The sequence below is a fragment of the Zingiber officinale genome, chromosome 8A (assembly GCF_018446385.1).
Source record: "Zingiber officinale cultivar Zhangliang chromosome 8A, Zo_v1.1, whole genome shotgun sequence".
NCBI lineage: Eukaryota > Viridiplantae > Streptophyta > Magnoliopsida > Zingiberales > Zingiberaceae > Zingiber > Zingiber officinale.
Window position 1 is genome coordinate 42,532,210 of NC_056000.1, and position 125,427 is coordinate 42,657,636.

A 125,427-nucleotide genomic window follows, 5' to 3' on the forward strand; every position below is an offset into this window, starting at 1 on the left:
GTCTCCCGATGAACTTGAGCTTCCCGTGTTCGTCCCGAACACCAACTCAAGTTCATCAATAATAACTCATACCACTAAAGAGTTATTATTGCACTACCGCACCAATCTCATATTACAATATGAGCTCCTTCTTATCATGAGTGTGTTAGTCTCCCTGTGTTTAGATATCGAATGTCCACTAATTAAATGAATTACTGACAACTCACTTAATTAATATCTAACTCCAAGAGTAGTACCACTCAACCTTATTGTCATGTCGGACTAAGTCCACCTGCAGGGTTTACATGACAATCCTTTGAGCTCCTCAAGGGGGCATCATCAACCTAGATTACTAGGACAATTTCATTTTACAATCAACAACACACCATATAAATAATATCATTTCCCAACTTATCGGACCTATTGATTTAACGAACTAAATCTCACCCTTTGATAAATTAAAGAAATAAATATTAAGTATACGTGCTTGTTATTATATCATGATTAAGAGTATGCACTTCCATAATAACAAAGGTTTTGTTATTTTATGTAGTTAGTATAAAAAGAAACTACCTCAAATGGTTTTACTCAATACACTCATAGTGTACTAGTGTAATTTTATAATCAAGATAAACTAATACCAAAATATACTACAATCATTCCAATGGTTTGTCCCATTTCATCTTGGTTGTGAGCTACTATTTATAATTTATAAGGAACTGATAACATGATCTTCTGTGTGTCTCCTCACACCATATAATCTACAATATAAATTAAATGGACAACTACACTTAGCATAAATGTAGACATTTGACCAATGTGATTCTTATTTCTAAATAAATATTTATACGAAAAGCTAGGCTTTTAGTATACATCCTAACAATCTCCCACTTATACTAAAAGATTATGCTGTCATATATGATGTCATACATCTGATTCTCATCCCTTCAACATGCCATCAAAAGGTCTTGCCTTAAGGGTCTTAGTGAAAGGATCCAGGTTATCTGCTGATACAATCTAGGCGACAACAACTTCTCCTCATTATACGATGTCTCTTATTGGATGGTACTTGCGCTCTATGTGTTTACTTGTCTTATGGGCTCGTGATTCCTTCAAGTTTACTACTGCACCACTTAATATCACAATAAACTGTAATAATTTTGGACAAATCAGGAATCACATTTAAGTCCATCATGAAGTTACTGAGTCATACAGCTTCTATGGCTACCTCAAAGGCTGTCACATACTTAGTCTTAGCTTCTATGGTGGGTCTAAAACGCATTTCTGCTTAACACTCCTCCATTGTTATGGCTCCACCTCCTAAAGTAAACACAAAACCTCGAGATCGACTTACTATTGTCCCTATCTAATTGGAAGTCAAAATTCGTATAACCCACAGGGAGCAAATCATCCGCTTCGTAAACCAGCATATAATCTATAGTCATTCTCAGGTACTTTAATATATGCTTTACGGTAGTCTAATGTCCCTGTCCTAGATTACTTTGATATATGCTAATCATGTCCATGGTAAAATAGATATCCGATCTCGTGCATAACATTGCATATATTAGGCTTCCTATAGCATAAAGAACTGCCTTCATTTCCTCTATCTCTTTTGATGTCTTAGAAGACATCTCTTTATATAAAGATGCTCCATGTCAAAAAGGTAGAAATCCTTTCTTGGAGTCTTGCATGTTAAAACGAGCTAGGATAGTATCGATATATGAAGCTTGGGATAAGCACAACATTCTTTTTTTGCGATCCCTTATTACTTTGATCCCGAGAATATGTCCGCATTCTCCCAAGTCCTTCATATCGAATTGCTTGGACAACCATATCCTTACTTCTGACAACACTTTGACATTATTGTCAACTATCAAAATGTCATCTACAAATAGTACAAGAAATACCACCACATTTCTGTCACACTTCTTGTATACACAAGACTCATCCGGACACTAAAAAAATCCATAAGACTAGATTAATTCATTAAAACCGAATGTTTTAAGATCTTGAAACTTGCTTCAGTCCATAAATAGACCGATTGAGCTTACATATAAGATGCTCTTTGCCCTTTGCAATAAACCCCTCTGGTTGCTTCATATGGATGTTTTTTTTCAAAACTTCCATTAAGGAAAGCTGTCTTGACATCCATTTGCCAAACCTCATAATTCATATGAGCAGCAATAGATAAAAGTATCCGGATAGAATTAAGGATAACTATCATCGAAAAGGTTTTCTCATAATCGATTATCTCTTTCTGAATATACCCCTTTGCAACAAGTCTTACTTTGAAGGTTTCTACCTTCCCGTCTGTCCCTCTTTTTCTTTTGTAGATCTATTTACATCCAATAGCTTTTACACCATTAGATGGTTCTACTAGCTCCCAGACTTTGTTAAAATACATAGATTCTATTTCTGAATTTATTGCTCTTTGCCAATATGCTGCATCTTTATTTTGGAGTATTTCTCCATATGTTCGGGGATTAGGTTCATGTTTACCTGGGATCAAGTCCGAAGACTCTTCCAAAAACATGAATCTTTCAGGTTGCCTAACAACCCTCCCACTACGACGAGGCACTGTCTGTAGTTGTGTATCATTTGTGATACGTGTTGCAGTTCCTTGTGATATTTCATCTTGCACTGTTGGTACTAAAGTAGACGTGTCCTCTCTCATTTTTTCTAGAACAATTTCACTCAAGGACTTGTGGTTCATTATATAGTCATCTTCTAAAAATCGGGCATTAATGCTAACAATGACCTTCTGATCTTTAGGACTATAAAACAAACCACCTTTCGTTCCTTTAGGATAACCTATAAATAGGCGAACTTCTGTACAAGATTTCAACTTATCAGCATCTCCCTTCAACACATGTGCTGGACTACCCCAAATTCGAACATAACTCAGACTAGGCTTACGCCCATTCCACAATTCAGTGGGAGCAGAGGGTACTAATTTAGAAGGTACCAAGTTCAGAATGTACACTGTCGTTTCTAAAGCATATCCCCAGAACGAATTTAGTAATTCTGAATAACTCATCATCGATCTAACCATTTCCATAAGAGTTTTATTCATTCGTTCTGCCACACCATTCTGTTGGGGTGTATCAGGTGCAGACAATTAGGATTGAATCCCAACATCTGATAAGTAATTCCTAAACTCTCCTGATAGGTATTCGCCATCACAATCAGACCGTAGTATCTTGATATTTTTACCATAACGTTTTTTCACATCAGGCTTGTACTCTTTGAACTTATCAAAGTACTCAGACTTGCGGTGCATCAAGTAAATGTTGGTGCGGTTTGCACTAACGATTTAACCCAGGTTTTGATGAATGACAAATCAGGTTAAGTTAGCTTGTTGTTGTCTAAACACTCTGATCGAGTGTGCAGGAGAAGTCCAGACAGGTCGACGGGCTGACCGGATGTCTGGCACGAAGCCCAGCTAGGTCGACGGGCTGACCGGATAGCTGGCGAGAAGTCCAACTAGGTCAATGGGCTGACCGGATAGCTGGCGAGAAGTCCAACTAGGTCAATGGGCTGACCGGATAGCTGGCGAGAAGTCCAGACGGGTCGAAGGGCTGACCGGACGTCTGGCAGGTAAGTGAGGTAAGTCACTGGAGGGGAGTGACTGCGAGGACGCGTTCCCGGGAAGGGAACATTAGGCGTCGATCCGGCTTAGATCTATTTCGGATATCTAAGTCGAGATCGTGACTAGATTCCGGTCTCGGAAAGACGGAATCTAAGTCATACTCTTTGTTATTACTTTGTTGAACTTTAATTATGCTAACACTTTGTTTTGCAGGATCTATTTTGTCTCGGACTAACCTTGTTTTGCAGGAAAGTTGTTCGCTGGAAAAAGGTGGTCCGGGCGCCCGGGAGGCACCCGGGCGCCCTGGAGGCACCCGGGCGCCCTGGAGGCAAAAAATATCCTGACCGCGCGTCACCACTTGGAGCTCACTGGTTGGACTTGCCACGTTTCACCAGGGCGCCTGGAAGGGATCCAGGGCGCCCCGAGCTTCATATAAAAGATGGGGCGGAGGCAGAGATCAAAAACAATTGAGAACTCTTCGATTGCTTGCCCTGCTGCCCTACGCTCCTACGACGCTAACAAAGCTCCGACAAAGTGCTCCTTCTTCTTTGGTTAATTTCCTTGTCGGTATCACTTTGTTTCATTAGCATTTCTTGTACTCTTTTTGTAATCATATTCGAATTGCTAGTGATTGCCCAACGAAAGTGGTCAAGGACTACGGGCCTTCGAGTAGGAGTCGTCACAGGCTCCGAACGAAGTAAAATCAACTGTGTTCATTTACTTTTCCGCTGCGTACTTTTACACTCGAGTTTTCGAATCGATATTCACCCCCCCCCCCTCTATCGAACGATCACGGTCCTACAGTAAATGTACCCATATCTCGAATAGTCATCTATAAAAGAGACAAAATATTCGAAACCACCTCTCGTCTGGATAGTCATAGGTACACACAAATTAGAATGAACCAATTCTAACACATCTTTTGCTCTATACCCATTGACCTTAAAAGGTCTCTTGGTTATTTTTCCTTCCAAGCAAAATTCGCAGATTGAAAAGTTTTCCAACACTAATGAACCCAAGAGTCCATCGGCTATCAGCCTTTGAATCCTACTCAATTTAATATGACCAAGTCTTAGATGCTAAAGATATATTTGGTTCATTTTTGAAGGTTCTTTTCTCTTATTAGAATTAGAGGATGTGTTATTAATTTCCATTTGTTGCTTTGTGGGAGTTATTGGATTTAGAATATACAAATTGTCAACTAATGTACCAGAACAGATAATTACCTATTTTTCTTGATAACCACTTTATCATAAAAAAAACAGTATATCTATCCAATAACAGTTTAGAATTGTGTATAATTATTATTATTTTTTTAAGTTTAGGATTTAGGATATAGTATCTAGGATGCGTATTTTTTTTAAGCTTTAGTTTGTTTTTTTTTTAATTCAAAAGGACATGTTGTTGGTGCAATTTACACTAATGAACTAACTCAGATTTTAATGAATGACAAGGGAACTAAAGTTAGAATGCTTTATGATCCAATTGTTTTACCAAGTGTGCAGGAGTTGATGGGTCTGAAGGACCTGACACTAAGCTGAAATCCAGTTAGATCGATGGGACCCAATAGCTAGTGGGAAGTCCAGATAGATCTACGGGGCCCGATATCTAGTAAGAAATCCAGTTACATCTATGAGACTTGACAACCGACCAAAATCTAGTTGGGTCTGCGGACCTGACAACTGGCAAGAAGACCTGGTGGGTCAAAGGCAAGTCAAGCGACTATAGTTGGTAAGTAGAGATAAGCAACTGTAGGAGAGATCTAGTGAGGACGTGTTCCCTGTTGAAGGAACTGTAGGCACCAGTCCAGATTAGATCCATTTGAAAAACTTATGCTGAGACCTTGACTAAAAAATCACTACTATTTTATTATGTTGTGATAACTTTGTTTTGCAAGGTAAATATATTTTCTATTTCCTGAACTAACCCTTTTCTGCAGGAAAGAAGCTGCTGAAAAAAAAAGGGGAGTCAGGGCACCCAGACCAGCTCGCCCGGGTGGGTGCCGCAAGCACGCAGGCGGTCAGAGCGTCCAGAGTTGGTCCAGGTGTCCGGACCAGAAAACTTATCCAAAAGTTGAGTTGGAACGCGTCAACTAGCCGAGCCATGTCAGCATTGTCCAAGCTCCCGAAGGGGTTCTAAGCGTCCAGAATGGACCTATATAAGGGCCTTCAACTAGCAGCTTCAGAACAATATCTTCTACGACTTTCATGCCTGTGTGCTGCTCTAGAAAAACTCCTGCGACAACCAGCGATCAAGATCTTCTTATTTTCTCTATTGTCGGTAACATTATTTTTAATTCTTATACTTAACTTTTTGTAATCATTCGAGCTATTAGTGAGTTGCCCAACGAAAGCACTCAACAAGTGCGGGCCTTGAAGTAGGAGTCGTCGAAGGTTCCGAACTAAGTAAAAACTACTTGTGTTAGCATGTGTCACATTTTTTCCTTCTAGTCTTTTTTTTATTATTATTTCGCTGCATAATTCGCTCTCGATTTTTAAAAATTACTATTCATCCTCCCCCTCTAACGTATTTACAATCCCACACACGTCATATTTAAAAAAGATAAACCATATTAGAAGGGGTCAAACCTAACCTTCTAATATAGTTATTACAATGACTTAGACTGATTTACATGAAACTCTAATGTAAGGTAAACCAATTCTAAACTTTACAAATACCAAAAAGAAACCTATCAATATCATTATTTAATAAAACTCTATCAATAGAAAAATAAAAAACTTGATTTACAAGATAGTCCACCGCTACATTAATTTTTCTATAAACATGAGAACAATGAACATGATACTTCCACATAATACCCTTGATTTTGAGAGTCAAATTGTGAAACTCCCACGACAAGAGGGATGACTGAAGTATCTTCAAAGTTACTAAGAATTTGATTTAAGCCAAACGGAAAAAAAAATTGATTATCCATACCCAACTCTAATCCTTTTAATATTGCTCACAATTCAGTCCTAACATTCGATCCCACACCAATAGTTCCATGCTTTGCCAACACAAAATGTCGATCATGATCTCGAATAATAACCCAATAAGAAGATAAACCCAATTTCCCTCTCAAACAACCATCCGTAACCAACTTATAACCCCAAAATTTGGCTTTCTCCAACGCACTACTAAAATGGTATTTATAGTTGTAACCCGCACAAGAATCCCGAAGCCATGAGCTGCATAAACAAACTCCTTCCAATGCTTTTGCTTAATAAGACCAACATCCATACCAAAAAACAAGTATTGAATAATACTCTGGATAATTTTCTGTGTAACCGATTTTATACCACGATATTTAGCATCATTTCTAGTAGTTCATATAAACCATAAGATCAAGAAAGATAAAATCTCCCTAACATACCCACCATGGGACCAAGAAACCCCACCTTCCAACTTTCAAAGACGAAAAATTTGTCCACACCAAATAATTGAGCAAAAAAAGACCACATCTCCACAACCATAGCACCATGAAAGAATAAATGATCCCATGACTCCTTCAATTCACAACAATGACATTTAGAAGCAAAACATACTCCCCTTTACGGTTTGTTTGGGAGGAGATAAGGGAAGGGGAAGGATGGGGAAATAAGAGGAAGGAAAACTTTGAACTTTGTTTGGAAAGGAGTGAGGAAAGAGAAGAAAATGTAAGGAAGGGTAAGCTTTAACCTTCGTTATCCATGGAAAGAAATATTTTCTTACACCCTGAATTGGGATGTAATGAAAGAGAAGGGAAAACAAAAGACTTTTTATTCCAATTTTATCTCTGTTCTTAATAGTTTAAGAAATGTTTCAATTTCTAATTTTACTACGTCGTCGGAGTCCAATTTCCTCGTCTTCTTCACAGCTCGTTTGCTGCCAGATTATTAGAGGAGGGGCTCTAACACGTCTTCTAACTAAATTGAAAGGAGAAATCATTTTTGTCATCAAAATTTAAGAGGATATCTACTATTTTTTAATTATTCTATCAAAAATTAATAAATTTTTAAAGAATAGGAATTCTCGTTATCAACATTATCTTTCAATTTTTTTTATTTAAAGTTTTTAAAATCATTATTTCTTATTTAATTACTTGATTATCGATAATTCATTGTTTTGTTATGAATAGTATAAAAAGATTAATTTTTATTAAAAAATAACTAATTTAAATGATAATATAAAAAATTAATTTTATTATTAAAAATATTTAGTTTATATTTATAAAATAAATATTAATATTATGAAAAAGTCTAATTTAAAAAGTAAAGGTATTTTTGTAACTTTATCTATTTAATCTTCATTTTCCTTCTTTTCCTCCCAAACAAAGTAACACATATTACGTTAATGAACATTTCCTCCCTCCCTCCCAAATAAGGAGAAGTTAAATACTTTATTTTCTCTCATTTCCCCTTCCGTTCCTTTCCTTCCCCTTCCATTAATGAACATTCTCTCACTCCATCCAAACAAAGGGTTATTGTAAAATAACATTCATAGGTAAGCACCGTTTCTAAAATCGCCATATAAAAACAAAAATATTGGGAATAAGCAATTTACACCAACAAGTATACTAAATTTCAGCCGATTGTTCCGCTTCCACATGTCGAATACAATCCAAACAAATTTTAATGAGAACCTACCATCTAAAGCTGGTTTCCAAACAATACTATCCGGAACACTTGTGTGAGTATTATTATTATTTTTTAAAAGTTTAGGATTTGAGATTTGGGATATAATATTTAGGGCTTGTAATTTTCTTAGCTAAGTGTTTAGGGTTTAATGTTTAGAGTTATCAGAGTTTTTTTTTAGCTTGGGATTAAACCAATTAGATTTTGCATTTAGGATTTAAAGATTGGACTATAAAGTTCAAGTCCTAAAAAATTTTAGATGCTTACAAGTGTTATCCTACCCAACTAATTTGGACGATGTTCCTAAGTGACCCTCATAGTTCGGGGCACTCATACTTGGTCCAGGCACTATGAGTGTTTTGGTCGTGAGGGTCACTAGGAATGACGTCCAACATTTTTGTGCAGGGTAACATCTCTCTCTTTTTATATAAAGTTTAGGTGCTCTTCCTTGTCTCACTCTCCTTCGATTGGGTGAGGATTTCGTAAAGCAAGGTAAAATTTTTTCTTTTCCCATAAAAAATGAGACTAAATAGATAGAAAGACACATGATACTTAGCATACCTTTACTCTTGTAGGTCCGGACATCTCGATTCACTTTTGAGGATACGGACACCTGGACCTGTGAGGGTCGCCCAAGAATATGGTAACTTTATATATATATATATATATATATATAATTTTACCATATTTGTCTCCATGCCCGAATCTAAAAATACTCATACTCGAATATTTGATTATTTAATTGAGTATAAAAATTCTCTCCGTATCCTTCTTTATTTGGATCGAATATTGGATTTTCTATCAAATTAAGGAAAAATTATCATCCCTACATGGTTTGTGCGGGGTACATTATAAGATGAGCAGGGTAACAAGTGTTAGGGTATGACATTTAGAGTTTAAGGATTGAATTTTATATATAAAAAAATGTAATTTATGTGTAAATTTTTTATTAATTATAATTTATATATATAATTTTTAAAATATAAGAGTGATATAATAATTTTATATCTCAAGATTTCGATGTCTAATGTGCCAATTCATATTTCTCCTTTTCAAACATAATTTACAAAAAATACTCTTGACCTTTAATTTTTCCACGTATTTTACTTCTGTCATCGTCAGGCAGGCGACAATCTACTCCTTTCGTCGCCTCATCTCCTCCAACATCTTATTCATCGCAACATTAATACTCTCTCACTTGATGACGCATCTCGTGAACACCTTCATGATGTCGGTGGCCGTCATTTCCATCTCCGCTAGTAGCACCTCCGCCTTCGCCTCCAACATCCGTGGGTGCGCACCTCCCTGCTTCAAATAGTTCCTTGTCAGGATTCAGAACGTCACCGACTTATAGTACAAGAGGTGGATCATCTAGTCCATTCATCTCGCCTGGTGTAGTGTCTCGTCAAGCCACTTTAGATGGTTCATCGTAAAGATCATGAGTCCCTCTCTAACACACGACGGCTAAAGCCTATCCATGAAGTTGAGCACATTAGAAAAATTCAAATATAGTAATTTTATATTCAGGGACAGCCAGTGGTGGATCAAAGACAAAAAAGGAAGAGGGTGCTCAAAGAAGGGAGCTGGAGCTTATCTTCTTTCTCGCTACCTCTCGGACTACAACATACTGGTGGAATTTTCCGAGAGCAAGGAGTGCTCAAGCACACCCCCACTCCTCCCTAGATCCGCCACTGGGGACAGCTGCCCCATCTTACCCCTTAATGGAGCCACCCTTACCTGTTAAAAGTTCTTATAATAAATTTATCTTCTAATCAACTCTACTCCATAGGGCACATGGCCGGATTAAACACGCTTTGCTGAAACTTTTGTCACCTTTATGGATTAAACAACAATTTACATAAATTAATTATGAAGCCATCTCTTGGCCTGTTGGCCACTACTACCTCAACCGACTCTTCTATTTGTGGCAGGTAAAAAGCTGGACAGCACCGCACTGTACATATAATTCTCATTGATTAATAATTAAAATCACATTAAATCAATATAACAATACGACATCTAAATTATTATCCAGATATTCACTATTCAAATCCTAATTATAATAAATTTATAGAAATTTATTCTTTAAATAGGACATGTAATTAAAAAATATTAGATTCCTGAGTTACTAATTTATCCTAATGAACAATAAATTTTTTTTATGGAATCAAATCAATCACTCCAGATTTGACGTTACTTAGTCCGATTAATCATTCAAATCCAATAAAAATTTTTATATTCTTCTGGGGATTCAGTCCTTATTTTTTATTTACTTTTCCCACCCTCTATACTTCTATAAATACCTTCCTCCCTCCCTTCTTAATCTCCTACCACACCCACCACTTCTTCCTCCTCCTCCTCCCTCCTTGTTCTTCCTGTGAGTGATGTGTAGTGTTCCTCTTCGTGGTCTTCCACAGCTTTCTTGAACTGCAAATTCATTAAGCTTGCTCGACGTGCAGTTCAATAAAGCTGTGGGAAATTACAGAGAGAGATCAAATTCAGAAGCTTCATCAACATCATAATTTCTCCTTTCATTATTGTCATTAATTCATTGCCACATTGATCTGCTCCAGAGATATTGAAATTTAGAAGCCTTTTGGTCATCTTCCTTTTCTTAAATTTCCTTTTTTATTTTCTTTCACTACAGCTATAAAATTTCCAAAAAGAATATCATAATTCATCTTTTTTTTCCTCTCTGGGAAAATTGATTGAATTAATGCAACCATGGAATGAGTGTGACGCAAAACAAAAGGGTAATGGTGCTCATCCTAGGCGACCCTCCATTGCCCGTCGAAGACTTTATAAAAGGAAAATAAAGCACGGTATTGAGCAACCTCTTAACCACGGAATGTGAGTGATCACAAAGGCTCCTGATAATTTATCTCTTTTTAGAGTGTGAGATATGACCGTTAAGATGAAGATTTCATCTTTTTATCAACAATCATGAAGATGAAGATGTAGATGAAGATGATGATAATTATATAAAAACAGATACCTTTATATGTCAAGGCAAAATATATATACAATATTCAACGTAACATTTAATTTCTCATCCTCTTTTTCTTATAAATGATTTTTAAAATCACAAATATTTTAAATTAATCATCATCAGCTATTAAATGATTTTTAATATCAATTCAAATTGTAAAATCACATTATTTTTTCACAAAATATTCATGTATATATATTACTGAAAAATATATTTAGAAAAGTGCTTCAAAGTGGATTTTATAATCTAAAATATTAAATTGATAGTTTATGCTTAATATTTAACTTATTTAAATCCAAACAAAACATGATTTACATTTCTCATGATAATCAAAATAAAAAAAAATCATTCGGTTTTGAATGAGAACAAATTCTAGGTCGCATCAAACAACTTGTTATGATTTTTTGTTTAGGTATCCATTCGGATGATTCGATTTACTAAAAATATTAAGATTATAATCAAACTCTCATATTTAAAATAAATGAAAACGATCATAAGATTATATGATAAAAGATATTTTTCGACATGAAATATTTTGACAGTCAAACAAAATTGATAAGGATTTATGTTTAAAATGGACAATATTATATATCATGTTTAAAATGGATAATATTATATCATGTGTGGAACTTTAATAAAAAAGATGGAAGTTATGTGGGAAATCTTAACCTAAATTGGATAATATCATACTATCTGAATAACTTTAATCTAAATTGAATAATATCATACTATATGGGGAACCTTAACGCAAAATGGATAATATTATACCATGTGTAAAATCTTAACAAAAGAGGTTGGAGTCATGTGGGAAACCTTAACCCAAAGTGGATAATATCACACCATGTAAGGAATCTTACCAAAGGAGGTGTGGCCATATGGGGAAGGGTTATAAGATGGAAGATATCTTACCATGTAGAAACTTTAATTCAAAATGAACAATGTCATACTATATGGGGAACCTTAATATAAAGTGGACAATATCATATTATGTGGAGAACTTTAACAAAGGAGGTGGGGGTCATATGGGAAACCTTAAATCAAAGTGAATAATATCATACTATGTATGAAACCTTAATAAAGAGGTGGACATATGGGGAACCTTAATTCAAAGTAGACAATATCATACCATGTGAGAGATCTTAACAAAGGAGGTGGGGTCATGTGAGAAAGGATTATAAGATAAAAGATATCTTCATTGACATACAATATTTTAGGTAGAACTAAAAAACAAATCCAATAAGTTTATATGAGACATTTCATAGAATAAGCAAGTGCTTGAATTAATTATTTTAGGTAATAATCAATATGCAGTCTTTTTTCTGGAATCATGAAAGAGCCGGTTATCTTTAGAATTAGTCAATTTAAAAAGTTGGATATCTAAATTATAAAAAATAAATAAAAGGGACATCTCTTTTTGATTTTTTATTACAAGGACATCCTACCCACTATCTCTCATTGTAAAATTATAGGACTGCTCTTAAGTATACTATTTAGCCAATTTTAATTTTATGATTGATCGATTTGAACGTATATTGACTTGTTAAATAATGTAATAATTATTATAGGACTGCTCTTAAATATACTATTTAGCCAATTTTAATTTTATGATTGATCGATTTGAACGTATATTGACTTGTTAAATAATGTAATAATTATGATTTCATACTATTATGACTCGTACTTAATCTACTTAAAAATATTTATATCGTAATAACTATGTTACATATTTACAATGCAGATTTAATCTATTCACCTAACATTCACATATTATAACAGTAACAAAACTATAATTACTACAACTTAAATTTATCATGTTCAATAATATTTACGTTATAGCAACCACAGTAATAGCTATTATAACTCAGACTTATCATGTTTAGAAATATATGTAGCAACTATAATTTATAATTATTACAATTCAAACTTATTATATTTAATAATATTTATATTATAATAGCTATGATTTTATAATTGTTATAATACAATTCGCATACTAAGAAATAATAATATCATAGGGCAATTGTATAATTTCATACGGTGTGGGAGGCTCCTTGATTAAAAAAAAATGAAAAGAGACACTAATTTGGTTATTCCAATAAAATGGGACACCTTTGATTTTTTGTCCAAATATTTTTAAATGGGAGCCCGAATTCGAAATCGTTAATTTATACGGGGCCTGTCTGAATATTTGCTAATTTGAATTGAGGAAGCATGAAGCCGGTTCAACTCAATCGGGATTCAGCCCGTGAATCGGGCCGGGTCCGATCCGGTCAACGTTATTCGTTCTTGCCTCGACGAACCAGCTTGTTTCTTTCCAATCTTCATGGTTCTTTCTACTCTTCTTGCATCGAAGTTAGGGCTCACAAGCTCTTTGCGTTCGGGGTGATTGAGCGATCGATCAGGGCACAGCGTTGAATCGAGAGCGAGCACGCCGCATCACAAGTTCCCCCCCTGCGTGCCGCCGCGGAAGAGTGAGGAGCTCCGATTCACCTTCCCTGTCGGCGGCCTCCTAACGAGTACGTTGAATTATCGTCTCGTTCATCGACTTATAGTTTTTTCCATTCTTCCCTGTCCATTCCGGTGGGTATACTAAGTAGATTCTGTTTCCTTTGGCGAAATTCTGGTGGCGTTCCTTTGCTTCTTGTCCCGACTTGAAGGTTTGTTGTATTCGGCGAAAGTTGATTTGCTTGTGATTCTTTATAGGAGAGGAACCGGAAGTGGTGGATGTTTTGAGGTGCTTTTTTGATGGATCTGAATGCGTCACCTTTGCCTGAAGAAGATGAGCGATCATACAAGGAGCATTTGGAGGGTGAAATCGTACACGAGGAAATTATCGAGTCTGCCGTTGCTACAATGCGACGGGTATGCACTAATAAACTTTCTGTTTTTTCTTGTGGTCCTGCTCACCGATTACTAGTAGTTTTGTTTCTTAGGGTGGTTTATGATGTCATCACGGTGGAATTCTCGTACTCTGCGATCATGGCAGTTTGTTATTCTCTTTCCTCAGATCATTACTCGATGTTGTATAATCCAACTTGTCCCCCGTTCCAAGCAAAATGTTATTCTTCTATCTACAATGATACTCCTGTTGATCATGGCAGTTTATTACCTTTAAAATTGCATTTGGCCATCAAATGCTTCTTAGCTCTTTGAAATCAGTTAGACTTTAGCTTGTTCACCCCTTTCTCTTCATAAGGCCATTCCATGACTGGCCTAGATGCCATAGGAAGGTTTTTCTTCTTAAGGGCAAAATAATTTGGTGAAGTGTGCTTCAGTTTGAAAGACTTCCTAGCAGAGTGCATAAAGATATACAATGCACTAAGCTACATTGGTTATCCACCTCCATATTTTTATCAGTCTTTTTGCACAATTATATAAATGATAATTTGTAAGACTTTAATGTCATGGTGGTGTCTTCTTTCTAATTAATAGGAACGTGAAGAAAGGCGGCAGAAGTTGAAAAGAGAAAACCGTGATGAAGGTCATAAATATTCTCAACAACAGAGGAACAATTATATGTCACAAAGTAGAAACACTAAGCATCATGGGAGAGTTAAGGAGGTTCCTCAAGGTTTTATCTTTTTATTTTTTTTTATATTTGCTACTTTTATTGTTGTTTTATGAGCTAATATTAAATTCTTATTCTGATCTTGGAGATAGAGATGACCAAAAACATGAACTTGTTTTCTCTACCTTTTTTGTTAGAGTTCAAAAATTTGAGTTAAAATGAACATTTTTGATGATTCTGAGATCTTAAATCTTAATGAAGGACAAATGTGCAGTTATTGTCCAACAACAAATGATTGTAGTACCTAATTGGATTCTGCATTACTAAGCCTAGCATCTAACATATAAATGAATAGGAAACTATATAAATTGACAACATTGTATTCTCTGTCCTGTTCAAGGTTGTTGGGAGAGTTGCTACCTTGGAAATGTAAGGGGTATACAGGATTGAATCATAGGGATAGATTATTATGATCCTTCTATCTAACTATGATATGTATCCAAGTGCCAACAATTCTTCATTATCATTATCAGGCAGCGTAAGTTCCAACTATTTAGGGTGGGCTACATGGATCTTATGCCTCTATTGAACTCTATGCTGGATTGGAACCTGACCCAATCACAATAATACAACCTGAATTGATATAATGCTCCTAGCTTCATTTGTTTTATGCTATCACAAGTTATTATGACCTAGAATCCAATCCTAACAAAAATGGCTATGTCATTGTCATGACAAGTTTTAAGAAAAAACAAAGGTTTCAAATTGAGTAAAATAAAAGAGTTTCCAGAGTTTGTATGATCATCTGGTGCCTCCTTGAGAAAAAAGGGAAAAGTTTAAAGGATTGTATCAAGACCAGTCATGTTTATTGGTTAGAGTGACGGGAATAAATAAAAGCCAGATACAGAGAATTAATGTCAAAAGATGGGCCTTTAGATGATGTGGAGAGTGATTAGGAGATAGCCAAAGGTGTTGCTATATGTCCATACTTGGTTGTAACTTTGATGGATGATGAACTGAGTGTAAGAATGCTAAGTTAGTCCGAATATGTTCATAATGATGAATAAACTGCATTGTTAGACAAGCAAAACTAATTAAATTTGAGAGTATGAGGAATACTTGGAGACCTCCTAAAACTTTGTGTATGTATCATAAGGTGATGTAACCTTAAATGGAGCTCGGTTGAGAGCCATAGTCAACCCAAAATAGTTGAGGTTGTTTTCATTTTATTGTTGCATAACCTCAATATTTATGTGTAGGATGTACATCCATTACTGGAATTTACCTTTCCATGATTATTTGTTGCAAATGTTTAGTCCTAATTGAAAATGGCTATACTAATCATTTGACACTTGCATAAATGAATATTTTCCATTCTTGTTATCAGGTTGGCTAGATTGCCCTTCATATGGGCAATGCATAGGGCTCATAATTCCTTCAAAAGTTCCTCTGGATGAGACATACAATGAAAGTGTTCTACCTGGAAAAAGATATTCTTCAAAACAAGTCATTAATAAACTAAGAAGTCAAGGCCGTGAAGTAAGCTATATATTTTTGTCAAAAATTGTCACCTTTGTTTTACTTGTTCGCTCTATGAGAGTTATGATAATTTATTGAAGAATGTAGTTCCTATTATGCTTAAATCTCTCTAACTAGTATCATTTACCATCTAATGCTATCTACTTTGTTTTTTTTAATGGCATCATCAATGAACCTATCTATTCAATAAAATGTCATTACAGAGGAATGCCATATTTTAATTGCATTGCAATACTAACAAAATGATGATTCCCTTAGTTAAAAGTGAGATCTAATTGACTAAACTATGTGTTCAATTGGTCTAAAAAGATTGTTCGCAAGGAGATCCAAACTATGGTCTGCTGACGAAAAAAAGGAAATATCTGATGGCTAAACTAGATATTTGATTGTATAAAAGAAAGCCACGAGTGTCACAACAATGCTTCAAGGGGTTACAATCATATTTATAACCAAGTCTTTTTTTCTGGTAAACCCCTCTCTACACTAATGCAGTATAGGGAATGGACGGATTGTATCTCATAAGGAATGTAGCCGACTAGTGATAAATCTTAGGATTGAATTGTTATTGGTTTAGGGTTTTGGGTTTTAGTTGCTAAATGCTACAGGTGAACAATGAAAGACAACCTATCTAACCTATGCTACGATTGCAACGTATTAAAGAAGCACAAAGGAATTAATGAAACTAAAGCAATTAACGTAACCTAACACTTACTTGCATAAGAGAGAAAACAAAGGAAACTAAACCACATCATGACATTGAAAATAAATAAGGCATCTAAACTAACCTAACTACTGCAATGCAGAAATCAAACATGAACAGTTACAACAATTAATCAACTACATAACTAATCAACCAAACTCAAAATCAAACCAAATGTATATGGAACTTGAATAAAACATGCATCTAACAATTCGATCAAATGGGAATGATAACCTACAATGAATCTATGAATCTAAGCGTCCTTACAACCCAAGCTAGGCATCCCAAGCTTGTGCCGGATTTGTGGGGGGGGGGGGGGGGGGGTCAGATCTGTGGAAGACGATGAGTGTTGCTTTCCGGTGATGGAAGATCCCAAACTTCCATCACCCAAACTCCAACTGAAGATCAAGAATTTTCCGTGAAGGTGGTGTCGGATGGTGCTTGGCGGCAGAACTGTGGTGAAGAGGAAATTGTGTTGGTGGAAGAAAAGGAAGAAGATGGGTCACCGGAGGTGGTTAGAGCGGATAGGGAAGGCAAATCCCTTAATCTCCAAGGGTAGAAGGAGCTCCGGTAGCCGGTGGTGGAAGCAATTCTTCCGGATTTGATCCAACGGTGGTATTTGATCTAAATCTGATCCAAAGGCTCAGATCTAGATCCACGGTGATGATCTATTTCCCCTTGGCTTGGATGGACCAGATCTTTAACAGATGGTAGATCTTTAACAGATGGTTCATGGCTCAGATCGCTTTGAATATTGGATAGACGGCTTAGATTGCTTTATAGCTTGATCTTCCCAATTAATCTCAGAATCAAGCCCAATTTGGATCCATGCGGCTTGAGTCCATGTTCCTTTGACACCTACAAAGAATAAATTCAAATATTAGCATCAAATATCGAAAATATGAGATAATTTGCAATTAAGTCTAAAAATGAATACAACTCATGAAATACAATATAAACATAGACTTAGCACACGAGAAAATAAAAAAGCATGGATATAGGAGCCTAAAAAATGTAACAAAATGATGGTTATCAGTAATCATGTCCCTTAGTCAAATCTCTCTTGAATAAGGCATCTAGCATTGTTCATTTTTCCATCTGAAAGCTTATAACTTGGTTTACTTATGCTATAGCAATATAAGGACTTGAATATCCAAATAATCAAAACTTTGGATTTTGGTAAATGTTTGAAATGGCAATCAAAAATAATTGTTAAGCTACATACTAAGATAATGAGTAAATGACGATTAGATCAAGTATTTTTATTATTTTTAGGATGCACTTAACTGATCCTCTTTTAAGCCTAACTCAAATTTTAGAAGGTTCTAGTTACTCTTTAACATCAAAGGTAATTTGTGTAAAGACCTTCTAATTGTCATTGCAGTCATCATTCCTACAGTAGAGTCCATTGTCTTTTCATGGTTAACTGGGATGCAACTAGGGTAATATTAATGTCACAGTGTTTTCATGTTGTGCATTTAAACATCACTTTATTCTATTAACAGTATGAGTCATTATTCATATTTTACTTGGAATTGGAATTATCATGTGCTTAGATTGTATTTGTTTTAATGATTGCAGTGGTGGAATTGGTTTTTGGCCTTCATGATCTTATTATTATTATTTTTTATCTTTATGTGGGTATGAGCATTTTTAACCTCTGTTCTGTTGACTTCTGTGGTGCTTTTCTGCAGCTTGGACTGGTCATTGATTTGACTAATACAAGCCGTTATTACTCGCAATCAGAATGGATAAAGATAGGCATTAAGCATGTCAAGGCAAGAAACTTGTTTTTTATTCTTGCCACTGTGGTTAGATGTAACTACTTGTTGAATCCTTTCCTGATACAGATTCCATGTAAGGGACGAGATTCTGTACCAGATAATGAGTCTGTAAATATATTTGTTCATGAGGTAAGTGCTTTAATACTCTTTTCCAGTAGATGCTCCTCTTACTTATAGAGGTAATATTGTTTATTTTGTTCTCTATCATTCTGTAATTATCATCATAATCCACATAGTTTAGTGCTTCATTTTATTTTATATTAGTCAATCGTCATTTACAATTGGTATATCTTACATTTTTACTCAACAGCGCAAACTTAATAATAACAGGTTCCTGTGATGGCAGAAACTATTCATCCTTCATAAAGTAAAAGTTGTTAGCTATTACATATATTTATGTTTTTATGTTGCAACAGTGACATCAAATTAACAACTTGCTATATGTCTCAACTGTTGGAGATTGCATTTTAGTATTAGCTTTTGTTTATGAAAAGTTTCATTGGTTGTTCCATAAATCATGAAAATCCAATACATAGAAATGTTCTTTTCTAATTCTATGTATATATACTTACATTAAATACAAGATCTAGTTGTTCCCTGACATTCAACATTTGCTTACTTGAACTTCTTAGTTTAAGAATTAAGGAAACATGGTCAATTTTGGTGATGAAAATCCTTTTTATAAAAAATTGTTTAATTCTAAACATTCTTTTCTGAGTTAAGCCAATTTAAGATTTACAAGTTAGATAATTTTACTGGAGCCAATTGCATGAATGATTGAACGGGTGTTCAATTATGGGTTAGATTATGAGTTTTTTGAGAGAAGAGTAGATGCCAATTGAATTAAGTTCTGTAGTGTATAATGTATTTTGGAATACAAGCTACAAACTAATTTTGTTCTAAAGAGATTATATATTACATATTTGTGTGTATCAGATTATTTTGTTTGCAACATTGTGTTGAAAATGTTGGTTATTGAGATATTAACTTGACCTTTGATGGTATTAAAAAAAGAGAAATTGAAAAGTAGTTTCCATCTAACTAACATGTGTTTTTCTGTTCACTACTAAATTTTCACATGGTCACAGGTTTTACAGTTCCTGTCCCGCATGAGACATTCAAAGCGGTATATTCTTGTTCATTGCACTCATGGGCACAACCGAACAGGATTCATGATTATCCATTTCCTCATGAGGACACAACGTCTACATGTTTCTGAGGTATTGTTAGTGCCACCTTCTGACCTGAAAATTTGAAAACTTTTATTAACTCTGTAAAGTCCTTGATCATTATTTTATCAAGCAGGCATTGCAAAGGTTTGCTCAGGCACGCCCTCCTGGGATATATAAGCAAGACTATGTTGAAGCACTTTATAAATTTTATCATGAATGTCCTGAGAACATTGTTTGCCCTTCTACTCCAGAATGGAAAAGGTCATCTGATCTTGACTTGAATGGTGAAGCCGTACAAGACGATGATGATGATGATGACGGTGACACTGGATCTGGATTGTGTGTATGTTTTTTATTCTATATAAATTCTGTCCATTGACTATTTCTTTTCTTCCAGTACTTATTACTCTTTATTATGTCTTCCTACCAAGAAATATTGGAGCCAGAACTATCATTGTTGAGACTATTCAAAAGGATAGTTTATGCAACACAATGATTTTCTTTTTCCTCTTTTTCCTATGTTAGTTATTTCTAGATCAGAATTTGTTAGTGTATAGCATATTGGTCATGTGAATTAATTGATGCATTCTCTATATTGTGGAAATCAAATGTGCGATCAGAAAATATGCCCTTCTGTTTTTTTTTCTCAAAAGGTCTCATTCTTCTTGAAGATTTATTTCACATTTTATATGGTTTTAGTATTTGTTATCTACTCTAGAATGTTAATTGTTACATGGATAATTAGACCTTTGATGAGGTATTGACATCATATGGTGTTAGCTATAAAATGTATGTATATATGTCATGGATATCCTTTACACAAGACTCTATTTTTATTATTCTTTGTGTGGGTTTAGCAGTCAGTAGAGGTACTGTCCTATCAATAATCTTTTCAATTTTGGTGAATGTTGAAGTTTACACCTGCTTTCTTTTTCAGGAGAATGTGGATATTAAAATTTTAACAAATGATGATGTTCTAGGTGATGCAATACCTTATGATCAGCAAGATGCAATGCGCCACCTCTGTTACCAATTCCTTGATTTAATGCCACCTACGGTATGGATACTTCACCTTGTAATAGTTGTTATTTCTTTCAATTATATTATCCACATTAAATGGTCATTAAATAATACTGCATCTGTAATAGGAAGTTGCTGCAATTACACTGGAATTTTAGATCATAAGCTCTACTTTTTTTTCCTTCTTCTAGCACCTCTTGATTTATGATTCAGTTTTTTCTCAGTTTGCCACTTTTCTTTTATGGTCTTTCTTTCTGAATTTTATTTTTCAAACCTTTATGAATCTGTTATACATAATCAGTCAGGGAGCCTCTGTTATTTATTGATTCACGAGTACCTGTTATTTTGGTAACTAATATAGTTATACTTTAGATCCAGCCCTACTAAAATTTTCAATTAACAGTCACATTTTCACAATGCCATTTGGTCTTATTTGCTGTGGTTTTATTTGATCGTATTAACTCATTTGTATTTTATTTCTTATTAGTTCTCTGTTTCTTATTCTTGGTTATTAGGGAAGAACAAACCCACAATTTCCTGGTTCACATCCAGTTTCTCTTAACAGGTGTGTCTTTATCCTTGTCAATATATATATATGTGTATATATATATACATACCTTATTTATTTAACATCTTTAGCCTGACGTGAAAGACAGCTAGTAGTTCATTGTGTTTCTATGTTCAAATCTGCAAAATTATGAATGTATATTTGGATTTTTGGAACAAACAATCTATTGGTTTACATATATTGTGTTTCCATCTAATATTCTTTCAATGAGTTTGTGTGGTTTTGCCTTTTGTTATTGAGGGTATCCAACATGTTTATTCATTGTTTGCTGCGTGGTATTTAGATTGTGTGTTGGAATAAGCCAGACAAGTCTCCCTATATGAATCACAGGGCAGTATATCTTATAATGATGTGGCATGGCTTGTCTTTTGAGTATCCTAGGAAATCTTCATGCTAAGTGATATTGTTGAATACAAGTTTATTTGGTCATAATTTATTTCTCTTTTAGTTATCTCCACTTCTCATTAAGTAGATTTACTTCATGAATCAGACATTTTGTGAGTTGTCCTCTGGGGGCGCAATGGCATGAACAGTCTGCAAGAATCACAATAGGGGTGTGTGCTTTTCCATATTCATTTTTTGCCTACATTATTTTAGAAATTATAAGTTATTTGTACAGCATACAAACACACATCTGATCACTTTTCTTTTTATTTAAAATTTATTGCCAGAAGTATAATTAGTAAGGATGCACATTTTCTTCGTTGGAGGTCCTAGTTATTTAAATTTATTTATGTTAGAAAAGACATTATTAACACTCATTTTTAATCAATATTATGTTACGTGCAGAGATAATCTGCAACTACTAAGACAAAGATACTACTATGCTACATGGAAGGCTGATGGAACCCGCTACATGATGTTCATTAACAGTAAGGGGTGCTACCTAATTGATCGAAACTTCTGTTTTCGTAGGGTTCAAATGCGGTTTCCCCTAAAGAATGCTGCTGAGGTACACCTTTTCTGGCGTTATAAGTGTCTGAAGTTTTATAACTCATATAATCTGTATTTATGCCTAATCTCTCTGTTTTTCATGAAAAGAGTTTCCATAATGATACGTTGATTGATGGGGAAATGATTATCGACCAAATTCCAGATGTAGGACAGAAGAGAAGATATTTAGCATATGATTTGGTTGCATTAAACGGTTTCTCCGTTATGAAGGTATTGCCACTTTCCATATTCTGCTCATCATTCTTTCTGAAACCTGCTTGATTGACTGTCTTATCTGAAATGGAATAGCACACAATTTTTTGCGTCATTTCCCAAAGGCAGTCATTGGTGCATACATAGCTATCGGAGAATAGATGGAAGATGGATGAGAAAGGAAATTTAATTCATGTGATAAGCAGCTTAAATTCCCATGTAACCATGTTTTGGCTGGTTTGCATTTTAGAATGAGCAACCAAAAGCTTTTATCATTCCTTCCCTTTGAAACATTGATGTAAAAGATGTATTTTAAAACATCTCCAGATGTCTGTAACTTTGTGTATTACTATATTTTGCTATGACCTAACTGTTCTAGCCTATGACCTATTTAGTTATCATCTAGTCTCGTGCCATACAGTTTTCATTTTTATCCTTCTCTACCAGCTCAAATCCTATTCTTTTCTAGTGATTACAATTTCAATACATGTCTGTTTCATGAATTTCAACTGTATATGCTAAGTGTGTCAAGGAAGAGTTCTCATGTTGCTTTTTCTGGGTGGTGTAGTTGCCGTTTTCTGAAAGGTGGAAACTACTTGAAGAAGAAGTAATTCGACCAAGGAATTATGAGAGAAAGCAATTAGAATCTGACAGCAAGGGACATCCCATTTATAGATATGATATGGAGCCATTTTCAGTATGTAGATGTCAAGATACATGAGTTAATTAGTATGGCATGTTATAGATATTAATAGTCCTTGTACTGAACAGGTTCGCAGGAAGGATTTTTGGTTTTTGTCCACTGTTACTAAGCTTTTAAAGGAGTTCATTCCAAGGCTTTCACATGAAGCTGATGGTCTTATATTTCAGGTACTTCATCATCCATAGTAGTATCTGTATGTCGTCTTGGCAAAATTCTGCTTTACATTGACCAAGGCTATGTGGTTTAGTTCATTTTTGAGGAAGTGTCTTTTCATTAAAGGACAGCCCGGTGCACGAAACTCCTTCCATGCGGGGTCCCGGGGAAGGATATATTGTATGCAGCCTTACTTATTTTTTGCAAGAGGTTGTTTTCAGGATTCGAATCCGTGTCTTTTGGTCACAAAGCAACACCCTGACCGTTGTGCCAAGGCTCCATTGTCGTCTTGGCAAGAGAAAGTGTCTTTTCATTGGTTTTGAAAATCTTTTTCCCTGCCCCAACACAGTATACCATGTAGATAGATGGTTATTTGCGCATTATAATTCATTCAAGCCTAAGGATTCAAAGTAGGTTTACATTTATGTAGACAATCTATCAGATTGATATCCTAGTATCATACCACAATTAATTTTGATATGTATGACCAATATTAATTTTTAAAGAAAATGAGTAGAAAATGGAAATACTCAAACAATGCTTAGTGCTAAACATCCAGTGTCTGTCCAGACAACTAATATTGAGTCAATGGTAGAGAAGATATGACACGTGAACATCATAAGGTGTGAAATAGTTGTAAATTCATCTTCAAGGTACTACTATGTGCTTTTCATCCTTCTATCATGTGGAATAGTTTCCTTCATTTTGTGCTTGTAAGCCATCTTGGGTGCCAAGGTGCTATGAGAATCCTACACAGAGGGAGAAAATGAGGAATGGTTGGCCAACTTGATGAGATCTAGTGCTACATTGAGCCACTTTGATGAGTTGAACTGGCATCATGCTAGGACAAATTGACATCCCAGACAAAAATGGACTGAACTGTCGTATTTGAGTTAAACTACATGGATCTTTTGCCCAAACACCATACTTAGTTATTGATTATGTATCCCAAAAGCTGATGCGAGAAAATTGGGTTTTCTAATATTATTGCCAATATCTTGTTGGTGCTTCATGTAAAAGATGGTCTTAATTTGATTTCTAATTCTGCTTTAAGAGTATTAACAATATTGTTAGGTAAATTTATTGTAATCATTCTTCATTGTACCATACTTTAATCTCTTTCTTGAATTACAGGGTTGGGATGATCCATATATACCACGTACGCACGAGGGTCTCTTGAAATGGAAATACCCAGAAATGAATTCTGTTGACTTTCTTTTCGAGGTTTTGCATATATTTTTGATTTGTCAAATTTCCTTCTTGATGGACATTGATTAGTTTCTTTATTTGTTTATGCACTTGTTTATTTCTCCCCCATACGCTTGTAGGTTGGAAGTGAGAATCGCCAAATGCTTTTCCTGTATGAGCGTGGGAAAAAGAAACTAATGGATGAGGCTCGGGTGTCATTTCCAGGTGAACAGTTATACTGATTATATTTGTTGGTTCTTACCATCTTTATTCGGCAGAAATGCTATGGTCTGCACCTATGGTGGTGATGGGGCTTCAGGTCCAGTTATTAAATTGCCAACCTCTATCTCTCAGTTACTTTAAAGCCAACATTCATAAATTAAGTTGTTTCCTCTATGCAAATATACTTTTATGACTTATTCTGTTAATATTGATATACCAATTCTATAGCTGTAGATTTTAACCTTGTGAAAAACCATTCTTATACTGCTTATGTAGGTGTGGAGGATGCTCTTAACCTGTCCGGCAAGATTGTTGAGTGTTCTTGGGATCAAGAAGAGGGCTGCTGGACGTGCATGCGTATTCGAACAGATAAATCTACACCTAATGATATCAACACATACCGAAAGGCAAGCTTGGATTCACCACATGATAGTAACAAAAAACACTTGCATTCCTAATGGTTGTACTTAATTTTTTCTGCTTGTTATTTTACATCTAATATGACTTTTTATTCTGCTTTTTAATGCCACAGGTGATGCGCAGCATCAAGGACAACATTACTGAAGAAGTGCTGCTAAACGAAATAGCTGAAATTGTGCGCCTCCCAATGTACACAGATAGGATAGAACGAGCGCAGCAAATCCAACACAGGCAAAGGTGAAAAAAGTGTTCTCTGTAAAGTAGTTTGATGACCGAAGATCATTACAAAATCACACGGGCCTCTATCTTTTCGTACACACTGTGATTTTGATTCTTAAAGAACATAAATCAAGAAATTCAACCCAAGCTTCTTTTCCATTAGCCTCGGGTCCTCGAAGACCTAAAATTTATAATCGACTTGCTGTCAGCAACTAGTAGTTGATATCTGTCCAGGATGTCGAGCAGTTTGGCGATTGCAGACAGCTCGATCAAATCCTAAGCCAGCGGCCATTGTATATACACTTTGTTATATGTGAAGTAATCATTTTTCTTATATTGTCCTAGTGCCAGATGAGGAAACATAGAGTAAGTATCCAATGGTTGCTCTTCATTTTCTTTATCTTCTCTATGGATGTTAGAATGACAGTTACATTTTTTTTTTTTTTTACTTTGTTCATGTTGGCTCTCTTCCCCACCATCAGATCAAACGGGGTTGGAATCTGAGCCGTTAAATCTCTGGCCTACAAACAACTGTGGCAACCCACGGCCACGGTGCAGTTGTCCAACCCGGTTTGATCTGACAATGGGACGAACCTCCATATATAGTAAATTTGTGACCTTGATAACTCTCATCTCCTGGATGTGCTCAGGTCAAGAATGCAAAATCTGGTATGTTATTTTCCTTCCTGTTAATTTTGTTTTCATGAATCTGCTATTAGTTTTATTCAAGTTTGAGTTCTTGTTCATTGTATTGTATTCAGGGTATCCTTAAAAAAAAATGGAAAAGGTGGTGATAAAATGAAGCTTTGGCATTTCAAGTTTTCAACAGTGGGGTACGAAGTTTTCAACCTTCTCCTTTGTCTAAAAGTAAAAAAAAATGAAACAAATATTTATTATTACACTTTATTGACACAAATTTTTAGTGGTGGAAAGTTGTAATGATTTTGTCGTAAAGTAGTTTCCATGGAGGCAATAGAAGAATACTAGAGTTTTTCTCTTTAATGTTAGTTGATATAGACAAAATTAATCGTCTGGCGTACCAATAATAAGTCGACCAGATTGAACATTCGCTTGGAGGTGCTATGAGCAAGATCTGTATCAGTTGCGATATGACAACGATGATGGTGAGGATGCGTGAGTCCTACAATACTTTATTGAGTTCACGTGAGTGATCTGCAAGACTGGTCATGTCTTCTAGTGCTGTGAAATCATGGATGTCCTTAAAAATTGAAAAGATTCTCTGTAGAATTACTGCATATCAATATGAATTACTAATTAATTAACAATTGGTCCAAATTAATCTATCTAAAATTTGTCTTTTTTTTTTTTTTTTTTTTTTCTCGGAAGGCCCTTTTATACAATTTTTGTTCCGATGTGTTTTTCCCTACCACAGTTCACGTGCATGGGCCATGCAAACTTTCAACCATGTAATGAAACGTCCCGTGCTCTTTTCGTAGTTGATCGAGGGCAATTCTACGAGATGTTTAGAGAGGAATGTGAATTAAAAAGTTAACAAAAAAAACTCCAACTGGACGCGAGGTTTTTTAGTTTAAAAGATAATAAATAAAGATGGATGAGGAGAGGTTTTTTATTTTTGCTTTTAGCTTTTCAATCCAATAGATAAGTTTTTAAAATATTTGAATTATTAATCATAGTTTTAAAATTATCAAATTACATATTTATTTTCTATTTTACCTCAAATCAATTTGACTGAAAAAATAAATTAGTTGATTGATTTATTTTTTCAGATGAATCAATTTTATTCTCTTTGAAAAATCCATTAGTCGATTTCGATCGAAATTGATTGATTGACCTAGAGATCTCGGAATGATACGAAATCAATTTCTATATATTCGTCTAGTTCTCTTGATAGTAAAAATAATATCAAACATTAATTTGACCTAATATATTGAAAACAATAATTTTTTTAACATATATTAGTTTTCGGATACATTCATATTCAAAAAATAACTATTCTCAAGATATTAGGTCAAATTAATATTTGATACCATTTTAATTATCAGGAGAATTAAACAAATATATAGGAACTTGTTTCATATCATTTCAATATCTCTAGGTCCATCATCCGATTTTGGTCGAAATCGGCTAATGGACCTAAAGACCTTGAATTGATATAAAATTAATTTCTATCTATTTCTTTAGTCCTCCAGATTGTAAAAATACTATTAAATATCAATTTGACGTAATATATTAAATAGTATTTTTTTTAAAACTATGGCCAAATGAACCTAAATAAACTAAATGTAGGTTCATTCCGTCAAAATGAGTTGACAGACCTAGAGAGCTCGGAATAAATTGAAACAGTATCCTATGAGTTCTTCTAGTTCTTATAATAGTATTCATGCCCTTAAACATCAATTTGAACCAATATATTAAGAGCATTGATTTTTTGAACACAGATTAATTGTTTGACATATTCATGTTTAAAAAATCACTGCTCTCGATATATTCAGTCAAATTGATGTTGGATAATATTTGTACAATAGACAAACACATAGAAATTAGTTTTATGTCATTTCATAGTCTCTAGGTTCATCAACTGATTTCGGTCAAAAGAAATCAATTCGACTGAAAAAAAAATCAATTGACGAGGAGAAAATAAAAAGTGAGTACATGATTTGATAATTTTAAAATTATGATAGTCAACAAGGATAAAATGAAAAGTGGATATATGATTTGATAATTTTAAATTTATAATAGTCAAGGAGGATAAAATAAAAAGTGGGGATGTGGTTTGATAATTTTAAAATGGGTTAATTCTCAATTTAGTCCCTCGTTATTTAACGTGGTGCTGATTTCGTCCCTAATTTTTCAATTGACCAAATTTAATCCTCAAATTTTTGAACATTTTCCCAAATTGATCCTTCCGTCTAAATCCCCGTTAAAATAAACGGGAAGACTTGTTTAACCGGTGGAAGTGACCTAGATAATTCCTAATTTAGTCCCTCATTATTTGACGTAGTCTCAATTTCGTCCCTAATTTTTCAATTAATCAAATTTAATCCTCCAATTTTTGAACGTTTTCTCAAATCAATCATTCCGTCCAAATCCCTGTTAAAATAGATGGGAAGACTTATTTAACCGGTGGAAATGATAAGTTGCTTTTATTCTTGCGCTATTTCCCTAATCCTGACATTGATTGAGTTCGAGATTTAGAAACTTATTTCCTTTGTTGGTTTATAAGCTGCGAAGAAGAAGCACTGACCGTATCAAAGTCTTTGTTAATTGTTCTGAGAAAATGATCGAAAGGATTACGCAGAGAAGGGCAGGCGAAACCGTTGGAAGCAAAGAACTGGAGAAAAGTTTGAGCAAGGCTGAATTTCCATAAGTTGAAAGAGAGAATTCAAGTCTTAATTGAGCTTTGAGATTGAGTTGGTACTGCCGGTTAAACAAGTCTTTCCGTTTATTTTAACGGGTATTTAGACGGAAGGATCAATTTAGCGAAACCGCCGAGTAGCAAACGACCTCCATTTTAAAACTATCCTTGGACGAAATCGGGACTACATCAAATAATGAGGGACTAAATTAGGAATTATTCAGGTCACTTCCACCGGTTAAACAAGTCTTCCCATTTATTTTAACGGAGATTTAGACGGAAGGATTAATTTGGAAAAATGTTCGAAAATTGAAGGATTAAATTTGGTCAATTGAAAAATTAGGGATGAAATTAGTATCATGTTAAATAACGAGGGACTATATTGAGAATTAACCCATTTTAAAATTATATACGTGATTTGGATATTTTAAAATTTTTTCCGGTTCGATATAGAGTTGATTTGTTTTCGATGGTGAAGGAGCAGTAAATTTTTGTACTTGTTTTATTTTCGATGGTGAAGGAACAGTCAATTTTCATACTTTTGGTATTAACTTATTTATGAGCTCTAGCGCTCAGAACTGTCTTGGTGGCTTGGGTATATAAATGAGTGGAGTGGGTCTAATCTGGCATTTGTACTTTTCGTGGTTCAAATCTGAGCCGCAGAAGCAATTCGTCCGTGACCTAATAATGCATCCTCATCTCAGTCGCATTATTATTATTATTATTATTATTATTATTAAATTTATATTGAGAATGATATAAATTTTATTTGTTTGTTAGATTAATATGTTAACTAATTGTAGCATGAAAAAGGAGACATGATGATGACTCGAAATCGATACGACATCATACTACAAACAAACCATCCCGATCGAGGAATGCATTCTACATTTATTAATTAAAGACGAAACGAGAGGAAACTAATGACTCACTAGCGCCTCCATTACTAGTAATTAAACACACTTAAAGCCATCGGGGATTTCCTTTTTGCACGAACTGAGAAGCACGCTCAGCGCCACCGTCCACTTGGCGGTGATCCCCAGCACGCTCTCCTTCACGGTGGCGCAGAGGCAGAGCGCCGCCTCGGCCGCAGCGAGCCCTTGGACCACCGCGCAGCACTCGGTCAGCGGCGAAGGCGGCGCTCCGACCACCAGGCCACCCACGTCGCTGAGGAGGACAGCCACGCACGCCGCAGCCTTCGCGCCAGGACAGAAGGGGTTCGCCGGCGCCGTCTTGGGTGGGAATTTATAATGGTTTGAAGGAAATTGTGCTGCGGCGGTGGCGGTTGTGGCCAGTAGAGTGGAGGAGGAGAGAAGAGAAAGGAAGAAGAGGAGAGCTAATTTTCTCGCCGCCTTCTCCATGGATCAGCTCTTACTATTGCAAGGGCTTGTAGCACCAGTAGGAGTGTTTTTATATTCGAACCGGGCCTAGATTGGACCTGTTGTGACTGAAATATATTTGTGTCTTCGTGATATTATCAATTTTGAGCCCCTCTATTTTTGAACTCCGGTTATAATTTTATTTTTAAACTCTACTTAGAAGGCTATATGCTAATATAGATATCTTATATCATTTTAAATTCATGATTTTTTTTTTCATATCTTTTCAATATGAGATTTTAATTGTATCTCTAACAATTCTCCGCTCAAACGAAAGACTATTATTACTCTCATGGTCTGACCCTTCCCACGAGCATCCGGTCACTTTTGATCTGTTTGAGCCGTGAGCATCTGGTCATCTTGACCTACTCCGGATATTTCCCGCAGATATCTAGTCACTCTTGAACTGCTCTGGACCTCCCTGTAAGTATCCAGTCACTCTGACATGCTCCGGGCCTCTCCACAAGCATTCACATCCGATCATTCTTAACTTGCTCCGGGCCTCCTCGTAAGTATCCGATCATCTTAACCTATTTTGGGTCTCTCTGTAAGCATCCGCCTAAGTCACTCTGGACTTGCTCTGGGTCTCTTTGTGAGCATCCGATTATTCTGATCTGCTCCGGGCCTCTCGTAACTTTATTCAAGGCCACCACACATGACATTTAGTTTGGAACATAACTCTTATATCATTTATTCTATTCAAAAGGAATTCACATATCTCCATAATTGTATGATATTGTACACTTTGGGTCTAAACGCTCACGACTTTATTTTTTTAAGGCTATACCCAAAGAGTTTCATACCAATGGAGATATATTACATCCTTTTAAACTCATGATCTTTTCTATATATTTCTAATGTGGGAATTTGATTGTATCCCTAACAATCCTTTCCTCAAACAAAAGATAACCATTACTCTTATGGTCTGAGTCTTCCTGCGAATGTCCGATCGCTCTTGACTTGCTCCGAGCCTCCCCGTGAATATTCGGTTACCTTGACCTGCTTTGGACATTCCCCGCAATCATCCGGTCACTCTTGACCTATCCTGGCTTCGGTCCTTGCGAGCATCCAATCTCCCTGACCTGCTCCGGTCCTCTTTGCAAGCATTTGATCACCTTGACCTATTCCGGGTCTCTCCACAAGCATTCATCTTGACCTGCTCCGGGTCTTCCCGCAAACATATGTTCATCCTTACCTGTTGCTCTAGGTTTCCCCGCAAGCATCCAGTCACCATGACGTACTTCGGAGCTCCCTGCAACTTCATTCAAGGTCATCCCACATGATATCTGGTTTGGACTACGACTTTGATACCGTTTGTTCGGACTAAAAGGAATCCACGTATCTCCATAATGATATAATATTATCCACTTTGAGTTTAAACCCTCTTGACTTTATTTTTAAACTATACTCAAAACATCTCATGTCAATGAAGATATCTTATATCTTTTTTAAACTCATTATTTTTTTTTATATTTTTTCAAAATGAAACTTTGATTGTACCCTCAATAGAACTAGTTTAAGACTTGCAATTATCACTACGATCGACTCTCAAACCTCATTATAATAAGTAAAATAATTCCTCCTGGTATGATTATATCGACTACTGTAGGATATATATTGCTACACTAAGAGGTCAAATCTTGATAAAACTGAGAAAAATAATTTTTTTTAATAATGAACCGTAATTTTTTGATTAATCTCCTCACATATAATCATGGGATTTGAATCTTAGTAAAGCCGAGATAAATATCTTCCTTATGTGCTAGTCACTATTCCAAAGGTTAGTAGTCGTCCGTGATTTATCTCCTTCGTGTTGGCCTTAAGACGGATTGATAAAGACACTTAGGACGAGTGTATTCACCTTTTGTCAGAATGGTGTTCATCATGTGAAACTGCTGGATAGCAAATTAAAAAACATGAGTAGAATAATTATTCAAGTAATGTATGATTTTTTTTTAATGATTATTCAATAATTCAAGTCGAGACTTTGATCGATTTATTTGCCTCTTGAGGCATACTGCGACAGGAAAAGATGGGACAGATGCCCATGCAACACGATTTGGATTATATCATAATGCATGAAATGCTCAAACCAAAGTTGGATTATCTGCTATGATTCATCTATATTTCATGGATTTATCAGTCAATAGATTTCTATGGGACTGGATCCGACTAGTCTATTCTAAAGCCTGAATATCTGAATTACGCCGGTTGTTAAACTATTGATACAAACTACGTACTGATATGCGATTAATTTTAGGAAAAAAATACCTTTAACTGCTATATTTTTCATTAAGTAATATTTTATTTTTTATATTTAAAAAATAATATTTAATGCTAAGTCAAATGTGAAAAATATTATAAAAGATAATTACATTCTCTTTTTGATTTTTTTTAAAATAATCATAAGAGGAAAAATATATTAATTTATTGATAATTCACGTGTAGTTCTATTTCTTTTAATTTGTTTATATCTAAATTAATTTAGATCATTCAAGTTCTTAATTGATATTTTTGCATGACTATTCATTTAAATAAATTATAAGCAACCTTCAATAATATATAAAAATTAATATTTAATTATACGAATGAAAAAAATTATGTAATTTAAAATATATATTTTTACTGCTCTTGTGTAGTCTTCGAATACCATGTATAATAATTATTTTCTTCACTTACTTTTAAATTTAAAATTTTAGATTTTTTAGTAGAAATAGATGAAGGTATAATTTTCTTTTCTTACGCGATGACAAATTTTCTTCGTCTTTTCAAGCTCTTTTGTTTTCTCATGCATGCACGTGAGTCTCATATCTCAGTTCATCATTGACTTGAGTGTCAAAATGGGTAACACCTATGATGTCAATTCTTAGCTGACAAGGTTTGCTTTATAATACATTTAGAGCGGATGCACATACAAACCGACATCAATTACAAATCCGAGCGAATGACGAAGGGTACACTAGATGCTTCTATATTTTTTTATCCTTATATATATATTTTTTTCCATGTATACCTCATGGAATCAACTAATTAATAAATAAGCAGTCGATTCTAAAAATATATCATTAATTTTTATATCAATTGAATATATTTTTTAAGGACATAATTACCCTTTACAATTTTTTTTTTCAAATTTGCTGTCAAAGGGAGGTTAAATACTATTTTTTAAATACATAGGAGAAAATGCTACTTACAAAATAGGGGGTTAAAAGTATTTTTTCCTTAATTTTATTTTATGATGGTGCAATCCTATAACAAATTTTCATGTGTCTCATCCATAAAAAATGCTATTAGGTTGCATAGAAGAATAGCGGCGTCGATATTAAATAACATCTCGGATCAAAAAATATCATCACGGATGAAAGGGGAAAAAACAAACTGTAGACTTAAGAAAGTCGATATCAGATTTCAATCTGATATAAGGATAAATAATTACAGAAATATACAAGGATGATAAAATTTGCTTCCAGAGTATGAACTTTATGACAACTTGGCCGTTGATCATCTTAGCAATATGAAGAACTTGATCGTGTTTGTTTACAATGAGTCAAAATAAAGAAACTTATGTGGGGCGGTAGAGATGCACGGGGCTCCTCTCGGCCGATGATTTCTCTAAGACCTCAAAGTCTGAGTCCTCCACGGGTTGCCAATCACTGGATTCCTCATCGGAGGACATCTTCAATTTCGACACCTTCCGATACATTGCCAAGTTTTCCTCACTTGCTGAGGCATGCTTCCTCCTCAAGGAATAAGGCAAATGTAACAATTGCTCTGCTGTCAAGAGAGAATCCATGTACTTCTCCATCACCAAAACATTACCCTCATCGACATTACCCCTTGATGACATGTCATCAGGTCTAAGTCTCATTGTTGCATCGGAAGAAGCGTAGGCTGCACCCGACACTTCAGACCACTGATCGATGCTTTGTTGCGATCGTGTCTTCACCATCAGTGCATCTTGCCATCCATTGTTATGCTCCTGTTGGATGCTGCCACATTTTTCGCTAGCCAATGAAGCTAAGCTCTGTGAATCAATGTTGTTAGACTGTCTACTGCTCATTTCCTTTGCTGCTACACGCATCGAGTCCACAATCTGATAAAAATAAGACAAACGAAAGGACATGCATCAAAAACCCAAAGTGGATAGCTAACTTTGGAGAAGGTCGTATAGGAGGCATTATAAAGTTAAATATGCCAAAAGGAAATAATGAATACATACTGCATTCGATGGTTAACAAACAACTCCTATCACAGAAGGAAATACTGGCTTTATCCACTTGCAATAATTTCTTCTCAAATGAAGCAAAAAGATTGAGGATTAGTAAACATTCTTGAGGCAGATCGACAAAAGAGAGAGAGAGAAGTCACAAGCCTTTAAGTTATAAGCAAGTTCATTGGTGTCTGGATAAGCTAGTTAAATTAGAGTCAACTAGGCAAACAATGTTTTGAATGGAAGAATTGCATTCTAAAGCAGCAGATGCAGACACAGGATTAATGGGACAATTTGAAGTTCTCTTTAATTTTATAACTTGCCTTTGTTTACACAAAATATTTTCTGCAATATTCATTTCATGTCTCAACAATTTCTTAAAACTTGTTTTAGTCGCAAGTTTTCAATTCTATTTCTCAGTAAACATACCCATAACAAAGAAATGAAATGCTAAAAATCTAAGGAACAAAAGTCCAAACATGTACCAGAACTCAAGCTGGCACTAGAACTTGAGTAAAAACAAATGTAATAACAGTGAACATATTAAGCAACACCAAATAGACAAAATAAATGTCATATGTTGCAACTTTCTATGTATTTGATTCGTCAACAAGGTAAAGGCCAAATATAATGATGCAAAAAAAAAAAAAAATCTCTTTTGGAAAAAAACACAACCATATTTATCTAATTCCCACATCATTTATCTTCTGAGGTACTGAGAGGATTGAAGGATAGTAATTACCAAGAATATTTTCCAATGCCTAGAGTAAGTTTGTGCATCTTGTCTCCAACATATTTCAATTAGATTAAAAGATCCAGAGCTGGCCACCGTTAATATTAAATTTGATTAACTGACTATACCACATAGCCTAAGCTCAGGATATGAGGAAAGGGCTTAATCTAGAAATTCTGAAGATTCTCATGTGAAATAGAGAGGCATACTAAAGGAGTATGGTATGATGTACAACACAATAAATTAAAATAAAGTGTGCTGAGATTAGTGGGAATGAAAATGGACATACTCTAAATTTGTAATTGTAATATCATCTTAATTCTGTAATTGTTTGTCCTAAATAGCAAGGTCTCAATCTAAATCTAAATTGATGTGCTAGCAGAATCACAAAATTTTATGGAAATGAAAATTGTCTAGAATTTCACATCCTTAGGTAAGAGGACTTGTTCCTTTTCCCCTTTTCCTCTTCTTCCTCCTTTTGCTCTTATCAGTGACAATCAGCACCATCCCATACAAGAACATGGCACGCCAGTCAGCACCAAAACTGTAACATCCTGGCAGCTGCCACGCTCTGGTATTTTAACTTTGTTGATATGTTCAATCAGACAAACCATAGACAATACAAAGCATATCCATAAGAATTTCCCACGAGAGACTATTACATAAAGACATAAGAGAAAATCACTTGGAGACATCATGAGTCACTTGGAGTTATAAGCATGCAGATTTTAAAATTTATTTAAGCAAAACCAGTAAGTAATATAAGAAGTCATTTTCTTGCCTGATAAGTAGATAGCAATTCAGAATCATGCTTGTTCAGTTTAGGATGCAACAATGCAAAGTATATCCTCCAGAAAGAATCCTCACTTAAATGGTCGGGGCAAAGTCTAAGTCGAAGAGATTGTAAATTAGGGTTGATACGTTCAACTGTTGTAATGTGCTCTTTTTGAGTACGAGACATATGAAACTCTGCAAATTTTAAAAATAGCGGTCAGCCTACAGTTAGCATCACAATCATAACTACACAAGTTTTTAATAAAAATATAGTTAAATGATTTTTTGTCTTTCAAAAATTAGCATTGCTATTTCTGGTGGGGATATTAAACAACAAACCAATGTTATTTAAATAATCCTTCCATTTCCAAGTATCACAAGCACAATAAGTTGAGGTGGATGGAAAGAGATAGCAATGGTGTATGAATTCAGTGTTTGATGTGGGAAATTTTGAGAAGTCACAGGACTTTATCTGAGATCTAACAATCAAGAATATGAAACTGCTAACCATTGTTTGGTTTCGTGAATAATACAGCATCAAACATAGCAAATACATTAGTTATAACAGGAGTGAACTTTGCAAAGTCTGTTTACATGTAATCAATACTTAGCATAATTGAAAAGTGTTTTTTTTTGTAACTGATGAATTTTACATTAGTCAGCAAAGCAGAGTTAAAAAGAAAGGAAACCACCAACATTCATAATTGAGCATAAAATAAAGAGAGTAGATCCAATCATTCGTGTAGTAATCCTAGAGGTAATACTAGATTGTATAAGCTATATGAGAAAATAGGCATGCACCCTTTCTTTGCTTAGGGATGGGATAGCAGTTATCAGACTGAGTTTTCATTGATCTGGGCCATTAGATGGATCATTAAGATGCTCAAGTGAAGCAGCTCTTTAATCTGATGACAAGATGTGCTTCAATGTAACGTATCCAAAACTCAGATAAGTTACTAGAAACGAGCAAAAGTATGGAAAAATGGAAGATCACCGAATTGTATTGATTTTTCAACTCTTTCATTGGTAACAACAATGGAAAAGAGAGAGTACATGCTAAGTGGCAAGGTAGATTGAAAGAAAGGATATGTTTGGTACTTAAAAGAGGAAAACAAAGGAGGTAACGGGATTGAAGAAATCAATTGATGGGGAGTTAGAAAAGACAAAGCAGAGAAGCACTTTGCAGTTTCCAAAATTTTAGTTAAAACAAGTGGTAAAGAAAATGAAACTTATGCTAGCACTGTCCTGTATTGCTAATTCCACTAGCACCACTAGCATTACAAATTGATCCGTATCTAAAGTCTAACCTAACAGCTTGAACTAATAAACTGTTAATGCATCAACTGAGTTAGAGCTTGATAATTAATTGAACACCTATGCCCTAACAAATAAATACCAATGCCAAATTAAAGCAATTAAATACTATCAATTGACTAATTAGCAGACACTTGGCCACTGTTAGCGAAATGCAGCTTTGAGTTAGCTTATTCACCTTTGATGCACATAAATTTCTAGAGATTATCAGCATTAATGTGTTTGGTAAAGACCCAAACGTCCACTATCAAGTTGGTAGCAAGAGTAGCAACTGCAAATACTTTGGGAGAAAAAGTTTAAAATTTTCTGTCTGAAAAAAATTCAAAAGGTTTAATCTTCCAGCAAAATAATATATTTTTTTTCTTACAAACTTCTGTGCAGGCATATAAGAGCGAAAGGGAAGGGAAAACAAATTGTCATTCTCTTCTGTTTAAGGAAGATGAGTGAAGGAAAAATTTAATTCCATAAAAATATTTTACTATACTTCTTCCCAAGCTGATGTGGAGAGAAAGGGATTTTTGATACTGAAAACTAATATTACTTCCTTCAAATTTCGTGTCTGTAAACTAGATTGTGAAAAGTGGAACGAAAGAAGAAAAAACAACTATTTTTAAAACTAACTTTCGACTAGATTGTGAAAAGTGGATGGAAAGTAGATAAGTGATTCCTTTTGAAACTTCTTTTCTCCGTTACTTCCTTCGCCAAATACAGCATTAATCAGACAACTGGTGGAGAAGAAAGGAAGCTGAAAATTTCAAAATCAATCTTTTAATTGCGAAGCAAGGATTTACCTTCATCTAAATGCACCGGGAACTCCAGCCAGGAATCGGGATACTTGACGAGATCCTCGACGTATTCAAGAACCTCCTCCGAGACCCCGATTTCCTGAGACTTTCCCGCGCGATCTCCCGATTCCCTGTCTCGATCCGCAGGGCCACGCAGTGCACCCGAGAGTCGAGTGATGCCGCTGCGGAACCCGCCTCCGATCTCGGCGAGGTCGCTGAGGATCCCCGCGAGGGCCCTAGCGGAGGCGCGAGCCGGCGGGGGCGAGGGCGAAGAGGCGGGGCGGGGGGAAGGCGGCGGCGACTCGTGGTGGGGAGGGGGAAGGAGGGGAGTGAAAAGGCAGGCTATGTCGAGGAGGTGCCGTCCGAGCTCCGTGAGGTCGTCCCTGACACCGCGGAAGCCTCTCACCGCCATGGCTAGGGTTTCGAGGGGAAAGAAGTCGAAACCCGGAGCGGGGAGAGGCGAAGGAGAAGAGGGGCTCCGGGCGTAGTATTATTTGTAAGAGAAACTTCTAGTTGCCCCCAAAGTTTATGAACATTTCCACTTTACCTCCTGCATCCATTCGATGAACGTTTAACATTGCCATTTCAAAATTTTTGAGAATTTTTATTTTTGATCTTCTTTTATATTATTAAGGGCAAAAATAAAAAAGCAGCCTTTTTTAAATTATCGTCAAAAACAAGCCATTCACCCAAACTTATTTAATTACATTACTCATCACCAACTCATTTGCTTAAATTTTAACGAATTAATTAGATCAATTATTATGGCCATTTTACCAATAACACCTTAGTATTTTAACTAAATTAAATATACTCCATTATTGAGTTTTATAAAAGGAATAATTATAAAAAATCATTATTGTTTAAAAGTACCATTAAAAGTTAAATTAACAATTAATTAAAATTAAAAAAATTAATATAATATTATTCTAGATATAATAATTTTAATTAAATTAATAATATATTTTTTTTCCAGGATGAAGCAACTCACGGAGGCGGCGCACGGCGGAGATGAGCGTCGGGGAGGCGCGCCGCGTCGATTTGGCCCGGATGAAGCGGCCTCGGAACGACGGCGCCTGCGAGAGGATGAAGCGGGCGGCGGGGACGTAGACAATGAAAAACGGTGCGAAAGTGAGGTCGGAGTTGCGCGAGGTCCTCGGCCTCGTCCAAATCAGGAACGCTCGGCATCGCCTTCGGAGGCAACGCCCAGGGAGCCAAAACGAACACTAAAGGAATCGGCATCGGCAGGAGCAAAGAGATCGCGAACGGAGGCGAAGAAAGCGCCGCCATTGTGCAGTCCTGTTCCAGATTTCCCCAGAAAACCTTCACACCGCATCGTCCCGCTAGGGTTCTTCACTGCATCCGAACGAAAAATCATCGTCCAAATGGCGAATCGATCGTCTCGGTGACGCATGGAGCATCGGATTCTCGCATTAAAATCAAATTTTGCGAGTAGAAAAGGATTGAAATGCGAGGATTTGGAGAGAGAGAATTTGGGAAGAGGCTGCCAGGCTTTTTGTCCCTTTTTGCCTATTTCTTAACAGATGTAACTGTTATTGGGGGAATGAACTGGAGGTGATATCGGGATATTAACCGTGGATCTTGTGATCGACGGTCGTAGATGATCAACAAACTATGGATTAGTAGGATTTAGTACATAACCCGCTTTTTATATATATCTTAAAAGTCCAATAAATAATTAATATTTTCTTGTTGTTATCTTCATTAATTAATGTCATTTATAAATTTTAATCAAGATTAATCCTAAAACATTGCTAAATATAGAATTTTAATATTTGACTTAATAATGATGTATAAAATAGCTATTAGATAATTTAGTATGTTCTAACTATAAGTTTCACAACTAATTAAATTTAAGAGTTTAGAGGACGGAGATTTTAAGGATAAAGGGCTTAGATAGGTAATTTATATAAAAAGGTATTTTGAATAAAAAACTAAAATTTTTAAGGATGTTTCCTCATATTTTATTTATTTATTTTTTAGAAATTAAATGGTATTATTGAAGAAAAAATAAATTAGAAGTTCTACCTGTTCGTGATTTCCTTCTTTTCGTGGGGAAGAAGAAACGAGATCAACAAAGGGGACAAAGCAAAAAATAGGAAGGATTCGTCTCAATCTCAAGCGAAGAAAAGTTATCGATGGCATCGATCTCGCACCACGGAGTGCTTTCGCTTCTCCTGCTTCTCTGCTTGGTCGCTTGCGCCGTCTCCATCGACGTCGAATACTGCAGTAATTGCCCTCATCTCTCCTTTCTCTCTGCCGATGGATGCTATGTTTCGTACAGTTTATTTACTCCTGTGGTTCCGATTTGTTTTTGGGATGGGTGTTCGGTGTTAAAAAATGGGTTTTTGGTGGTGCTCCTTTGTTAGATCGGAGAGTTTTGAATTCAGTTGTACTTAGATTGAGTTCGCAATGGTCACTAATCAGTTGATCGGCTGCCCACATGTTCGTCGGTAGTATAATTACCAAGGTTTCTGAGGGAGCTTAAAGGGGGCGTAGATCTAATGCTTAACCTTCTCCGACTCTTCTTCTTGCGTGCTTGCGCAGTCACCATCGACGTCAAGTACAGCAGTTATTCCCCTCATCTCTTTGTTTTCTCTGCTCGTCGATTCCATGTTTCTTACAGTGAGGTTCCGATTTGTTGCTGGGCAGGTTTTGTGCGTTAAAATTGGGTTTTTGGTGGTACTCCCTTGTTAGGTTAAGGAATTTTGAGACCAGTTATACGTAGATTAATTTGGTGACGGTCACCAGTCAGTTGATACTATGCCTGCTTGTACTGTAGGTTCGTAAGTATTAAAGATTATTTTCAATCTCAAGTGAAGAAGCTTAGCGTCGTGTATCTTGCAATGCTGAGTGCCTTCCCTTCTGCTATTTTGCTTGGACGCTTTCTCCATCTCCGTCAAATACTGCAGTTATTCCTTCACCTCTCTTTTTTTCTCTTCTGGCGATTCTATGAAATTTACAGTTTGTTTACTTCTAAGGTTCCTGTTTGTTGCTGGGCAGGTTTTTGTGTTTAAAAATGGTTTCTTGGTGGCACTCCCTGATTAGGTTAGCGAGTTTGAGTTCAGTTGTAACGATCAGTCAGTTGATCAGATGCCTACTGGTTTGGTAGGAATGTAATGTAACTTGACATAGTATATTTGTTTTTAATGCAATTTCTATCAACTTCAACTGGTCACTAATTTTGGTGTTTGCTTGTTTTATGTTTGTTTGGTCAGCGCCTATGTAAAATCACAAATTATTCTTGCTTTTGTGTTAAAATGATGAATGCAATGAGATTATCATTATTCTCAGGGGTGATTACATGAACACTTTTATGCAACTTTTTTTCTTAGAAGTTTGTTTGATATGTTCTTTAGTTTGTGTAGTTTGTGTCACTTTGTATTTATGTGCTGTGTGTTTTTTTTTTTGCAGAAAAGAATGCTAATTATACTGTCAAGGTTAGTGGAGTTGACATTTCTCCATATCCCATTAGAAGGGGCGAGCAAACTACATTCAATATCTCAGCATCTACTGGTAGGAAAACATGCTTGCAGTGTCAATTATTTTAATTGTTTTTCTCCTTTAGTATGCATGTCGTTGTTCTTTGGTCAATAATTGTAAGATTAGTTTACTATTGTTGTCATGGAATTAACACACATAAAATACATCTTGATTCTCAAGCTAACTTCAATTAAAAATATACCATGATAATGCAATTCCATTTATTCACAATGGAATTGTGAACTCCAAATTCAGATTGAGAGAATTTTGCATTTAGAATTTGCCCGGGTAATGTAAATTCATATGCCTTGCCCTTAAAAGTAAGGGTGACAATTCAGGTCGGGTTCAGGTTGGCGGATTCGGGTTGGTAGGTTGACGGGTTGGAACATCAAAACCTAAACCCGACCTGTTTAATATTTTAGGTCAAATTGTTCGACGCAAACTTGACCCGTTTATCTGTATTTGATCAAATCCGACCTGAAATGACCTACAATCCAAATCCAATCCAAACCCGACCCAACCCTAAATGATCCATTTATAAAGCATGCTCATCTTAACTCGAACTCAATCCGAACCCGACCTGAAAAGATTCATTTTATTAAAATATGCTTATTTTAACCCAAACCCGACCTGAAAATATTTATAAACGGGTTCGCAGGTTGTAGTCAGATCATTTTAGGTTGAACCCAACTTGTTTATTAATTGTGTCAATCTTGTCGATCCGAACTTGACCCGAACCCAATAAGACCTGACTCTAATCTGATTTTTTGGTGTTCGGTTCTGCTCGTGTTTTCGTGTCAGGTACTCAAAAGTAGCGATGAAGACAAGTGGGATAAATTGATGTATGGTAAAGCTTTTGCAAGAACTATGCCAACTCAGTGATGATGAAAATTGGATTTTAAGATGCATGGTAAAGAAAGGCCATTGTTAGATTCTCATGTGGGGGCCTAAACATAGACAAAACTCTTTGTCCCTTGCTGATCCACAATCCTCAATTCATGGACAGAATAACCATGAATGGAGCAAATAGTTGTGCCAATTGGTGCTCGAAGTTTTATCTAAGCCTCAATCTTTTGTTGTACAATGACTTGGTGGAAATTGGCCTTTTTGTTCAATAGAGATGCATACAGAGCTCCTCAAACAACAAAAATTAATCAATCTACAGTACATTGCTGACAAGGGAATGAACACTAACTTGAGCATTGGTTGCTGAGGGAGAATATCAGTTGTTCTTGGAGATATTATTTTCTTGTCGGAGTAGAGAATATCTGAATCAGTTTGTATTGACCCTGCACATAATAGAAAGGCGATGACAGAAATGACCTTGGCTAGTGGAAAAGAAGATTGAATAGATGTTAACCTCGCACCAAAGTTGAATTACTGATTATGGTCTTCGCCATCAGCCTCATTCTTTGCTGGGCCTTGCATCAGTACGGATCTCTGTCAAGGAGAGAAGCAAAATCTTAAATTTTGTAACCCTCTCCAAGTGTTTATTCTGACTTCTTATTTACTCAAAATGTTATTCTAGATTTCATCCAAAGCTCCAAATTGTTTTACTCTTGAGCAAACACCATATTGCATTTTGATATGACACTTTCAAATGTGAGCTCTGGCTGGTGTTGATAGATGCACTAATGAGCTGCCATTTCTGTTTGAGATGTGCAAATATTCCTTCATTTAGTTTGCGAACTTCTACCTAAATTATTTCCCAAGGTCATCTTTTAGAATTCTTTATGTTTCTTACAAAATTTACAAATCAACATAACATAAACATAGGACAATTATACAAATGCGATACAACTGAATTTATTAATTGTTTTTTGAACTCAAAAGTGGATTGCCCTATCAAATTGGCAAGCTGGTTTGCAAAATGGTTTGATCTGTAAAATTGGCTAGCCACTTCAGTTTCTGAGCCATTTTACATAGTGATTGTGAATTAGATGGAAGCATATGGCAATAGTACACTCTGCGTGGTATTGTAGGAAGGGCATTCTCAGCTGACCTAAAAACCTTTTTCTCATAAACAAATGTAGAGTATATTAAGTGGATGTCTACATGATGCTTGGAAGCTATTTCCACTTAGGGTCTGTGGATGGACAAGCATACGAAGTTAGAAACATGCTTACTTTTGTTGGCTAACCATTCCTATTGTTACAAGAAGATATTATATAGGGCTTTGTTGCCATTGCTAGTAACTAATTTTATCAATTAGCTATGTTTTGGATTTCAGTTGGTACTACTTGTATCTTACCTCAGTTCTTATGGAGAGTAATCATATTCTACTGTAAAGGATAGATTGACATCTTCCTACTGTTATTTTTAAAATGAAATTAGTTTCTTTCTAGAATAAAAATGAGCCACACTGATAGCTATCTTTTGCTCGATTACATATTTAATTTTGATGTTTTGATGCAGGGGATGAGATATCAGCGGGGAAGTTGATAATTGATGTCAATTATTTCTTTTTCCATGTTGACCATGAAGAGATAGATCTTTGCAAGGAGACATCATGCCCGGTTACCACCGGTGATTTTGTGCTATCTCATCAGCAGATTCTACCATCAATAACTCCTCCGGTGAGAGATTCTTGAAAGTTCTTACTCATAATAATCGTGGTTGATTGCCTGCTGTTTTCATGCAATTTCTAAGTATGGTCGGTTGATTCTGCTGCTTTTTTGTGACCAATCTGATGAATTATTAAAATGGAGAGGTTCTAAAATCTCGTATGATTGTTCCATCCCTCTTGGGCTAAAAGATAAACCTTAGAGTGTGGAAAATCGATTTCCTCATCTGAAACTTAAATCTCCATCTGCACTAAAAAAGTTGGTAATATCTCAATAACAGTGGGATAGTTTGAAACATTTTAAAAAATTATGCACCAATTGGAAACTGATTATTAATAATCCTTTAATACATATGTTAATTGGTTAGAATATGAGAGAGAGAAACAGAGGGAGATGGAGTGTCATAATTTGAAGTTTGATCGCAAAGATTTGAATATTATTAATGATAGTTTAGGAAAACACATGATCTTTTTCATGTATTTTCAAGATGGGATTATGTTTATAACTTTGTAACCTTGAAACCTAACAAAAATGACTGAATGATGTAAAAAAAAAATATACATATATAGTCTTTGAATAGACGACTAACCATTAAATAAATAGTTGGGACAAATATGGCTTGGTAATGTAATGTACTGATATTGTACTTGGAAGCATTAGACAAACTGAAACCAAATAAAATTTATATTTTGTTTTGTTTTACAACTCCTAGTTATGGTGGAGATAATCTAAAGAGACTTTAGTAAATCCTAATAAAATTATCTAATTAATTTTATATTTCATTTATTTTAATTTAAAAATTATAATAAATTATTTATTTATTTATTTATCTATTTTCATGTCTTTTTCTTTTTTAAAAGATTATTTTTTATCTTGTTTATTTTTTAAATATTTATGTTAAATATTTTAATTTTTAATTAATATATTTTATATTTAAAAAACTTCGGCACGGGTCGAAATTTTAAACCTTGGTACTTGGAAGCATTAGACAAACTGAAACCAAATAAAATTTATATTTTGTTTTGTTTTACAACCAGCAAAATCATTTCTTTTAACTATTTCAACCTGTTACAAACTCTCTTCCTGATTCTTGACTGTATTACTGCCCCCAAAACAATGTGAACTTGCTACAAGCAACTAATCTGTAGGATATGACTGCCGAGGTTTTCTAAATTTTTTGGCTAAATGGAATTAACCCAGCATTAAACTTTGTACCAGATTATTTATACTAAAAAGATATCTCAATTGACACGAGTCCTTTTGGGTAGAGTTCAAAAATAAAATTATGAGGGCTTAGATTCAAAATGAACAATATAATATCATTATGAAGATATCTTAATTTTTTTTTGTCCTAATAATATTTTAATACGTTCATACGATCTTAATCTATCTTCTCTCTAGAGTTGTGATTGTTGTTTACTTGAGTTGCAGGGATCATACACACTAACAATGAACATAAAGGGTGATGATGGGAAGCAGCTTACGTGCATTACCTTCGGCTTCAGCATTGGATTCATGGCGGATGCTGGTAATTTAATCAGTGAAAAATGAGCCATGAGTGGCTTGTTCTTTATCATGTAATTCTCAGCATCGTGCTTCACACTATAAAGAACTTCAAGCTTGTTGAAATTTTAATGTATAGCAAGACTTTGATGTTTGTCAGGTGTATTTTTTAAAGCATTTTGTTTCTTTTAGAAATAAAACAAATGCAAAAAAAAAAAAACAAAAGTGGGCAAAATTAAAAAAGCACCTTTTTTTTAAAAAAAAATCATCAGTCTGTTTCTTTCTATATTTTTTAATCAAAAGCTGCCAAATGCTACTGGTAACTCATGAATAATTACTTAACTGTTATTATTATTATTATTATTATTTATTTAAATTGTTAAATGAACCAGCTGAATTGATTTTATAGCAGTTATGAATACTTTTTAAAAATGCTGAATATGTGTTGTAATTACTGCAGTTGTGTCCAATCGATAATAATGGAAGATAATAATAAAAATAATATATTAGAGAACAATTAAGTAATTATTATAGGACATCTATTATCTTTTAGTTAACTAAAATAGTTAAGTAATTATACATAAATTTTGGGTGGGATGAATCGTCCTTTTCATTAAAAATTAAAAAGGAATACCATGCCTTTCTTCTCCTTCACATCCTTCTTTGGATCCATCATAGGAAACACCAATGACTCTTTGGCCTGCCATACCAGGGACCGGATCCTTGGACCGGTTTTTGCGATTCAAGGATAGTCCCTTTAGATATATATTGATGAGATGAATAATCTCCATTTATAAAATAAATGAGAATCATTCATCCCATAGATACATGCAAAAAGTCCCCACTTATACCATGCTTCTTTCTTCGCCACTTCCATCCAAGTAAACAGTCGATAGTTTACATGGAAGGACGTCCTGATTAGGTCGTGATGCTTTTCCCTGCTCTCGTGCGATCCAACTCGTGACACGAAGGCCACGAGCTTACGTGGCATACGAGATATGCCAAACCCCAACCCTTCGCATTTGATCTCCATTTTCGCTACCCAATTCGTGTCCCAGGGCCGACTTTTTGACCGTTGCTTTCCTCCTTTCGTAAAATTAGCCGTTGCCATCGTTGCGATTCATCGCCGAGCAGAAGCTGCGGCGGCAAGCACCACGATCAGATCCGATGAGAATCTAGTCTCGATCTTCGAATCGAGTTCTCGTCCTCCTCCCGCATCAGTTGCAGCGCCATGAAAGGCATCAAAGGCAGGATCTTGAAGCAGCTCAAGTCCGTCTCTCAGGTGCCTTATCTCAAGCACCATGACGAAGCTGTCTGCCCCCCTCCTTGTCCACGCAGCGTCCTCGGTGACCTCCCCGTCGTAGACTCCGATGATCTCACCAGAAGCCTCGAAGAGGACGATGAAGGATCCGACCTCGTCGGGAGCTTTCCCAGCAGCTGCGATAAAGAGAACTATAGGCCTCCGCCGCCGTCCAAAGGCGACGCCTTTATGGGTCTCGACGAGAAGAAGGATGGAGGCGAGAGATACCGGAGGCCGGATCCTGAATCGGAGACACTCTTCGACCCGGAACTCCTAACGGCGTTCCGGGAGGCGGTGATGGAGCACACGAGAGGGTTCGAGGAGTACAAGCGTAGAGCCAGGGCCAGGGCTGATGCCCTAATCGAGAGCAATGGAGAAGGGGATCCGCCGCAAGTAGGCGAGGCAGAGCCGGAGCCGCCCACCAAACTTCCTCGCACTGACGATTCCTCTTCCGGCGCCGCCCTAAACCCCTTGATGGAATTCGAGTACAGGTGCCCTCCCGGAGGAGAAGAATCCGTCATCCTCTACACGACGACGCTGCGGGGGATCCGCAAGACCTTCGAGGACTGCAGCGGCGTCCGGTTCCTGCTCCAGAGCCTCAAAATTCGATTTTTTGAGCGAGATGTGTCGATGCACTTGGCGTTCAGGAAGGAGCTGTGGGGGGCGTTGGAAGGCCGCGCCATCCCCCCGCGGCTGTTCATCCTGGGGCGGTACATCGGCGGCGCCGACGAGGTGTTGGGCCTCCACGAGCAAGGGAGGCTGCTGCCGCTGCTGCAGAGAGTCCAGACCGAGCAGTCGGCCAGGGACGGCGCCGCTGGGGCCTGCGAAGGCTGTGACGGCGTGAAGTTTGCGGTGTGCTGGCAGTGCAGTGGCAGTAGGAAAGTCCATGGCGAAGAGGAGTTGGGAGCAACACAGTGCCGACATTGCAACGAGAACGGTTTGGTTTTATGCCCCATTTGCTGTTAAAGCATGATCTGTGATCGCCGCCGCCGCCGCTTCTTCTTCTTCTTCTTCTTCTCATTCTCAATTCTTTCAAAAATATTACAATTTATTTTGTTTTGTTCTTCTCCCTTTGAATTTTTAAAATTTATCTGATTTTTAACTATAAATCAACACAAATAAACACCTTTAATAATAATAATAATAATCAAATGATTCTGAAACATAAAGATTGCAAGCCCTTTGGCAAAATTTAACTCTTCATGAACTGTAATTTGGTGATGGAACTATAAGAAGCGGCGGACGCATCCTCCGCTTGGTCGCTCACTTTGCCGGCGTTGGCTCTTCTGCTGGAAGATACCATATACTTCTTCTGTTGATCGACGACGGAGCTGCTCCTCTTGCGTGGGAGAGGCGTGATCTCTGTCTACCTTCTTCCTCCTCACTTGCGCCAACTATTCATGGAGAAAAGGGCAAGTTTCCTTAGTGATTTAGGCATGTATCGTTCAGAAGATGCAAATTTTTATTTCCTATCTTGGATTTCCATCAGGGATTTTCTGGTGGATTGGGAAGCGCATTGAGCACAAGATCAAAAAAATGTCTTCTTCCAATCGTTCCGCTGCTATCCGGCACGCCGCAGAGGAGCAGGGCCATCGCTGGTAATGAGGTCTCCACCGCTTCAGCTATGATCTCATCGGTCAGAAATGCTCCTGATTCACGGTATCAGAGCCAATCCTTAGAACGTCCTCAAGTCGTCTGGAAGCCCCCTCCCGCGTGAAGAGAGTCAGCTCCATGGCCTCCAGGTCGACCCCGCATTGCATCCAAAGGAGAGCTCCAACACTCTTTTTTTATATATTTTAAATAGATAAATATTTTATCATTCATATAATACACCGTAGTGCACCCAATTTTATATATTTTTATGATTTTAATTTTTTTTTACTTAACACTTCAAACCCCTAAAGATAAAACACTAAATAACGTAACCTGAAGCTAAAAAAAAAAAACAAAATAAACTACACAAGTATATGTGGACCAAGGTATGATTATACCTACACACCCATGGGTGGGCTACACCCGTGGCGACTGAGTGCGTGGAGCGCCTCGATCCACTTCTAGACACTCAGTCGCCCACGGATGTGTGTCACCCGCAGGTGTGCAGGTGCACACACACTCTCTCTATATATTTCTTGACTTTTAATACTCAGTTTCACTGAGGCAAATTTGGTTGGACTCAAAACTTGAATGCATTCTATAGCTTCTCATTGAACTTATCGTAAGCAATCAAAGTCACTTGGCTAACAAAATTTCTTGCCGCGCAAATAAAGGTCTGGTTCGTCCAAAGCTTAACCTTAAGATTACCTCGGCAAGCTCAGAAAACCCATTCAGACTACATTGTAAATAATAATGCAATCAAGAAAATTCAAATTCCTGAAAACAACATTTGCAATACACTAGCTCGAAAAACTTCAAAGGGCACAATGCAAATGATGCATGGATGGAACGACCACTTAGTCATTTGCTTAACATATGAGTTGGATAAATACAAAAATATGTATGTATAGACGTATGTGTATGTATCTTAGATAAGCTTACCATACTTGGCCTGTCCAAATATCATATTAATTGATGAAAAATGGATTTTACCTTGTGGACTGGAGGCAGAAACTGTCAAGTAACAGGCCCAGCAATGGACATGTAAAGCATGAAAAATTCAGTGTATAACTTCATATTTGCTTCTATATTCTATATCTAGGCACCAAACTACATATAGAAGCCTGCCGATGGGCGTGTCTAGAGGATGATATAGTTCCAGATGGCATGGTTATCTCTGACGCTACAATCTACTACGTTTGGTTTATCATTGTTGACAATCAATACTAGAGTTGGAAAAGATCTAGAATTAAGAAAACTAAAGCGTAGATATCATTCATGTTGAATTTACAAGAAATTACCAGTTCCACCGGATGCCTCTTTTGTGCTTTGGATTTGGTCTTCAACCTTATGAGTAGAAGATAAATCATGCTGATGCTTTACTTCTTCGACAGAATATTGTATACTCAACAAAGACTCAAAATGATGAGAGTAAATTTGGTGAAGCCATCTTGATGCTGCTGGAGTCTGGAGCAGAACAACATTTCAATTTGCAGGGTGTGAACAGAAATTTTACTTCGCAAGAATACGGCTAGAATAATCCACATGAAACAAAATGGATTATTCTTGCTTGTTTCTTCCCCGACTCCAATCTTTGATGCAAGTCCCAACCATAAAGGAGGATCCTGTTGTTTTTCTGAGCTTCTGATGAGTTTCATAACCATTTCCAACTCGTGCGATTGTTGGAATCAAACTCGTTGATCTGACGGTAACATTGGGCAGTGAGCTTGCACCACCAACATGCAGATCCTTTTCTAATTTGTGAGGGGAAACTCCACCTTCCAACTGATTTGAATTTTTTATAGTTACTCTACCAGACATTCTCATGTCATTTTTCTTCTCAATTGGCTTATGTTCCCAATATGAAAGATCTGCAGTTCGAACAGGATCATGGTTCCTTGTTCTAAAGAATTCTGATCTTCCCGTTTGGGATATTGATTTATGATTCTTCATGGCCTTCTGTGAAGACTTTGACCGCCTTATCTTTCCACAATCTTCAGTTTGGACTTTGAAGGCACTCCAGTGTCTTGTCATCTCAAGTAGTATGCCAGCGGCATGCAGTTCTTGGGGTGAATAATCTGTTACATTGACAAATATATGTTTATTGGTTAGATTCTTCCGCAATGCCAAGAGCACATCTGCATATGGTAGATGGTTTCTTAATTTTAAAGAATTCATAGATATACACCAAGATACTCTATAGGACTGAAGGCAATTTATCAGGCACATTATTAGGTGGCAGAGTGCAAAACAATTTCAGAATAACATTTACACAAAGAAAATAGAAACAGGATGAGCAATGGTTGCATGTATTTTGTGAACAAGACATAACTAACCAAGTTTTGATTGTCGTATAAATTGATGAAGCCATGCATTTAATAAGTTTTCAACTATGGTCCACTATGCAGGCTCAGGCATAGGTGCCTGCCAGTGCATAAATGCAGTTTGGTTATCCACATAGTCATACTTTGTAAGTGAGCATATATCCTATAAGCGCAGGCTAATAGGAACCATACAAATTTCTTTCAGAATTGAAAATCCTCAATTGATACCTCAATTTTTTCCTATTGGAATACTCATGTCATGTAGTTCAGTGGGGGAATAAGATCTGCATGGTAAACTCCAAATAGTTTACAGTTAAAACTACGATACACAGTCCACTGAATGAGATAAGCCGATTAATTGGTTCACTGGTTTAACTTATACATTTTACATTTACTTCAATAATAACTGTATGCAGTATATGCAAGAATCAATTTTTTAGACCATATCTACAGGTATATATATTGACAAAGTTTGGGCTATCGATCAATTCCTATAGCTCATAACTAATGTTAGCTTGTACCACAGCAAAGCTCATTGTGAGTGTGAATTTTAGGGAAAGAGACAAGATGCAAAATAAGATCAAATGCTAACTCCTGAGAACTTAAGCATTGACACAATCAATATATGCACTAAAGGCACCTTGATTTATTATCTTATAATCAGACTTCTTTCATACTTTGAACTTGATTGGCAAATTTCTTTGAGCTTAGAAGGGGAATTATATTGAATCTTTGAATACAAACTATTTAAAATTATTCACCAAGAAACCTAATTAACATTCTGGGAATAGGAATTTAGTTCAGGTGTCTGAGTAAAGTAACCAATGTTGTTTGCAACTAATCAGTGTAGCGACTCAATGCTCAAGTCTTATATAAACATTGAAGACAGTAAAGAAACTCACCTAGTTTTGAATATTGCCAAATTTACTCGCCAGCACCTATAATTTACTTCAGTGAGATTTAGTGGAAGACGGTAGATCAACTAAATGGAGAGCAAATATATATACAGAATACATATGCTGCGGACGACATTTCTAATTTTTTTTTGATGTTTTTTAAGCTTTCAGCTATGCCAATAAGAACTTGTCTTTAGGGTTTAAGGGTTGGATTATAGTATTAAGCAAAAAAAAATCAAATCGAGAAAAATCTTTGAGTGTGCACAGGTATGCGGTATAAGGTCCTTAGGATAACAAAACCATATATATAGCATTTTTATCCTAGGTGTCTAGCGTGGGTCCACGGTGATTTTTTTTTTAACTCTCGGTTATGCCAATAAGATTTTGTTTATAAAGTTTAGGGGTTGAGTTATAATATTAAGCAAAAAAAAAAAAATCAAATATGAAGGGTAGAATGCATACTAGAGAATCAAATTTGAAACAACTATGCCTTTGAAAGCAATTGGCATATTACCATGTTGAGACATATCTGAAGCAGATAAATTGGGTAAACTCCAACTGCACTCTCCAATATCTTTACAATTAAAGGAACCTGAAGAAACACAGCCAGGCTCATTTACTGTGTGCAGATCTTTCAAGACTTTGGTACTGCATAACATAGATGCCGATCTTATGTGATCAGGTAAATCTGGATCCTTCCCTTGAAACTTCATACTAGCTTCAGTTCCAGAAGTTCTAACCAAGCAATTATCTTTGTTGTCACATTCGAGGCCATTGCTTGAACAGTGGGCATGGTCTTCAACAAAATTAAGCCGCTTGTGAGTTAACACAGACAAGCAAGGTCCTTTTTCCAACCTTATATCATCTGGAGCATTCCTTTCAACAGAATTTGATGTTTGGAACACCATGTTTGAAAGCTGACCACATGGAAACTTAGGAGATGAGTCCAGATGATTATCTTGAAGAACAGTAGTCCTTTGTAATGAATCTCCATTGTTATCAACTGTTAACATCTCCAAGTCCAAGAAGAAATGCTGGTTGTCTCCAGTGAGAAGAGAATTGCAATCAATTCTAATCCATCTACCCTGACATTCATGCTTAGTTAAAACTAGTTTACTTGAATCCGCAGTGGGTTTGCAAGCTGAACTATGAGAACAAGACCATGAGAAAGGAGGCAAGCTAGCAGCATGAAAATTTTTTGAGGGTTTAGTCAACTTTGAAGTGGACGAAGTCAAACTTAAATCTTCAAGAAGAGTAGTAAGATCTGATCCTGAAGGAATGGCTAAATGCTCAAGAATTTTCTTCGGCTGATATAGATCAGCATCACCTATGTTAGGGTACTAAATAGGGCAAAGAAAATTAAGTCAATTGTTGAGATAACTTATAAAGATGAAGAAAATATGAGCACTTAAACTGACCTTGGTATTGGTTGATTCATCATCTTTATTGGGGTGGGAACAATCATGTACGGGTGATGAACTAAATTTACTGAGGCATACAGCTTCTTTTCCATTGCTATTGCTATATGTCAGACCATCATGGGGAAGAACAGAGATTGCCTTTTTCAGCGAAGTCAACATACTTTCACTGACAACTGGGAGTTTCTTTCCTTTTTCAGCATTGACATTAGAATATCTGTAACTACCATCTAGAAGTTCACTAATGCCAACCTCATCAATATGCCTTGTGATATCAGAGAGATCAGACTTTAGTCCATATGTTCCTGGAAAGAGGGTGAATTCATAAGTTTCACTAGATACACAAGGATACCTTCCTACTGAGTAAAAATAAACTATATAAGTCTATGTCACTGAAAGGTATTCACAGCAGAAAATTGAGGCCTGTGATGCTTTTTGTCAGAAAAGCATCATTTCTGAGGTGACTTCCAAACAATTAAAGGCAATCCGGTGCACGAGAAAGGTCGGACCACATTGAGTCTACTGTGTGCAGCCTTACTTGCATTACAAGAGGCTCTTTTGTGACTCGAACCCATGACCTCCAGGTCACACGGTAGCAATTTTACCATTGGGCCAAGACTCCCCTTCACTTCCGAACAATTGGAAAATAAATATTCATGTAGTCCTTTTGTTCAATGTTGCAATTCAAATTTTCATATAAGTTTCCATAATCACTCAACTGATAGTTGAGTGACCTTTACTGTTAAATGTTACTTCAAGTCACCTGGCAAGGAACAAGAATATCCTACTACAACATATAGAGAGAGGACAGCAGTGAAAGAAGTATGAGGAAAAAAGGATCATTTTCTTCACATACGTAACAGGTTACTTCCTGCAGAAGTAGAATCAATGCTAAAAACCCCCATCTTTGTTGGTAAAGTATCATATCTGGTTTTAATTCCAGATCTGAAGTTTTTCCTATCATTTCTTTTGCCATCAGCACCACGCTTTGGCTTGATCAACCACACTTTATCTGAACAATTGGACAAACTCATGAACAAATAGATAAAAAAAATAGCAGCAAAGTTTACAGGGGAAAATATTTGAATTGTAGACACCCAGAAGGTGCAAATATGTTTATCAAGGACAATAAGAATCCAAAAAAGGACAGGTCATGTTCATGGAGATCTAGTTAGAGAGACTTACATTAATACAATTTTTATATATTTTAAATTAAAATGCAAGTCCATCTGGTAACTATTGTTACCACTTTTTTTGGTAGTTATTCCAGAGATATCCATATAGCATGTAAGCCTTCATTAGATTCACATTCACCGCCAAGACAAGATTAAAAACAACTGAACTGAATGTACAAAAGGAAAAAAGATTCTCTTCCCAAATCAGGAAAGATATATCAAGTAAATAGGTATAGGATGAACAATTGTTTAGGATTTCACTAAGAAGACAATGAAAATATTGTAGCAGTTGGTTGTGTAGAAGATGATTTTTTTGGTTCAGGCCAAGATACTGGATAAATATCCACAGATTTCACACTTCAAATTTGCTAACCTATATAAAGTCTCACAATATGAAGCAAGTGAACAGGAAACTAGTAACTTAACATTAGAACTGGTTTCCTTACCTGGATCCATCCTTATGCCAAATATTCTTTAAAACTCGGTGTCAAACTATAATTTAGACTTATTAAGAAACAAGTGAAATCTTATTTTGTTCTTTAGGAAACTCAAGAGACAACACAGATATATAAGTGATAACTGATGTGAAATCTTCTTCTATTATTTAGGAAACACAAGAGACAACACAGACTATCAATGATAAATCATAAAGTGAATCATAATCAAATGTAAACAGTTTAAAAAAAAATACCTATGTTTCTTTCTTTATACAATACACATTATACAACTTAGATAGTAGAAGTCTATCATTACCAGCAGATGAGCATCTAATCAAATCTGTTTTTTTCTGGCAGATAGTGCTATCGTCATCAACTCGAATATTTTTAGCATAACTGTCTGATTGATCTAGACGTGGTCGTTTATTGTCAGGACCATTATTCACCTTGCTATCAAATTCCCTGTTAAATGCTTTGCCTTCATGCTTGGACAACAATGAAATAGACATGCTTGTTTCTCCAAAGTTTTCTCTTTTTCCATTAACTTGACTTTTCAGACCAAGAGGCATTTTGACATGTGCATCAAACAGTCTTGTTGTTGAGGTTCAAACTACATCCTGAAACCGAAAATCTGCCAGAAGCAATATTTTATGCACATTAGTGAAACAGTATGAAATACAACCAATAAGAAAAAGACAACAACCATACAAATTCATGTAAGATGTATAAACAACTGAGTTTTAATCATGTGCATCGAAATCAATTTGACAGATCTTAAAACAACAATAAAAAAAATCTTACAGAAAACAGAATGCAATATCTGAGCAACAAATGAGAAATATGAAATATAAGTGTTGCAATATATGATGCAATGGCCCAACAAAGGATTGAGCAACCTACCTTGAAAGTCAACATAATAAGCATTGAGCCACTTGAACTATGGAAGCCACGTTTCTCCCAGACCGGTGAGAACCAACCAATGGCCCAAAATGCTTAAGCACAAGTTAATAGTTAGATTGTCTGAGCTTATGAACCTCCATTGTTAGCCCAACACTCCCCATATGAGGCTAATCTAGGGTATTAAAGCCCTAAACTTGAATACCACTGGGATGTTGCTTATAAATTGCTGCTCCATTCACAGATTCTTCTCTGTAATGTTAAGCTGGAGATCTATATGATGCAGCAAGTTTTCTTAGGTTGCTCCTGGAACCAGCATGAAAAAACAACAAATTTAGTGTCAAAGTGATCAACATTGATGTCAACTAAGACTAAATTAATCTTACTACGAATCAACGAGAACATGACTGAATTCTAATTACAGCAGTCTCCGCATATAACAAATTTTTGGAAAGGTGAAATATTTGTGAATGCTCATTATTCAAGAATGCATGCAATATAAGACAAGGAGAATCAGAGGCATGATAGGATTTCATCCTCCAGGGACTTTTACGAAGAGTCAAGGGTTAACACAGATTCAAACAATCTGAACATTATTCTTTGGCCTGGCCTGAGCAGTGAGAAGACTGCAAGAGGTGCGAAAGAGAACAGGACAAAATCATTCACCATGATCCTAGAATACTAGGGATGATGTCATTTTCCTCCGTTCCAAATATCCCAGTGCCAAAATAACAATTTCTCAACAAACATAGACAGCCACACACAACTATCGACCACCAAGTATTCCAAACACACCCGAAGTGATGCAAAACCCTCAGTTTAACATGCGAAACAAACGATCGGCAACAAATCACATGATCCCGGAGGTGGAGCTACCGACCAATACAAATAGATCGAAAGGAGAAAAGGTTAAATCCGAATACCCAGAAACACATGAATCGTAAATCCTAACTCAAGCACAACAGCGTAAACGCCGATCGACCTCGAGGCGAGAAATCAAGCCGATAAATCACGAAAGGGGAGGTACCAGGTAGCCTCAGTTTCACCTCACCGACAACTAGGTAGAAGACACCGTTGAAGGAGATGAACGAGGACCAACTCCGGCAGAAACGATGTACTCGCCCTCGCTCGAGTGGGCATGGCGGCCGAACGGAGTCGCTGCCTCGCCTGGTGATGCGCCGATGGGGAAAGGGGGAGAGAGAGAGAGCTTTATAGGTTTCACCCAGTTGGGTTGAGATGTCATCTGGACCGTTAATTACGAAGAGGATGATAAAATATAAAATATATAAATAAAATAATAAATAATTTCGATTAATTTAGAGAAATTTTTATATATAATTTAAGCATTTGCGAGGTGAAAATATACTAAAGTGTTTTTTTTAAAAAATTTTGGCGAAAATTTAAATTATTATTAATAAGTCAACGGTGGTCAATATCCATTGAGAGGACTATTTCCATTTTCACCCTTTCTTTATGCATAATGACATCACCCTCTCCCTTTTTTGTCTTCTTCTCTATCCACTAGGTTTTAAAGTGGCGTTAAGCTTCCTTTGCTCTGTTGAACGACACGATTCGCAATGGCGGCGGCGCAGCTCTTCTCCCGCGCTTCCATTTCCCCACAAATCCCTCACAAGCCCACTGCCGCGGCACTCTCCCTTTATCCATCACTACGGTTCCCAGCTTTCCCCCGGTTGAAAACCCTCGCTTTGAGGGCAGTCAGTTCCCAAGCCCCCCGCGCTGCCGAAGCGACGGAGTTCCGCCATTGCTTCTCCAAGGGAGAGGATGGATTCCTCTACTGCGACGGCGTCCGTGTCCAGGATGTCATGGAGGGGGTCGAGAGGAGCCCCTTCTACCTCTACAGCAAGGATCAGATTACGAGAAACGTGGAGGCGTACAAGGAGGCTCTCCAGGGGCTGAGGTCCGTTGTTGGGTACGCCATCAAGGCTAATAACAATCTCAAGATATTGGAACACCTCAGGGGATTGGGCTGTGGCGCTGTGCTCGTCAGCGGGAACGAGCTCAGGCTTGCCTTAGCGGCTGGATTTGATCCGAAAAGGTGATAATTTTGGTTCCCGAAATATTCGTCTAAAATAAAGTAAAAACATTTATTGAAAAAGGGATTTTTTTTTTTTGCTTGGTTCTCTATGTTGTTAATCTGGTAAACTCTGACAAGCCTACCGCTTGCGCTCATGGAGTTTGAGCATCTATGCGTACGCTGGTACTAGTTAAAAAGAACGTAAACTTTGCATATCAATTCTGGTGACTCCATCACAATGATGTAGGGATCTAGTGCGCTAAATACGCGAAAAGTGCAGCGGAAAATTTACTAGAACCTCTCTAAAAAATCCATGCGAAGGAAAAACTATCATATACTAAGTTTGATTAAAGGGTTATACCTTTGATGCGTGCACTCGATCTCCCGACAGCTAGGATTTCAGCACGATCACGTGTCCGTGCTTCTACGGTATCCACACGAACAAGTCTTTGTTTGTCTTACAAACTCACAAAGTGGAGAAAAAAACAACTCTTGGTTGTACTAGCAACCACAAGTTAAGTTTCGGCCAAGAGAAGGAAGAAGAGAAAGAGGAAGCTGACACAACAAGTTTTCATCTAATGAAAATTCCATTCATAAATCATATTTATATCCATATAAGGAATACCAAAGGATTTTGCCCTTTGGTCTTCCTCTCTTCAATCTAATGGTTCAAAATTGATCATTCAATCCAATGATTCAAAATTGACCATTTATCTTCCTTGATGAACTTGAGTTCACCCAATGAGTCTAACTCATTGAACCTTATCAATCTAATTGACTCTATGAACATCAATCCAAATTGACTCCATGAATCTAATTCGAATTAGACTCAATCTAATAATTGGATCCAATTGAGTCTAACTCAATGAGTCTAATTCGGATTAGATTTAATTCAATGATCCATCATATGAATCCATCTCCAAATCAACTTCTTTGTCTTTGACCCAATAGGTTGTCGTAACGTTGGCAATGTATCCAAATCAACATTTTAGATACATAAACAATGAGTGACATCTAGCAAGACATCATTGCTATCCAAGTGACGAGAATGTCGAGATCCGACTTAACATTTCCGTGCGTATTATCTTGTATGACTTAATCCTTCTATCCTTGATATCTAGATTGATTAATGAGGCATAAACTGTGTTATCCTCTTATCAATCTTTGTATTTCTTGATCTCTAAGTAGACACACTCAATCAAATAAGCTCAATATTGACTCATTTGAGCATGGTCATGTTTTCTTGTGTCCTACTAATCAAGGGGCCCATAGATATCACTTCCGTTATATGGAAGGGATAGATCTCATTTACATCACTCACATCCCTCCGCATAAGTTATTGCATATCAGTGATTGACTTTATAGTCCACCCTGTTACAGGTGATGTTTGTCGATACTAAAATATACAACGCTTTATATAGGGAATTGTAGTGGTTTCAGGTCTAAGGACTATCCATACTTTATGACACTCATATAATGATCCATGAAACATTCTCATGACGGGTCATTTAGTATATATATTCTTTAATATATATCTATGTATCAACTTGATATCTCATATCCATGACTTGTGAGATTAAGTCATCCGTTGATCTACATGCTAGTCTCAACGCATTAATATTGTCCTTGCATATTAATGTTTGACTAGGAATAGTTAAGAGTAGTGTTCTATGTATATCTATAATATTTCACTATCAATTCAATCAATTGATATATTGTATATTAGAACCTCCTACTCTAGGACATTATTATACTTATTCATTCGGCCCTGAATTGAAATAAATATAATAACCAATTTTGTCTTTTATTAATAATGAAATATGATACAAAAGGAGCCCTTTACAATCATATCATAATTGATAGTAGGACTAATACTAACAAATGAGATATACTATTGTTATCTTATTAGGTAATGCTTAGCATATATATATATATATATATATATAAGTAAAAATGTATAAGCACAAAATAAGAGTACAATAGATGGACTTGGGAGTGTTTCATGTCTAATAGGTGGACTTGGGAGTGTTTCATGTCTAATAGGTGGACTTGGGAGTGTTTCATGTCTAACATAGTATCAGATCAAAATACACTCCCAAATACTGCACATAAATTTGCACCGCGCCCTTGTGAAAATTTTTTAATTGCTCCTCACCAAAGAAACTACTATTTCTAGCCTTCCGTGCAAAGTGTATCAAAGAAGACAAGGAAAGATGTCTAGCCTTGGTCAACAACCTACTTCCACGATAGTATATTCCGATAGGTTAAATTCCCTATCACATATGTAGCCACTCCCTGATTATCCTCCATAGATTTGTGATTGAAGGTCATCCAAAGAATAGATGCTTTTGTGTCTCCGGCACCTGGCAAAAGGTGCAATGTCGATCATCCATATAATCCTGCTTGTCTCTAGTGAGAAGATGCCTCTGTGCCATCATCCAAAAGGTAACTGCGTGACTAGGTTATACATAGGGCTTCCACACTATCCATGTCCATGACTTTTTAGGACTAGGATGTCTAAAAAAGTTATATGCCATGGCCACTCCTTCCTATTCAAACCAATTTGCCAGCCTTTGTGTAACAACGTCCAACGATCCAATAGCCAATAGTATAAGATCCCGTATTTGTAGCAATCGCTTTATCAAAGGGGAATCCAAGTGGGCTGCCTCCCAAGTTGATACATTAGCTTGCCTCAAGTAAGTGTGATGTACCCACTTGATCCAAAGAGTGTTCTCCTTAGTCTGTATCCACCATAATACCTTAGCCAGAAGGGCAAGGTTCCAAGCTCGCAAATCATGAAATCCCAAGCCTCCTTCATCTTTAGGTCTACACATATCTGCCCAAGACATTGGAGGATACTTAGATGTCCACATAAAAGACCCGCAAATATTGTAAATACGATTAATAATACCTTGAGGTAAAGGAAAAATAAATAACTAGAAATATTCCATGCCCAGGAGCACTGAGGTTATGAGTTGGGCTTTGCTTGCATAAGATAGTTTCTTTCGTGGCCAAATGTTGATCCTCCAAGTTAAAGAATCCAGTAAGGAGCTATAGTTTGAAATCCGAAGATGTTGAGAAGCAAACGAGATCCCCAAATATCGGAAGGTATAGTATCCTCCTGGAAACTGTGATGGAAAGTAGCCTCGTGCGGGTCATGTCATCCACACCAGCTAGATAAATATTCGACTTTAGGCAATTAATCTGTAGTCCTCTTGTCGCTCCAAACTCTTGTAAACATGTAGTCAATGTGTCCATTAATGCCAATTCAACCCGACTGAATAAGAGCAAATCATCAGCTTAGGCCAAGTGTGCTAATTTGAGGTGGCCACATTGGGGATAGAATCTAAAACCCGGTCTAACAGTGCATTGTTGTATTTGCCTTCCAAAGATCTCAGTATAGATACCAAATAAGTAGGGTTATAGTGGGTCTCCTTGTCATAGTCCTCTTGCACCTCTGAAAAGCCCAAAAGATCCCCCATTGGTGGCCAACGAGAAAGGTGTGGTAGTCATGCACTCCCTTATCCTATAAACTTCTCAGGAAACTTCAGACCAACAAGAGCCTCATGCAAGAGACCCCAATGTACCAAATCAAAAGGTATAGCAATTCTTGCAGGAATGCAAAAGGTTCAATTACATGCTAGCTGGTGATATACGTGATGCTAGTAACTGCCCCTTTACTGGATGGAAAGTGCATTCTTTGCCTTATTTATTAATGGGTATGGCAATTAGGTTTCATTGCTATACATACTTTTAGTAATCATTATCTAGGCTCTATGTTGATCCGTCTCATGTGACTTTTTTACTTCATATGATTTGATCAACTTCTAAATGCATGCAAATGTGTTGTTACTTTCTTGAATATCAGGTGTATATTCAATGGGAATGGCAAGATGCTGGAGGATCTTGTTTTAGCTGCTGAAAAGGAAGTTTTTGTGAATGTTGATAGTGAGTTTGACTTGGAAAACATTGTGACAGCGGCAAGAGTAGTAGGAAAGAGAGTGCCTGTTCTACTTAGAATCAATCCAGATGTAGATCCACAGGTATGTGGTTATATTCCATAAGATTTATTAGACGTTAAAAACTCAAACAGATTGTTTCATAATTGATTTCTTTATAAAAAATAGGGGGGAATAAAAATATCATTCGATAAAGCAAATATCTTCCTGATCTTTCAAACATAGCATGCTCTAGAAGCAATGAAAAGAATTTGTTTATGTTCTATTATTGGAATGATCTTATGATTAATTTGCTCACGCTACTCAAAAGCTTGGACTTCATGTGCTGTTTTGATATTTGTTTTTCTCCATTAGTCTCATTGCTCATTGCTTTGTGGTATGGATCTTTTGATCTACATATCCAATATTTTATCTGTGTTCTAGACTTGTTGAAGTGGATCCTTTAATCTACATGTCCAATTTTTTGTGTTCTAGACTTGCTGGAGTTCTTCAAGTTTACCACTATAGCAAAAGATAGCTTTCAGTTCTAGACTTGTTGAAGTGGATCTTTTAATCTTTTGCTGCTTGACATTACCGATAGGTACATCCTTATGTTGCCACTGGAAATAAGACATCCAAATTTGGTATCCGAAATGAGAAACTTCAATGGTTTCTTGATGCTGTCAAGACACATTCAAGTGAAATTAATCTTGTAGGAGTTCATTGCCATCTTGGGTCGACTATTACAAAGGTACTCAACTACTCAAATGGTCTATTCATTATCCATTTTATTGTGTCTAGTGTTTTCTACATGAGAAGTTAATTCACTTATTGATGAAGACTAAACAGAATAGGTTGATTACCAAGGTACTCAATCACTCAAATGGTCTATTCATCAGTCATTTTATTGTGTCTAGTGTTTTACAGGAAAAATTAATTCTCATATTTCTGATGACTTAACAGAATAGGTAGCATGATATCAATAATAATAAAAAAATAATGTTTCATGCCTTTTGCCACATGTGCTCCTTATATATGCATGGTGAAATTTTTTTTTTCAATTCCACAAAGTTTTGAAAGGCAGATATTATGTGCCCAATAATCTAACTAAAATTGGTTAGCTTTCAAGAGTGTATAGGCATCCTTAACCTCAACTCCATTTTTTTCATCTTCTATGATAGATTTTGTAAGTTTATTGAAAATGGAGAAACTTCATTTTTTTTTCTTGCGTGCTATGGTGTATATTGCATTATTCGTTAGCCTGGCCATAACAAGTACATAATGATTGGTACTCGACTTGATAAATTAACATCCATAATTACTTTCATGTTATATGAGTTGTTATTTAAAGTTTTATTGTTGTCTATCTTAGGTGGATATATTTAGAGATGCTGCTGTTCTGATGGTGAATTTCATTGATCAAATCCGAGCACAAGGCTTCCAGTTGGAGTACTTGAATATTGGAGGCGGTCTTGGAATTGATTACCATCATACCGGTGCAGTCCTTCCTACACCTATGGATCTCATAAACACTGTAAGCTAAAAACTTTCCCTTCTCAGCTGTGGCCAAATGAGGCATTGTGATAACATCTAGGTCATTCATACCGAGATTGTTTTTAGCCATCTTAAATGTGTTTTTATCTGTTCTATAACAGCTTGTATATTGTTTGCGCCACAATTGACCACAGTTCTCCAGTCCTTCCCTAGTTTAGTTGTGATATTTTTCATATATATTTCAGGTGAGAGAGCTGGTTCTTTCCCGTGATCTTACTCTCATCATTGAACCGGGGAGATCACTGATCGCCAATACTTGCTGCTTGGTTAACAAGGTGACTGGTGTTAAAACTAATGGCACAAAAAACTTTATAGTGATTGACGGAAGCATGGCAGAGCTCATCCGACCTAGTCTCTATGGAGCATACCAGGTAAGTTTAGCATTTACAGTTAGCTAAGGCTTCACAAGAGTGACATCAAAATGGTGTCTGCTAATAATATCCTTTCCTTGATATCATGGTTCAGCACATAGATCTGGTTTCTCCACCAGCTGCTGATGCACACGTTGCAACCTTCGACGTGGTGGGGCCCGTGTGCGAGTCTGCAGACTTTCTGGGCAAAGACAGAGAGCTACCAACACCAGCTAAGGTCAGTTTCCTTTTTCTCATTTCCTTATGAAAGTTTGTGATTTCTCTTACATTGTTGCAATGAATTCAATTCCCAGGGAACTGGTTTAGTTGTTCACGATGCTGGTGCATATTGCATGAGCATGGCTTCAACTTACAACCTCAAACTTCGCCCACCTGAGTATTGGGTATGTATTTCATTTTTCTAACTTACTGTTTCATCCTCCAACATGTTCTCATGCATCAAATACAAGCCCATGTGCTCTAAGTTGCCATTTTTCCTCTTGTTTTATAGGTGGACAATGGATCTGTGGTGAAAATTAGGCATGGAGAGAAGATGGAAGACTTCACGAGGTTCTTTGATGGGCTTTAAGTTGTCAAACAAAGTATGCTTTGCTAGGTTTCCTTTGTACTTTCTATTTGCTGTGCTGTGTCGGAATTATTATGCATTTGACTTAAGTTGAGATCATGGTTTTTCATGTATCTCACACCCTCTTGAGAGTCAGAAAGAGGAAGGAGATGGTTAATTAGGTTAGGTTCCACGAAAATGAATAAAATTGTTAGATGACTAGATGTGTTTTCTTCCCTCTAAAAAATTGAGTTTGTTAGGCATAACATGGTTGTTTCTAAAGCATCGGAACATTAGGAGGTGACCTAATGTTTCCCGTGTCATCTTCTCGTGTAATCGGTGATCACGGTTTAGGTAATTATGTCTAAAATTTGATTGGCAAAGAACTTATGTTTCTATAGACTTGTAAAGTTGTATTTATAATAGCATTTTGTTATCCATATGAACGATATGACCTGCTTATGACATACTTAAAATATGACTCAAACACAATATTCACCCCTATCATAAAATGAGAATACATATGAAACAAAACAATGTTGAAAATTCTAAGCATTAATTCAATCACAAACTAATGGATCGTCTTTTTGCCTCAACTTCCTTTTCCAATTATGACTCAGTAAAAAGCAACGACATGGCTCACTTTCTCATCTTGTCTTGAATTGTACACTATTGGACTAATTGGTTTGGGAATCTTGTGGTGGATCAAAAGCTAAGAAAAAGACACATTTAGGTCTTGTTCATATAATCAAACCGAACCTTCACATCAATTGGAATCCAACAACAACATCATTATCATCTTTGTTGATGATCCTTGAAATCCACACATATCTACGACTAGATTCTTCACCTCAATGAGTGCACTAGTTGCAGAAAAAAATCTATATTGATGACAGATTGTCTCCTTTTCATGACTATTTCCAGTTGTTTTTTTAGGTATACGGGGTCTCCTTAAAGAAATCTCTTGTATGACTGACTAATAGTTGATATGGGTCAGAAAAATTCGTTATCTAACGATAACAAATCGATGACCAACACATGCAGTCGATGGCTCCCACTGTGTAAATGGTGCTCAATCTGTGTCTTTTAGATTTGACCATCAAAAGCAAAAATCTGTATTATTGATCGAATACCTAGCAAATTCCACAATTCAAGACTGAGCCAAAACAAAGAAGATCAAAACCTATCTAATATCCAATTGAAGCATAACTAAACACTTCATCCAAAATCTGGAGCGAAAAAAAAAACTATCTTTATTAGCTTGACCTCACTGCCTTAAACTGAGGACTGCCCGCTGCCTTAAACTAACTGAAGACTGCCCTTTAGTGAGTGTCAATGAACAAGCTTCAAAGGCCTCATCATTTCATTGTCTTCATGATCTAAAATCTGCATTAAACAAACTGAAAATGTCAGCATATCAATCAATAGCATTTAGCAGTCATGTTAGAATGAGGAATGTGTCCAAGCAATACCAGACATATTTACAGATCATTTGTTCCAACTTTTACAAAAGTCAAAAGGGGGAAAAAAAACTTTCCAATTGTCTTCTTTATGGTGTGCTTATTTTGACATGCATGATAGACAAGTTGTGATATATAATATTCTTGTTTTGTATCAAGTCTTTGTTTGATATCAAAGTGAAGTAGATCATTTATATCTCAACATTTTGGCAGCCATATTATTGAACTTTTATAAAAGTGAAAAAAAAAATGCTTTACAATTGTCTTCTTTGTGGTGTGTTTATTGTGATAAAATATAATAACCCTCATCCCGGGGAAGACCGCCCCAAGTACATTAAAAGGGAGTAAATCATAGGGGCATTCCTCTTTGTGGTGTGTTTATGTTGGCATGCATGATAGATAAGTTTGTGTATCGTTTTTCCACTACATTAATTGCTTGTTCATACAGAAGCATTGACAATAACTGAATGACTCGTACAGTTCCAAAATAGTTTTTTTATTGTTTTAGCTTGATCATGATTGTTTGTTTCTTCATTTAGTCAAGATAATGGTGTTAGTGATAGAGAGATATACAAGATCTAGAGATTATTTTGATGATTTTAAGAATTTCAAGGTGATTTGGGTAAAGAAAAATTTTGAGAGTTAGCCCTCCACTAAGCCCTTGATACTGTGCAACTTCTATTGTTGGTCTACTAAGTTTTTGATATCGTGTAACTTTTATTGTCGATGTTTAAAATCTAATGTCATATGCCTTGTAAGGTCAAAAGGGACTCAAATCCATCCTAACCTAACGAGACACATGACAAACGAATCTATGGATAATGTGTCAACTAACAAAATCCAAAATTGCTAAGAAATTAGCATATCCTCTTATCTCCCCTTCTCAAGCACAATTATTTATACCAAATTATTTTTTTATCTTCTCATTTTTTTCCATCTTCGAAATTAAAGTTAAAATTAAGTTTAAAATTTAAACAAAAAGAAAAAAAAATAGAGACAGGGAAGAAAAGTAGAGTAGAGCTTACGTGGCAGTGGTAGACATATCCTGGTTCGGCGGTGGGGTCGAAGCTGTAGGCCCCGCCTTCCAGTGGGGCGAATCGCACCAGGACACGCGTCACCGCACTGGGCATCATCTTGAAGACGTTCTTCCAGCCCTGCTCGTGCGCCGGCACCGCCCGCTGCTGCCCCCTCGCAGCCATCTCCTCCGCCCCGCATGCCTCCGCGTCGTTCTTCTTCTGCATGCACTGCCGTAGCTCCTCCGCGTCCTTCCCCTGCAGCTCCCGCTGCTCCAGCACTACAAACGAAGCCAGGTGCACGTGCAGCGGGTGGTTGTCTTCCGTCAAGTTGATCACGTTCCAGACCTCGCTGCTCCCCTCGGCCGGAGTTTCCGTCGCCGGCGCATCGTAGGGCTGCGCGTTCAGGTAGAGGTGCGTCGGCTCATCCTCCGAGCTCACGTACTCATACATCGCGATGTACCGCCGCACCGCCACGTGGGCGACCTGAGGCGCCGGGAGCTCCGGTGCCAACAGCGCAGGCACCCGCGACGGGTCGCTTTCGCCCTTCCCGCCGCGAATAAGGAACTTCAACACCTGGCCATTGAGCGCGTCGGTGGGGTCCCCGCTCGGGTAGGGATACGGTGCGTCGTTGCCAAGGACGACGGCATCAGCAGAGGATTCGGCGAAATCGATGACCACGTCGGCGATTTCGCTCGGGGCGAGGACGAATCGCCGCGAGGTGACCGGCCGCGCGAGGTAGTTTGCGTCGGAACCCACGTGGCGAAATCTGAGGCGGTCGTCGTTAACGAAGTAAAGGCCGAAGAAACGGGCGTTGCTGGCGTTGATGATGCGGAAGCGGTAGCGGCGGCGGCGGACGCTGAGGAACGGCCAGGCCTTACCGTTGACGACGATGGCCGCGCCGAAGTACTCCGGCTGCCACTGCGGGTGGATGGAGGGGTTGTTGCCGGTGGCGTTCATGAAGAGGGAGCCGTCCGAGCGGAAGGAGCGGTCGAAGAGGACGAGGTGGCGGTCGAAGTCTCGGCCGGAGGGGAGGCCAAGGCGGTCCTCGAGGTCCGGAGAGCGGAGGGTGTAGGAGCCGACGAGCCCGGCAAGGAGGTTAGCGCGGGTGAGGCCCATGGCGTGGTCGTGGTACCAGAGATTGCCGGGCGGCTGCCGGTTGGGGTAGAAGGCGGTGGCGCCGGCGAAAGTGGAACCGAGGGCAGCGAAGCCAGAGGTGAACCAGGCGTTGGAGTTTCCGTCGGAGGTCGGCGAGTGGACGCCTCCATGGAGGTGGACGACGGTGGGGACGCCGGCGCCGGAGGCCGGACGCGCGGTGGCGATGGTGGGGTCCCACGGGAGGATGTGTTTCGACGGGAGGTGGTTGGTCCACGTCACGTGAGTGGGTATCCCGCGGATCGATTCGATGGTGGGACCCGGCACCGTGGCGGCGGCCTCGCTGTCTCCATACGCGAACACACTCGTCGCCGGTAAGTCTCTGTGGAATTTCTGTTTGCAATTTTAATAATTAATTAAAAAAACATTTCGCAGTCAAAAAAAATAATAATAATTACTATATCGTCAAAAATTGCATTTGATATAAATGTAGCAATAAATAAAACAATAAATGTTGATATTTTCCCATAATTGCACGTGGTAATTTTAAGCGAGGCGTGCGTATCCAAGCGCCCGGCACGTGCCCACCACGGGCTAGTTATGTGGCCGGTAATTTGTTTAGCACCAACTTAAAACGTTTTAATAAGTTAAATTAAGACATTATAAATAAGAGGAAAAAGTAGAGTTTATTAACTCTAAAATCGATCATGAAACCTTTCAAAATTAAGAGAAAGATGTATCTACTTACCCAAAACTTTTGGTACATGCCTATAGTAAGATTGCCGGCGACAAAGGAGCCATTATTGCCGACACCGTAGCCAAGGAGTGTGGGCATGCTCGGGAGTTCATCCACGAACATCTCGAGCTTGGAGAGGTCAAACAAGGAATTCTCATCGAGTGCTCGCTCAAGAGAAAGAGAAGATGAGAAAAATGAAGGGAAGGTTGTCAAGAGAATATAGAGGAAGAAGAAGAATAGCTTACCCATGGAGCTAAAAGGGACGAACAAAGGAAAAGGAATAAAGCAATGCATGTGTTTCTCCTATAGAATTATTTATATGGAATAAAAATAGAGAAAGAACTAATATTGATTTCATAAAGTATTTAATCATGTAACAATAATAATTGGAAAGGGGTAATATATTTTTATAAATTATTTTTTGGAAAAGTAAACAAAACCAGTGGTAGTCATTGCTGCAGCCAATGCATGGCAGGAAAAGATTGAAAGGCTTCGAAGAAAACGAGTGGTCTCACATACCTGCTTTTCTTGTCGCGTTTGCATGGATCTTCCATTTACTTATATTCTCTTTTTTTAATTAAAAGATAATTAAAATATTACTTGTTTTGGCGATTTATTAGATTTTTTCCAATACTAAGGGGGCGTTTGGTTTTTTTCCTTAATATCAAATATCAAAATATATTTATTTAATTTTTCTTTCATGTCACTTTCTCTCTCCTTATTCTCTCTCATCATATTTTCTCTCTCCTCATTTTATCATCCACTTTCTCTCTCCTTAATCTCTCTCGTCACACTTTCCTTTCTCTTTTTTTTCTCATCACACTTTCTCTCTCATCACACTTTCTCTCTCCTTAATCTCTTTCATCACACTCTCTTCTCTCTTTTTTCTCATCATACTTTCTCTCTCATCATACTTTCTCCCTCCTCAATCTCTCACATCACACTCTTTTTTTTCTTTTTTCTCATCATACTTTCTCTCCCATCATACTTTCTCTCTCATCATATTTTCTATCTCATCACACTTTCTCTCTCCTCAATCTCTCCCATCACGTTCTTTCACTTTTTTCTCAATACACTTTCTCTCTCATCATGCTTTCTCTCTCCTCAATATCTCTCGTCACATTCGATTTCCTATTTTTCTCTCATCACACTTTCTCTCTCATCATACTTTCTCTCTCCTCAATCTCTCTCATCACATACTCTCTCCTCAATTTTTCTCATTACACTTTCTCTCTCTTCATCCACTCTCATCATATTTTCTCTCTCATCTTCTATTATCACACTCTCTCATCATACTCTCTTTCCTCATTTTCTCACATCGAACTTTCTCTCTCTTCATTCTTTCCTAGTATACTTTCTCTCTCATCATTCTCTCTTAACATATTTTTCCCTCACATTCAACTTTCTCTTACATCTAATTTTTTCTCTTATTTTTCTTTAAGGGTAAAAAAGGAAATTTTGATTGATTCCGATAGAAAATATTCAACTAACCAAACATTACTTTTAAAAGTGATATCCATACCCATACCCATTCCCATTCCACAATACTATGATTCCCATTCCGATTCCTATTCCTAGGAACGAACCAAACGCCCCCTAAAAGATTTTCTTCAATAGATTCATTGCAAGATAATGAGCTGGTTTGTTTCTACATAAAGCATGCAAAAATAATTACAACTAATCATATTAATATTGACAATTACAAACATCCTTAAGAAGGGTCTATTCTAAACAATCATATCCTGACATCTAAATTGCTATCTTATCCGGCAATAATTAAACTCCCCTTCCAAAATATTAGAAATTACTGATCTAATCACTAAAATATGCCACAGGCATCAAAAACCGCCTCTAGTTTCATAGGTTTCAAATTTACAAAAGACAGCAGCCACCTTGCTTCCCATGTCCTAGACGACTTCATCTACCACCTCGGCTGGAGTTTCTGTTGCCGGAGGAGTTACCCGATGAAGAATCCACTTTCAGGTGACTAGGTAGAGGCAGTATCTTATCGACGCATTTGCGGAAGCTGAAAGCATCGGAACTTCCATTGACGCGAATGAGAAAGAAGCATCGAGTATTCCAGATTGGATGATCGCGGACCTGGAACGCTTTGATTCCTTCGCCGATCTTAATTGTGGATTCAGGGTGTCCTTTCTTCAGCAAGTCCAGCAGTACCAGATGTTCATACTACAAAACACAAATAAGACAAGGGATTATTAGTAATTTAATTCATTTCTTTTGCATCTCGTGAATAGTTGTAATTAGTACCGACCCCGGGCTGGGTTCGGCCAGCAGTACAGATGTTCATACTACAAAACACAAATAAGACAAGGGATTATTAGTAATTTAATTCATTTCTTTTGCATCTTGTGGATAGTTGTAATTAGACCCGACCCCAGGCCAGGGTCCCGGCCGGGACCCATCCCAGGCCCGTAACTGGGTCAATGGGCCGGTTGCCCTTTGACTCAGTTCGCCAGGCCGAACCCGAACCAGTCTAGCAAGTGGTTCCATAGATCAAAAACCAACATACTGCCGGTTCGGCCCATTGGTTCGGCAGGTGGTTCCTAGTCGTTGGAACCGTCGGTTACTAGCCGTTGAGGGAGGGATGAGGGGTATTTTTGAGTATTTTTTTCAACGGTTAAGATCCTTTACCATTTTTTGATCGATGACTGTGATTTAATGTCAGTTACTATCCACTCTATAAATAGAGAGCTCATTTCATTATTTTCACGCACATATTTTCTACTCTTAATCTCAATTTCGTACTCTCTATATATTTTCGTCTTTATTTCTACGCATTTTCATTTTCAATTTTCAATTACAATGGAAGGAGGTCGTGGAAGTACATCATAGAAAGGAAATAGTGAATCCGCTCGAGGACCTCAATATTCAATCCATCGACGATGAGATCGAGCACCTTCCAAATTCGACACCCGAAACATAAGGAAGTATCGATGCAATTACTTTTAAGGTTTGGGAAATTCCTCCTCTAAAGTCTTCTATTTTCACTAAATATTTTGAGAAGGTGACTCTTCTGTCAGGAAAAATGTGTGCAAAATGTAAGCACTGCATTCTACAAATTCCAAGCTGATGAGTCTATGGATCATTAAAACGACATGTAAAAATGAAACACCCGACGGAATATGGACTTGACCGTTCTCAAACACAATTATCTGGATTTTCTTCAACTAGCAGTAGTACTGATTCCGATTTATTTTTATATTCGGATAAGAAATTAAGAGAATCATTAGCTAAATTTGTTTCCATAGAATATCTTTCTTTTAATTTTATATCTAAATGCACATTTAAAGATTTTTGTAAAGAATCTATTAATCCATATGCTAAACATGTTCCTAGGACTACACTTACTCGAACAATTAAAAAAATAGTACAACAAGGAAAAAAGAATTTAATTGATGAATTTAGTAAATTAGATAATAAAATTTCTTTATGTTCCGATATTTGGAGTGATCATTGATAAACATATTCATATATGGGTGTAATTTGTCATTGGATCGATAACTCTTGGAACCTCTAAAAAAGATTATTAGCTTATAGAATTTTTGATGAAGCACATAATGCTCAAAATATCACACAATTATTATATTTAATTTTAGAAGAATATGGATTAACTCATAAAATATTTTCAATATCATTAGATAATGCTAGTTCCAATACCGCTTATATAGATGATCTAAAATTTGTTTGTCAACCTATTATTGGTTGTTTATTTTTTTCATATTCGTTGTGTATGTCATGTTTTAAATTTATATGTTAAAAATGAATTAAAAATTTTAAAAAAATTATATTAAACCAATTAGAATTACAATTTCTTATTTATGGTCAATCCATTTATAATGAAACAATGGGATAAGTTTTGTAAAACTAATAGAATGAGACCTAAAAAATTTTCACGTGATGTACCAACATATTAGAATTCAACATACAAATTATTACAAGATTCATTTCAATATAAAGAATTATTATATTCATTTTTTGCACAAAATACTAATACTAATATATATTTATTTTCACAACAATAGAATATTTGAAGTAGTATTTGAGAAATTTTAAAAATATTTAATGATGCAACAGAACAACTTACTTGCATTTATTATCCCACTGCTCAAGTAGTTTTAGAAAATTTTTCTAATATAGTATTAGTTTTAAATGAACATATTAATAATGAATCTTTATCTTCTTGCATCTTAGCTATGAAAACTAAATAGGAAAAATATTTTTATTTTATTCCTAAAATTTATTTATTTGCATTTGCTTTAGATTCTAGATTTAAATAAGAAATTTTATAAGAAATGTTAACTTTATAATCAAGTTCTTCTCCTGATCCAGTTAATATTATATATAATGTTACAATTTATTTATATGATATTTATAATCAATATTATGCAAAATATAAAATACAAATTAATATTTCTGAAATACAACAAACTCCTACTAGTAATTTAAAACTTACAAAAGTACAACTTTTATTAAAAGAGCAGACGAAACGTCCACGAGGATCCTCAAGTTCCACATAGGAACTTGAGAATTATTTTAAAACTTCTTTTGATTTTAATGAAGCAGATAGCGAAAATTTCGATATCTTAAAATGGTGGTCACAGAAGGCTCAAAGCTTTCCCGTCCTCTCCGTGATCACCAAAGAATTTTAACATGTCCAATGTCAACTGTTATGTGGAGCAGACGTTCAGTGCCAACAACAACATAATAGACGAACGACGATCAACTTTGTTTCCCGACTTATTGGAAGCACAAGAATTACTCGACGATTGGACTAGAGCTAAGAAAAAAATCCAAAGAATGCAACTTTTAAATGACGAAATTGAAGATTTTGATATTGAAGGAACGAATACAATAAGAACGGAAAATGGAAGTGAGTGGCAACGCCACTTTCAAAAATAAAAGGGTAAAAATGTAAAAGAACTACGTGGGCTTTGATTCCCCTATACCCTAAGGGGATACGTAGACAACTTAAATGAGTACAAGCCTTTTTTTTAATAAATTTTATATTTTAAATTTTAAATTTAAATTTTTTTAATATAATAATCTTGAACCGTGATGAACCATGGTGAATTGTGAACCGAGTCGGGAACCGACAGTTCCGAACCGTCGAACCGTCGGTTCCGAACCGTCGAACCGTCGGTTCCGAACCGTCGATTCCAAACCGTTGTTAGATCTAGTTGTAATACATGATAGACTTGGCTTTTCCTTGCATTGTAACGATCACAGCAGCCAACTTCAGTGGCCAAGTTAGAAAGATTAGGATAAGGCGAAAGTAGATGTGATTAAAACCAAAGTCTCAAAGGCTAAGATCAATGACAATTAAATCTCTGTGATCACCATTAAGTTGACCTAAATTCGGTAGTTAGAAACTCGAACTAAACTGCGCGATAAACTGGCCCAACTACAGGTAATCCGAGATCCATCAGTGCTGATAAGAACAACAAACAATCAAGGGTTTGAAAGTCTGACCAGTTTTGGTTAATGCTTATAGAGAGCATTTAGAATCTGAATCTAAGAAGTCAAGACATCAAAACTTACAGATACTAGATTCTCAAGACTTTTACATTTTCTGTATCGTATGAAAAAATTTGCTTGTATCATGTCAACATAATTGATAGGAAAAAAAACTAGATATGAAGAGAACAAATCAGATTGGGTAGTTCTTCCGGTGAGGGGTGTGCAGTGACGGTCTGCTGCCGTAATAGATTCTTTTCATTTTGAGGGAAATTTTGGCATCAAGTTAAACCTCCTCTTATCCACTTGACATTGTTGTATGGCACTTGTGCTAGCCTTGAGTGCACTATCTACCTTTCAAATTCACCTTAGTCAACCTCTTCCATGGGAATTCACTTTCTTTCAATTTGCTTAATCACTTTTTTTTTTCAATTGTAACTTCCCCTACTTCCATTCACTTGAAGACTTCCAGTTTATCACAACTTCCACTCCTCAAGCAAACTGACTCTAAATCTATAATAGTTGAATGAATGCCAAGTAATTACATGTTAAACCATTTCCAGTTATCAACAATCACAAGAAAAGGTTAAGATGGGTGATTGGACATGCAACCAAAATGAAATCTCATCCTAGCAAGTTAAAGATCAAATTGTCAGGTTAAAGATCAACTGTCAACAAAGGTTTTCTTTTCTACAGGAAAATCATGCAATTTATATCCAGAAAGCAATAAAGAAATTCGCAATGGTACCAATGAAAAGAAGGAAACTTGACAAAATGAACAAAAAAGGAAAAATCTCACCTGGTTGAGGTCCAGATTGGCCGACCAAGAATGGACAAGTTTCAGGAAGTATCGGTACATCTCAGTCGCCGATCCAAACACCTTCGGCCCTAGACTCGCTCCCTCGGTCCTTACTTCTTCCAATGACTCCTCCACCTTCTGCTTCCGACGCTTCGAATCGCGGCCCTCTACATTCCCCTCCTCCCTTCCCCGTTTCTCGGCGCCACATTCGCATTCCTTCAGCATCTCGACCAATAGGAGCTTCTCTACACATTCGCCCGCCTCTCACGCTGCATTCTCCTCGCGCTCGACCAACTGGAGCTTCTCTACATGTTCGCACGCCACCAGCAACTCCCCCGCCGCATGCTCCTCGCGCGCGACCTACCGGAGCTTCTCTGCGAACTCTTCCGCCATGATCGAAGATAAAACGCCGAGGATGGCGGTTCGAATTTCGAGTGAAACAAACCCTAGCCATCCACTTATGGCGATTTAGAATCTTTAGATCGTCATGCCGGCGCGAACTTGATGCGGCCACATTAGGCCCATTAAGACTGCGGCCCGCATGATCTGCTCTGGGGACCACATTAGGCCCATTAAGATTGCGGCCGGCATGATCTGCTCTGGGGACCACATTAGGCCCAAATCAATAGCGTTGACTTGCAAAAGAAGTGGCATTATTGAGCCTCTAGTCAAAGTCATACATCGAAAAAGTCAAAAAGGATCTATGTTTTTCAAATGTGATGAGAGTTCAACCATTAATCATTGCGTTACGTTATGATCGTAAAATCTTTCTTATTGATTTTATTTGAAAAAGGAAAAAAAAATGAATTATCGCACCAAGTCTTCAAAGTCTCTCCTTTTGTTTCACATTGAGTCATTTGTCATTGTCTCCTAATGAAAATTAAATGAGGTGATAATGCCATTTTGTCTTCATCTCGACTAATTTTATTCCATCTCAATTTCTTTTTTCCTACAGTCCTTGATTTTAAGTTAATTTACAACAAAACCAACTTAAGTGTTTGTTTTTGGCACACAATTTAGAATGGTAAATTTAGGGAACTCCGGGGGGCAATATGAAATTCTCTCCGTCCGCATAAAAGACTGAGAAAAGTCGCGCAGAAAAGCATTTGTTTATTATTTTTGTGAACGGCAACAAACGCCACGGATTCGGGCGAGGCGATTTCCGCCAAGCAGAAAAGTTGGGAGAAGCTTGGACCGACGACTATAGGTAGCATCGACCATGGATAGGAAGCTTGCTGTCAGATTCAACGAATGTGGACAGGTTTGGGCCATTCCTCAGTTTTCCAAAGCAGTCTCTATCCGCTCCCTCGTCAAAGTTCCACTGGGCGCGGAGGCGAGGAGCAGATCGACGGTAGTGAATGAGGCAGGAAGCTGGCGACCGGAGGATTTAATCGTCTCTGCAACAGTGCTCGCGCATGCGATTCATTGTTTCGAATCTGTGGAACTGCGGTGGTAGCGGTGGTGGGAGCGAGATTTGGGAGGAAGTGGAGGCAATCGTCAGTGGCTCCCAAGTACAGATTTAGTTTGGCTTCCTAAAGGTCAGTTCTGATTGGTTTATTCCCCCTTCCTTTTTTTTTTCTTTTGTTTCCTTTATTGTAGTGCTTGTTGCCCTCGAAAGGTCCACTCTTCCCACTAGACCTGTATCTCCTTTCCTTTTCCTCTTTCTTCATTGAATAGTTGGAGGAAATGCAAATCTAGGTTGCTTTTTGTTCGTCTCCATCTCGATGATAAATTGATAATTCGGTTTAAGAGCTTTGTGCACACGCAACGTTGAACCCTTTTTGTAAGCGTGGCCGTGTGATTTTCCCTAGAAATAAATGTTAAACAGTGTCGCCATAGTCGAAGAGAACGAACCCTTTTTTTTTCTTTCTTTTGAAATTGATGATCATCATCGATTTTCTGCTTCATTGGACTTTGTGAAAGCGATCGTTCTTGACATAAATAAATTCTAAAGAACATTTTGCAGATCGCCTAACAAGTCAACTCTTGTAGGCTGATCCTATAGATTGCCACTAGTACTATCAATCAAGCAATAAAATTTGGATGAATGTTTGACCAGGAACCTGCTTTAGATTTGTATTAATTTTAATGAGAGAGAAATTTCTATCATTCTTCAGTAGCTTGAATACAGTCTTTATAACATCTAGATTCAGAATCGGCAATAGTTGTTTGAGAGAGTTGAGGAATTCAAACAGGATATGTGGTTCAGTGCTATATATTGGGTTTGAGCAAATTACATATGATTTGCTGGTTTTTGCGATTAGATTTTCTGGTATAACTGATAATTCTATTAGGTCCTTGAAATACTATATTCATGAAATTAAAGGAACGCGTTGGATTTCATGTTTCAAACGTAATCTTGTGTCTTTTTTTTTTTTTTTTTTCTCTTTTCCTTCTTTTCTCATGATTCTAGAACATGGCGTGTTTTTTTTTAAACAACTGCATTATCTTTTGATGCTGTCTCTATTGTTGAATCTGAACCTAATCTCTTTTTCTTTTGTTTTCTTGTGTCACATTGTCTTCTTAAATTTCAACAACTCCTTTGATTTCTGAACATTCTTGTGCTTCTTCTCAAATTCAGAACTGCTTCTACGAACAAACCGAGCAATGGTGCAGCCAGTCTCTGCTGAAGCTGATAACAATAATTTCGAGGCACGCGGCCTTTCTTCCTCTCACAATCTGATTGAGAATTCAAAGGATATTCACAAGGTGGGACTCCCACAGAGGAGGAAGCTCGTCAGTGAGTTTGCAGACACATTCAAAGAGACATTCTTCGCGGATGATCCTCTGCGCCCTTACAAGGATCAACCCAGAGCAAGGAAGCTGGTGTTGAGCCTTCAGTTCTTGTTTCCAATCCTCGAATGGGGAAGAAACTACAACCTTTCTAAGTTGAAAGGTGACCTTATTGCCGGCTTAACGATAGCTAGTCTTTGCATCCCTCAGGTACGCATAACTGGAAATGGTTAAATTGTTTGATTCTATTATATATAATTTCTGAGGCCATTTCTCTCTTTGAATAGGACATTGGATACGCTAAGCTAGCCAACATGGATCCAAAATATGGGCTCTGTAAGTTATACTTCTTTAGAACACGAGAATTGAAACTTTACAAACAAGCAACTAATTTTGTTTTTCTCCACATTGTCAGACTCTAGTTTTGTTCCGCCACTAATATACGCGGCAATGGGTAGCTCAAGGGACATTGCTATTGGACCAGTGGCGGTCGTCTCTCTCTTGATCGGAACTCTTGTAAGGAAGGAAATAGATCCTACAACTAACAAGGAAGAATATCAGCGGCTTGTATTTACAGCAACCTTCTTTGCTGGTGTCACTCAGGCAGCACTTGGTTTCCTGAGGTGATCTCTATCTTTTTCTCTGATATGTGTGTGTGGAAAGGTAATCCAACATCTATTATATGTGTCACAGATTAGGGTTTCTTGTTGAATTCCTATCGCATGCTGCCATTGTTGGATTTATGGCTGGAGCTGCAATCACAATTTCACTTCAGCAGCTGAAAGGATTTCTTGGAATTAAAAACTTTACTAAGAATACAGATATCGTTTCAGTGATGAAGTCGGTTTGGGGTTCTGTTCACCATGGGGTATAGCTACAAACTATACACCTTTTTCTCTTGCGAGGAGGATGTTTGGCAAATCTGATTCAAATTTTATCATGTTGCAGTGGAACTGGCAGACGATAATGATCGGGACGGTCTTTTTGGCATTTCTGTTATCGGCTAAGTACATTGTACGCGTATAATTCTCTTTTCGAAAAGCCTTAAAGAATATAACTCTTATGATTCATGATTTTGAGCAACTCAGTCTTTTTACAGGGAAAGAAAAATAAGAAATTTTTCTGGGTACCTGCAATTGCACCGTTGATATCGGTGGTCCTGTCCACTTTTTTCGTATATATAACCAGGGCCGATGAGCACGGTGTACAGATTGTATGTTCTCAGCTCTGCTACACTTGTTCAAGAAAGGTGAACAAGATTCGATTTAGATCACTGATTCTTGTTTCATGTTGCAGGTGAGACATATAGATAAAGGACTCAACCCATCCTCGATCAACCGGATTCACTTCCACGGTCATTATGCTGCAAAAGGATTCAGAATTGGTGCGATAGCTGCACTGATAGCTTTGACGGTAATTAACCTTTAAACTTGGTTTCAGAACTAAAAACAAAATTTCCTTTCACAAATTGGAAGTTGAAAAATGATGGTGTGCATGCATCAGGAAGCAATCGCAATTGGAAGAACATTTGCCGCCATGAAAGACTATCAATTGGACGGGAACAAGGAAATGGTTGCACTTGGAACCATGAACATAGTTGGTTCAATGACTTCTTGCTATGTCGCGACCGGTAACATATAGAAGTGAATATATTTTTTTTGTGAATGATTGAGAATCACTATGATTATAAGTTGTTGAAACATGACTTTCCTGAAGGTTCATTTTCGCGATCTGCTGTCAATTTCATGGCTGGCTGTCAGACAGCGGTGTCGAATATCGTTATGTCACTGATCGTCATGCTTACCTTGCTAGTAATCACGCCCCTCTTCAAATACACCCCAAACGCGATACTTTCTGCCATCATTATTTCTGCCGTGATCAGTCTCATTGATATTGAAGCTGCAACTCTCATTTGGAAGGTCGATAAGTTAGATTTCATCGCGTGCATGGGAGCTTTCCTCGGTGTAATTTTTGTATCCGTAGAAATTGGCCTTCTAATCGCTGTAAGTTCTCCTTTCGATCCCCAAAAGCTTTGGTGTTTGCTAATATCAACTGCATTTCAAATAGTATGTTCCTGCACATATAGGTCGGCATATCAATTGCGAAGATCCTCCTGCAAGTAACAAGGCCTCGAACTGCTTTACTTGGGCATATTCCTCGAACAACGATATATAGAAATGTCGAACAATACCCGGAAGCAACCAAAGTCCCAGGAGCTTTGATAGTGCGAATCGACTCTGCTGTCTATTTCACAAACTCGAACTATGTCAAAGAGAGGTAAAGTTTACGACCTAAGTGACACTAGTCATTGTCTTTAACAATAACTACTAATGGTAAAATTCAAACTGTTCTTTCAAAAACTAACAACTCGCTAACATATTGCAGGATTCTTAGATGGTTGAGGGACGAAGAAGAGCAGCTAAATGCTAAAATTCTCCCAAAAATAACTTTCTTGATAGTCGAAATGTCCCGTGAGCAGCAAAACTCTTCTCTTCACATTCTTATTCAATGATTGAGAGATGTAAATTAAAGTATATATCATTTACCCCTTTTGGTCGCCTCATCATCTTGCAGCTGTTATAGACATTGACACGAGCGGAATCCATGCCTTCGAAGAACTGTATAGGACCCTCCAAAAGCATGAAGTCCAGGTTAGTCGTGTTATAGTTCCACTTCTCCAATCTACCAACACCAAAACTAATGTCTACATCTTTCTTTCTCGAGCTTGTTCTTGCAAATCCCGGCCCTGTGGTGATTCAGAAACTCCACACGGCCAAGTTCACAGAGCTCATTGGCGAGGACAAGATATTCCTCTCGGTCAGCGAAGCCGTGATGGCTTGTGCTCCAAAATCATTTGAAGTTGTATAGAGTTCGAGCTTGGAGTGTAACGAAGCACACAAAGGCAGATTTCACTTTCAAGCTCATTCTTCTATAAACTATGATTGGTGAAACGCTCCCTCTCAAAACAAAAGGTGGTGATATTTGTTATGGTAGTCTCATAACAAAATGGATTCCTCTATGAATGTGAAATATTTACAAACAGATTGTAATGTCATAAAGAGGAGCCATAGGTTAGTTGAGGCAAAGTTACAATAAGTGGTGTTTTGGATGGCTTTGATGTTTTAAAGTGGAAAGTTAACATCGATTCCCAATATCATTAATGCATTGAATCTTTGACACTGTTAGAGATGTTTCATTCCACCTTCAAATTAGGAGGTAACGTTCATAGAGCAAACCAATCCACAAATCTAGTTGAGGCATTTCAATTAAAATTCAAATTCTTTCAGTCAAAGTACATGCCATTATTAGAGCTACGATGATAATTTTGAGTTGTTCAATGGTTCTCATGTAAACTACATACCATTAAGGGTGACGACAGTTTATGTAAACTACATACCATTAAGGGTGACGACAATTTTTCGAGGGGTTGCATGATCTCTATGTTCACAGAGCCATATTCCCTGAAACAAAACCAACACAAAACAAGTAGATGGTCAAAAAAAAATCCAATGGCCATAAAAGAAAGAATTTTACAGAGCATTTAGAACTTCATCTGCCGCATTCTGAATCTAAACCGTAATGCATGAGCATTAATTCAATGTTAGTTGAAAATTTTGAGTTTTCACCTGCCAAGTTCCCATGTTCAGACGACCATCAGTAATAGGAATCCTAGACATCAATGATAAAAAGTATCAGCGGCGTCTAGCTTCTGAGATTATTCGAATTATGATATGACAAAGTGGGCTAAAACACGTACGTCAGGGCACACCCAAACATAGATGATTTTATATGGGCAGGCATATCATCAGGTCCTGCAAAGTTATCAAAAGATTAAGGATAATTCGATGCTACACTGATTTAAAGCAAAGAATCCAATTGCAAAGAACCACCACAACAACAATAACCAAAAAAATCTCAAATGGATGGGGAACAGGAACCAACAAGATTTCTAATTTTATTATTATTGTTGTTGTTATTTTATTTGTTAAAACAGAAAGAAAAAACCCTACTAAGATTTAGATTTTCATTACCATAAACATCATTTCATGCTACCAAATGAGAGAAGGAAAGAAAAATACCAAGATATATATATATATATATATATATATATATATATATATATATATATATAATATTTTCATTACCAAGATATATTTCAAGCTACCAAATGATCAACACAAGGTTTGGATAGCTAGAGGTGCCAATGGGGCAGGAATAGCACCTGCCCAAATCAACCTAGTTCATTCCATACCGTGCCAAGAGCATAATTCAAAAGTGATTTCAAATGGGAGAGAGAATGAAAAACTATTGAGGTGTCAATGGAGCAGTAGGTTCATTCTAAATGAGCATAGCCTGGCACTAAATGGCACGTATCAAGCGCAGCCCAAATCATGCCAGGCCAAGCCATATCTTGGGTGGTCCTGCCCACCTCTAAGTATTTATATATGTCCGATCAATAAGCAAGAGAAAGTTTGGATATCTCTTAAACCAAAAAATCAGAATCATTTCTATCTATTGAATGATTTTGGATGTCAAAAATCATACAGCAAATAGTCTTATATATCCTTACTAGATAAGCATATAATTTAAAGCTACTTCAAGTTAGAACTATTGAAATATATATACATACATATATATATATATATATATATATATATATATATATATATATATATATATATATATATATATATATGAAGGAAAATACCATAGTGAATTCTTCCTTTTAGGTCCTTTCAATGCTCAAAGATTTTAATCAGGCTAAATCTCTGAAAACATTAGTACATGCTGGCATAGTTTCATTGTAGTGTTTGGGTAACTGTACTATGTAGTAGATTGCACGCAGTCACCGTCCATCGTAGTGGATCACAACAATACCCAACTAATGGCTATGAATTTATTAGGGTTCTAATGTCTGAAGGTTTAATCTTAAAGGATCCATATCCAGTAGAGAGCAACCTATGCATCACATGGAAACAAAATGATCAAAAGTTACAAGCTAATAGAGTGAAGTGCTACATAATAGAATAGGTTTCTATGCTTCCTCAAAATGGAGAGAAATCAATTGTGTGCTTTCCTTAAGGAAGAGAAGAACCATTCCTGTCTTATGGAAACAGAAAGATAAAGCATGATTAATAGTCTTGCTGCTATTATTCGAGAAGGATGGTCGCTTTATTAGAAGAATTATACATAGGGAATGGCAATCATAAGCTCTTCTACAATATTTAATGCCAAGATCAGCACAGCAGGATCAATAAATCGTAGCTGCTTTATCAGCTGATACTGATTTTTCTGGCAATTGCCAGAGATGAAAGAAGGCTATTTCAGTATTGGGTGTTAATGAAATTGGGAGGCTGCAATTTTCACATTTACTCACCTTCCAATGTGTGCTTCCACGGTGCAGATCGACCCTAACACAGTAAGCAAAGGATGAATCATAAGTAAATCGTCAAAAAACAAAAAAAAAAATCCAATTCTATATTTTGCAGTAATCACTGAAGGGATCTATGAATATCACCTCTGGCACAATCCGATTCAGAAATGTTTCAGTGTCGCTCTGAACATCAGAGTCATAATTCTCATTTATGGTGAGAGAAGCACTTGTATGCTGCACTGAACAAGTATTTAACCTTCTGATCAGAAGAACAGCAGCAAAATGCAACGGACAATTTTTTTTTTTAATAAAATTGTAATCGCAGTCAACGAAAACTCACGGAAAAGATGAGCAAGGCCGCATTTGAAGCCCGACAAATCTTGTTGTATCTCTTCAACAATCTGGCACAACACCAGAAGCATACGAGTTATGTTTCATCACATTTTCCTATACATCTAGCGTCCATCAGTAAGAAATATAAGAGATCAAGTACAACCAAACGCATCTATCGACTGACCAGTGGATCATTTTCCAAACACAACAGGAAAAAAATTGCTTTTTACTGCTTAATAAGGGAGATAAAATCAAGCAATGATCGGAAGAAAAAGAGACAGATTTGGGGGCGATTGAACCTTGGGGGTGATGAGATGGCATCCGCGCCTCTGAGCAGGGACGACGACGGTCTTCTGTGCCCACTTGGCGGCCATGGCCTCAGAGACAGCACTAGAAATGCCGCCGGCGGCCACGACGAGTGTACGAGGGCCCTTCTGGGATCTCAAACGGGGGATCGCAGGAGAGAAGAGAGGCTTGGCGGAGGAGGCAGCCGAGGCGGATCCCATCGGCGATGGAGGACTAAAAGGGAAAAGATAAGGGGCTCGCTCCGAATTCACAATCTTAAAGCGCCAAAAGATCTAGAAGCCGCTGGCTTCTCATAACCTGATGCGCCAAGTGGCAACCGCAGAATAAAATTCTGCGTAGGTGAAAAAACGCACACTTTTCTAATTTTATTTAATTTTAAATTTAGCTTAATAATTAACACATTGTAGCAATTGCTACAATGATTTATTTAATTTGTTTAATTTAATATAATAATCAATTATGAGGGCGGTAAATAAAAGTTGGTTAACAAATTTGATATTTGATTTTATAAAAATTTATTTATATTAGTTCAATATATATAACATCAATTAAATAAATAAATTTAAATAATTTATTAAACTAAATAAATAAATTTAAATATATGTGTTTAATTTATTAATATTCGTAAACAACGTTTGTTAATAATATTCAAGAACAACATGCGTAAATCATGTTCATTAATAAATTTTTTATCAACATGCATAATAAATAAATAATTAATTAAAATAAACAAACAAACTATCAAATTTAATAATTAATCTGATAAATAAAATTTTCAAACAATCAAATGAGTTTAATTGAAAATTCAATAATATCTAAACGAACTAAATTCAAATTAAATTTTAATTAAAAATTTAATAACATCTAAATGAACCAAACTCAAATTAAGCTCATAAAAAAAATCAAGTTAAACTTACCAATTATTTCAAAGACTTATTTATTTTAAATTCGCCTTGACTTAATTCGATTAGCTTATCAAATAAGTTTAAATATCTTAAAACAATTATGATATAAATTTATGCTAAACTTAATAGCGTTTAGTTGTGGATCACATAAAAAATTAACTACTTAATTACCATCACGGTTTAATAATACATATGATCGAGAATTACCCATGATAAAGTCTTGCTTCTACTTTAAAATCACTCAAGAAGTTTACTCGAATTACAACATTATAAGATCCTAAGCTCGAGATTAGGGTAACCAACTTTAGCTTTGTATTTCTCAAATAGCTCTTGCAGGGCACGAACAAATTGAGCATGAGCCTCATCGACCTACAAATTGAAAACAAAAAAATCCATTAAAAATAATAATTCGGCAATATGTTTCATAGTTGAAACATTTACTTACCTCCTCCGGCGTTGGCTTAGGGTTTCTCTTCACCTCGATGGGTTTTCCCACTACTATATGGAGTGGATGACGAAATGGAATAGGCGATCTATAAATAAATTAATAAATATGAAGAAAAATAAAATAGTATATTTTTAAAAATTTTAAATATTTTGAGGGTCATAATGTAAATACCCAAATCTTCCTAGAAAAATTGTCGGAGGAAATTTAATGGCTCCGTAAATTCTAGCGGAAAGCTTCTCGCCGGGATTCCACCACTTGTATATCTTATTCTGCCACCAATTAAAATATATATTAATATAAAAATGATTAAAAAATTATTTTTTTCAATAATAAAATGTATAAAATTTCAGACCTGGCCAAAGCAAAAAACCGGGACCAACGGTCGTCCGGTTTCGATGGCAATTTTAACAAACCCTTTTCTTGATTTGAGGTAGGCAACCTGCTCAAAATATCAGAAATATATTTAATAAATTAACAAAATATAAATACAAATAAATAAATAAAATTAATTATATTAATTTAATGAGATGAAACCTCAGAATCGTGCACCATGTGTACCATCTCCCTTACTCCGCCGGGGACGACGACGACGCTGTAGCCCGCCCCCAAGCACTTCAGGAAGCTCTTCCTCGTCACCGGCACGTGCCCCACCCACGTCCAGATGTGCCTCATGAACGGGATCAAGAACGACTGCACCGATCCCAACAACAACAAAAGGGACCAAATCTTTAGAACAAACAGATCACAGAGAATCAAAAGGGAAAATCCCACGGAGAAGATCGGTGTCTCACAGCACTGTTCGCCGTGACCTTAATCTTCGGCAGCGGCAAGAGGCCGGCGTGGCTGGAGAGAACTGAGTTGGCGATCGGCACCAGCGAGTGCGGCTCGTAACCGATCACTGGAAAAGGCGGATTGTTTCAGTGGTTTCAGATCGGAAAATTTAAGGTGGGGTTTCTTGGAAGAGTTAGCGATCACCGTAAGCTTGGTTGGGGTCGAAGGCGTCGACGTCGTCGGCGTGAAGGGTGATGGGGAAGTAGCCAGTTATGTGCTTGAGGATGTACCTAAAGATCTCAAAAAAGAAACGATTTTGAGATGAAAGGAAGATAAATCTGCCGGCGGAGTTTCGATTGATGGCGAAAAGGAAGCACCTTGACAGTCGGTTTCCGAAGTTGCTCTTGTCGTCGACGGGGATCACCAGAGTGAGGAGGAGGAAGCCGGCGACCCTGCGTTGGAGGAAGAATGGTGAGATAGGAGTAGGGAGATGGAGGCGGAGGGAAGGAAGACATCAGGCGGCTCACGCGGCGAAGTAGCGAGCGGGGAGGAGCAGCGCGGCGCCGAGGAGCACGGCGGCGTTGATGTGGAGGAAGCCGACGTAGAGGAGGAGGGCGACGGCGGAGTGGAAGAAGGAGGTGCTTCCGGTGGTGGTTGGTCGGGACACCGCCGGGTCTGCCATCGTCGTCCCTTCCTACACTGGCTGTAAAGTCGCTTCTTTAAAGAGGATCGGCCTAAATAAACAGAAGGATTTAATTTGATTTTTTAAAAAAATATATAGTTTTTTCTAAAAAAAACTAATTTCTCCCTGACACATTTATAAGGCTGACCTACACTATAATTACGGGTGTCAGATTACATGGAGGCCAGGAGATGGGGGTGATATGGTTACCGCCCGTGAACCTTTTAATTTTTTTCCCCCATTTTTTTAACCTAAATTTTAATTTTTAAAAAATAATAATAATTAATATTCACGGAATATACAACATATCAAATCTTTTATATACCAGTATGATCGTACACACGCGTTACGTGTATAATGCGCTTAAATTATTTTAATTTAATATTATACTTATCTTAATAAAAGAAACTAAGAAAAGTATATTTTTTAATATCGTCGATCTAAAATATTTATAGAAGTTTTTTGTTGTCAATTCTAAGATGTGGGATTAAAGAGAACTATATTTTTTATATAAAATAATTAAAGAAAATTACTAATAAACCTTTGAATTATTTTTAGTGTGAATAAAAAAAAGGACAATAACGTAAACTCATTTTAGGCTTCATCAAAATTAGTTAGTAAAGAGGGGAGATTTTTAATAAAATAAGTAAGATAAACAAAAATAAAATTTATTACTTCTCTTTTACAGTTATTTGGTTACACTAGTCCATCAACCGCATTAACAAGGATGAGCAGGAATCCTTAATCCGTTTTTAGCGGACCAGTTTTTGATATATTATAATAATTAAAGAGATTTAATGGCAGGATTGAATCTCTTTAATCATTATCTCCGATCAGGGACGGATCAGATAGACGGGACCAAAGATCCCGTCTGCTCTGGGATATTCTCACAAATGAAACACGTGGCAGGGTCAAGCAAAGGACACGTGGCTTGGTCACATTAGATTATAAATTCATCATGTCTCATAGATTGTCTCTAATTTGTTAGCATCCTTGAAATATGACATTGCAATTCAAAATAATTTGCTTGCTGGCCAACTAACTCAACAACCCATTTAATGCCGATCCTACTCGATACCTAAACTCATTTCCATTCATTTAAGTAACGGCAATTTCTCAAAGCGCACCTAGAGTTTCCGAATAATCAAAAAGTGTACCTAAATTTTATATCTCTCAAAAGGCACCCCTCATTTTCATTTTATCCCTCCCATCAATGATTGATTTCATTTTTCAAAACATCCTAGCCATATTTAATATTTAAAAAAAAGGCAACATTTCATATAGTTCAGCGCCCTTACTTTAACATCTCTCTTCACAGAAAAAACAAATCTTCTCTTTATACTCGGGGAAAGCAAGTATCTTCTCTCTCAACCCGCTGAAAGCAATCTCTCAATTGTTGTTAAAAACATCAGAAATCAAAATCCTACCCACATGCCATCTTATTTTCCTCTCAACTTATGGCAAGAGATAGGATTGGTTAGATAATACAAATAATATGTTGTCGGAGATTTATGAGTACTTAATTGAATTTAAAATTTACATAGAATTTAAATTTAACTTACAGTTGAAATGACCTGAACAGCTCCATTCACACTTATTCAACATGATTTTCATCAAAACTCATCTACTAATAAGTTTTCCCTATTGCATTTGAGTTTACAGTTTAGTTTGCCTTATCATTTTAGCAACGGCGACGCTGGACATTTCTCTCTTCTCCTATTATAAAATGTACTCCTATTTAAGAATGATACAAGAAGATATTTCAACTAGGGATGAGTAATCCGATTAAAATTGAACTGAATTAATTGGCGAACTGATTTTTTTTTAACAAGCCAAACCGATCAAATTTAAAATAAACAAACAAACTAAACCGATAAAATTGTAGCATCGAAAAGATACTAGAGGGGATGAATAGTATTCATCACTTTTTCAATTTTAACAATTAAAATAAAGGCAGTGGAAAAGAGAAAGGAGAAAGAACAAATAACAGACGCTAACACACGTATTTTTACTTGGTTCAGAGTTTTCGACGACTCCTACTTCCAGGTCTGTACTCATTGAGTTTTTTCGTTGGACAGTCACTATCAACTCCAAAACAAGGTTACAAAATTTGAGTACACAAATTGTAAAATGAATGTTACCAACAAAAAAAAAGTAGAAACATAATTATTTGATCATTAGTTATTGGAGCAGCCTTTCGATGTCGTCATAGTCTTCTCAAAGAAGCGCACGAGTATGAAAGTCGAAGCAAGTAATCTAAAGAAGGCTCTGGTCGAAGTCCTTTTAATAGTCTCTTTCTGGGCACTCGGACTATTGGGACACTTTGGAGCTAGAGGAGGAGGGGGGTGAATAGCCGCCTTATCGATGATAATGTGTAGCGGATAAACTTGACGCAAAGCTCCCCAATACTAACAAGATTGATTTACTTTGTATCCACCTCAAACGAGGTAACTAATCCAAGGATCTGACCATTTCTCATATATCCACTATGTAAACCCTCCTTCTCAGAAACACTCCAAATGCGGAGAAGTCTTGTACAAGCTCTCAAAACAAAGATACAAGAAGGAGAACAAAAGAAGCTAATACAATATAAAATCTTACAAGATTTACAACAAATGAAACCCTATCTTCTTACTTCTTCCTTGTAGACATCTCTTGATCAACTTAGAAGTGCAGCAACACTTCTCTCTAAGTCTCCAAGAATCTGGTGTGAAGTTGTGTGAGCTCGGTGAAGAGAGTTGGGGAAGAGATGTCGTGAACAATGCACACAAATCCCTTTTCTTCCTGCATAACAACTATATTTTGAACCTTAATCAACTACCCCAGTCGATTAAGCTTTGCTGAATCGATTAGTCAGATTGATTCAGCAACATTCTATTCGATCGCGAGAAATGGCTTAAGCGATTAACATGATTGCTTAAACTTTAAACAGAAATATTCTGTTCGAAGCAAAAGGGGTTGTAAGCGATTGTTATAATCTCTTACGCTATGTTTAATCGATTGATTTAATCGATTAGGCACCTCTGTGCACTCGCATCAAATCAACTCTTAAGAGATTAAGAAAAATACTTAATAACTTAAGCTCAGGGTAATCGATTATATACCCTAATCGATTACTGAACCCTAACCTCCAAAACTATGTCTAGGTTCCTTGCCCAATATCCGATCAATTGTGACCTATTGAGACTCCTCATTGCCTAGCATTCAATCACCCTTGACCTGCTGGGACTTTTTCACCAAGTGTTCGGTCAATCTTTGCCCACCTGGATTTTTACCTGCTAGCTTCACTCACCAGGACTTCCTCACTACCTATCTTCACTCACTAGGATTTTTCACCTGGCTTCACTCACCAGGATTTTCATCAATCCAGCTTCACTTACTAAAACTTTCACCTAACTTCATTCACCAGGATTTTCCAACTGTCTGGCTTCACTTATCAAGACTTTACAACTACTTAGCTTCACTCACCAGGACTTTCCATCACCTACTATCCAGTCAAAACTAGCCCACTTGGATTTTCTTCTTCTGCCAACCTTCCAGTTGGTCTTGTCCTTGCATAACCTCTAGTTAGGACTTCCCAGTCAAGTATCTGGCCAACCTTGATCTGCTTAACTCTTCTTCACATCGAATTGGTCAACCTTGACCAATCTCCCCAAATGGGCAATTGCACCTATAATCTCTATATATTGTCAAACATCAAAACTTAAAAATCATGACTCAAGTTTAAGTCAACTCAAGCTCAGTCAAACTAGTCAACTTTGACCTAGGAAAATTACACCAACAATCTCCTTTTTTTTTGTTTGAAAATACGTTTAAGTTAGTCTAATCCCATAGTCACAACTTCTTCTTCATGCCCAAACACGAATGAGGATTTCCTTCATTCTCCCCCTTAACTTAAACCCTACATTCTTCCCTTTGGCACACATCAAAAACTTTTCTCCTTAAGAGTTATCTCTATATTGTTCACAACCTCAGTTGTTGTTCACATCATTGTACAATGAAGGTCTCATACCCTTCATTGTGCCAAAATGCTCAACCTAGAGCATACATAACAATGAAGGTTTACAGCCTTTCCATTGTTTCGAAAAAAAAATCTAAGTCATGTCTTTAAGGAGTAACTCCCTCTCAAAACATGCTTTAAACTTTTATTATTGCATTAACAATGACTTAGAGTTCCTAATACTTTTAGAAAATCCAAAATTTAAAGTTTTGAGGTTCAAAATTTAATTTTAAAACTAAATCTTATCTAAACTCCAACTTAGTCTTCTTTTAACCAATCTGTTCTTGTTTCAATAAGAAAACTATCTTTAAATGCTCATAAATGAATTTCTTAGGATTACAGATGGTTAATACAACTAAACATAGATTAATCAACTTAAATAAACTTATTTAAGTTTGGTTTGATTCAAGGGTGTAGCCAGTACTGGCTACACTGGGCTGAAGCCTAGTGCAACCCAGCAATTTTTAACACCCTAAGTCCTTAATCCCTAGTTTTTTTTCACTGCCCAGTGCAGGGATGAACACATCGAGCCCGGTCCCTAATCCCTAACCCAGCGATTTTTTCACCTACTCCTTTGGCACGATGGACACATTGAGGTAGTGATCGTCGCTACCTTTAGTCCTTCAACACATCATCTCCTTCTTCAGTCATCGGTTCTCCTCGCTCAGCCTCTTGCAATACCTTTTCAAGCACTGATAAGTGGTAATCTCCATCTACATTTTCTTCGTCTTCTTCGTCCTTCATCAAAATCCAACCTTTCCATCAATTTCACCTAAGACTAAGAATCTCTCCTTTTTTTTCCCTCTCCAAATCAATTGAAATAGAGGGACACGAAAATGAATCAGGCACGGAGCACCTCACCTGGCTCTCCTGTTCTAGAACAACAATTTCCAATTTTTTTATGATTTGTGAATTTTTTGGTTCCTTTGTCTTCCTTTCTTCACCCTTATGGGAATTCTGTGGCTCTTAGAATCTATTGTGTGAGTTTAGTCTTGACGATCTGGGGATCGCCGTGTGTGATGGATTTACCAGTAGAGATTGTTCTTCATAGAATCATAGTCGCTTTGCCCTAATTTTTTTAATAGGAAAGTTGTTTCCGACCTAGGTTAAATTTCTGAAAATTTTTAAAAATTCTGTCAATCTAAATGTGATACTCATTATTATTTGTGATTATTGTGGTTGAAAAAAAAGTGGAAGGTCCTAAGTTTACTTCTATTCCCACATTTGTTCCCTTTTTAAATCCTTTATTTTTGTTTTTGATTTCAGGTATTTCAAGTTTCAGCATAACACTGGATTTTATGGGTAGGCAATGGACTTCTCTTTATCTTAAACTGATAAATTACAGGCTCACAAGTAATTTTAGATTTGTAGTTATGATTTTATTTGAAATTATTTAAAATGTTAAATTATCTGAAAATTATGATTCTAATACTAGGGAATATTGTGATATTATAAATTGATTTATTATTGTGTTTGAGTTTGTAATAAAATGAATAATATGATTGAGTTTGTTATAATTGATTGGTGGTTGTTTTTTATTTTTAATTTATAAATAATTAATTTGTAGTTATTTTTTCCTTAGATTATAAATGGAACACCAACAACCTTCAAATAAAAAGCCAAAAATATTACTATCATTTTTTAGGAAAAGAGGTCATCAATCTGAATCTGATAATCAATTGCAATATGATATACCTCTTAGACCAACAATTGGATCCTCTATCTCTGATTTGCAACCTCATTTTGTATCTAGGTCGATAGAACAAAGAGAAGAATTTGATATTTCTTCTATTGAACGAGATCCAAGATTACGAAAATTGATTTGTGAATACTCTATTAATGAGCGGGATGAGATTACAAGAGCATATATCAAAGTAGGGCCTTATCAATCCAAACTTGTTGAGTATCCAAGAAGAAAAATTGGAAAGCAAACCCGTCGATTTCAATATGTTTGGTTCAAACAATTTCCTTGGCTAGAATATTCACCTTCAAAGAACAAAGCATACTATTTTCCATGCTTTCTTTTTGAGAATACAAGTAATCCAATGGCTCGTTTTGCATTTGTTTATGAAGAGTTTAACAGTTGGAAGAGAGTTAATGATGGAGAAAAATGTGCATTTCTTATTCATGTTGGTTCATTGTCTTCATCACATAATAGATGTATGAAATGTATTCAGAACTTGATGAAACCAAAGTAAAATATTGACAAAGTGTTGAATGTTCAATCTACGGAAGAAATTATAAAGAATAGGTTGCGTCTAAAGGCAATAATTGAAGGTTTATTATGGCTTGCAACTCAAGGATGTTCTTTTAGAGGTCATGATGAATTAGAGAGTTCCTTAATTAAATCATGGAAATTTTATTGAATTGTTGAAATTTCAAGCACATTTAAATGATGAAATTGCAAAAGTTATGTTACATAATGCTTCGTAAAATGCTAAATACACTTCTCCGCAAATTCAAAAGGAAATATTGTTAGTAATTAGCCCTAAGAGTCAATTATGAGATGACTAGGCTTTTTGGGTTACTCATTGAGTTAGACTCAAATGAACCCACTCATTGGATTGAGTCTAATCTGAGTTAGACACATTGGATTAATGGATTTGACTCAATAGGTTAAACTTATTGGATTATTGGATTAATGATTAATCCAATATAATAATCTAATCCATTAAGAAGAATACAAAGAGACAAAAATCTTTGGTATTCATGGGATGAATATAAATAGGTTTTTGAAATGAATTTTTCATTAGATGAAAGAGAGATGAAAAGTGTGACTATTAATCTTCCCTCTTCTTCCTCCTTATTCCTCCTTGGGTGATTTTTGTTCTTGGTCGAACCTCCATGAGTGGCTAGCACCATGAAGGTGGTTCTTCTCCAAAGGCTTCATTCGTGTGACAAATAAAGGATGTGTTCGTGTGGATACCGTAGAGGCGCAGTCGCTTAATCGCGCTGAGATCTGCATCTAAAGAAAAAGTTACTGTCGGAATTACGAAGGGCACGCAACAAAGGTATACATCTCATGTAAAACTTAGTATATGATTATTTTCTTCTTCGCATGGATCTTCTGGAGAGGATCTAATTAATTTTTCGTTGCGTTTAAGCATGTTTAGCGCGCTAGATCCCTACAAATATTGCATATTCTTGCTAATAAAGTGAGAACAATGATTCGAGATGAATTGAGAGATGCCAAGTTTTGTATTCTTGTTGATGAAGCTCAAGATGAATCTAAAAAAGAGCAAATGATCCTTATTTTCATATTTGTTAATAATTCTGGATTTTTGGTAGAACGTTTCTTTGAGATTTTGAGTGTTGAGGACACAACATCAACAAACCTTAAGAAATCAATTTCTGATATTTTTGTTCAACACAATATTCAAATCCACAACATGAGGGGATAAGGGTATGATGGTGCAAGATATGCGTGGTGAATGGAATGAGCTTCAAGTATTATTTCTTAGAGATTATCCATATGCCTATTATGTACATTGTTTTGCTCATCGTTTACAGTTAACATTGGTTGCAACTGCTAAGGATGTGGCTTCTATTTGACAATTATTTTCTTATTTGACTTTCATTGTAAACTTCGTCACCTCGTCTCCTAAATATCTTAGTGATTTACAATTTTCTCAACAAGAAGAGATTGCATATATGTTGGCTATTGGTGAGTGTGAGTCTGGTATAGGAGCTAATCAAATTGGTACATTGCATAGATCTGGTGCTACTCATTGGAGCTCTCATTATGATTCTGTTAGGAACTTGATAGACATGTATGTAGCAACTTGTGATCCTTGGAAATCTCAGTGAAAATGAGCCAAATGGTACAATACGTAGGGAAGCTTGTGGTTTATGCAATATAATTATGAGTTTTGAATTTATATTTGTGTTGTTTTTGATGGAAAATATCTTAGAAATCACTGATATTCTTTGTCAAGCTCTACAAAATAAATCACAAGACATTGTGAATGCTTTAAAATTTGTCTCAACCACAAAAGTCATCCTTCTAAAATATAGAGAAGATGGTTGAGATGAATTTTTTTTGAGAAAGTAAAGACTTTTTGTGAACGACATAATATTAAGATGTCTGATATGAGCTGTGGTTATAAAGTTAATCGTTATTGTCAACAACGGGACCATGTCACAGTTGAGCTTCATTATCACTATGATATTTTTAATGTTGCAATAGATTTTCAAGTGATGGAACTAAATTGTAGATTCAGTGAGGCAACAATGGAACTTCTTGCTCTTTGTTCAACTTTGGATCCTACTTATTCATTTAAAAAATTTAATATGGGCGATATTTGCAAGCTTGCATCAAAATTTTATCCGACTGATTTTACTCAACAAGAAATTCATGCTTTGAAAGCTGAATTGGAACACTATCAACTTGACATAGTTTGTGATCGTGAGTTTCAACAAATTTCTACTCTTTCTACATTATATAGAGAAATGATTGTGACCAAAAAGGCTGAGAGTTATGTTATGATTCAGAGATTGATTCGTCTTGTCTTGAATCTTCTTGTATCAACTGCAACGACAGAGAGAGCCTTTCCATCCATGAAATTTTTCAAAACGACACGTCGCAACAAGATGGATGATGATTTACTTTCCAATTGCATGATTCTCTACATAGAACGATAATTGTCTGAGAAAATAGACTTGGAATCAGTAATAGATGAGTTTTATACTCTAAAATCTTGTCGAGCACAGCTTAAGTAGAAATTGAAGTATTTTGTATGAAATTTGAACTATGTAAAAGGATATTGGTATATAAATGTTATATGTTTGTTAAATGTTTAGTATACATGTATGTTTTATTATTGTTGTAATTTAGCCCAGGGCATTTGAAGATCCTGGCTACGCCATTGGTTTGATTTGTTGTTGTGAGTTTGAGTTTAGTTTAAGTTTGATTTGAATTTTGTTTGTTTAGATGTTATTAAGTTCAAAAGTAGATCAAATGGGTATAGAAATTTAAATTTTTATCGTAAAATTTAAAACTTCAAAAATATAACAAGTTTTAAATGAGATGTAAAATGGGAAAATTATGAGACCGAATGATATCTTAATAGAGGTATGGAAGTACTTAGAGAAACAAGGTATTGAATGACTTATAGAATTATTTAACATTATATTGAAAATAAAAAAAAATTAATTAATGAAGGATAAATATTTTAATTTCTTTATATAAGTGATGATATAATAGTCATAAAATCCAATAGAGTAGAAGGATCCATATAGCTAATTTCACCTAGTGGGATAAGACTTGGTGGTTATTATTGTAAATATTATCGAGTTTTCAATTCAAATTTATTTGATGTTTTAAAATTTTTATATTTTAAATTTATTTAGTTGGTTATTGAGTTGTTTTATTGATGAATATAATTCTTAAATATTATTTATTAACATTAACGAGTTAAATATATATATATATTTGAATTTTGATCCAAGTAGGATCGAATTATAATTTAAAATAATATAAATTTGTGTCCTGTTCGAATTATTTAAATTTAAAGTTTGAGTAGATTCAAATTAAAATTATAGAAAATAATTAGAGTTGGATTTGAATTCGTAAATAATTAAGTGAATAAAATATTATAGGTTAAAAAAAATTATCAAATATTCAGCTGGAATGTTCTAAACTCTTGCCCCTTAAACAAGCACTAAAGACTTCAGATCAGAGCTGAGCTGGAAGGAGGGATCGATTGGGCGTCAAGCCTTCTACTCTTCCGTTCGCACCGAAGAGCTTGTTCCCGAGCTTGAGGAGCACTCAAATCCAAATATTAATGACTTTTTCACATTCTCTAGTAAAGACATTTCAGATTTCACATCCATTGGTATCGATTGCTACTGCATTGTTTTTAGCTTCATAAATAAACAATCTACAAAGGCCTAAATTTTGCACATGATGAGTATGTGGTTTTTGAATTCGACAGAGGAAAATGATTGCAATTAGTTGTTTCTACCGAACTTCCGTAAAATCATGGCTATTTTGATGGTTTTGGTTCCGATTGTTAATTTTTATCTCCTATTATTCCTTTTTTTTTTATTTATTTGTCAGGTTTCACTATCACCTGTTGGCCTAGATGTGGTAGCAAATAATAGATACTAAACACCTCGGGCAATGGTATGAGAAATTAATCTAACGTCTTTAGATAAATCACTCATTAAGTATCAACTCTCTAAACCGATTGATCCCGAAGATGATCGACTTAAGAAAATTTTCTACTGATTATCATGATAAATTTGAAAAACAACAGCAACCTGAGACTCATAGTCAGGTGTTTTGGGAATTAATCACAACTTATAAAGAGAGATATTTTAATTCTCAACATCTCTTTGTCAGTCTTTAGAATGAGCTTCAATTGCCCCAAGGGTAGGTAGGGATGGCAACGGGGCGGGGCGGGGTCGGGTTTGCCATTCCCATCCCCGTCTCGTTTTCATTTTTTCGGGTTCGGGGATTCCCCGAACTCGAACCCACGGGTTCGGGGATTCCTCATCCCCGCCCCATTTCTAAATTAATTTATATTATTATTATTATTATTATTATTTAATAATAATTATTATTATTAATATTAATATTAATATCAATATCAATAATATTATTATTAATAATATTTTCAAAAAAATTAATATTAATATTAACACTATTATTAATATTTTTTAAAAAAATCATATTAGTATTTATTAATATTAATAATAATAATATTCGGGGCGGGTTCGGGGATGGGGATAGTATTCCCATACCCGTCCCAAACCTGCCCCATCCCCATTTTGGGTTTTTCCCGCGGGGCCCCACACCCGCGGGGAAAATTGCCATCCCTAAGGGTAGGGTATCAGGATTAGATTATCCTGTGATAGATTAGAGATCTAGAGTTTAAGACTCAACTATGACGTATTATTAAAAAAAGTTCTCCTTAATGGATAGCAGACCTGAGAATGATGTTTGTGAGGATGAGTCTCCATGTACACTTCTCTGATTTATCCTAATGGCCGATGGAAAACTTCTATGGGGCTGAGTCGATCACCCCAAATTTAATGTTATTTGATCTGGTTAATTATTTTTTTATATAATGAGACACATGTTGGACAATTTACCGGAGATTTTAGAGAATTAGCCAAATTTAAATTACAGGAATTAAATTTAATTTATCTATCGAGATAACCTGAGCAGATAATTTCATGCTATTAGCAGAGGCTAGTTTATGCCATGTGCTAACTGCGGAGTGACTGAGCAAGCAGGGCGGTCGAGCGAGCAAAGCAGCCAGATGGTAGAGCTGGTAGATCGACCAAGCGAGCAGAGTGGCCGAGCGGCTGAGTAGACAGAGCTGACCGAGCGAGCAAAGAGATCGAGCAAGCAGAGTGGCCGACCGGCCAGTGCGATCGAGCGAGTAGGTTAGCAGATCAGACCGAGTGGTTGATCGAACAGAGTCGTCGATTGGCTAAAGCTTCTGATTGGGTAGAATGACAAATCAGATCGAGTGGGCAGAGTAGCCGAGCGAGTAGAGCAGAGCAACTGATCATGATGAGAAGACAAATCGACCGAGCGACAAGGCAGCCTAACAGTAAAAGGCAGGGCGGCCCAAGCAGGTAGAGCAACCGAGCGGGCGAAGAAGCCGAGCGAGCCAAGCGGTCGAACGGTTGAGTGGACCGAGGCCTGCGATGGACGTAATTTTCTTGAAATAGATTCATCCCACCTCTAGTTATGCTTTAAGATTTTCTCGAGTCGTCTGTTTCCGAGGATACAATAGTTAACCGTGATTCCCACCAAACACTAATAGTCACGGCTCCGCCGAGCAAAAGATACACGATTGAGGAGGAGGGGAATGAAGGTGGAGAGCTTCTGCTTGTGTATATAGGAGCTCAGACCAATAGATAAATTTTACCTCCTCTGTGTTAGCCTTAAGACGGGTTGGCAAAGGCGTGACAAGCGTAGTCATCTTTTACCACCATGCATAAGAGAGTCTCTCCCCATATATTTATTGACTTGATCATTAATGCATATGAATCAATATAAATTAACCAACATGTCTTAAAACTCTCAATATGGAGCTAAAGTCTCATTCATAATGAAACTTCTTTTCTCTTCCACCTCTTCCCTATTCTTGTATACCAACTCGTCCCCTCGGGACGGTCTAATGGTTAGCACATAATGTATTGTCACCATGAGGTCTGGGGTTCAAATCTTGGCAAAGTCGAGGTAAATGTCTCCCTTATTTATTAGTCATTATTCTAAAGGTTAGTAGCCGCCCGTGATTTACCTCTTTCGTGTTGGTCTTGGGACGGATTGACAAGGGCGCTAGGATAAATGTATTCATCTTTTACCTCCATTTTATATCTAATAATTATTGCCACCTTGTATATCTAACAACTCAATCCTTCATGAACTAATGTGAGTGAATGTATACTTAATAATTTGCAAATGAAGGAGGAGTACATCTTTACAAACTTTTGTCTGGGTGACAAAAGAGGAATACGTTCGCCTTTAGCATTCTCGTCAATTCATTCCATGATCAATATGGAGGAGATAAATCATGAGTAACTACTAACTTTTGGAATAATGACTAATATATAAGAGAGATATTTATCTCGACTTTTGAGGGATGATGAGTAAATTGAATTAAAAATGGGATCGTGTTCATATTCTTATTCAAATTTGAAAGAGGCAATTCTTAGTTAATTATTTAAAATGACACGCCTAGAATCTTCTTTATCAATCAGGGTTTTACAAATTACAGTCAAATGAACCACTCGACCTGATATTTCGGACAACAATACCTATAACTAACTATTAAGTGAGTCCAATTTGACTCAGCACCCACAAATACAAATTGTTTGGGCTCTCATGCTAATCTCGGCCATTAATTTCGATTTGTCATATCCTTTCACCCATTTCACAGGTCTTTTATTGGTAGCCACCATTTTATACCATTTTAATTATCCTAATTACTTTTATATATATATATATATACATATATATATATATATATATATATATATATATATATATATATATATATATATATATTTATCTATGAGTGTATTTGATTTAAATTATCATGTATAATATTAATTATACAATTACTAAATTATCATTCATAATTTATGATTTTATAGTTACTATAATTATAATAATTATTAATTATAATAGCTACGAATTGTTTTGATTATAATAGTGATAGCATCTATAATTTTATAATTATAATGATAATTATAACATGTACAGTTTAATAACAATTAAAATATGAAAAATAATTTTAATAAAAAGAACTAAAATCCTTTAAGTTCTTAAAAAATTTTAAACAATATTTTTTAGTCTAATACTATATCGTTACATATTATCTTACTATCTTACTATTTTATTAAAAATCTCTCCCCTTTACTTAACTAACTTTGGTGAAACCTAAAATGAATTTACGTTATTGTCATTTTTTCTATTCACACTAAAAATAATTCCAAGGTTTATTAGTAATTCTACAAGCGAAACAATCAGTGATCTATAGTTCGAGACTCAGCTACGACGTATTATTATGAATTTTTCTCATCATTAATTTTCTTTGATTGTTTTATATAAAAAAAATAAAGTTCTCTTTAGTCCTACATCTTAGAATTGATAACACTATGATCAAAAAAGCTTCTATAAATATTTTAAATCGACGATATTAAAAAATATATTTTTCTTAGTTTCTTTTACTAAGATAAATATAATATTAAATTAAAATAATTTTTTTCATAGGGAAGTATATTACAATAGTTTATTGCTAGTACCTAATAATAAATATAAATCTTTGAAGATTTATAACGGTTAGTATTTCTAATTTAAAATTTAGATGGAAAATATAGATAAAAATAATAATAAAAATAATATAGTAACGTATCTTATTTCTCAAACAGATGCATTTAATTTTTTTTAAATATTTATTTTCTTTAAAAAAAAAAATTCTCTCCACATTTTTAGAGCTGACCAACACTATAATTACTGATGTCAGACTATATCTATAACTCTTGAAACACGTGGCAGGGTCAAGCAAAGGACACGTGGCTTGACCACATAGGTTATGATTTCATTACGTCTCATAGATTGTGTAACTTGGTAGGATCTTTGACTTTGAAACCCAAAATTATTACATGCTTGCCAACTAACTCAACCACCCATTCCATGCCAACCAAATAGATGCGAAATGTTTGAAAAAGATTTATTATTATTTTTATATTTTTTGTTACATTTTTAATTATAAATTATATTTTCAGTCTTTTTTATTTGGTTTAACGGTGGAGATCTGGATTGGGCCAAGTCAACCGGCGCCGCCCGATTAACCCGATCGGCCCGTGCAACTTCCTCGTTCACACGAGCGAGCGCGCGAGAAAATCTCGACGACAATGGCGACGACGATCGAGGAAGCGTTAGAAAAAGACGGTTGGTTTCGTCTTTCGACGCAAATCGATTCCAAGCGTCTTCCCGTTTTCATGGGCAAAAGATCGGGCGGTGAGCCAATGAGATCGGTGCTGTCGGAGAAGGCCCTGTTCGCGGCGGCCGCCGGTGCGGCAGCCATTGCCGGCGTGCTCCTCCTCTCCAGCTTCTTCTCCGACGGTGGCCTCCGCTGCACGTTCCTCCCTACCATCTCCCGCACCTCCGACCCCACTTCGGAGCTGGCCGAAGCGCTGCTCTACTATGCGACGACGCCGGTGGTGCCGCAGCAGTCGCGCGCAGAGATCCGCCTCGCTTTCGACGTGCTCCGCCGCCGCTCCCCCTGCAACTTCCTGGTCTTCGGCCTCGGCCGGGACTCCCAGCTGTGGTCGGCCCTCAACCCCGGGGGCACCACTCTGTTCCTGGAGGAGGACCCGCAGTGGTACTCCACGGTGTTGAAGTCGACGCCGTGGCTGAAGGCGCACCACGTGAAGTATCGGACGCAGCTTTCGGAGGCGGAGGAGTTGATGAGGAGCTACAGAGCCGGCGAAGGCGAGTGCCGGCCATCGACTGGAGCGAAGGGGTTGCAGCGTAATGACCGGTGCAAGTTGGCGTTGGTGGGGCTGCCTGTCGAGGTATACGATCGGGAATGGGACGTGGTGATGATCGACGCGCCGAAAGGGTACTACCCGAAGGCGCCGGGGAGGATGGGCGCGATCTACACGGTGGCGGTGATGGCAAGAGGGCGTCGGGGAGCGGGGGACACCGACGTGTTCCTCCACGACGTCGACCGGCCGGTGGAGAAGAAGTTCGCAATGGAGTTTTTATGCGACAAGTATCGGGAGGGCGGCGCCGGCAGGCTGTGGCACTTCCGGATCCCGCCGGTCAACGTCACCTCCGTTGACTTTTGTTGACATTGTTTTTCTTCGATGGTTTTTCTCCCCTTGTTGAATTTTTTAAATAAAATATGAGATTGTTGAAATAAAGTAGGAATTCCGTCCTCGTATAATTTTCTTGGCTTCCTCTTTGCACAAGCCATCACAAATTTTGATGCTTTTTGTTGGCTAATGACCGTGGCAGTCTATATGCAAAGTTAATTGTTTTCATACTCATTTTTTATACAGAAGATCTGAATGGCGACCTTCAATTTGTTTCAAGAAATTGTGCAGAAATTTACTCTAAATACTTGATCGTGTTTGTGCAGAATGACATTTCAGGATTAAGGTAGTCGCTTACCAGGTGAGTAAGGAGTAAATGAATGAATTGGACAGACATTGGTGAGCTTTCCCTCAAACACACTTTCTTATATCTCCTAAGCAATGAGTTATAAGGAGGGATGTGAGTGACATAGATGAAGTTTGTCCCTTCCATATAATGAAAGTGATGTATGTGAATTCCTTGATTAAGTAGGACTACTAAAATATATGATCATGCTCAAATGAGTTAATATAAGATATTAAATTTATTTGTTTAAGTCTATTTATAGATCAATAAACACATAGATTGATAAAAAGATGACATGATCTATACCTCTTAAATCAATCAGATGTCATATACAAAAAGACTAAATTATATAATAAAATAGTCATAAACAGGTTAGGTCGAATCTACAACATTCTCGTCACTTAGGCATCCACGATGTATTTCTAAATATCACTCGTTGCTTGTGTCTTTAAAATGAGATTTTAGAGTCACTATCAATATTATGAGAACTATTGGACATAGAGAGCACATCAATTTTGTAGCTTGTTTTATTTTAGTATGACTAAAATAAAAGTATGCCTAAGTTTTAAATATAAAATTTATTTCAAATCTTAAACTTGTTAGATTAATGAATTAATCTAATTGGATCTTATTACTAGGTTAATTTAATTAGATTTTAAATTTATTGAATTAATGGTTATTTTAATATTTGTTTGGATTTTTCAAATAAGCACAAATTAAATAAAACCCATATTATATGCCTACGTTTTATTTTGGAAATGCAATAAGAAAGAAAATGGTCTTATTAGATAAGCGTTGGAGGTTGAGTAGGAACGCGATTTTATTTGATAAGATTATGTCAATCCTAGAAGTTAAGATTTTTTATCCCACCTTAAATAGTGGCTACACTACAACGTGGATACGGGAGACTCCAATTGTGCTTGTGAAATAGATATTTTTTTAATAAACTTCTGGGCTCTGGTGAGTCACTCGGACATTATTAAAGTAACCATTCTTTCGAGGTTTTTCAAATAGTCTCATTCATTGAACTTAGTACAAAATCTTGGTCTAACTAGTTAGGATCAGTTTCAGTTAGTTTCACTAAGTCAAATGCACTAGGTCGAAGTCATATCTTCCTAGACATGCATAGATAAAGCTTCCCTAACATACTATCATCCAAAACGTCACCAGTACCGTAGGTTAAGTTAAATTTTTGTCCCTTTAAGCTAATCCTAATTACCCTGCCGGGTAGGTTATTTTTGGAGGTGTCGATTAGTTTGGAGGCTCCCCTTAAATTATTGATCTGGATTAAATTTTAGTTCTGGGTTTATGTCAATTACTTTTATAATTGTAATGAACTTGATGATAATTAGGGGTTGAGTTGGTTTTGTAATTATTTCTATGGTTTGACTTTGGTTTGGTTGATTTAATTTCATGTTTTAAATTTTGATTTGATTTTACATAATATATTTTATCTTTGGGTATATAGTATTGGTTAATTCATACTTGCGTTGTTAGACATACTTTTGGAACCCAAACTTTAGTTTGTGTTTTGGTTTGAGTTACAAGTGACATAAATGATTTATTTGTTGAGCTGGACTTGTAACCAAGCCCAGATTTGTTGTATACTATTTTTTGATTATTTAATATTAGATTCAAATTTTTAGATCTAGTTGTGAAATTTTCTAACAACCCTTTAAGTTTGTTAATTTTAATTTTTAGTGTTGAATTTTCCACCTCAAGTTTTACAACTTGATTTGGATTAGATTTTTCAATTTGTTCCTTGAGGTGTTGGTTTTCCTTAAGGAGCATTTTATTTTGATTTTCGTGTTTGGTTAATTTTCTATTTAAGCATGCAATTACTTTAAAGAACTTCTTGCTTAAATTAAAATATACCTCATCGGAACCTTCGGAAACGAGTACGGACTCGTGTCTCGATTCGGGTTCGAACCCATCTTCTGATTTGTCCTCCAATTCTGATTCGCGGGCCATCATTGCGAGGTAGCTTCGGTGCATCTGATCTTTGGCATCTGATTCATCTAAAGACGATTCACCCCACGTTATTTTGAGTGCCTTCTTTTTGGTTGCCTTGGTTTTGTCGTTCTTCAGCTTCGGACACTCGTTCTTGTAGTGACCCTTCTTGTTACATCCGAAGCAAGTCACATTCTTTGGTTCGGTAGTGGAGTTGATCTTCTGCAGGTCATTTCTGCTGAAGTTCTTCTTTCTCCTGGTGAATATTTTTCTTACCAAGTTCACAAGGTGTTCTTCATCTTCTGAGTCTTGGTCAGACTCACCTTTAGATTTAGGCTTGGTTCTTGACTTTTCTTTAGAGGAACCTGTAAAAAGAGCAACACCTTTCTCGGTTCTAGCGTTAGTTTGTTTGTGTAGCTCAAGTTCACAAAATAATTCATCTAATTTTAATTTTGAAAGATTCTTTGAAATCTTGTAGGCATCCATGATTGATGCCCTTAATGCATTTCGAGGAAATGCGTTCAGGGCGTACCTTATTAAATCGCAGTTCTCCATTTGGTGGTCGATAGTGTGAATCCCGTTCAAGATGTCTTTGATCCTCGCGTGGAGTTGACTTGCAAATTCTCCTTCCTGCATTTTAATATTAAATAATTTATTCAAGAAGAGATCTCGTTTGGTTACCTTGGCATCGCTGGTTCCCTCGTGAAGTTTGATGAGCTTGTCCCACAATTCCTTCACATTTTCGTGTGAGATCACTCAGCTCATCTCTTCTTTCGTTAGCCTGCATTGTAGTGTATTGAGGGCTTTGAAGTCCATCTGGACTTTTTTCTGTTAGAGTGTATACTAAAAACCTAGCTTTTGTAAATATTTATTTTTGAAAATAAAAGAATCACATTAGTCAAATGTCTACATTTTATTTGTTAAGTGTAGTTGTTTAATTAATTTATATTGTAGATAACATGATGTGTGATGTCACACACAGAAGATCATGTTATCAGTTCTTTATAAATTATAAACAGTTGATCATGACTAAGATGGAAAGGAACAAACCATTAGAATAGTCGTAGTGTAATTAGGTATTAGTTTATCTTGACTAATAAATTACACTAGTACACTCTAAGTGTATTGAGTAGGACCATTTTAGAAAAATTCTTTTTATACTGACTTAATAAAAGAACTAGACCTTAGTTATTATGGAAGTGTGTGCTCTTAATCCTAATATAATAATAACAAGCACATATATTTAATATTTATTTCTTTAACTTATTAAAGGGTGAGATTTAGTTCGATAAATCAATAGGCCCGATAAGTTAGGAAATGATATTACTTATAGTGTGTGTTGTTGATTATAGAAGGAAATTGTGTCCTAGTAATCTAGGTTGAAAATGCCCCCAAGAGGAGCTCATAAGGATTGTCATATTAAACCCTGCAGGTGGACTTAGTCCGACATGACAATGAGGTTGAGTGATACTACTCTTGGACTTAGATATTAATTAAGTGCGTTGTCAGTAACTTACTTAATTAGTGGACATTCATTATCTTAAACACAGGGAGACTAACACACTCATGATAAGAAGGAGCCCATAAATGTAATTTGGGATTGGTGTGGTAGTGAAACAATATCTCTCTAGTAGAATGAGTTATTGTTGATGAACTTGAGTTGTGTGTTTGGGGCGAACACAGGATACTCAAGCTCATCGGAAGGCCAAAACCAATTTCTCCTCTAGGTCCTTGTCGTAGCCTCATTAAAGTCTCAAGTTCATCCAAATAAAAGTCCTTCTTGGTGTCCAAGAAAGGAGGTCGGCCCATTGCTTGGTGACCAAGCAATGGCCGACCACTATCTCCTTAAGAGGGCCCATAATAAATTCAAATAGGAGAGGTGTTTTGAATTTTTAAAATCTTCTCTTTGTAGAAAACTATAAGTTTTAAAAGAGAGATTTTAATTTTAAAAACTTTCCTTATTTGAATTAGGCCACATGGTTTAATAGAGAGTTTTAAAAGTTTTAAAATTTTTCTTTTTTAACCATCCTCATGGTTTTAGAAAAAAGGAAGAGAAGTTTTAAAATTAAAATTTTCTATTTTTTTTATAACCATGTTAAAAAAGGAAATTTTTAGAAGAGAAGTTTTAAATTTTAAAACATGATTTTAATTTTTTTAAAACTTTCCTTTTTAACATCAACTTTAGGAAAGAGAGCTTGTAAAATTTTATAAGAGGATTTTTCTTGTAAAATTTTATAAAATTATTTTATTCTTTCCTTGATGATGTGGTCGACCACCCTTACTTGGTGCCCAAGCAAGGGGCCGGCCAATCAAAGGTTAAATTCAATTATGATTTGGTGATTTATTCAATCAAGAGGAAAGAAAAGGAAAAATAAAAGGGGGAAAGGAAAAAAACAAGAGGAAGATTTTAATTTTTGTAAAAATTCTTTCCTTATTTGATTTGGGCAAGTAATATAAAAGAAGGGATGAGGAGGCCTCATGAGATAACGATTCTTATTCTCTTGCTTGGTGATCCTCAAGTGGTCGACCCCTCTCTCCCTCTCTTTTCCCTTTACTCTCTTTTACTCCTTGGTGGTGGTGGTGGCCGAATTCTAGAGGAGGAAGAAGGCTTTGGGTGGTGTTCATCTTGGAGGATCGTCGCCCATACGACGTCCAAGGCGAGGCGAGGCGAGGCGAGGAATACGACAGAAGATCTTGAGGTTATTAGCATACAAATAAAAGGTATAATTAGCAATTATTTTCCGCATCATGCTACTTATTTTTCTTTGTATGAATTCCAAACACAAGAAGCATTAGATCTAGTTTTTCGAATTAGTAATTCGTGTTTGTGTTTTTCTTTGTTTTTCGAATTTGTGATTCGATTGTTCTTTTTGGTTAAACCTAGAGTTATATAAGGAAATTAAATATTAGCTTTCTTTAAAAGGTTTTATCTAGGCGGTAGTGGATGCTCTCATACCCAAGAAGGTCATGTGCCTCACCATGAAGTCCTAGAAGCCAATTTTAGAAATTAATATTTAATTGAATTTATAACATAGGTGGGTTTAGATCAATAGTGTTAAGTTCCGCTTGCGATCCAAATCTAAACTATTAAGAACAGATAAGTTAAATTTGGAATCAATAATGTTAAGTTCCGTTTACGATTCCTAATTTAACTTCTAAAGAACACAATAGGTTATTTAGGAAAGGTTCGACACTTGTACAATTTTTTGTACAGTGGAACCGGTACGATCTTCCTAGGACTAACCAACATCTTCTTCATCTTCGAATTCCATTGTTCCAGGTCCATTGGATTTCCAGAGTTGTCGACTGGAGCCTTATAGTCTCTGGTGACGCTAAACCACTGGTCGAAGTCGGTCTTCAGATAGACCTCCATTTGCTTCTTCCAGTACGGAAAGTCATCACCGTTGAACAAGGGAGGACGGACGGTGCTGAATCCCTCGATTTGGGTCATAATTCTTGCACACAAAAAACAAAGAGGAGGATCCCAAGACTTGGTCTTGGATTTAGCAGTGTGGGAGAAAAAGTAAAAATTTAAGACTTAATTAGTGTTGCACCAATTCAGTTTGAATTGCTACGAAACAAAAATCTCCAAAGAGGTAATGATACCAATCTGGATTATTTTGAAAAACTTAAAATCGAAAAATGAGAAGAAAAAAAAACTTTCACCCCATTTGCCTGATTGATGGTTGCACCAAATCAGAGCGGTATCTGCTCTAATACCGCTTGTTAGATGGTAAAGTTTGCTAGAAGGGGGGGTTGGAAACTTTCGAAGCAAGGCTTGTTGCGAAAGGGTATACTCAGAAAGGGAATCGATTATGAGGAAACCTTTTCGCCAGTAGCTATGCTTAAGTGTATCCGGATACTTTTATCTATTGCTGCTCATATGAATTATGAGGTTTGGCAAATGGATGTCAAGACAGCTTTTCTTGACGGAAGTCTTAAAGAAAACATCCATATGAAACAACCAGAAGGGTTTATTGCAAAGGACAAAAAACATATAGTATGTAAGCTCAATCGGTCTATTTATGGAGTGAAGCAAACTTCAAGGTCTTGGAACATCCGGTTTAATGTATGCAAGAAGTGTGATGAAAACGTGGTGGTATTTCTTGTACTATACGTAGATGACATTTTGTTAGTTGGAAACAATATCAAAGTGTTGTCGGAAGTAAGGGTATGGTTGTCCAAGCAATTCGATATGAAGGACTTGGGAGAATGTGCACATACTCTCGGGATCAAAGTAATAAGAGATCGCAAGAAAAAAATGTTGTGCTTATCCCAAGCTTCATATATCGATACGATCCTAGCTCATTTTAGCATGCAAGACTCCAAGAAACGTTTTCTACCTTTTAGACATGGTGTATCTTTATCTAAAGAGATGTCTCCGAAGATATCAAAAGAGATAGAGGAAATGAAGGGCGTTCCTTATGCTTCATCTGTAGGAAGCCTAATGTATGCTATGTTATGCATGAGACCGGATATCTATTTTGTCGTGGGTATGATTAGCAGATATCAAAGTAATATAGGGCAGGGACATTGGACTGCAGTAAAGCATATATTAAAGTACCTGAGAAGGACTAAAGATATATGCTAATTTACCAAGCAGATGATTTACTCCCTGTGGGTTACATGGATTCCGACTTCCAATCAGATAGGGACAATAGTAAGTCTACATCAGGCTATGTGTTACTTTAGGATGTGGAGCCATAGCATGAAGGAATGTTGAACAGAAATGTGTTTCAGACTCAACCACGGAAGCTGAGTATGTGGCAGCCTCTGAGGTAGCCAAAGAAGTTGTATGGCTTATGAACTTCCTAATGGACTTAGATGTGATTCCTGGTTTGCCCAAAATCATCACAATTTATTGTGATAATAGCGGTGCAGTAGCAAACTCGAAGGAACCACGAGCCCATAAGGCAAGTAAACACATAAAGCGCAAGTACCACCTGATACGAGACATCGTAAAACGAGGATAAGTTGTTGTCGTCAAGATTGCATGAACAGATAACCTGGCAGATCCTTTCACTAAGGCCCTTTCGGCGAAAGCTTTTGATCTGCATGTTGAAGGAATGTGAATAAGATGTATGGCAGCGTTTATGACAACATAGTTTTTTAATATAAGTGGGAGATTGTTAGAGTGTATATTAAAATTCTAGCTTTTTGTAAACATTTATTTTGAAATAAAGAATCACATTGGTCAAATGTCTACATTTATATGCTAAGTGTAGTTGTTCAATTAATTTATATTGTAAATAACATGGTGTGTGGTGTCACATACAGAATATTATGTTATCAGTTCCTTATAAATTATAAATAGTAGCTCACGACTAAGATGGATAAGAACAAACCATTGGAATAAGTCGTAGTGTAATTTGGTATTAGTGTATCTTGACTATAAAATTACACTTGTACACTTTGAGTGTATTGAGCAGGACCATTTGAGGTAATATCTTTTTATACTGACTATATAAAAGAACAACACCTCTGTTATTATGGAAGTATGTACTCTTAATCATGATATAATAACAAGCACATATACTTAATACTTATTTCTTTAATTTATCAAAGGGTGTGATTTAGCTCGTTAAATCAATAAGCTCGATAAGTTGGAAAATAATATTATTTATATGGTGTGTTGTTGATTATAGAATGAAACTATTGTTGGTTGCTACTCGTAAAATCTATTGGTTCCACTGTACAAAAATTTTGTACAAAGGTCTGAACCTTTTCCTAGCTACCATGTGTTCTTTTTTAATTAAACTTGGATCGCCTGCGGAACTTAACACGTTTGATCCTAAGTTTAATTTATTTGTTCTTTTAGGTTTAGACTTGGATCTCCTGCGAAACTTAACACGTTCGATCCAAATCACCTAGGTCACAAAGACAATTAAATATCTATTTCCAAAATCGGCTTACAGTACTGCATGACGAGACACATGGTCTTCTTGGATATGGGAGCAACCACCACCGACTAGACAAAGTCTTTTAAGAAATTAAATATTTAACCTTCCCATAGTAACCCTAGGTTAACCATTAAGAACAATCAAATCACAAGGAAAAGAAAAAAACAAAAGAACACAACTTCGAAAACTAATTCAAAAAATTAGAATCGCATGCCTTTTGTATTTGGTATTTTTACAAAGAAACAAGACTAACATGATGCGGAAAACTATTATTAGTTATATCTTTCTTTGTGAATAATGACCTCTTGATCTTCTACCGTATTCCTCTTCTAATCTCGGACGTTGTGTGGGCAATGATCTTCCGAGACGAGGACCACCTAACACCTTCTTCTCCTTCCTTCAAGTTTCGGCCAAGCACAAAACAACTCAAAAGATGAAGAACTTTTTCCACCAACCAAGCTCCAAGGGATGCAAGCTTTCTCTTCTTCTTCTCCAAGCTAAGATCCAGCCACCACTTGATCTCCAAGAAGGATGAGAGGTTCGGCCACACCAAAGGAGAAAAGAGAACTTGAAGGGGCCGGCCACACCAAGGAAGAAAAGAGGGAGAAAATAAAATAGAGGTTGTTCACCTTGAAGGCACCCAAATCCCCTCTTTTATAATCCTTAGCTTTGGCAAATAAGGAAATTTAATTACAATAAAATTTTCTTAACTTTTCTTGACATGAATTAATTAAGAAAAATTAAATAAAATTTCCTAATAACCCATGTCATGGGCGGCCACCTCATGGAAGAGCAAATAAGGCAATTTTCAATCAACCAATTAAAATTCCTTATTTGTTTCCAAAAATTTTAAAAAATAAAATTTCCTTTTAAAATCCCTTCATGGTTGATAAAAAGAAATTTCTATAATTTTAATTTTTCAACATGTGAATAATTTACAAAGAAGAAAAATAAAATATCCTTTCAATCTACAAATAAGGAAAGAGATTTAATCTCTTTTCTTAATCTTTTGTAGAAACTTATAAAGAGATATTTTAATTTTTAATCTCTCTTTTAAATTATATCTTCCACATAAGAAAAATTTTAAATTAAAATTTTTTTTATTTTAATAGGGCCGACCACCTAAGCTTGGGTTCAAGCTAGGGTCGGCCACCCATGGACCAAGGCTTGGCCGACCCTAGCTTGGTTCTCAAGCTTGCTTGGCCGACCCCTACAACATGGGTATGAAGGTGTGTATAGTACTCTATAACTAAGAGACTACGATAGGGACCGAGAGGAGGAATTGGTTTTGGTCTCCCGATAAAATTAAGTATCTCGTGTTCGCCCCGAACACACAACTTAATTTTATCAATAATAATTCATTTCACTAGAGAACTATTATTGAACTACCGCACCAATCCCAAATTACATTTTTGGGCTCCTTATTATGAGTGTGTTAGTCTCCCTGTGTTTAAGATGTCGAATGTCCACTAATTAAGTGAGTTACTGACAACTCATTTAATTAATATCTTAGTCCAAGAGTAGTACCACTCAACCTTATCGTCATGTCGGACTAAGTCCACCAACATGACAATTCTTATGAGCTCCTCTTGGTGACATTATTAACCTAGATCACTAGGACATAGTTTCCTTCTATAATCAACAGCACACACTACAAGTGATATCATTTCCCAACTTATCGGGCTTATTGATTTATCGAACGAAATCTCACCCATTGATAAATTAAAGAAATAAATATCAAATATATGTGCTTGTTATTATATTAGGATTAAGAGCACACACTTCCATAATAACTGAGGTCTTTGTTCCTTTATAAAGTCAGTATAAAAGAAACGACCTCTAATGGTCCTACTCAATACACTCTAAGTGTACTAGTGTAATTATATAGTTAAGATAAACTAATACCTAATTACACTACGACCTCCCAATGGTTTGTTCCTTTCCATCTTGGTCGTGAGCTACTGTTTATAATTTATAAGATACTGATAATATTATCTTCTGTATGTGACACCACATACTATGTTATCTATAATATAAATTAATTGAACAACTACAAATAAATGTAGATAATTTGACCAAATGTGATTCTTTATTTAAAATAAATGTCTACAAAAGTTTAGGCTTTCAGTATACACCCTAACAACTGTGTCCTAGTAATCTAGGTTGATGATGTCCCCTTGAGGAGCTCATAATGATTGTCATGTAAACCCTGCAGGTGGACTTAGTCCGACATGACAATAAGGTTGAGTGGTACTAATCTTAGAGTTAGATATTAATTAAGTGTGTTATCAGTAACTCATTTAATTAGTGGACATTCGATATCTTAAACACAGGGAGAATAACACACTCATGATAAGAAGAAGTTCATATAGTAATATGGGATTGGTGCGGTAGTTCAATAATAACTCTTTAGTGGTATGAGTTATTATTGATGAACTCGAGTTGGGTGTTCGGAGAGAACACGGGAAGCTCAAGTTCATCAGGAGACCAAAACCAATTCCTTCTCTCAGTCCCTATCGTAGCCTCTTATTTATAAAGTCTTATACCCATATAAACCTAACTTCTTACCCACCTTAAGGTGACCGCCCAAGCCTAGCTTGGAGCCCAACCTAGGGCCAGCCAAACCAAGGAGAGATGGATTCAAGTGGTGGTCGACCCTAGCTTGGAGCCCAAGTAGGTGGCCAACCACAATAAAAATAAAAGAGATTTTAATTTTAAAATCTTTCCTTACGTGGAAGCCATGATTTAAAAGAGATTTTAAAATTAAAATTTTCCTTTTATAGTTTCTACAGAGGATTAAGAGAAAGGTTTGATATCTTTCCTTATTTGTAGTTAAAAAGAAGATTTTAATTTTGGAGAAAAAATTTTCTTTTTGTAATCATTCACATGTTTTAATAGAGAGATTTTGATTTATAAAAGTTTCCTTTTATAACCAACCATAAATTTTTTAAAAGAGAATTTTTTATTTTAAAAATTTTCGGAAACAAATTAGGAAGTTTTAATTTTGTGTTTAAAACTTTCCTTATTTGGAGGACTTGTAGGGGTCGGCCACAAGATGGATTAAGAGGAAATTTTAATTAAATTTTCCTTATTAGTCATTGGCAAGGAAAATAAGGAAGTTTTAATTACGTCTAAAACTTTCCTTATTTACCAAGACCAAGGAATATAAAAGAGAGGGTAGAGGTGTCTCACCTCATAACGCATATCTATTATTCCTCTCCTCTTTTCGTTGGTGGTGGCTGGCCCTCATCCTTCCTCTCCTCCTTTTCTTCTTCTTTGGTGGTTGGCGGCATCAACTCTTGGGGAGATTTTGGTGGCCGGATTTAGCTTGGAGAAGAAGTAGAGAAAGGAGGCTTTGTTTCTTAGCATCCCTTGGAGTTTGGTTGGTGGCCGAAGTTCTTCATCTCAAGAAGATTGTTAGTGGCTGAAACTTGCAAGGAGAAGAAGGAGGCTTGGGTGGATTCTCATCTCGGTAGATCGTTGCCCACACGACGCCCGAGATAAGAAGAAGAATACGACAGAAGATCGTGAGGTCTATAAGCTACAAAAGATATAACTAGTTATTAGTTTCCGCATCATAACTAGTTTATTCTTTTGTTTGGATCTTGAAATACCAAATATAAGAGGCTAACGATTCTAGGCTATCGAATTTATGTTTCGATTTTGTGTTTCTTTTATTTTTCGATCTTGTGATTCGATTGTTCTTAATGGTTAAACATAGGGTTACTGTAAGGAGATTAAATATTGAATTTCGTTGAAAGACTTTGTCTAGGAAGTGATGGATGATCACATACCCAAGAAGGTCTAGTGTCTCACCATGTTTAACCTGGAAGCCCATCTCTGAAATAAATATTTAATCAAATTTGTAACATAGGTGGATTTGAATTAATAATGTTAAGCATCGTTTGCGATCCAAGTCTAAACCTCTAAGAACAGATAAGCTGAATTTGGAATCAATAATGTTAAGTTCTGTTTGCGATTCCAAATTTAATTTCTAAAGAACACAATAGGTTGTTAGGTAAGGTTCAGGGCTTGTATAAAATTTTTGTACAGAAGAACCGGTACGATATTCCGAGTAGCAACCAACAAACCAGGTGTTTAGTCGACCGATAAAGAGATCGGTCGATCGAAAAGATCAGTCAATCGAATGTGGCTTATAAAAGAACAGCTCGAGGTCCAAGCCATGCCAACTTTTCTTATCTACTCTCTGCTCGTCATCTGTGCTACTACTGCTCTACCATGCTTCAACCTTGTGTACAAGATACGACACCGAAAAGTCTCTGACGATCTACACCTTCTATTCTTTGTCGGTATATTTATTTTAGCTTGCATTATTATTATTATAAAAAGATGGTAGTGTATTACTATCGTTCTTATTCTTTGTACGAATTATCTTTTTTTTTTCAAAAATTTTGAAAAGAGGAGTGTTAGTGGATTACCTAACGGTGTGATCAAGGATCGTGAATTTTAAAATAAAAGTCGACATAGATTCCAAACCAACTAAATAACTGTATCTCTTTTGTACTGCTTCCATTTTATTAGTTTTGCTACTTACTTTGATACGTTAAAGAAAGGATTTTTAACAGACGAGTCAAATAGAATGATGATGGGTTTGCCGTGCCACTTTTTAGTTAAGTAACAATTTGAGAAACTAATTATGGGGTGAATGAGACAACTTGACTAACTAGATATGACCTTCACCAAATCCATCTAGTCGAGTCCCATCCTCACCCAATTCCAATTTGTCTAGTGAACTTGTTGTCGTTGTCTTGTTCCACTAACGTAAAGTTAGGAAGATGCTTTGGTGAGGAAATATTGTTTTAATGCAATGCTAAGAAGTAAAATAGAAAATTAGAAATTAGAAAGGGGAACATGAACTTGAACCAATTTACAATCTAACACTCTAAACTTAATTTTTCATGCACTTTGAATTAACAATTAAGTAAAATAAACAATCAGTGAATTTTCACCATTATCATATTCTTCTAATGCACTATCTATAAAATATAAAATTAAACATTTATACAAGGCAGGATATATTCTTAATTTTTTAAATATTTAAGGATCGAATCCTAATTAAAATTTTTTTATAAAATTAATCTATATAAATTAGATATCTAATTTCAAATTAGAAAAAGTATATTTCCTCTCTCTTTCTATAATACATGCCACCCTAATTGAATTACTATGCTTTTAAAAAAAATTGATATCCAAGTGTGAATTAATATTTCATTCAGTTTTTTTTATATAAAAAGGAGAAGTCATTAAATAAATATATTTTTATTGAATAAAAAACTCACGGCCATAATTAGCCTATGGGAGGCCATCATGTTCTTAGCTTTTCTTAATATCACATGAGAGGAGCAAAACAAAAGCAAAAATATACTTTGGTTTGGAGGATTATGATGAAATTGGAAGAAGATCACATGTGGATTTGTCTTTTTCCTTACTTTTTCTCATTGTGTTTTTTTTGACCTAACTCACCTTTTTAATTTATTTTTTTATTTGTTTTCCATTTATTTACTTGCTTCCAAATAAATTCCAAGACAATGTTTTCACATCTCATTTCCTTTCAACCATCAAACAATCCAACTATTTGTGCTCCTCTTAAAGAATTTTTTCCATTGTCCCTGCCTTTTCTTTGCCTACTCAATTCAAAAGATTCCTTATTGGAAATTACAAGTCTAAAAAAAATTCATAATAATGTTAAATTAGAAGGCAATCTTTTATTTTATTTTATTTTTTTTAAAACTAGAAATTCCCCTATTTGGTAGCTTTTACTTGTGTTTTAAATTTGTCTTTTGATTTAATTTATTTTTTAAATGGAATTTCCCCTACTTTCTTCTCTTTCACTTGTGGAATTAACTTTTTAAATAAATACTAATTTTTCAAATTATTAAAAATGGGGGATGCTTAAAGCCTGATTTTATGTTTGAGCAAGATTAGGGAGATTGACAAAATATTCTAAGAATTTTGGAGCAATATGATATAAAGTGTAATGATGATTTCATTTCAATTTATCTATTTAAATGCATCACTTTTTTTTTTTTAAAAAAAAAAATTGAAACCTTGCCCTAAAATTAGGAAAAAGGTGAGTTAGGTCCCACAGTATGCACGTAATTAAAATTAGGAAAAAAAATATAATTACAAGTCACCCCTTATCTTGTCATACATTAAGCAAAAAGGGACAGAAACTCTATTTTAATAAATAAATGGATGAATGATGAATTTTTGGATGAAGACTAACAATGACATTAAGCTTTTCCAGCACAAATCTTAATGCAAAATGGTTTATAATTTAATAACTAGATAATTAATTTATTTTCATTTCGTCAAAATAGAGAAGGTTTAATTTTTTTTGTTTGAAATAGTTTGACTAATTGACATTAATTAATTTTGTTCAAAATTAATTTAATTTTATATAATATGCAGTGAAGGATCTTTTAGTTAAAAATAGGAGGGACCTAGTTTGTGCATTTTAGTTACAAGGATGATTTGGTCATTTGCTTAATATTGAAGGTCCTATTTGATAATTATTCTTAATATAAGAAGAGAAGAGAAGAGAAAAGAAAAAGAGGCGAATACATGATTAAGATAATTATCGGGCTATTAGATACTAATTAATTGTAATTTAGAACGGAGATTAGGTTTATTGGTTAGATTAATTTGCCACTAAACAATTTCGGCTGCTTTATGTTTTTTTAGGGGAAAAAAGCAGCTCGAATTCCAGAGAGAGAAAGGCTTTTGGGAAATTATTAAAGAGGAGATTAATCTCCTCCATTTGATTCTTCTCGAAGATTACCAGGTCATTACTTCATATTTTTTTCACGACAAGGGATAAAAAAATTTCTTTTATTCTCTCATTTCCCTGAAATTATCTGTCAAAATCAAGTTTTTCATAATATTTTTGATGAAAAAAAGATTTTTTTTAGGATGATTTGGCGATTGGCTTTGATTTTTTTCCCTTGCCCCTTCGATCTGAAGTTACCATAGGATTTTATATTTTTGGGGTACGTGTTTTTCTACATTTTAACAGGATTTTGCGTTCGATAGCTACAATTTGATTTCTTGCTCGAGATGAAATTTTGAGTTCAAATTTTGGACGCTAGGGTTTAGGAATTTGTTTCCCCCCTGCAGTTATTCAGTGGATGGTCGAGTAGGATTTCAGTGTAAAAGATGCATTTTTCGGCTGATTTCCTGCTTGTTCTTCGTGTTCTTGGAAGTTGCTAAATTTGGAGTCTTTTGTGGAGGTTAAATCTCAAATTTTCTTCATTTCAGAGGAGGCTCTCGGGTTCGATCTTACTCCGAGGAGTGGTAGCTCAGATGGAAATTTTTGGATATTGTTAGTGTTGCCGAAGAGTTGGTATTTCGGTAATCAGTCTGCAGTCGGTGCCGCAGTCGATGCAGAGCGTGCGGTTAGCCTACACGGCCGACGGCACGGCGATCTACAAGCCAGTGACCAGTTCATCTCCTGCTCCTCCTCCTCAACCTCCTCCTACTTATCAAGGTGGAGGAGGGAGCCCTGGAGCAGCTGATGCTGCTTCCGCATCTCTAGCAACACACAGCCTGAACATGAACATGGGAGAACCCGTCAAGAGGAAGCGCGGCCGGCCGAGGAAGTATGGAGCTGCCGGCCTTGCCTTGACCTCCTTATCAATGGCTGGCCCATTGTCTCCTTCTGGGATGGCCAACATAGCACCCTTGAGCTCAACCGATGGTGTGAAGAAACGTGGCCGGCCACCAGGTTCTAGCAATAAGCTGAAGATGAATACTCTCGGTATAAAGTCACCTTGCTTTCTTTACTTAACTATTATCAATTTTCAAGAAGCAGTGAATCCCCACATGCTTTGGTTGAGTTATGCTCTTCTTGTTGTGTTCATAATTGCATTAGCATCATCGGATTACATTTCGTGCGTGTTTATTGTGCGTTTAGAAATTCAGAAATAGTTTCCTAAATAAATTGATCATTATCTTGTTTCTTTCTATTCAATCGCTTTATAACTCAAATTTCTTCCACTATTTGTGGATGATAAACGATGAATTTATACTTTTAGTTGATACATTAACTTCTTCAGATACTACATGTGTGTAAACAATGTATCTAAAAAGAGTGGTGTTGACAGTATTCTTGTTTTTTTATTGACAGGACCAGCAGGAACTTCATTTACTCCTCATGTTATTACAGTAATGGAAGGAGAGGTAACCATTTCCTTCCGGATCACTTCGATATTATTTGATTGTGGAACAAGGATGATTGGTATATCAGCATGTTTGTTGCATTAACTTTGCTTGATTATTTTCTTATCGCAATCATTCTAAACTGAGGGACTGGATGTGTGTATCTGAATTTCTCTTTCATTTATTTGAAATTTCATAAATTTTGCACAGTGGATGCTGAACACTTTGCTGGTTTTCAATGACTAAACATCTGATTGCAGGATGTATCTTCGAAAATTATGTCATTTTCTCAGCAAGGATCGCGTGCCGTCTGCGTTCTTTCAGCCAACGGTGCTGTATCTAATGTAACTCTTCGCCAACTGGCAACTTCTGGGGGTAATGTAACTTACGAGGTTTGTAGATCCCTCATTACCAGAAGCTATGCCTTCGACCTGCAAATGAATGTATCGAGTTTGAATTGATTATTTAGTAACATTTTCATTAGGAAGGCAATTCAGAGTGATTCTTCTTTTGTTGCTTATATTCAGAATCCTGAACTGATTTCCTAAGCCAAATAATCGCTTGCATATACACTCTTCACTTGTTGCTTTGTTCAATGGTAAGATCTACGGGCTCAGCTTTTTGCTTATACATTTTTCTCGTATACTTTATGTGCACAGGGTAAGTTTGAGATCTTGTCATTGTCGGGTTCGTTTATGCTGTCGGAAAATGGCGGGAAGCAGAGTCAAACAGGTGGATTGAACATCTCACTAGCTGGACCTGACGGGCACATTTTAGGTGGGGGAGTAGCAGGGCTTTTACTGGCAGCATCGCCGGTTCAGGTCTTTCAAGAACTCATCACATTGTATTTGTCTTTCCAGTCTTTTATAAATTTGTTGAGTTAGTCGTAACAAAGATTGATTCTCCGCAAGGAAAGCTATGATCATGACTCTCCGCAATTGTTCTATTCAGGTAGTTGCGGGGAGCTTCATACCGGACCGGAAAAAAGATTCGAAACAGACTAATCTTGGAGAACCTGATTCCACCTCAGGAAAACTTGTCGGCGGTGGGATGACCGGAGCAAGCAGCCTGCTGCCGCATGGTGCATTGAGTGAATCCTCCGGCGGCCCTGGGAGCCCACTCAACCAGACTGTTGGCGCTTGCAATAACATCAATCCACACGGTGTCTCGACCATACCTTGGAAATAACTTGTCGTGCCCATTTTGTTACTATCGAAAAATAATTATCTTTTGATCAAGAGGAACAAGGGGAAGACATTGATAAAGACGAGCTGTTGCTTAAATATGGTCCTTCTAGTCTCGGGCTAGCATCATAATCTTAAGTTGTATCAATTATAAAATATCATGTTGTATCGATGTGTTCATCTTAAATAGTTGAGACAAACATGATTTAACTCATTCATAATGATGAATCATTATTTCTCTGTCTAATTGAGAATTTTGTAAGTGAATTTGAATCAACTCGATCGAGAATAGACCTCTAAAATGATGACGACGACGATGATGATAAGGTAAAGGTAAGATTGATCGAATCTCCATAAAGTTGATCGAGACAATGATCAACCAAATAGACCTAAAATGAAATTTAGATTCAAGCAAAAAAAAAATGTGATTGAAGTAAAAAAGTTTATTTGATCCTTATAAATTATTTCAGTAATTGTTTAGCTTGAATTTTAGTTCCAATTTTACTTTAGAAAATTAAAATGCATAGAATAAAATTTAAAATAAGGTGATTTCCCAAATTACATAGGTGGTTTTGGGATTGTGGGTTCATTTATCATTTTATCCTTCCCAACCCAAAAATCGCGTGCGTGGTCGTTTGATCGTCCGAAACATGAATGTGGTTAAACGGCAATCCGAGGCATCACACCAAACCACTTGCGCGTTTTTTCTCAAAAAAAATCCCGACACCTCCTCACTCCTGCCTCATCGGCGAAACCAGAAACCCTAGTTCCTATCGGCGAAAATGACCTAAAAGCCTACAGTTACTTCACCGGCCCGCCTCCAGTTAGTGTTCATCGGCACTTTCACTAGCCTCGTTTACGCTTCATCTATGAAACCGAGAACGGTAGCTCTCAGTTCTTCACCGGCAACCACATGATCTCCCTCTAGTACAAGACTTCTATCCCTTCAGCTAGTGTTAATTCCTCGAAAGAATCAGGTCCAAGTGAAGGTTGATCCCAATGTCACAGAATCATTAATATTTGAAATGTCGAAGAATCCATTAGTGAAATTGTTTTGATTATATGGTTTCAAAAAATTTAAGCAAAATATGTATGTTTAGTTCAATTTAGTAAGATAAAAGTTATGTAATTGAATTGGCTTAAGCAATATCATATCATCGAGTTTGTTAAAAAAAAAACGCATTATCTCAGTATCATCATCAACTAAAAAAAATATTTACAAATAATTAAATCTATACAATCAATTATTAGGACTATTAGTTGTCATATTTAATTTGTATTTAAGTTTGTTAATTATATCCAGATAAATTAACTAAAAAGTATAATATATTTTGACTTTTGTTTCATACTTTTTACCATTGAAGAATTGCTTAACAGAGTGATGTTGATCTTCTAAATAATTTAACTTAGTTTAATGAAAACCATATTATTGATTGATTATTTACAAAGCTCAAATGTTTTATTTATATACTATAGGAAATGCAAACATATATATCAACAGCTGTAAAAAAAATCCTCATATCAAGCATAAGTTACATTGGATGATTCTTTTGTCAAACTTTCCCAAAGTATAAGGGCAAGGAAAAAAGGTATTCAGGAGTGAATCTCTGTGAAAAACACATTAGCATTATTTGATTATAAGCAATGCCTTTCCTTAGCATACTAGACATTCTAGTTAAGGGATTACTAGTTAACATCTTTAAGAACTGAGATTCAGAAGATAAAAATTTTAAATTTTGTAATGTAGGTGTTACATTCACAACTAGAGATGTAGCACTATTACTCATAACCTCATATAGAGGCATGCATGTGAAGATGAATTCCAATGTCACTTCTAGAGAATTATATAAAATATATTTTACAATGAAAGAGCTAAATCAATCTAGATTGGAATACTTAATGAAAAAAATATTATCTTCGCATGGAATTAGGTGAGGATGTTAGGTTGTTTTATAAATTTTATATTTTGTATATTTATTATTCCATTTTATTTGTTTCTTCTACTTATAAGCTATCTACAGAAATTATAAATATTGTCGATGATATTAAAATCTAAGAAATTATAATTGGGTTGAGATAGTATATAATTATATGGCATCTCAACTCTCAATATTTGGAGAAGTCTTTGTCACAAAGACTTCTAGTTGTATCATCACGTTGTCTTATATGAAGGGATTTGCTGGTCTATCTGCTGTAAGTCTTGAATATGTAGTTATTTGTTTGCATAAAGCTAATAGCATCCAATGATTTATTTATGGCATAGGCTTGGTTTCTTGAGCATGTCCCTATTCAACGGCCAACCAACATCATAGGACCGAGAATAAGCATGTAGAGGTCTACTTATTCTTGAGTTCGGATCTTCTGTCCCCAAATTTCTCTGTCCCCGTATCCCCTTGCCAATCAGACAGACCAGATTACATCTCAAGGATGTCTTGCACATCACGAGGATACTGTACACATCTTAAGGATGTCATGATGCCTTGAAATGTAATCTGGTCTGTCCGATCGGCAGGGGACACGAGGACAAAGAAATTTGGGGACAGAGGATCAGAACTGCTTATTCTTATATTAATAAAGTAATGAGTAAGTTAGAAGGAGTCTCACATTTCTAAGTAAACATAAGGTATATTTGAAATACTGCTATAATTTTATTTTTTAAGTAAAGGCTTGTTAATTAAGTATTTATTATTATTAATTATTCATAATATTATTAATATTCTCCCTAATCCCAAAGAAGTTATTTTCCTTGGAACCCCCACTCAATTTTTGTATTACTTGGAACTATATGATACAGACTCACTAGAGGCTGTTGAATGTTCATTTTGTATTATAAAGGAACAAATTATTAAATTCCTTACGAGCTAGAATAAAGAATTAGTTGTCATTCTAGAAAGCGAAAGATTATCTTATCCAACTAGGTACCGTATAAGACATCCTCCTCCTAAAACTTCTAAAATCAATCTGATAAGAAGAGGACACGACAACAGTCACTATGACCTCAAGGACACTCCTAAAGATATACCTTCATGGGTAGTAATGATCCCGAGTATGAAGAGAATCAGGAGATAAATGAAATGAAGGAGGCTAAGGGGTAAAAATAATCAAAAGCAAGGAAAAATTTTGAAATGCAAGAATATAAAAGTATATTAGTCACCAACGAGGTTGATGAAGAAGAGGAGGCTGAAAAAAATACAATGAAGGGACAAGACATTCAACACAATGAGATTGGATGTATTAAAGTAAGAAGAGAATTATGCAATAATTTTTAAATATTAATTGTAATCATATTGATATGAGTTTCTTTTGTGGGTGTTAAATACATTAAGTTGTTCTTATTAACAATATTTTAAAGGTAATTTTAAAAATACAAAAAAAGAATAAATGAGAAGAAAATATGGCCTGCCTCGTATCGATATTTAGAAGTAAATATGACCTATTTCTAACTTTATACGGGAGGAAGGCTACTATGTATTAACAAAAAAGACCTTCTTTACATGTATCTTAGGCATCATTTTTACGGACGGGAAAATCATCGACACATACATTTCAATACACTTTAGGGAAGCATCCTCGTCTAGTAGCCATATAAGCACTACATTTATTGTTCAATTGGATTTGAGGTACAAATTCTATTTTATATGATAACCTATTAATTTTTTTGAGATATTATTACACTAAGTATAATTGTATAAATATATCTTAAATTTTACATTTATCACACGAACATTTATGTGAAACTATTTTGTATACATTATCAAAATAAATGGTGAAGTTAGGTGTATTTTTATATCAATAAACATTGATCGCACTCATTATCATTTATTGGTCATATACTTCGATATGAAAATATTCTATCATTATAATTCGATGTCCTATAACAAAAATAAATTATGATCATTTTGCAAAGTTGGTCAGTAATAATTCTTTAAAATAATCTTTATTGCATTATGACATATAATTATATTTTAATAATTTATATTCATTTAATTCTGTATGACAAGTATTTAGTTTGAAAATTATTCCCAATGATAAACTAAGACAAATGAACGACTGTCTATAAGATTATCTGACTTATGATTAAGCATGTACTAAAGTTGAGTGCCTCCAATAAATATTATTATAAGTAAATTTACTATTTTATTAATTACCTAATTTATATTTCTATTTAACTAAATTATTGAAAATTTTAAAACTGCAACAATGACTGCCACCCTCTTTATAATGCAATATTGTTGACATTTGTTGTAACATAAGAAAATGGATTTCACGTAAAAAGGTATTCATACATTTAGACTAGAGGTTGTAGTCTCAATTTTGAAGCACAAGTTTAGTAGATTCAAACTAGAATTTGTGAATTATTAATCTCGTAGGTGACAATATTTAGTATGTTTATATCTCTTGCATATCAAATGATGTCATATGTTTATGTTGTAAGAAGATGATTCTTATACCTATTTGGTTTGGATTTTTTTTAGTCTAAGTTAGTGTTATTATTGGTTGTGTTAAATAAGTGAATGGAGAAGAAATTGATGAGGAAAGAGGTTTCATTGTGATTCACATATATTGAGGATGCGAACAAATACATGGGGAGAGACTCTCACGTGTGGATGTGCAGGAAGTGCAAACCCAGGGTCCGGATTACATTGAACTAAGTTGACTCGTGTGCGAACACGACCTGTGCACACGAATGTCGGACTGATCGGAGCAAATTTACCCAAGTGGAACAACCAACACTGTGCTAATAATGCAGAATAAAATCGGATGCATTAAATTCGAGATTAATGTATAATAAAATAGGTCGAGTATGGTCGTTTCACTGCTCGGCTAATAATGACCATTTAGATCATTAACTTTGCCATTGATCCGAGCTCCTATATAAGGAGGCTCCAATCATAGGCAGAGAAAAGACAGCAAGCAAAGCAAAGACTCTCTATTTTTCTTCCTCCTCCTCTGTCGTGCATCTCTTGCTCGGCGGAGTGGTCATGGTAGCATTCGGGTACCACTCAGCTCGTCGTGACCACCTCTGCTTGATCAGATTCACGGTCGGTCGTTGTATCCTGAGAAATAGAGACGACTCTTGTAAGCCTCGACGCACAGTTGGAGGTGGGCGAATATGTTTCAAGTAAACTGCGACTCGCAGGCCTCGGTCAGCTCGCTCGGTTGGGATCTTCGCCCTGCTTGTCAGCTCGCCCGAGCTGTCTCTTTGTCAGATTGACAAACTTCTCTGCCCGCTCGGGATCTTCGCCCTGCCTGTCAGCTCGTCCGGTCGGTCTCTTTGTCAGACTGATAAACTTCTCCGCCCGCTCGGGATCTTCATCCTGCCTGTCAACTCGCCCGATCGGCCAGTCTCTTTGACAGCCCTTACTCGGCCTGTTTGCTCGACCCGGTCGATCTCTCTGACAGCCTGACATATCTGCTTCGCTCTGCCTGTCTGCTCGACCTGACCGACCTCTCTAATAGCTCGACCTGTCTGCTTGACCGGGCCGACCTCCCTGACAGCCCGGCCTGTCTGTCGCCCGGTCTGTCTGCTCGACCCGACCGACCTCTCTTGCTCGGTCTATCTGCCTCGTCCGACCGGCCTCTCCTGTTAGGCCTATCTGCCTCGTCCGACCGGTCTCTTTGCTCGGACGCTTCGCTCACTCAGTCACTCCGAGGTTGATACTTGGATAAAAATCAGCCCCTGCTGGCAGCTTAAGTTCATCAGCTCAGCTCAACTCAACTCAACTCAACTGTAAGTCGAATTTAAATTCTGTATAATTGTATAAATTACTATTTGGTGTGGTAAATATTATATAAAATCTCATTATTATCATATTTATATTATAATAATTATTATTATTGTCTACGTAACTGAGATTGTGGTTCACTGCTAATTGTTGTTTTGTTTAAATTATTGAACTCGTCTTTTTTATTGTTATTATAAAACTAAATAAAATTGTTGTTTTATTGTGTTTTGACTAGTTTATAGGTGTAAATTGATGGTGTTTACAGTGTTGATAGGTGTAAATTGATGGTGTTTACAGTATGAAATTTTATTTTTCATTTAGATTATTGGTGTTGTTCATATGTTCGAATTTGGCATTTGATAATTTATAAAATGATCTCGTACTTATTTGTGGAAATAATTTTATCTTAATATATGTTGATAATGAATTATTGAAGAGCTTGTATCAGATGAGTACATGTGCATAATGATATTGAATTTTATATATTAAAGAATGTTCAATTGATGTTGATTTTGAAAAAAAAAAAAACTATCTAATTGGTATATCACATTGATATGGCTAAGGCCATGGATAGATTTGGGAGAATTAGACGTGCACATCGGTTATGCTTTCATGTTATTCAAAGTTATC

At 36.2% G+C, this 125,427-nt stretch overlaps 14 protein-coding genes across 25 annotated transcripts; 7 read left to right on the forward strand and 7 right to left on the reverse strand.

Annotated features, from left to right (window-relative positions):
* The first annotated feature begins 13,485 nt into the window (after positions 1-13,485).
* LOC122008648 (mRNA-capping enzyme-like) lies at positions 13,486-26,517 on the forward strand. 4 transcript variants are annotated; one of them, XR_006119340.1, is made up of 20 exons: positions 13,486-13,689; positions 13,877-14,035; positions 14,606-14,744; positions 16,069-16,220; positions 18,615-18,698; positions 18,771-18,833; positions 19,793-19,924; positions 20,010-20,219; positions 20,814-20,933; positions 21,412-21,461; positions 22,254-22,416; positions 22,506-22,628; positions 23,179-23,307; positions 23,382-23,480; positions 24,601-24,690; positions 24,795-24,879; positions 25,153-25,283; positions 25,409-25,881; positions 25,998-26,184; positions 26,277-26,517. XR_006119340.1 is itself a non-coding variant. In XM_042564448.1 (18 exons), the coding sequence occupies exons 2-17, from the start codon at positions 13,919-13,921 to the stop codon at positions 25,332-25,334; spliced, it is 1,938 nt and encodes a 645-aa protein (XP_042420382.1). In that variant the 5' UTR covers positions 13,486-13,689; positions 13,877-13,918; the 3' UTR covers positions 25,335-25,336; positions 25,409-26,517. The 4 variants fall into 4 exon arrangements, 2 of the variants coding, with proteins under 2 accessions (XP_042420382.1, XP_042420381.1); XR_006119339.1 differs by having other exon boundaries at positions 25,409-26,184; XM_042564448.1 differs by having other exon boundaries at positions 25,153-25,336; positions 25,409-26,517.
* Positions 26,518-29,677: 3,160 nt separating this feature from the next.
* LOC122011658 (putative lipid-binding protein AIR1B) lies at positions 29,678-30,269 on the reverse strand. The gene has a single exon (XM_042568031.1). The coding sequence runs from the start codon at positions 30,211-30,213 to the stop codon at positions 29,806-29,808; it is 408 nt and encodes a 135-aa protein (XP_042423965.1). The 5' UTR covers positions 30,214-30,269; the 3' UTR covers positions 29,678-29,805.
* Positions 30,270-33,617: 3,348 nt separating this feature from the next.
* On the reverse strand, positions 33,618-39,548 carry LOC122008650. Its single transcript, XM_042564449.1, has 4 exons — positions 39,039-39,548; positions 38,054-38,597; positions 35,956-36,143; positions 33,618-34,324 (listed from the first exon to the last, which is right to left on the reverse strand). The coding sequence occupies exons 2-4, from the start codon at positions 38,457-38,459 to the stop codon at positions 33,794-33,796; spliced, it is 1,125 nt and encodes a 374-aa protein (XP_042420383.1). The 5' UTR covers positions 38,460-38,597; positions 39,039-39,548; the 3' UTR covers positions 33,618-33,793.
* Positions 39,549-40,086: 538 nt separating this feature from the next.
* On the forward strand, positions 40,087-45,772 carry LOC122008651 (putative phosphatidylglycerol/phosphatidylinositol transfer protein DDB_G0282179). Its single transcript, XM_042564451.1, has 4 exons — positions 40,087-40,297; positions 41,483-41,584; positions 43,967-44,127; positions 45,547-45,772. The coding sequence occupies exons 1-4, from the start codon at positions 40,207-40,209 to the stop codon at positions 45,664-45,666; spliced, it is 474 nt and encodes a 157-aa protein (XP_042420385.1). The 5' UTR covers positions 40,087-40,206; the 3' UTR covers positions 45,667-45,772.
* A 914-nt stretch (positions 45,773-46,686) lies between these two features.
* On the forward strand, positions 46,687-48,036 carry LOC122008653 (NF-kappa-B inhibitor-like protein 1). Its single transcript, XM_042564459.1, has one exon. It carries the CDS (start codon positions 46,850-46,852, stop codon positions 47,882-47,884), a length of 1,035 nt encoding a protein of 344 aa, XP_042420393.1. The 5' UTR covers positions 46,687-46,849; the 3' UTR covers positions 47,885-48,036.
* A 1,733-nt stretch (positions 48,037-49,769) lies between these two features.
* LOC122008652 lies at positions 49,770-56,841 on the reverse strand. Of its 7 annotated transcripts, none has more exons than XM_042564452.1 (7): positions 56,710-56,835; positions 55,662-55,964; positions 55,078-55,392; positions 54,006-54,161; positions 53,150-53,454; positions 52,246-53,071; positions 49,770-50,589 (listed from the first exon to the last, which is right to left on the reverse strand). In XM_042564452.1, exons 3-7 carry the CDS (start codon positions 55,328-55,330, stop codon positions 50,072-50,074), a joined length of 2,058 nt encoding a protein of 685 aa, XP_042420386.1. In that variant the 5' UTR covers positions 55,331-55,392; positions 55,662-55,964; positions 56,710-56,835; the 3' UTR covers positions 49,770-50,071. The 7 variants fall into 7 exon arrangements, with proteins under 7 accessions (XP_042420386.1, XP_042420387.1, XP_042420388.1 ...); XM_042564453.1 differs by having other exon boundaries at positions 56,705-56,835; XM_042564454.1 differs by having other exon boundaries at positions 56,686-56,835.
* Positions 56,842-57,192: 351 nt separating this feature from the next.
* Positions 57,193-64,366, forward strand: LOC122008655 (probable diaminopimelate decarboxylase, chloroplastic). Its single transcript, XM_042564460.1, has 8 exons — positions 57,193-57,714; positions 61,562-61,736; positions 62,233-62,382; positions 63,004-63,165; positions 63,371-63,556; positions 63,651-63,773; positions 63,850-63,939; positions 64,047-64,366. Exons 1-8 carry the CDS (start codon positions 57,236-57,238, stop codon positions 64,122-64,124), a joined length of 1,443 nt encoding a protein of 480 aa, XP_042420394.1. The 5' UTR covers positions 57,193-57,235; the 3' UTR covers positions 64,125-64,366.
* Positions 64,367-65,202: 836 nt separating this feature from the next.
* LOC122008656 (multicopper oxidase LPR1-like) lies at positions 65,203-68,717 on the reverse strand. The gene is made up of 3 exons (XM_042564461.1): positions 68,417-68,717; positions 66,586-68,061; positions 65,203-65,486 (listed from the first exon to the last, which is right to left on the reverse strand). Exons 1-3 carry the CDS (start codon positions 68,696-68,698, stop codon positions 65,433-65,435), a joined length of 1,812 nt encoding a protein of 603 aa, XP_042420395.1. The 5' UTR covers positions 68,699-68,717; the 3' UTR covers positions 65,203-65,432.
* A 1,347-nt stretch (positions 68,718-70,064) lies between these two features.
* On the reverse strand, positions 70,065-75,134 carry LOC122008657 (protein EMBRYO DEFECTIVE 514-like). Its single transcript, XM_042564462.1, has 2 exons — positions 74,679-75,134; positions 70,065-70,591 (listed from the first exon to the last, which is right to left on the reverse strand). The coding sequence occupies exons 1-2, from the start codon at positions 74,901-74,903 to the stop codon at positions 70,322-70,324; spliced, it is 495 nt and encodes a 164-aa protein (XP_042420396.1). The 5' UTR covers positions 74,904-75,134; the 3' UTR covers positions 70,065-70,321.
* A 684-nt stretch (positions 75,135-75,818) lies between these two features.
* LOC122008658 (sulfate transporter 1.3-like) lies at positions 75,819-80,596 on the forward strand. Of its 2 annotated transcripts, XM_042564465.1 has the most exons (14): positions 75,819-76,216; positions 77,260-77,621; positions 77,699-77,747; positions 77,827-78,034; positions 78,105-78,279; positions 78,360-78,425; positions 78,511-78,624; positions 78,708-78,824; positions 78,915-79,041; positions 79,128-79,414; positions 79,498-79,688; positions 79,797-79,882; positions 79,986-80,062; positions 80,136-80,596. In XM_042564465.1, exons 2-14 carry the CDS (start codon positions 77,286-77,288, stop codon positions 80,277-80,279), a joined length of 1,977 nt encoding a protein of 658 aa, XP_042420399.1. In that variant the 5' UTR covers positions 75,819-76,216; positions 77,260-77,285; the 3' UTR covers positions 80,280-80,596. The 2 variants fall into 2 exon arrangements, with proteins under 2 accessions (XP_042420399.1, XP_042420398.1); XM_042564464.1 differs by having other exon boundaries at positions 75,820-76,216; positions 79,986-80,596.
* A 41-nt stretch (positions 80,597-80,637) lies between these two features.
* LOC122008659 (UPF0047 protein YjbQ-like) lies at positions 80,638-83,697 on the reverse strand. Its single transcript, XM_042564466.1, has 7 exons — positions 83,418-83,697; positions 83,126-83,186; positions 82,930-83,024; positions 82,789-82,822; positions 81,169-81,223; positions 81,038-81,080; positions 80,638-80,872 (listed from the first exon to the last, which is right to left on the reverse strand). Exons 1-7 carry the CDS (start codon positions 83,622-83,624, stop codon positions 80,801-80,803), a joined length of 567 nt encoding a protein of 188 aa, XP_042420400.1. The 5' UTR covers positions 83,625-83,697; the 3' UTR covers positions 80,638-80,800.
* An 842-nt stretch (positions 83,698-84,539) lies between these two features.
* LOC122011441 (diacylglycerol O-acyltransferase 2D-like) lies at positions 84,540-86,287 on the reverse strand. Its single transcript, XM_042567833.1, has 9 exons — positions 86,076-86,287; positions 85,926-86,000; positions 85,753-85,838; positions 85,569-85,675; positions 85,312-85,467; positions 85,130-85,216; positions 84,949-85,046; positions 84,775-84,862; positions 84,540-84,698 (listed from the first exon to the last, which is right to left on the reverse strand). Exons 1-9 carry the CDS (start codon positions 86,228-86,230, stop codon positions 84,597-84,599), a joined length of 954 nt encoding a protein of 317 aa, XP_042423767.1. The 5' UTR covers positions 86,231-86,287; the 3' UTR covers positions 84,540-84,596.
* A 14,406-nt stretch (positions 86,288-100,693) lies between these two features.
* Positions 100,694-101,599, forward strand: LOC122012564 (probable methyltransferase At1g27930). The gene has a single exon (XM_042569144.1). The coding sequence runs from the start codon at positions 100,695-100,697 to the stop codon at positions 101,547-101,549; it is 855 nt and encodes a 284-aa protein (XP_042425078.1). The 5' UTR covers position 100,694; the 3' UTR covers positions 101,550-101,599.
* Positions 101,600-116,300: 14,701 nt separating this feature from the next.
* On the forward strand, positions 116,301-119,318 carry LOC122008660 (AT-hook motif nuclear-localized protein 10-like). Of its 2 annotated transcripts, none has more exons than XM_042564467.1 (6): positions 116,301-116,514; positions 116,988-117,486; positions 117,856-117,908; positions 118,148-118,279; positions 118,547-118,708; positions 118,839-119,318. In XM_042564467.1, the coding sequence occupies exons 2-6, from the start codon at positions 117,111-117,113 to the stop codon at positions 119,073-119,075; spliced, it is 960 nt and encodes a 319-aa protein (XP_042420401.1). In that variant the 5' UTR covers positions 116,301-116,514; positions 116,988-117,110; the 3' UTR covers positions 119,076-119,318. The 2 variants fall into 2 exon arrangements, with proteins under 2 accessions (XP_042420401.1, XP_042420402.1); XM_042564468.1 differs by lacking the exon at positions 116,301-116,514 and adding an exon at positions 116,536-116,719.
* Positions 119,319-125,427: the final 6,109 nt, after the last annotated feature.

Coding starts and splice junctions, on each gene's coding strand:
- LOC122008657 (XM_042564462.1), bottom strand. CDS start 74,903: ATGCTGAAGGAATGCGAATGTGGCGCCGAGAAACGGGGAAGGGAGGAG. Junction 70,592..74,678: donor CCAATCTGGACCTCAACCAG/GTGAGATTTTTC, acceptor TGTGTTTTGTAG/TATGAACATCTGGTACTGCT.
- LOC122008651 (XM_042564451.1), top strand. CDS start 40,207: ATGGCATCGATCTCGCACCACGGAGTGCTTTCGCTTCTCCTGCTTCTC. Junction 40,298..41,482: donor CATCGACGTCGAATACTGCA/GTAATTGCCCTC, acceptor TTTTTTTTGCAG/AAAAGAATGCTAATTATACT. Junction 44,128..45,546: donor TACCATCAATAACTCCTCCG/GTGAGAGATTCT, acceptor CTTGAGTTGCAG/GGATCATACACACTAACAAT.
- LOC122008648 (XM_042564447.1), top strand. CDS start 13,919: ATGGATCTGAATGCGTCACCTTTGCCTGAAGAAGATGAGCGATCATAC. Junction 22,417..22,505: donor CCCTAAAGAATGCTGCTGAG/GTACACCTTTTC, acceptor TTTCATGAAAAG/AGTTTCCATAATGATACGTT. Junction 23,308..23,381: donor ATGATATGGAGCCATTTTCA/GTATGTAGATGT, acceptor TGTACTGAACAG/GTTCGCAGGAAGGATTTTTG.
- LOC122008660 (XM_042564467.1), top strand. CDS start 117,111: ATGCAGAGCGTGCGGTTAGCCTACACGGCCGACGGCACGGCGATCTAC. Junction 117,487..117,855: donor GCTGAAGATGAATACTCTCG/GTATAAAGTCAC, acceptor TTTTATTGACAG/GACCAGCAGGAACTTCATTT. Junction 118,709..118,838: donor TGGCAGCATCGCCGGTTCAG/GTCTTTCAAGAA, acceptor TGTTCTATTCAG/GTAGTTGCGGGGAGCTTCAT.
- LOC122008656 (XM_042564461.1), bottom strand. CDS start 68,698: ATGCATTGCTTTATTCCTTTTCCTTTGTTCGTCCCTTTTAGCTCCATG. Junction 68,062..68,416: donor GCATGTACCAAAAGTTTTGG/GTAAGTAGATAC, acceptor AATTGCAAACAG/AAATTCCACAGAGACTTACC. Junction 65,487..66,585: donor GATATGTCTACCACTGCCAC/GTAAGCTCTACT, acceptor TGTTTAATGCAG/ATTTTAGATCATGAAGACAA.
- LOC122008655 (XM_042564460.1), top strand. CDS start 57,236: ATGGCGGCGGCGCAGCTCTTCTCCCGCGCTTCCATTTCCCCACAAATC. Junction 62,383..63,003: donor TTGGGTCGACTATTACAAAG/GTACTCAACTAC, acceptor TGTCTATCTTAG/GTGGATATATTTAGAGATGC. Junction 63,940..64,046: donor TTCGCCCACCTGAGTATTGG/GTATGTATTTCA, acceptor CTTGTTTTATAG/GTGGACAATGGATCTGTGGT.
- LOC122011658 (XM_042568031.1), bottom strand. CDS start 30,213: ATGGAGAAGGCGGCGAGAAAATTAGCTCTCCTCTTCTTCCTTTCTCTT.
- LOC122008650 (XM_042564449.1), bottom strand. CDS start 38,459: ATGGCGGTGAGAGGCTTCCGCGGTGTCAGGGACGACCTCACGGAGCTC. Junction 36,144..38,053: donor CCCGGTGCATTTAGATGAAG/GTAAATCCTTGC, acceptor TAAAATTTGCAG/AGTTTCATATGTCTCGTACT. Junction 34,325..35,955: donor AATTGCTATCTACTTATCAG/GCAAGAAAATGA, acceptor TATTTTTATCAG/ATTGTGGACTCGATGCGTGT.
- LOC122012564 (XM_042569144.1), top strand. CDS start 100,695: ATGGGCAAAAGATCGGGCGGTGAGCCAATGAGATCGGTGCTGTCGGAG.
- LOC122011441 (XM_042567833.1), bottom strand. CDS start 86,230: ATGGCAGACCCGGCGGTGTCCCGACCAACCACCACCGGAAGCACCTCC. Junction 85,676..85,752: donor CGACCCCAACCAAGCTTACG/GTGATCGCTAAC, acceptor CGCCTTTTCCAG/TGATCGGTTACGAGCCGCAC. Junction 85,217..85,311: donor ACATGGTGCACGATTCTGAG/GTTTCATCTCAT, acceptor TATTTTGAGCAG/GTTGCCTACCTCAAATCAAG.
- LOC122008653 (XM_042564459.1), top strand. CDS start 46,850: ATGAAAGGCATCAAAGGCAGGATCTTGAAGCAGCTCAAGTCCGTCTCT.
- LOC122008659 (XM_042564466.1), bottom strand. CDS start 83,624: ATGGGATCCGCCTCGGCTGCCTCCTCCGCCAAGCCTCTCTTCTCTCCT. Junction 83,025..83,125: donor CGGCCTTGCTCATCTTTTCC/GTGAGTTTTCGT, acceptor ATACTTGTTCAG/TGCAGCATACAAGTGCTTCT. Junction 82,823..82,929: donor TGAATCGGATTGTGCCAGAG/GTGATATTCATA, acceptor TTACTGTGTTAG/GGTCGATCTGCACCGTGGAA.
- LOC122008652 (XM_042564456.1), bottom strand. CDS start 55,330: ATGCCTCTTGGTCTGAAAAGTCAAGTTAATGGAAAAAGAGAAAACTTT. Junction 53,455..54,005: donor TGCAGGAAGTAACCTGTTAC/GTATGTGAAGAA, acceptor CCCTCTTTCCAG/GAACATATGGACTAAAGTCT. Junction 50,590..52,245: donor TTCAGATATGTCTCAACATG/GTAATATGCCAA, acceptor TCAATGTAACAG/ATTATTCACCCCAAGAACTG.
- LOC122008658 (XM_042564464.1), top strand. CDS start 77,286: ATGGTGCAGCCAGTCTCTGCTGAAGCTGATAACAATAATTTCGAGGCA. Junction 77,622..77,698: donor CTAGTCTTTGCATCCCTCAG/GTACGCATAACT, acceptor CTCTTTGAATAG/GACATTGGATACGCTAAGCT. Junction 79,883..79,985: donor CTTGATAGTCGAAATGTCCC/GTGAGCAGCAAA, acceptor ATCATCTTGCAG/CTGTTATAGACATTGACACG.